The 121,896-nt window shown below is 40.8% G+C and overlaps 2 protein-coding genes across 4 annotated transcripts in view; both read left to right on the plus strand.

The window, feature by feature from the left end:
* The window catches only part of nubpl (nucleotide binding protein like), a 24,020-nt gene extending 13,468 nt beyond the window's left edge, over positions 1-10,552 (plus strand). For all 3 annotated transcript variants that reach the window (XM_033027016.1, XM_033027017.1, XM_033027019.1), the window contains 5 exons: positions 4,598-4,691; positions 5,946-6,031; positions 8,043-8,163; positions 8,793-8,875; positions 9,693-10,552. In XM_033027016.1, the coding sequence (XP_032882907.1) occupies positions 4,598-4,691; positions 5,946-6,031; positions 8,043-8,163; positions 8,793-8,875; positions 9,693-9,755 (447 nt within the window). In that variant the 3' untranslated portion in view covers positions 9,756-10,552. The remainder of the gene's footprint in view (positions 1-4,597; positions 4,692-5,945; positions 6,032-8,042; positions 8,164-8,792; positions 8,876-9,692) is intronic.
* Positions 10,553-50,685: 40,133 nt separating this feature from the next.
* On the plus strand, positions 50,686-120,336 carry ahnak2 (AHNAK nucleoprotein 2). The gene is made up of 12 exons (XM_033026441.1): positions 50,686-50,996; positions 88,516-88,568; positions 89,489-89,593; positions 91,004-91,099; positions 91,215-91,368; positions 92,606-92,775; positions 94,597-96,609; positions 97,270-97,963; positions 98,624-103,947; positions 104,608-115,685; positions 115,866-117,623; positions 120,287-120,336. The coding sequence occupies exons 1-11, from the start codon at positions 50,942-50,944 to the stop codon at positions 117,562-117,564; spliced, it is 21,441 nt and encodes a 7,146-aa protein (XP_032882332.1). The 5' UTR covers positions 50,686-50,941; the 3' UTR covers positions 117,565-117,623; positions 120,287-120,336.
* The last annotated feature ends 1,560 nt before the right edge of the window (positions 120,337-121,896 follow it).

Raw genomic sequence — 121,896 nt, forward strand, 5'->3', positions numbered from 1 at the left:
GTTGCACCTCCATTTTCCTAATCTGATACCATTCAGATAATAATCTGTCTTCCTGTTCTTGCCACCAAAGTGGATAACCTCACATTTATCCACATTATACTGCATCTGCCATGCATCTGCCCACTCCTCCAACCTATCCAAGTCACCCTGCAGCCTCATAGCATCCTCATCGCAGCTCACACTGCCACTCAGCTTTGTGTAATTCGCAAACTTGGATATGTCACATTTAATTCCCTCGTCTAAATGGTTAATATATATTGTAAATAATTGGGGTCCCAGCACCGAGCCTTGTGGCACCCCACTGTTCACTGCCTGAAGATTCCAGAAGATTAGTCGAGCATGATTTCCCCCATCATAAATCCATGCTGACTTTGACTGATCCTGTCACTGCTTTCCAAATGCGCTGCTATAACTGAACTGAGCTTTATTTATAGAGCACTTTAAAAACAACCACTGTTGCAACAAAGTGCTGTACATGACTAATCATAAACATAAAACAAAACATTAAAAGACAGTAAAAACAATAAAAAACAATAGAAACACTAAAACAGGAGCAAAGTCTCATGCAGGGTCGAAAGCCAAGGAATAGAAAAGGGTTTTAAGACTAGTTTTGAAAATGGACAGTGAAGGGGCCTGTCTAATGTGCAAAGGTAGAGTGTTCCATAATGTCGGAGCAGCAACAGAGAAGGCTCTATCCCCTCTGAGCTTCCGCTTAGACCTTGGTACCTCCAGGAGCAGCTGATCAGCTGACCTGAGGCACCGAGCAGGAGCGTAGGGATGAAGCAGCTCAGAGAGGTAAGGCGGGGCGAGACCATTTAAAGATTTAAAAACAAATAAAAGAATCTTAAAATGAACTCTAAAGTACACAGGCAGCCAGTGGAGGGAGGCCAGAATAGGCGTTATGTGTTCCCTCTTACGTGTTCCAGTTAAAAGGCGAGCAGCAGCATTCTGAACCAACTGGAGACGTGCAAGGGTAGATTGGCTAACTCCAAAATAAAGTGCGTTACAGTAATCAGGCCGAGACGTGATGAAGGCATGGATTACTGTTTCAAAATGCTGTCGTTCAAGAATGGGCTTCACCTTTGCCAGCTGCCTTAAATGAAAGAAGCTGGACTTAACTACCGCGCCTATTTGACGATCTAATGTAAAATCACTGTCTATCATAAAACCCAAGTTTAAAACTGTTGGCTTCACATACAGTGCCAAGGGACCCAAGTCAACAGGGGGAGGTTCACGGGAGCCATTGGGACCAAACACTATCACTTCTGTTTTCTTTTCATTAAAATTTAAAAAGTTTAGGGCCATCCAGGATTTAATGTCATCAAGACATAACAGAAGTGGTTTGACTGAGAAAGCATCTTTCTTCTTCAGCGGCACATATATCTGACTATCATCAGCATAACAATGAAAAGAGATGCCATGCTTTCTAAGAATGGAACCCAGAGGAAGTAAGTACAGTGAGAAAAGCAGGGGCCCTAAAATTGAGCCATTTGGAACCCCATATGACAGAGGAGCGGAGGAGGATTCAGAACCAGCAAGGCTTACACACATAAGTCTGCCAGATAAGATCTGAACCATTCCAGGGCACTACCACAAATGCCCACTAGGTGCTGTAACCAAGATACTAAAATATCATGATCCACTGTATCAAAGGCAGCAGATAGGTCCAGCAGGACAAGAATCACATAATCACCAGAATCATTAGCTAGGAGGATGTCATTAAAGACCCTTAGCAATGCTGACTCTGTGCTATGCATAGTTTTAAACCCAGACTGGAAAACCTCCCGAATATTATGCTCGTCCAGGAAAAGGTTTAACTGAGCATAAACAACTTTCTCCAAGATTTTAGAGATAAAAGGCAACTTGGAGATGGGCCTAAAATTGGCCAATACAGTTTGATCCAGGCCAGGTTTCTTAAGCAGGGGTTGCACTACTGCATGTTTAAAACTTACGGGAACAACTCCAGAACACAGACTGCTGTTAATAATGGCAAAAACCGACTGCCCTATACTGGGGAAAACCTCTTTAAAAAGATGAGGAGGGACAGCATCACAAGGGGAACCTGATGGCTTAATATGGCTAACCACATCCTCTAAAAGCGACAATGTCACAGGCACAAACTTATCAAATACCACCAAGCATGGGACAGAATCAGAGGGGTCAAAGGCAGGAGCTGAAATGAGAGCCCTTATGGTAACAACCTTATCAATGAAAAAGTGCAGGAAGTCATTGCACATTTCGGAGGATGCTTCCAAACAGACAGGCTGTGGGGCATTAAGAACAGAGTCAATGGTTTTAAATAACACACGTGGGTTGTGACGATTAGACACAATAATGTTTGACAGGTATTCTCTTTTGGCCTCTTTAACAGTGTTCTGGTAATGACGCCAGCAGTCCTTTAGGATTTGAAATGAAACCTGCAGCTTGTCCTTCTTCCACTTGCGTTCAGCTTTGCGGCACTCCCGTCTAGCTGTACGAGTTACGTCACTGGACCAGGGCTCGGGTTTAGTTCTAGGCTGCAAGGTTTTTAATGGAGCCACAGAGTCCAGTATAGTTCTGCAGGAGGAGTGAAACCAAGAACTGAGCTCCTCCGTATCAAGAGAAGTGGAATCAGAGGGGGCACAGAGCTGGTCGAAAGCAGCAGAGAACTGACCGACAGCAAAAGGGTTAAAAGTCCGACAGCGCCGAGCAGGAGCGCCAGATTTAACTGCAGCACAGGAGAAACCAACATCAAATAATACGGGCATATGGTCAGAAACCACACTGTCACAGATCTCTAAATTAAACACAGACAAGCCATGAGAGAGAACAAGGTCTAGTGTATGTCCATGTTCGTGTGTGGGACCAGACACACACACTGCACAAAATTAAAAGAGTCAATATGGCTTAAAAAGTCCTTCACCAACGGCTTATCAGGACAGCACACATGTATGTTAAAATCCCTAACCATAAGGACACGATCATAGTTGGGCATGATCCCAGCCAGAAAATCAGAAAAGTCATTCACAAAGTCCTTATTGTATTTGGGGGGTCGGTAGATGACAGCGCATAGCACCGGGTCAGAGCGACCCACCTCAAATAAAGTAACTTCGAAGCTGGAGAATGAGGATGATACAGCGCACTGTTTGCATTTAAAGTTATTTTTACAAACAACTTTATATAAATAACATCTTTAACAATCGACTCAAGCATCTTCCCCACTACCGATGTAAGGCTAACTGGTCTTTCATTCAAAGTTTTCTCTCTCCCTCCTTTCTTAAAAAGTTGGGTTACATTGGCTACCCGCCAGTCCACAGGAACTGATTCAGAGTCGAGAGAACATTAGAAAATGATCACCAATGCATCCACAATTTCTTGGGCCACCTCCTTGAATACTCTGGGATGCAGACTATCAGGACCTGGGGATTTATCTGCCTTCAGTCCCAACAGATTACCTCACACCATTTCCTGACTAATGTAGATTCCTTCAGTTCCTCCCCCCCCCCCCCCCCCCCCCCCCCCAGATCCTTGGTCCGCTAGCATTTCTGGGAGATTGGTTCTGTCTTCATTAAGGAAGACACAAACAAAGTACTTGTTTAACTGTTCTGCCATTTCCTTGTTTTCCATTATAATTTAATCTGTCTGATTGTAAGGGACCTATATTTGTCTTCACTAATCTTTTCCTTTTTCCATATCTAAAGAAGCTTTTAGAGTCAGTTTTTATATTCCCCACAAGTTTTAATTCATGCTCTCTCCCTCTTAATTAACCCGTTTGTCCTCTTCTGGACAACAGAAATGCTACCCAACCACCAAGCAGCTTTGACCTTGCTTCCATATAATAAGGATGGACATATTCCCTGTGCAGACACCAATCTTGTGGTACAGCAGCTCTTTCACATTTATTGGAATGGTTGTAAAAATTTAATTTTCCGTCTTGTGTGTTGAATCAAATAATACAAGATCAAGCGTTTATGATTCAAAATAGCTCTGAGTTCTTGCGAATTGGCAAAATGGCTTGTTAGAAAAATTGCACAAGACATCTCATTCACTGTTTTCAAATTTGCTCTTAAGTTGCAAACATAGATATTCACATGATCTTTGAGTTACTGATTTCTCCTTGTTCTCAATGTCTTTGAACAGATTTTGTAATTGTTTTTATTTACTTATTCATTTGTTTGTTTACTTGTTTTCTTTAGACCATAAATTTTCAATTTGCATTAGTTTGCATTAGTTACTATTTGCAGACATGTTATTGATTTCATTTGCATTTTCAGAAATCAAACATTTATCAAGTTGTAGGGTGGCACAGTAGCGCAACGGTAGAGTTGCTGCCTCACAGCACCAGTGACCCGGGTTTGATACTGACTACGGGTGACTCCTTGGGTTTTCTCCAGGTGCTCCTGTTTCCTCCCACACTCCAAAGACGTGCGGGTTTGTAGGTGAATTGACTTCTGGAAATAGTATATTGTTCCTAGTAATGTAGGATTGTGCTAGTGTATGGGGTGATCACTGGTCGGTCTGGTCCCGGTGGACTGAAGAGCCTGTTTCCACACTATATCTCTAAAGTCTTAAAACAAATTCTCAGACTGCCTTGCTATAATTATTTTCTATATTGTAGGTTGAGTGGGGTCAGTTGGACTACCTTGTCATAGATATGCCACCAGGTACAGGGGATGTGCACCTTTCTATCTCTCAGAACATACCTATTTCAGGTAAGTCATGTCTTTGTAATGCAAACCTATTAATGGTATATCAAAGTAATCATGCTGATAACTTGAACTCTTGACGTGAATGTTTTTTTTCTTTGGGGTTGTTTATTCTGTGTAACAGGTGAGCCACACAAGGGCACACTGACAGAATATTTAAAGTACCTTTTCTAGAAAACATTTTTTGTTTGACCTCAGGTTTTGTACGGTGCAGATATGTTTCTTATTGCAAAGTAATTTTATGTAAATTAGAATATTGTTAGCAATTAAGACTGAAAATTAGTATGCAATTTATATTAATAAGGGCTGCATATGCTTTACATCTCAATAATTTAGTATTTTTGACCTGTTGTAATTATTTTCTTCACATTGCTAATTATAAAATTCTAAAATTTGTATTAAAAGTAAGGCTGATTAAATGTGGCATTTTATTCTTTGCTATTAGAAAGCAAAAACTACCAAATCACAACCTCAAATTCTATTTTTAACTGCTACAGATATTAAATAACATCGTAGAGTAATATAGCACAACAACAGACCCTGTGGTCCAGCTGTTTAGTACCACAGATCTGGTTTTGAGGCACTGCAAAAAGAACAGGAAACAAAAAACAGATCACATTTGACTTGATAATCTGATTTCCACACTCCATCACCATTTAATAAGCATTGCTGAACATAGCAAGTCAATAATGGAGAAATAGACGTCACCAGGTCAAGGGGTAAACTAAATGGCCATGTAAACTCGGAAATGTTAGAATCAACACTAAATTGCAGGGAAAGTGGCCCTTTGGAGAAAATAAAGGAAAATATTGTTTGGGGAGGGACCAACAGAAACTGTCATAAGTTATGATGACATTGGCTGAGGGAGGGTCTTAAAGCTTGGTGTAATTTCAAGCAGAATAGTATTTCATTGTACAACTGGACAGTTTTAAGTCACCAGCTCGCAACAGTGAATTCCACAATTTCACCCAACCACCTCCCTTTGTTGTATCTGAACTGGCCAGTCCTGATAAAGGATTATCAACTATTAAATATAAAGCATTTTTTACTTTCAACAATGCTGCCTGATGTGCTGAATAATTTTACAATTACCTTTTATTTCTGATTTCTTGCATTTGCACAGTTTTGTATTTCACAGTTTCAGCATTGTAGCATTTATAACTTCATAATTGAAAGTTCATTTTACACACTTCCCAGGATGTTTTCATGTGGCTCCCAGGGGAATGGCACTTTAATGGAACTTACTGCACTTGCCTTTAGGGGCTGTTATTGTTTCTACTCCCCAGGACATTGCTTTATTGGATGCAGAACGAGCAGCAAACATGTTTCAAAAAGTTAATGTTCCTGTAAGTACAATTTATAGAAGTTATGTCTTCTTTAGGTTCACGATTTAAAATAGATTGGAGATCAAGAATAAATTATAGTATTACTAGACCAAGTGGGACCCATTCAGTCCCTGTCACACGGGAGGCCTGATCCCCCAATGCAACCCGTTCCCCCAATGCAATATTCGACCACGCCCCCACAGGAGGCCTGGTCCCCCAAGGCAACCCATTCCCCAACGCAATATTCCACCACCCACCCGTTCCCCCAACGCAATATTCCAGCGCTCACCCATAGCCCCAACTGCGCAGGGGCGGCTCAATTCCCCTTATTCACCTTCTCTCATTAAACTTTTTTAAAAATCCACTTGTACTTGCTGCCAGGACTCGGTGTCCTGGGATTTGCAACATTGCAGCGAGCAGGGCTACAATCCCATTGTGACATCACAGCTGTAACTGCCACTGCAGTGTTCGTCATTTTTCTCAACTTGGGGTTTTGTAAAGTTAAAAATGTGAATAACTTGTAAAATATAACATCAATGTGAACGAAACTTGTGTATCGTGTACCGTTTTGGCGTATTTCTGGGATCACACACACACACACACAAGACAAACAAGATGAGAGTTTTAGTAATATGTATATATATATATATATACTAGACCAATATTCAACCACTCACTCATAGCCCCCACGCTCAAAGTGAGAGAATTACACTAAATTAACTTGAAATTGAAAGTTTTGTCAATGTTGATCATTTCAGAATTATAAATCTACCCAGAGCAACCAGCAATAGGCTATATCAAATATAAAAGGAGATTTACTGCATTATAAATCAACAGTGAACTTGCTGTTATATAAACAATTCTTCTACAATGGAGACATTTGCAAACAACTTTGTTGGACCAATATGTTGGACCAACATGTTTTCAAGATGGCGCCTGCCTGTGGCGACATTTTGCCAGCTGCATGACAGAAAATCTTCAAATATAGTATTTCTGAGCTCACCTGTATAAAATAATCTGCAGAAACCAGAGATGTACGTAACGAGCTGCTAACGCATTTAAAGGCATTAGCGCTACTGCGATCTCCCGGAGGTAGCCACTGTAAGGGAATTCCCGATCGGAGGGAATTTACTGTACCTGTAAACACCAAGGAGGTCTTCATGGAGTACAGAAACGTGGTCGTCGGGCAGGACTGCAAGTAAGACTGAAGCGCAGGGGACTTTGGCCCCCTCTCCCTACCATCCTACCAGCCAATGTACAGTCACTAGAAAACAAAGTGGAGGACTTGAGGTCAAGGCTGCTTTACCAAAGGGAGCTGAGGGAATGCTCTGTTCTGTTTCACAGAGACATGGCTCACCTCAGCTCCCCAGACTCAGCAGACTCTGTTGTGCTGCAGCAAGTAAGAATTTCATTGTCCCATCCGGGACATATGATAATAAAACACTCTTGTGCAACGTGATGGCCAGCATAGTGGCAAAGCATTAGAGACCCAGATTTAATGCTGGTTGCAGGTGCTACCTGTGTGGAGTTTGCATTTTATTAGGTTAATAATCTGTATCATTTCTAAAGTGTGTCATGGCTGGGAATGATCAATTGATCAATTTAATTTGTTTTGGTTTCTAATATAAAACCCATTTGATAAATGAATATAAAGTGGCAACTGTATTTAAAGCAGCATTATAACCTTAATTGAATTAGTCTTAACATACTTCAATGTCATATATACTTAGCACATTTAGGGGGTGGCAATGTGGCACAGCGCCAGTTCGATGCTACGGGTGCTGTCTGTATGGAGTTTGTACGTACTTCCCGTGACCGCGTGGGTTTTCCCCCATGTGCTCCGGTTTCCTTCCACACACCAAAGACGTGTAGGTTGAGTGGTTTTGGTTAAAAAAAAATGTGACTTGTTTCTAATGTGTGGGATAGTGTTAGTGTACGAAGATCGCTGGTCGGCATGAACTCAGTGGGCCAAAGGGCTTGTTTCCGCGCTGTATCTCTAAAACTGAAACTAAGCACCTCTTTCTTTTGGCAGGTTCTTGGTATTGTTCAAAACATGAGTTTCTTCCAGTGTCCCAAATGTAAACATGAGACTTACATCTTTGGGGCTGAAGGAGCAAAAGAGCTGGCAGCAAAACTTGAACTAGATGTTCTAGGTATGGAGCAGAATTAAAGATTTTTTAATAAATTGACTGTGGTACGATGTGTGCTTACGATACAATAAAACTTTATTTATCCCAGGAGGGAAATTAATAACTTAAAAATAGTTAGGATTTTATAGGTATACTATACAACATAACCTTATTTTTATCTTTGACAAGGCCGCCAGATAATCAAGGACTAATCTCACCCTGGTCATTCCCTCTTCTCTCCCCTCCCATGAGACAAGAGGCACGAAGTTTGAAAATGTATACCTCCAGATTCAGGGGCAGTTTTTTCCCCGGTCGTTAACGGCCAACTGAACCATCCTATTACCAACTGGAGAGGAGTCCTGATCTCCCATCTACCTTATTGAAGACCCTTGAACTATCTTTAATCTGACTTTATCTTGCACTAAATATTATACCCTTTATCCTGTATCTGTGCACTGAGGACGGCTTGATTGTAATCATGTATAGTCTTTCTGCTGACAGGATAGCAAACATCAAAAAGCTTTTCATTGTGCCTCGGTACACGTGGCAATAATAAATTAAGCTAAAGATTATAAATTAAGCTAAAGATTGATGTTACAGCATGATGAAAGATGAGACCAGAAAGATGAAACACCTGATTTGTCTTTTCATAGGTGATATTCCACTACATATGAATATAAGAGAAATGTCTGATAAAGGTCAACCTATTGTTATATCTCATCCAGACAGTCCTGAGGTATGTTGCATTTTGGTTCAAACATTTTAATATTCTAATTTCTCCTAACCAGTGCCAACGGAAACTCCACACTTAATATAATGTTGTGGTATGTTTTAGCATTGCACAACTTATCTAAACTTCTGGTATCTTGTTCTGAGGTTGTTTTTGTTGGTTTTGTCTCAAGGATCTGATCATTTTTTAGGGTGACATTCTCATCATTCTCTGCAATGTTATTTATGATTTTTTTTTAAATATAGCTGGTCAATTGGAGAAACAAAAATAGATCCTGAATTATCAATGGGGAATTGCATTGGCAGACATGACTTAAAGTAATGCTGTTTTTAATTGATGACCGTGACAAATGATTGCCCGAAGAAGTTAGTTTTTGAAATATTTTCTTTGTGGCAGAAATGTGTTTCTGTACTACAACTAGTAACATGATTTTGTTAGCAATATCAATGTATTCACTTACTATAGACATGGTCTGTGACTATGTGCAGTTATATAAAATTTTACGTTTTTCATTTCAAGAAGGAATAAGCATCACTACTCAACAGTTCCCTAAAATGATCAGATAAATTATCCTAATATAAAAACATGGAACTGCAGATGCCGGTTTACAAAAAACAAAAAAGACAGTGCTGGAGTAACTCAACTGGTCAAGGAGCATCTCTGGAGGACATGGATAGGTGACTTTTTGGGTTGGGACCCTTCTTCAGTCTGAAACATCACCTGCCCATGTTTTCCAAAGATGTTGCCTGATCCACTGAGTTACTCCAGCACTTTGTGTCTTTTTAAAAACAAATATCCTAATTGTTTTTCTTTTGTGCTATAGGCCAATGCCTACTTGAGACTTAGTGCTGAGGTCATGAAAAAACTACCAGGATCTCCCAGATGACTCGTGGGATGTTACAGTCTGCACTCTGTTTGAAATTTTTTTTTTGGTTAAATTCTTGCTGAAAAGACAGCTGCTGGATCAGACTTGAATAGGTTAATGAAAACGGAAGCCATGATGCCAACAGAAAATCTGTGACATTTTAATTGATGTACATAGAACTATCAGGATTCTTGCTGAAATCAAGATTTAATTGCAGGTTCTAATGTGGTAACACTTTTACCGACTAGAGTTAAATATGTATATTGTGTTATGTTAAGAAATAAAATGTACATCACAACTGGAATCTTATAATAAAAACCTGCAAGGAAATAATTAAGATTGAAATATCTTGTTATTCCTCTAGTTGACAAGATTGAATGTTTTAAGTTCACTTGGCTAACTAAATCATGTCCTTTTATTGTTCCGTTCAGCTTAACATTCCATTGTTTATTAAAGCTGTTAATATCCTTAACCGTACAAATTTGATCTAAATTATCTAATATTGAAGACATGTGACACAATTTAAATTTCAGAATAGAATGTTCATTTCCTGACTTAGAATATGAATCATTGAATGATTGAGTGCGTTTGAAATTTACGCTTCATTTCTTACCTTAAGTATAACTTACTCTTTAGAAATGGGTATCATTCTTGCTGCTTTTCTCAGAATATTTCCCCACTCCCATCCAGCACCACCCCATTGTTCATGTCCTAGACATTACAGGAAGTCATTTAGCTGTTGATACCTGCACAAGACAAAACATATACCTCACACCAATATAGTGTATTCGTACTTAAAAATAAAATTCTTAATTCCAGCTTTGCCTTCCATCAGAGAGCTATGATGTTTAACTTCTTATATATTTCATAGGATTTTTAAAAGAAGCATTTGGTATTGCATGTACACAAAATTCCAGAAATGATTTGTCATTGTTTCTTGTCATACAGTTTCAGAATTTTAGGCGATTATTTTGTGGATTTGATCATGTCTGTATTAAAATATTCGGTAGAAATGAACAAATTATTAAATAGTGGCCACATAAAATAATTTATATTAAAATGAAGATGGATCTGCAATGCTTTTAAATCGTGGAATATATAAAGAATTTGAGGATTCAGTTATTGGATTGTGGGAATCTATGGACAATTAATACAATAAATATTATGTTTGGTTGTATAGGCATTGGTGAGGAGGACTAGAATATTTGTCACCTTACTTAATGAATACTATTAAAAATGAATTGCAAATGATGGTTTACAAAAAAAACAAAATGCCAGAGTAACTCATCAGGTTATGCAGCATCTCTGATGAGTTGTCTAACGAGAAAGATTTGTTTAGATGAGTTAGAGGGGACTTAATCAAAACAAATCAGATTCCAGGGGTTCTTTACAGAATTGTTGTGGGAGAATCTAGACACGTGTCATTTAAAAAAAAAACTTTTCCATTTAAGATACCCTTTGTTTTCCCCTAAGAAGGACAAGACCTAGAAGCCTTCAACAAAAAGAACCTGAATACTTGTAAAATATAAAAGTTGATAGATTCTTGATAAGCCCAAGGGTAAAAGATTACTGCAAGTAGAGAGGGTTACCATCAAAACAGTCACAATCTTATTAAATGCAGAGCAATTTGAAGGGCATTTAAATCATATATTTCTATGTAATATATTTTGTGATGAACAGGAGACATGGGCTAAATGTTTATTGTTGAAATGGAGCACAAAAGAGAGATCTGGGGATATTGAAACTCTAGTCCATGAAAATGTCAGTAGGTTAATAAATTATATGATCTAAAATTCTGTAAATCTGTATAATATACAGAAAACAGGTGTTAAACCTATCAAACTATTTTGACCCACAGCTGGAATATTTCAACAGATTTTGAGTACTGCATTTTAGCATGAATGTGAAGTTTATAGCAAGGACGGAAAATAAATTTAGTCGTATGCTTCCAAGGATTTACCATTTTAGTTACATGAATTGGCAAAGGAGCCATTGTCGTATGCTGAATTTGGACAGCGTTGGAAATACCCAGCGGATCTGACAGCATCTGGAGAGGGAAAACAACATTTAGCAATCCAGGTTGATGAACTTCAATGAAATTTGGCCAGTTCTGATACCAATTAAAAAGGCTGTTTGTTTCTCTGATTAATAATGTAGTAATGCTCAATGCTAATAATTCATGTTATATGTGGATTGTATGAACTTGTTTGTGGTCAAGGATCATGCCACCCATTCACAATATAACACCTTAGGCTTTATAAAATGTATACTGAACCAAAATGTTTGCAAGGGGCCAATAAGAGTTAAAAAAAATCTAGCAAAAAGATCCAGATTTCAATCTGATGTTTGTTAATGCTAATTTGTTTTTACACCAATGAACTGCTGAGGGCAATATCTACACATAAACTAACCAATAAATTCTTGCAGTTACTCCAGCACTTTATGCACTTATTCTTCACTTACATTTCATGCCATATGGTGCATTATTTTGGAGAACTGAAGAGGAAAATAAGGCCTTGGGTATGTTTAAACAAAATAATAATGTACCCAAATCATCATTCATCTTTTGTGCTCAATCATTTTGTTGCGTTATAGAGTTGGAGCAAAGTTTGATGAAGGATCCTGACCTGAAAAGTTACCTGTCCACATTATCCAGAGATGCTGCCTAATTTACTCCAGCACTTGGTGTCATTGTTATTGTTGCATTATGAGACAAGCAGCAAAGGTGTGTATATAAATTGGGGCTATAACCCATTTGGATATATTTAATACATTTTCTATATTCTATTGTTCATATAAATCTCAATTAGGTGTACACAAGCAATATCATAGCTTTCATACTTTTAAACCTAGGAGACTCCCGTTCCTGCCAAGATGCACCATGAATTTATGATGCATGGGCAGAAACAGAATACTATTTAATAATTAGTTTGGAGTTTAAAGCGTATTTCAGGATTAGCACATGAGAATCTTCAAGACAAGCATAAATGAGCTCAATTGCAAAAATATATAATTAGGAAAAAGCCCAACTACAATTTGCCTATTGCCACCATAGATCAATACGGGGTGTTATCTCGCTGACTCTCCACTCTGTATTGCATCACTTGTACAATAAGAACACATACATCAAGCTGTTGTATACCATCTACAGTTCAACATCCAACACTGTCATCCCCTCCAAACTTATCAAATGCAGAGAATTGAATCTCTGCTCATCCCTATGTATTAGATTTGCGACTTCCTCATCAGATGCCCACAATTAGTACGAATTTGCAACAACACTTCCACCTCAATAACCATCAACACAGGAGCACCTGGGGGTGGAAGATTGCAACCTTCACGTGATCCGCCTGTTTCAACTAATGCAATCAACCCGGTGTGCACAATCAAATAAGATCAAATAGAACAAGTTGTCCTACAACTTTAAGCTGTGCACGCCATACGCAAGAAGAAGAAGGAGCACCTGAAGGCTGTGTGCTCAGTCACCCGTTCTAATTTCTCTATATCCACGATTCAGGTATGTAGGCTTAAACCACCCATCATAGTATTCTATGGGTAGGTAGCAAGCTCCAAGTCAATGTAGCTTCTAAGGGAAGGAACAAAGCAGGACCTGGCTTGCGGGACCGCCTTGAAGGAGGGGGAAGAAAAATGGAGACCCAGCGTAGGGGGACTGCCGTGGGGTGGGGGAGGGGGAAGTGGGGGAGAGAACAAAGGGGGACTTGGAGCGGGGATACTTTGTAAGCACCCTTTATGGTGACTATTTGCATACCTTGAGTATGCAAGCAAAGAATTTCACTGCGACTTGTCACGTGACAAGTATTAAATTCAAAATCAAAATAAAACCAATTGCTTCATGTTTATGGACTCCTACTCTGCACAACTTGTTTGTAATATGATTATCCTGTGTTGACACGCCTTTCCCCTCCTGAACTTTCAATCTTTTAGTTAGTTTAGTTTATTGTCAGGTGAAAAGTGAAAGGCTTTTGTTGCGTGCTAACCAGTCAGCGGAAAGACAATACATGATTACAATCAAGCCATCCACAGTGTACAGGTAAGAAATGATGCCCCACCCTTCCTTGTTTACTTGGAGCTGTGCTCTGAAAGTTCTTCCCCAAAAGCATCTGCCCTTCCTCCTGCCTGTTCTACGTTATGGTCCTTCTCTAGACCTATGTAGCGGAGTCTTCGATTAGACCTCGTATAGTTAATCGTGCTGGCAATCAATTTCCCTATACCTCTACAAAGAGTAAAGGCATGTTAAAGCTGCAAATTATATACGAGTTGCTACTGCTCACAGTAGAGATTATTTTCAGAGCTCCTATGTTGACCTCAAAGTGTATTGGACTACCTTGAGGAAATGATAAGGCACAATAACCATGAATGTAAGATTTTGTTCCATGTATGGATATTGAGACGGTATTGTTTGGTTTACCAGAAGATGACACATTCGGAGAACATCAGCCCAAAATCAATAGCTATAAAATGTGTGCACTTAACCCTAATTACTACTCTCTATAATAACTGATGTAGTCAGCCAATTCTTCAGCCACTCTGTTAATTAGCTGGATTCTCCAGTCCTCCGCATTGCTTAAGGCAGCCTGCACCTCCTAAATGGATACATTGCAGCTGGCACAGATTAATCCATTTGTTACACCAAGGTGTGGCACAGCAGTAGAGTTGCTGCCTTACAGTGCTAGAGACCTGGGTTTGATACTGACTACAGGTGCTGTCTGTTGAGTGTTTGCACATTGTGATCGTGAGGGTTTTCTCCGGATGCTCCAGTTTCCTCCTACATTCCAAAGATGTGCAGGTTTGTAGGTTAATTGGCTTCTATAAATTGCCTTAGTGTGTAGGATAGAGGTAGTGTATGGGTGATGGCTGGTTGGAGCGAACTTGGGTCGAACGGCCTGTTTCCGCACTGTATCTTTAAACCAAAGAAACTAGAGGAGCTCTTTGCTTTAAACTATACTCATTTGCAAGGCTGAACCATCTCCAAGCAATTGCTATGGAAACCTGCATGGGCCCAAGCTGCATGGAATATGTCGTTTTTTTCTAAATGGGAAACAGATTCCTTGTTACATTCCAACTCGAACCACTTCCCACAAGGGGAAAGAAGGGGGATGAAAGGGAAATGTAGGATATGAACATATGGAGGAGGGGAAAGGATCAGGTTGATTGGAGTGGAAGATGGTGGGAGAAATGCATGCACACAGAGATGGGGAGCAGGGGGAAGTGGATGGGAGGTATTATTTTAAAATGGAGAACTCAATGCTCATACCAATACGCAAACCACCCAAACAGAAAGTTGAGGTGCTTTTCCTCCAGTTTATGTGCCTCTACTTTGGCCAAGGAGGGAAAGGTTAGTATGGGAGTTAGAACGGTTAGTAACCGAGAGATCTAGTAGGCATTGGTGAACAGAGTGCAAGTGTTCATCTTCCCGTTGCCAACCTTTTTCGCAAAGACCACTCCACAACTTTTTGGTTGATTCATAACTACCCACCCAACCCGCCGCACCCCAGACACTTTAATCAGCAACCGCTACCTGTCCCTTTCTTTCCGTGCCCCACCCTGGTGCAAACCCATTTCTCCCCCCACCCCTGTTCTTTCCCTTCCTCTGTACGCTCATCCCCTATCTCAGTCCGACATTTCCCTTCCCCCCCCCCCCTCTTTTCATTCCTCTCTGTCTCCTCCCATATGTGTAATATGGATAATTCAATAAATATGGGAGACATTGAGTAATAGATTGACTGGGCAAATCAAACTTGCCATAATAAATTGGAAAATGAATTCATGGAATGCACATGAGATGCTTTTGTAGATTAATACATTGAAAACAACTAGGGAAATTGATATTTAGTTCTTGTTTAGTGATCTGAGAAAGAGTTAATTGACAATAACCTTTAGGGAATAGTGTCTATCATATGGTAGTACTTGACACAACAAACAAACTCCTAATTGAACTCAGCAGGTCAAGCAGCATCCAAGGAAGGAAAGGAAACATTGACTATTTAGGTTGAAACCCTATATCAAGTAGAATTTTAGAATGTTTGAAAGTGATGGTTTTCAATGTTAAACTAGAGTCTGAAATCTAAACAAAGGAAACAATGAAGCAGGCAAGGAGAGGTGGCTGCGTTTGATTGGATGAATATGTTGAAAGGTATGAGAGTGGTCAGGTAAAGGCTGGCATTTAAAAAAAATGCAATAGTGCTGATGCTCCAAGGAACATGGGTAGGCTTGTACACACAATACTGCCCGACCCGCTGAGTTACTCCAGCACTTTGTGTCTATTTTAGCTTGTACACAAGTCACTGACTCAGCTAGTGATTAGGAAGGTAAATTATGTAGAAACTGGAATTAGGGGAAGATTAGAAAAGGTAAGAAAGTTTTATTGGAATTGTATAAGGCATTGGTGAGGCCTCACCTGGATTGTGTTAAGTTATGGACTCTGCAGCAAATATTCACTTAACCTGCACAGAAACTGGCCCTTCAGCCCAACATCCATTCTAACCAAGTTGCTCAACCAAGCTACTCCCACTTGCCTGTGCCTGGCTCATAGCTTTCCACGTTTTTCCTATTCACATACCTGTCCAAGTGCCTTTTAAATGTCATAACTTTACCTACCACTACCACTTATCTGGCAATTTGTTCCATATACCCACCACCCCTTGGCAGTAGAGTTGCTCCTTGGGTCTTTAGACTTTGGAAGTACAGCATGAAAACAGGCCCTTCAGCCCACTGAGTCTGCGCTGCACACTAGCACTATCCTACATGCCAAGGGCAATTTTACAAAGTACCAAAAGCCAATTAACCTACTAATCTGCAAGTCTTTAGAATGTGGGAGGCAACCCACGCGGTCACAGGGAGAACGTACAAACTCTGTGCAGACAACACCCGTAGTCAGGATCAAACCCGAATTCTTGGCGCTGCAAGGCAGCAACTCTACCACTGTGCCTTTCTGCTGTCCCCTAAAGGTAACTTTTAATTATTTCCCTTCTCATCTTAAAACTATGTCCTCTAGTTTCAGATTTTTCTGCCCTGGGGAAATGACTGCAGCTATTCATCTTATCTATTCCCCTCAGAATTTTCTATAAGGTCAACCCTCAGCCTCCTATGCTCCAGAGAAAAACTTACTGCCTATTATGCCTCCTGGCATGTAGGGCAGTAATGAAGGTCCTCCACTCCTTGTTGATTCCTTCAGTTGCTGTTTCCATAACATATTTGTTTTACGAGACAGGGTTGTTAACCCTGTGCTCAACCTCCAACCTGGAGGACCAGTGGATCGCTCTTCGTCTCGCCTCTACCCTTCGACCTGTCCAGCATGGGAGACCCTAACAGGAGACGAATCTCCCGCTGGCATAGCTCTAGGGGTCACTGAGACACACAAGCTCCCCGACCACGACAAGGTTGCAATGCAACAGGGAGCCAGAGAAAAATACTCCACTTAAATATCCTCCCTTCATAACTCAAATCCTTCGGATCCTGTAATCCTTGTAAATCTTCTTTGCATCTTTTCCAGTTTAATTATATCTTTCCTCTAGCAGGGCAACACAGTATCTCAACACAGTATTCCAGATATGACCATACCAACATCTTGCATGTCTTGTGATAACATGGTCCCAACTCCTGTATTAATTACAATGACCAATGAATGCAAGTGGGCCAAATGCCTTCTTTAACACCTTATGTATCTGTGTCAAAATTTTAATGGGACTATGTACCTGAATCCCTCTTTCTCTCTGCTTTACAAAATTCCAAAGAGCCCTACCATTCACTGTCTAAATCCTGCCTGGTTTGTTCAAGCAAATTGTCACATTTCGCATTTATTTGAATTAAACTCCATCTGCCAATCATCAGCCTGCGGCCCAGTTGATCAAGATCCCGTTGAAATCTTAGATAATAATCTTCACCATTCACCATACCACCAATTTTAGTGTAATCCACAACATTGTCATTGACATCCAAATTGTTAATATATGTAACAAGAGTGGACCCAGCATGGATTTTTAGGTTATGCCACTTGTTACAGGCCACCAATCTGAAATACCCTCTACCACCAGAGTCAGGCTCTTTGGCTCAAATTACCCATGCCGACCAACATGCCTCATCAACACTAGGACCACCTGTCTGCATTTGGCCCATATCCCTCCAAACTTATCCTATCCATGTACAGTGCGCTCCATAATGTTTGGGACAAAGACCCGTCATTTATTTATTTCTGAACTCCACAATTTGAGATTTGTAATAGAAAAAAATCACGTGGTTAAAGTGCACATTGTCAGATTTTAATAAAGACCATTTTTATACATTACAGCTGTGTTTATACATAGTCGCACCATTTCAGGGCACCATAATGTTTGGGACACAGCAATGTCATGTAAATGAAAGTAGTCATGTTTAGTATTTTGTTGCATATCCTTTACATGCAATGACTGCTTGAAGTCTGCGATTCATGGACATCACCAGTTGCTGGGTGTCTTCTCTGGTGATGCTCTGCCAGGCCTGTATTGCAGCCATCTTAAGCTTATGCTTGTTTTGGAGGGTAGTCCCCTTCAGTTTTCTCTATAGCATATAAAAGGCATGCTCAATTGGGTTCAGATCGGGTGATTGACGGTCACTCAAGAATTGACAATTTTTTAGCTTTGAAAAACTCCTTTGTTTCAGCAGTCTGTTTGGGATCCTTGTCTTGCCGTAGAATGAACTGCCGGCCAATGTTTTGAGGCATTTGTTTGAAGATAGGATGTGTCTACACACTTCAGAATTAATTATGCTACTACCATCAGCAGTTGTATCGTCAATGAAGATAAGTGAGCCAGTACCTTCAGCAGCCATACATGCCCAGGCATAACTCCCCCACCACCGTGTTTAACAGATGAGGTGGTATGCTTTGGATCTTGGGCAGTTCTTTCTCTCCTCCATATTTTGCTCTTGCCATCACTCTGATATAAGTTCATCTTCATCTCATCTGTCCACAAGACCTTTTTCCAGAACTGTGGTTGCTCTTTTAAGTACTACTTGGCAAACTGTAACCTGGCCATCCTATTTTTGCGGCTAACCAGTGGTTTGCATCTTGCAGTGTAGCCTCTGTATTTCTGTTCATGAAGTCTTCTGCGGACAGTGGTCATTGACAAATCCACACCTGAAGAGTGTTTCTGATCTGTCGGACAGGTGTTTGGGGATTTTTCTTTATTATAGAGAGAATTCTTCTGTCATCAGCTGTGGAGGTCTTCCTTGGCCTGCCAGTTCCTTTGCGATTAGTAAGCTCACCAGTGCTCTCTTTCTTCTTAATGATGTTCCAAACAGTTGATTTTGGTAAGCCTAAGGTTTGGCTGATGTCTCTAACAGTTTTATTCTTGTTTCTCACTCATAAAGGCTTCTTTGACTTTCATTGGCACAACTTTGGTCCTCATGTTGATAAACAGCAATAAAAGTTTCCAAAGGTGATGGAAAGACTGGAGGAAAGACTAGGTGCTGAGAGCTCCCTTATACCTGCATTAAGGAAGCAATTAAACATACCTGAGCAATTACAAACGCCCGTGAAGCCATGTGTCCCAAACATTATGGTGCCCTGAAATGGGGGGACTATATAAACACAGCTATAATTTCTATATAGTTAAACCAAAATGCATAAAGATACCCTTTAATAAAATCTGACAATGTGCATTTTAACCACATGTGATTTTTTCTATAACAGATCTCAAATTGTGGAGTACAGAGGTAAAGAAATAAATGATGGGTCTTTGTCCCAAACATTATGGAGGGCACTGTACCTGTCTAAATGTTTCTTAAACATTGTCAATTGGCCAGCTTGCTTTGGATCCTCTGTGATCGGACCTTCCTGACCTGCCTACATGTTGAACCTTGTTAAAAGCCCTTTCTAAACTCCACGTAGACAATATCCACCGAACAGCCCTCGTCAACCTACATGGTCACCTCTTCAAAATTTCGTGAGAAAAGGCAAATTAAATACACAAATAAAAAATTCTTGCATTCAACAGTTTGATTGCAAAATCCCTTCAGCTGAGATTCCTTTGCTACTTTTCACCAACTTGTTTTGGTCAGCATCTGCTCTCTCGCTCTTAGCTATGCTGCATTCCAAGGAGCCGTTCACAAATGCACAACTGGTTTGTGCAGGAGCTCTGTGGTCAAAAAATGACTATTGTTTGGAACCTGGCACTCCTAGTAACACTTCACAAATTAAAATAACTGCACAATCACATGTGGAATCATAGCAACAACAGAAATAAATCAATCACTGGTAAATGTGCTCGTTTCACATTAATCCCTACACTGAATGTCATGGAAAAAAGAGGCAGCACAGTGGCGCACCGGTAGAGCCTCTAAAGTCTTAAGGCTCAATCTGCCTGTTCAATGGTAAACTGACCAATTCCCAGGCTTTATCCAATACCAATTTGTAATTTGCTTCTAAAATTGACTCAGACTCTTATTCCTCTTTGCATCCTCAGATCCAAGATCAAAAAATACTTGAACATACATTTTCAGGAAAAGGCACAAATTGCTGGAGTAACTCAATGGGTCAGGTAGCATCTCTAGAGAACATGGATAAATGATATTCGTAGAACGGTCCTGATCTGAAATATCTGATCCACGTTCTCTAGGGATGCTGCCTGGCCTGCTGAGTTATCCAGCACTTTGTATCTTTTTTTGTAAACCAGCTTCTGAAGTTCCTTGCTTCTATTAATTTTCAGGATTTCTGTCTGCAAATGACAAGCATTCTGTGCCACTGTTTTGGTGTACACAAGGTATGGCAACTGAAGGTCAAATAATGGGGAATGTGGTTTCAACATCTACAGAAATAATCCATAATTGTTGCATGAATAAGCTGATATTTTATCGACTGGAAACTTGAGCTGGAAACAGAGCTGAACTTGCCTAAAAAAAACCCAAATGATTACAATACAATACAATTTATTTGTCATTTGGACCCCTTGAGGTCCAAACGAAATGACGTTTCTGCAGCCATACATTACAAAAACAAAAAGACCCGAGACACAAACACAATTTACATAAACATCCATCACATTAATGACTTCAATACAAAATCATTTGACTAAATTAAAATGACTGGTTTGCAAAATTGAAGTAAATGTGCTGCCTCAGATAGTGCTACAACAAACTTTATCCTGCATATGTACACTGTGGCCAACTCGATTGTAATCTTGTATAGTCTTTCTGCTGATTGCACAGCACACAACAAAAAAGCTTTTCACTGTACCTCGGTACACGTGACAATAATAAACTAAACATACATTACTATCTCTGTATTAGTCCATTTAGGTATGGTTTTATTTAATTTTAATGAGCACAATTTATTTTAACTACTTCAGCAGTAGAGGGTTGAAAAAGTTGGTGGAAGGCGAATTATGCTCAGCTTTTATCTATTCATAATTTGGGAGTTTCCAGTTTTTGTTGAGGTAAATGAGGAAAGGGGTGGGGGGGGGGGGGGGGAGAAGCTAATTGAGACAGAGCTGTGCCTGTGTCTGCTGCACACTTGTCTGCCACAGTCATGCAGAAATGTGTATTATTGGTGTCTCAATTCATTCGGAGCTGCACCTCAGTGTACATTTATCAAATACTGAGTGTGTGCATCTCCCACAACATTACTAAGCAAAGTGCTGAGGCTGAAGTGTGTTTTTGCCAAGTTAACAGTCAAGGCAGGAACCGATGTGAAATACAATTTGAATTATAGAAAACCAGAAAGCCTCGATACCTCTCCAGGCAGCAGATGTTTCCTTACCGTTGATGATAAACAGCAAAGGTTTCCACAACAATTACTGCATTTCAGATTTTAGCTGGTTGCGTTTTACATGAATTTGAGGAACCAAGTGCATGCACTACACTGGGAAATGTGAAATAAATTAAAAAAACACTTTTTCAAATCTGTGCACATTTAAAAATGCATTCATTGGTTAAAAGTTGAGGCTGAAATTACAATTATTTGTTATTGGGTCATGATTTTTTTACTGATATTGGGCTACTGATGTTGGGATTAACTTTGCAAGCCCCTCTGCTTAGTAATCTGCTGCTGTTAATGATTGCAGTTCTTATCTGAAACTGTCCTGAGCTGGGTACTGAATGGAAATAGGGCAACATAGCATGCCTGCACAATACTGCCTGAAAATATCACCTCAAATATTCTCGCCTCTTCCGCCATTAAAGTAGGAAAATTAGTGGGCGTGATCTTGTGTCTTATGGGTTTTGAGATGGCTGATGAGGTCAATGCAAGAACCATATACACCACGGACGGGGCAGGAGTGCATGTTTGCGGAGTAATTTGTGAGGTAGTGCACTCCTTCCACTAACCATACACAGGGCTTCTGACTCATTAGGCACAATATGAACAAAGTTATTTGATGTCTGATCAGGTCCTTAGATATCTCAAAGCAATTCACCAACATTCATTTTTAAGAGTTATCATTACCGTGTAGGTTTAATAGCAGCAAATAAGCATACGAGGTCCAAAAAATATCAATTCATCTGTAGATAGTGGGATTAATTGACCAGGATCATTTCCCAAAGAACCAAAAAATATTCTGCTTTGCTTGGATTTCCATTCCCAATCACAGAATTTGGGAAGGCACATTAGCATTGACACAAGGCATATTCTATCTGAGCAATCACACCTCAGTACCACCATATATTTCCAATATTCATTGAAGAAGCAACCCAAGATTTTTTTGTACAGATTTGTAGTTGGGCTGAACATAGAACAGTACAGCACAGCCCACAATATGCCAAGTTCAATTGATCTCACCTGCCTGCACATGATCCATATCCCTCTATTCCCTGCACTTCCTTGTGACAATCCAAAGCCTCCTAAACACCACTATCGTATCTGCCTCCACCACACTCTGTTTAAAAGCTTGCCCCACACAACTCCATTAAACTTTTCCCCTCTCACCTTAATGCCCTACCCTCTAGTTTTGGGATTTTTCCATCCTTGGTAAAAGGTTCTGACTGTCTACCCTATCTACTGTATGCCTCTCATAATTTTATATAGTAAACTCATAACCTTTTGACTGATAAAAATGAGTGCAGTTTGGAATCACTTGATAATTTTTTTATTCAGACAAATTTTGGAACAAAAAATTAACTTGTGTCTAGTTACAGTAAATAAGAGCAACTTGGGTGTGTGCCTCAAAAAGGCTACTTAATGGTATCTATTCAATATATTTGGCAACTCTCCCAGTTCATACGATAATCAGAATGACTTTGAAGTGAGTCACTGGTTTCTATTGCAACACATTTAATGATTGAGAATATTCAGCAGTTATCTGAACCTTCTAATTTCAGACAGATACAACATGATTCTATGCCCATTTTCCATGAGATATTGAAATGGTGGACACATTGGATGGTTACCTCAAATTTTGTAGAGAAAAGGATATTGTGGTGAATAACTTACGTGAAGTAATATTGAATCAAGGATGTAGACTTAACAATAATAATGACACTAGAGTGAGAAACCTTAATGAGTGAGTGACGACCATGGATTCCAGTCCAGAGAATTAATTGACGTAGGTTAGAACATTACAACTGTCATATGAGGAAAGATTGAAAAGACTAGGCTTGTATTCACTGGAGTTTAGAAGGATGAGGGGATATCTTATAGAAACTTATAAAAGGACTGGACAAGCTAGATGCAGGAAAAATGTTCCCAATGTTGTGCGAGTCCAGAACCAGGGGCCACAGTCTTAGAATAAGGGGAGGTCATTTAAGATTGAGGTGAGAAAAAAAACTTTTTCACGCAGAGAGTTGTGAATTTATGGAATTCCCTGCCACAGAGGGCAGTGGAGGCCAAATCACTAGATGGAGAGAGTTAGATTGAGCTCTCGGGGCTAATGGAGTCAAGGGATATGGGGAGAAGGCAGGCACGGGTTATTGATAGGGGACGATCAGCCATAATCACAATGAAAGGCGGTGCTGGCTTGAAGGGCCGAATGGCCTCCTCCTGCACCTATTTTCTATGTTTCTATGTTAACTGCTTAACCATAATCAGACATAATACAGGCTATTCAATTTGAAAACAGAGCAAACCCTTGTAATAACGGACCATGGGGGTGGGGTATCTATTATTGACGATTGTCCACTATAACCAAGGGTAACATATGGGATTTTGTGTGTAGAGATCCACTGGCCAGAGTATTGAATAGATAATGTAGTAGATAAAGCATATTGGGGATGAAGGAGAATTTTTTTAATCATTATCTTTATTTTGTCAATGTCTTTCTCCTCTGCTCTTGCAAAGACAATCTTTAGCAGTTCTATCACTCCGATAAATAGAATAATTTAATTTCTGAGAACCAGTGTGGGTTTAAGCCAGTGAGAGTGTGATTATCCATCTGACTCACTTTTTCCTGGAGGGTTATATTACATGCACTAGTGAACAATACTGTTCTTGTATTCCAGATGAGTAATACTGCACATTACTCATTTTATTTGTCTTATATGTAACAAGGTTAGATGATAACATCATGCCCGAGAATCAAAATCCCTCGGGAACAATTATCAGTTCAACTTTACATTGCTGCTGCTGACATACAGCATTTCCACAGAAGCACAGTTTCAGACGAGAATTGCAAGCTCATGCTGCGGCAGATTTGTCCACAAGTAGTTTATTATTACTGTTGTATTTCTTCAGTGATAAATTAGTGAAATGTTTTAATATTAGTTTAGTCCATGCGTTGAATGGATTTGACATAATGGATATACTGTAATGGAATACCCGTAATGGATTATAATGGATATACTGTACTGCCTTAAATAGTGCTTAATCATGGAAGCAACAAGAACTACGCCTTTTATGATATTTATACCACTCAATAGGACAGCACAGCTGGTAGAGCTGCTGCCTCTCAGCACCAGAGACCCAGATTGGATCCTGACCTCGAGTGTTATGTGTGTGGTGTTTGCACCTTCTTCCTGTGACTGCATGGGTTTCCTCCCACATCCAAAAGACGTGTGTTTGCAGGTTAATTGGCCTCTGTAAATTGCCTCCTAGTGTGTAGGGAGTGGATGCGAAAGTGGGATAACATAGAACTAGTGTGAACGGGTGATCGGTGGTCAGCATGGAATCAGTGGCTCGAATGCCTGTTTCCATTCTGTATCACAAACCTCAAACTAAAACTAAACCCAAATCCAAACCTAATTACAGAATAGTTAGAGAGGAGGTTGTTTGGCCTGCAGAGTCTGTACTGGCTCTATAAAACCAATCCAGCTAGTCCCACTCCTCCAGTCTTTCCTTACAGACTTGCAACTTCTTTCCCTTTGGATACTTATACAGATATCATTTAAATACTGCAATTGAATTTGTCTTCACTTCCACCAACAACAGTCTCTGAAATTATTTTAATCAAAATCTGCAATTTTCCTCCTTCAACTTAAGTGTGGTTCTCTGAATTGGATACAATACTCCACTTGTAGCCAGACACATTTTTGAAAGGACCATCATAACCATCTTGATCTTGTACTCTATCCTTCTACTTATAAAATCCACAACCCATAACGTAGAACAAGTGTGAATGGCTGATCAATGGTCAGCATGGACTAGGCAGTTCAAAGGACTAAGGTACACAAAATTGCTGGGGAAACTCAGCGGGTGCAGCAGCATCTATGGAGCGAAGGAAATAGGCGACGTTTCGGGCCGAAACCCTTCTTCAGACTTCACAAAGGGCTATTTGTGTCAGGGGGTTATGGGGAGAAGGCAGAAGAATGGGATTGAGAGAGAAAGATAGATCAGTCGTGCTTGAATAATGGAGTAGGCTTGATTGCTATTGTAACACTTTCTCAAATTGCTGCAAAACTTTTAATAAATCATGTACATTTCTGCCGAGACGCTTCGGTATTTGTTGCCCTATATAATAATCTGTTAAATGTCAGCTGTCAGATAATGAGTGATCTAAAAATAGCAAATTATATATTCCTAATATTATGTCTACCCTTTGGCAATAAAAACTGCATAACATGTACTTATTGAGTGCATTTAAAAGGGAGTGCCTGTTCTATCACAGTGTAGAAATGAGATGAAACATTTGTGAGTTATTTTAGTTATTGCTGCTGGATTCTGCTCATTCCTTCATGAATAATACATTAACCTAATTGCTTTTTCTCAAACTGCAAGCACTTTGATTAGTGTACCAGAGACAGAATGCTTAAGAAATAAAACCAACACACTGTGGCAGTAGACGGAAATACTAGTAAGATTCAAATTTAAAGATGAGAGACAGAATAATTTGTTGGCACAGAGAAGCAACTGCTGAATCATTTCACTCTTTGGTTTATGGCTTGCTCAATCATTACATAAAACAAGGATTTTTAACTATCGTGAATCACATGATATTCTGAAATTTGCTACAGAGCAAATATAAGAAGCAGTACTGCGAATCCAGATCTTTGCAACTGATTGTGAATGCAAGAATCTGTTAGTGTTTTTTGAAGGCGATTGCACAAAAAACACAGATCAGACTTTAATAAATTACTTCTGCTTGTTAATGAGAGGGCAAAATAGATTGCCAAAGTGAATTCTGGTCTCCTCCTTATTTCTTGGCCCTCATGCATAGGCTGCTTGCCCATAATGTCATGGTGCTATATGCTGAAAAGAAACGACAATATCCATCTGTGGGAGTGTGTGTACATCTTCTTGAAAAAACAATGCGCTGACGGTAAAATGTTCACATATTTATCCCAGTAGGGATTTATCCCGTGGACTCCGAAATAGTCTTATCTGAAAAATTCCTACATTATTTCTCGAGTTATAAATCAAAATGTTCACAAATCTGAAGAAACTTTGAAAAAAAACCTGGCCATGCCCTCTCTGACTCTGCCCCTGCCCTCTCTAGTCACGCCTGCGAGTTGGGAGATATACGTGAGTGGATTGGGCGGGGGATGGGGTAAAAAGAGTGAATTAATATTAATATAATATCTAGGGGGGTGGTTAGTGTGTGTGTGGTTAGTGTGCGTGTGGTTAGTGTGCCTGTGTGAGGAGTGGTTAGTCTGTGTGTGACGCCGCAGGCCATCCCCCCTGCAACCCCAGGGGACGGGACCCAGCAGGTCCCACTTGGTCTACTAACTATTAAAACTCTGATCTTGGATGTGTATTTATTTGTGTGTGTGATGTTTGTGTGTGATTCACATTTTCTCCAAGAAACGACGCGCTAACGGTGAAATCTTTACATATTCCGATAGAGATTTATGCCGTTGTCAAAAATCGCCTTATCTGAACATTTCATGCATTATTTCTCGAGTTATTATTCACAATGTTCAAAAATCTGAAAGAACTTAGAAAATAAAACCGATCGGATTTGGCTGATGAAGTGATGACGTCACAATGGCTGCGAGTGACGTCGCCCAGCCGCCCACCCGCAGTGACCGCGCCCCCCTTGCCCGGGGGTCCTCGGGCCGGCGCATGGTGGAGAGGTTGCTCCCCTCTCCCGGTCTCTGCCTTCTCCCGGTCTCAAAAAGACGTCACAAATCAGAAACCCCAGCTCTGAAAGGCAACGGACATCCAAACCCCCCTCTCCCTCTCCCTCCCTCTCCCCTCTCCACACTTATTTACACCGAGGAACTTCGGACTGGATTACTTCAACCTGTATAATAGGCCATATTGTTTATGTAAGTGGAAGGAATGTTTATATCCATTGTAGATTTGACTCAATTGTTCATACCTTTGTTGGTTGAAACAATCGGCACATTTTTAAATGCCATACGGTTTTGTCTGTGCCTTCTTGGTCAGAATGCAGAGAGAAAACTTGGGCAAGCTTCTATAAAGATTGATTTATTTTCTTATTCTGACAGAAAAGACGAAAATCTTCCTCTTACATCGCAGTCACATGAAAGCAATGTATTAACCAGAAATGTTTTTGACTGAAATCAAAACGTAACTGCTGTAATCTAATTTTTCAGAGTATCATGTGAAATCATGAGCAATTGCATTTAGTGATTTTATTAAGTGTTTCAGTAAATGAATAATCATTATATTTTGTGGAAAAACATATAAGAGTCAGTCTGAATCAAGCAATTAAAATGACCCATTATGTTTTAAATTTGTACTTATATGATGGCATTTCGAGTTTACTAGACAGACCAATCTCATCAGGGGATTTTTCCCTTGAGCTTCTCCATCCCAGCAACAATTCTAAAGAAAGAAAAGCTGTCTTCAAAGCAGACAGCTAAGCGAGCTTTCTCTGTCTTAGGGCTCAGTGAAAAAAGTTTGGGTGCGGCATCTCCATGTACATATTCAACCAGCTGAAAGGCAAAACAATATGGTGTGATACAAACCACGTCATAAAAAAAGACACACAGATTCTTTTTGTTAAATTTCTAAATGAATAAAAAGTTGTTTGTTCCCTTCAAATCATTATCATGTCCATTAAATGCTGAGCCTAAAGGAAAAAAGTAAATAAACCATTTAGGAACATGTTCAGCTACTTTATAAGCCAATGCAGAACTTTTGAAATGCAGTCACTCTTAGTTTAGGAAAATAAACTGCCAATTTTGCACAAGGAATGCCCACAAATAGCTATCTACAATCACCAAATCCCTGTTTTAGGATCATTGATTGGAGGATAAATAATGGTCAGTGCACCCAAGACCAGCTGAAAGGGAAAAAAAAAATAACGTGATTACAGTTCAATACCTTTGATCAATTAAATCAATGCCAATGTGTAGGAAGGAACTGCAGATGTTGGTTTAAACCAAAGATATGACACAAAATGAGGGAGTAACTCAGCGGGTTAGATAGCATCTCTGGAGAAAAGGCATAGATGACCATTTGGGTCGAGACCCTTCTTCAGACAAATCAATGCCATTGTTTTGTCAAATAAAAGTAAGGCTTGGTTATTTATAATAGTTACCATAGAGATCTACTGGGTTGCATATAATAGTTCCCCTGTAGATTCTTAACAGTGCAGACTACATGACAAGCATTCCTGGCGTGGGGATTAGTATCTGACCCTCTATAACCAGGGTGCCAAGGCTGAAGCATTGGACATGTTGTAGCCATGCACCAAACTAGCAGCTCACATGACAGTCATTCTTAGAACATGGAACAGTACAGTACGAGAACAGGCCCTTCGGCCCACAATGTCTGTCCCAAACATGATGCCAAAACATTCACTTATCTACCTGCAAATAGCCCACATCCCTTCATATCCAGTCTGAAGACGTTTTTTAACCCGAAACGTCAGCCATCCTTGTACTCCAGACATGCTGCCTGACCTGCTGAGTTACTCCAGCACTTTATGTCTATCTCCCTTCATATCCACATGCCTATCCAAAAGTCTCCTCAATGGCACTACTGTATCTGCTTCAACCACCACCCCCAGCAGTGCATTCCAGGCACTCGCCACTCTGTGTTAAAAAAAAAAACTTGCCCCACACATCTCCTTTAAACTTTGCCCCACTCACCTTAAAACTATGCCTTCTAATATGTTATTGCTCCCCCTCTCTTCAAGCTTTCTTCCCCCACCCCCACCCTACAATCAGTCTGAAGGGTCCTGACCCGAAACATCACCTACCCATTTTCTCCACAGATGCCGCCGGACCCGTTGAGTTACTCCAGCACTTTGTCATTTTTTCTATTTAAAGGGACCCTCTGCTAACATTAGGAAGTGTGACTGGATGGTTCATCACTGACCGTTTTCTGCTAAAATACCTTGTACAGTCTGCTTAAACGATGACACTGTTGGCAGCTCACCATTACTTTATGCTCATCATTGGGTGTATCAGATGATTTAGAAACGTTTGGGTCCTGAGATAAAGTCACACAAGAGGAGTCTTCTCACAGCCTAATCCTACTGTCAACAGACACATCGAGCACTATCTGGACATACTGGATATGTAACTTTTTGATTTCTTAGTCATCGTAAAAATACGTGACAATATGTTCCCAAACACAAACTGTTCTCACCATAGAGATAAATATGTTAGTGATTCAACAGTAACGAGTCTGGAGTGTTTAATTGTCAAAGGTACTGACAATGGAGCAATTAAAATCTTACTTGCAGCCTCAAAACGCAATACACAGAGATAATAGAACAAACAAAATGTCAATAAATGAATAACCCCAATATTAGGGTAAAATGAATAAATCCAAATACTCGGCGCAGCCAAATACAGCATAGTTCATAGTTGAGGTTAGTGTTGTGCAGTGTTCAATAGCCTGATGGTTATTGGGAAGACGCTGTTCTTGAATGTGGTGGTCAGTGTTTTCAGATTCCGATACCTTCTGCCAGATGGTAGGAGTGAAATGTAAGCATGGCTGGGGTGGGCTGCATCTTTGATGATATTAGCTGCCTTTATGAGGCAATACCTCCTATTGGTCCCTTCAATGGGAGGACAGTACGTGATCTATGATATCCTAATTTGTGTGATATCTTCTGAAATCATGGCACTTTGTGGCATTTTTTATCGTGCAAGAAATTCTCACTCCGTAAGATGACAACTCCAGCCAGGATACTCTTTTGGGCCCCTGGAATTCTGCAAAGGGTGCTGCCTGTACGCAGCAACAACTAAAACAACTCACAAATGGTTTCTCATTTCTACACTGGGACAGATGTGGTAACAATGTGGTACCATTCCTACCACACTCCAAAGATGTACGGGTTTATAGGTTATAGGCTTCTGTAAATTGTCCCTAGTGTATAGGATGGTGCAAGTGCACGGGATGATCACTAGTCGAAGGACCCGTTTCCATGCTGTATCTTTATAGTGTCTAAAGTCTAAAGTACATTAAGTAGAGAAGTGGTGGAAACTGAGAATAGGAGCATAAGTACATTTGGCCCTATGAATCTGCTCTGCTGTTCATCATTTATAGCTTCTTCTTACGTATGGCGTACACAGCCTAAAGTTGTAGGACAACTTGTTCAATTTGATCTTATTTGATTGTGCACGTCGGGTTGAGTGCATTAGTCGAAACAGTGCGGATCACGTGAAGGTTGTCATCTCCCACCCCATCATTTGTAGCTGATTTATAGGGTGTCACGGTGGCGCAGTAGAGTTACCGCTTTACAGCGCCAGAGACTCTGATTCGATCCTGACTATCTGTATGGAGTTTGTACGTTCTTCCCGTGACCTGCATGGTGCTCCGATTTGTTTCCCCACACCCAAAACATACAGGTTTGTAGGCTTATTGGCTTGATAAAATTGTAAATTGTCCCTAATGCGTGTTGGATAGTGTTCGTGTGCGAGGATCACTGGCGGCACACGCTCAGTGGGCGAAAGGACCATTTTTGCGCTGTTTCTCTAACCTAAACTAAGACCTGTCCCTTGGTGTATATCACATGGACAACAACTTCCATGTCCACTTCAATGAATCGGAGAACTCTCTCTCGCAGCCCCTCACCTCTTCCTTAGTAGCTATAATCTGTAGTTTCTGCTTGGCTGGAAATGAGGAATGTACCCTCAAGGGCTTATACTCTTCTCTGTCTGCTACTTAGCAACTTATGACAGCTGCACTAAATAGAGCTTGATTCATGATTGAGTCAGGAATTGTAGGTTCAATTATAAAGTTTCATTGTGGCTGTAAATTACCCTCATTTTTGGTGTGCGAGAGGCCTCCGTTTGGCATTAGTACGAAACAATGACGCAATGTGAACAGTTTCAAGCTAAGTTTGTCTGAATTTCAATTACATAATTTCCAGTTTCAGGTGATGTGATTAAAGCCTATTCCTTAAGGGATTTTTAAACATTTTCTTACAGATGGAAGTACCAGAAGTTCTTCTTTGAAATAAAAATAATTATAATCAGCTATCTACTTTGTTTTAGAGATAGAGCAAAAACAGGCCTTTCAGCCCACTGAGTCTGCACTGACAAGTGATCCCCGCACACTAATAAGAAGCAATTTATTATTTTAACACCTATTAGCCTACAAACCTGCACATCTTTGGAGTATAGGAGGAAACCCGAGCTCCCGGAGAAAACCCACGCAGGTTATGGAGAGAACATACAAACTCCGTACGGACAGCACCTGTAGTCAGGATCGAACCAGGGTCTCTGGTGCTGTAAGGCAGTAACTCTACCACTGTGCCACCACGCCGCTCTTTGTGAAAGAGGAGGAGTTATTCCCTTGTTCAAATTTATAAATGAAGGAAAGCAATCTAAACTTTGTTGTTCAACCAAGAATATGTAATAAAATATCTCACAGCAAGATGTTGACACTTAGTTCTCTCTCTCTCTCTCTCTCTCTCTCTCTCTCTGTACTGTCTGCACGGCTCATCAATAAGTGATGCTTTGATATTTTTTGCTAAATCACTCACTGCAGCATTGTCTCTTTTCACAGATTAATTCAGTCTGGTTTTCAGTCTGCAATTTATTTAGCAAACTGAAACCGAACCAGGAGCTTGTATAATGGGAATGTTTGACTCTAATACCAAGATTTATGGGGAGTTCGTCACTGCAAAACCCAGTGCAAGGACATCCTAAGGGACATTTTCAATTGCATTGTCATAGTGATGTCTGTATTTTTTTTAGTAAATGGAGACAGATTGAATATCGGTGGAGACATGACACGTCTAAAAGAACCCGAAGCCTGTGGCCTGGTATTTTCTGCCCACAACCTAAACAATTCCTCTGCCGTGAAGCTGAATCGCTCCATGTTTTTATGTTCCTTGAGGATCAGAAAGAATTATATCGGAGTGGCAATTAGCTTTGAAATGTAGCTTCAATGATGAATGCTAGATTTGCTATATATTTACTGCAGAGACTGTACAATGAAGTGTACGCACAAGGGAAATAAAGTTAACATTAAGTTGATTACTTTGCTGCAGAAAGCTTTTGTACAAGATGGCTTCACAAATGATTATACTTGTTAATAAAAATACATTTAATTTGTACTCATCAGGATTTGAGCTGTTAAGGCTTTACATTAACTGTCAACATTAAAGCACTCCCAGATCAGATTTTAGAAACAAATAACTGCAGAAGTTGGCTTACACAAATAAAAACACAAGTGTGGAGTAACTCAGCAGGTCAGGCAGCATTGCTGGAGAACATGGATAGGTGATGTTTCGGGTTGGGACCCTAAATCAGAATTATAGCACAAATGTTTTTATTGCACATAATCCCAATTATTTATGACTTTTCCTTTATTTCTTATCTTAATTACTTTTGGGTATCTGTGTAAAATTGGATCGGTCTGTGGCCTATAACCTTTCAGAGCCTGACTGAGGCAGTCTAGGTATTTCACATAAGATTGCCCACCTAGAAATAACCTATTAATTAGGTGAATTTCTACCGACATGTAAAAGACCAGAATCTCAGTCCTAATTGCAGCACCAACTTGTCATTATTAATGTTAATACATGTCATTATTAATGCACTAACAAAAGGATATCTTGCTTTATGATTTTGATAATGAAATAATCAAGGCAACAAAATCTGTGCGAAAATGTACATGGCTAAATTTAACTCTGAACACGAATCTTTCATAACAGTCTGTTCTGATTAATAGTCATTTATTCCAAATTGCATCCCTTGGTAAAGATTTGAGTGCTGCAGAGCAATGATATTTCAATGGGTTGTTTGGTGAATTATCTTATCTTTCCAGTGGGAAAACAATTAATGGTTGTGGAGGTTCATCTGCAGACATACCGGCACCGTCTGTTGTGAATGATGACATACCGCAGAAATGAGAGTGGGGCAGAGAGAGTGAGAAAGTGAAATGGTAAAGGTTACTTCCTGGTAATTCCTGCCAGAGACAAGATATGAGTGATTTTCTTTTTGTCGCAGAACTGCAAGAGCGACAGATTAAATTGACTTCTAAAGGGCCTGTCCCACTTTCACGACCTTTTTTACTCGTGAACATTTTTCATCGTGTTGAAAAAAACGCCCCGACCTACTTGATGCCACAAGTACCTACGACTAGGATCACGACCTACCTACGACCTCCTACGACCATGCTGCGAGTACGAGTCAAGGGCAAACTCGGCAGAGGTCGTGAATTAGGTCATGAAAGTGGGACAGGCCCTTAAAAAAAGCAAAGAAACGGCCTCCGGAGAACAGACTTATTATCGCAGGAGTCCTGGATAATAAGTCTGATCTCTGGATCATCTTGCTCAATTATCAACCATTAACAAAGTGGTGGATCCTGATTCATATGAATTGTATGTATGTGCAAGCTGGAGATTTCCCATCGTGAGGAAAAGAAGAGGAAATAAAAAAAATCTTCGGAAACATGTGCTTCTGTTGGCTGAGGTAATTCTACTTGCACGTGCAACAAAATCAAATAGCATTAATATATTTACATAATGGAGTAATTCAAATGACACAACTAAAATTCATTTATGTTTTGAATTGCCATTATGTCATGAGTAGTATAACTTTAAAGCATTTAAATCATTTTAGCATCATTTAATTCTATATATGTAATCAATATCTTCTGTGCTGCTTAACTGACCAGTAATGAAACAGAGAGATGTAGAAATAAGGAACTACAGATGCTGCTTAACAAAAAAAGACGCAAAGTTCTAGAGTAACTCAGCAGATCAGGCAGCATCTCCGAAGAACGTGGATAGATGACGTTTTGGGTCTGGACTCTCCTTCAGATTCATGTGTAGGTGACGTTACGGATCAGGAACAGGGTAACGACCCGAAATGTCATCTATCCTCAAGTCTGAAGGGTCCCAACCTGAAACATCACCTATCCATGCTGCCCAACCAAGTAATAACAGCATCTATAATTACGCTCATCTTTTAAATATATCAAAAAGATGTGCTATATATTGTGTCAATATCCTGCTTTGGGTTTAGGGATTTTTTTCTGGAAGCAGATATTTCTCCATCCTGCCCAAGTCTGTCTTCACCTAGAATGCCCCTTTTGAGCTTGTTAGATGAAGCTGGCAAGTGGCTGCCATCGAATTGTCTGCAACCATTACTACTATACTAATACTGGTTGGAGAGAAAGAAGTGTGGAATACTGCATAATTTCAGTTTAAAACTCGTTTTTTTAAAGATATTTTAGGGGCGGCCCAATGCTGCAGCTGGTTGAACACAGAGACCCAGGTTCGATCCTGACCTCGAGTGCTATTTGTGTGGAGCTTGTATGTTCTCCCTGTGATCACGTAGGTTTCGTCCTCTTGCTCCAGTTTCCTCCCACGTCCCAAAGATGTGCGTGTTTGTAGGTTAATTGGCCTCTGTAAATTGTGTGTAGTGAGTGGGTGAGAAAGTGGGACAATATAGAACTAGTGTGAATGGGTGATCAAAGGTCAGCATACACTCAGCGGGCTGAACGGCCCATTTCCATGCCGTATCTCTAAACATATGTATATTTTCTGACAGAAATACAAATCTTTGAATATTGTGTTTTGAAATGACATGCGCCCATAAATTAATGTTTATGACATCAGAAGCTGGATAATTAATATCACGTATCATTCCTCAGAATTATTCAATTAAAATACATGGTAAATTCTTGGTTCAAATGTGCCACCATCCAATCACATTTATGCATTGACCCCTGTTGATATCAGAGTACAAATGCTCAAGAATTTCAATTCAAGTGAGTTTATTGTCATGTGTCCCTGTATAGGACAATGAAATTCTTGCTTTGCTTAAGCACACAGAAAAATAGTAAGGCATTTACTACAGTACAGATAAATGTGTCCATATACCATGATATAAATATATACACACATGAATAAATAAACTGCAAATAAAGTGCAAATAACAGAAAGTGGTTGTTAATAATCAGAGTTTTGTCCGAGCCAGGTTTAATAGCCTGATGGCTGAGGGGAAGTAGCTATTCCTGAACCTGGTTTGTTTACCAATCTAATGCCAACGTTAATTGTTACTTCCAATTAAATTATTCGTTTCCTAAACTGGCTGACAGTACTTTAAACATGCATACAGATATCTGTTATATTGGCAACAATAATTTCTGACAACCAAACAATTTCTCTGCTGTAATGTTATGTACATACTTTTTCCAATGCACCCTTTCATTAAATGGTAGCTGTTACATCTCATTGTGTTGTGTCAGCTTAATTTATAACTCTTTTTTCGTGCTCAAGCCAAACACTTATGAAGTGGAGGAACGGTTGACATGTATAAACAAAGTGAATCTCTGTATTTTACACAATATTGTATTATTAAATCTTTGTTGCTGGTATTTAAATTTCCTGTCTTTCAACTGCAATCTTCCTCCCTTCTATTTGACAAAGTGCTTTTGGAAAAAAAAAATTGAGCCTCACTTCCACTTATTCACTTTTCTCATTTTATTGGAACTATACTGATGCCAATTCTACCATAAAGTACATTTTGTTCTAAAAGAGACAAGTAAATATATGTCTGTGTCAATGCCAACGGCTCACAAAATTGATGTTTTTGAAACATTAACCACTTAGAAAATGTATCACTACATGTAAACAATGCAGTTTTGCGATATGCCAGGAGTTTGCCTCATTACATCAGACGGTAGTGAAGCCAAGGATTTATCCAAGACCTTACTTTTGAATATGTACTCCTAACATTACCTACTGTATATGGTAAGCATATGACACTAAAAGTTTAATTTGAAGAAAATTAATCATGTTCTCAATAAATACATGCCTAAACCACTATACTTTGACAAATAATGCTCCTCTGGTCATAAAGGGCATGAAGAATCATTTAGATATGCAAAATATTCAGAGCTGGGGGAATACTTGGGGTGGCATGGCTGGTAGAGATGCTGCCTCATTGTGCCAAAGAGCCGGGTTCAATCCCGATCTTGGGTGCTATCTGTGTGGAGTTTGCATATTCTCTCTGTGACCACGTGGGTTTCCTCCCACATCCCAAACACATGGTATTTGGAGTCCACTTAAGTTGTAGAAATCAGGCTGAAAAAAATGTGTCCAAGAGAACTGGTGGAATAGAATAATACCGATCATACAGTAGTTTTTGGTTTCACAAAACTGTCATTGTTAAATATTTCCACAATGGGTCAACCTTCAAACTAGCTTTAATTGTAAGTTACTGGTCTTTATCTTGCTCTAAAGATTATTCCCTTTATCCTCTCTCTGTACACTGTGGATGGCTTGATTGTAATCATGTATAGTATTTTCACTGACTGTATAGCATGCACCAAAAAGCTTTCCACCATCCCTCTGGACATGTGACAATAATAAACTAAACCAAATTAGGATATTTTTGGTAAGCAATATTTTGCTATGTGAATGAGGTATCCATTTGGTTAAAGGACTGATCTTCTGATTTCTCAAAATGAGAAATGGTTACGAGCGATGTTATTTTTGCATGGGAGTATGAGGAAAGGTGAAGGGGGAAGGAACACGTGCAAATACAGGAGAAACTACTTAGAGGAAGGGACAGGTGTTGTGAACAATCCTGAAACCTGGATGTATTGAATTGTATAGTATACAACTACTATGCACTTCAGTCTTTCCCTTGAGGGTTTAAGAAGGAACTGCAGATGCTGGAAAATCGAAGATACACAAAAATGCTGGAGAAACTCAGCAGGTGCAGCAGCATCTATGGAGCGAAGGAAATAGGCAACGTTTCGGCCCGAAACGTTGCCCATTCGCTCCATAGATGCTGCTGCACCCGCTGATTTTTTTCTCCAGCATTTTTGTGTACCTTTCCCTTGAGGGTCATTGGATCATAAGACATGGGAGCAGAATGAGGCCCATCAAGTGTGCTCCACCATTCGATCTTGGCTGATCTACTTTTCCTTCTCAACCCCATTCTCCTGCCTTCTCCCCATAAATTTTGACACCCTTACTAATCAAGAACCTATCAATCTCCGCATTAAAAATATCTAATGACGGCCTCCACCGCCATCTGTGGCAATGAAAGGTGGGTGGTTGATCCAAAAATCGTTTAATCTTTCTGATCCAAAAGAAATAGAATTGCAGTGGATATCAGGTTGATGAATATGACTTTGTCTTCTTTTTAACTTTAATGCAAAGCTTTTAGGATCAACTATTCACTGATAAATAGTTATGAAGAATAAATTACTTCCAAACAAAAATTAGCCTGATAACTTTCCATGCATTGATCTGAAATGAGAACAGATTTCATGTTGAGGGGAATCATTGAAATACCATCAACACCTGGATTATCCACTTCTTAATTCATCAAATAAAACATTTATGTAACTGTAGACTTATTGGCAGGCAGCTGTACATAACTATGATATAAAGAGAACAAAGAACACCGTCCTCTTGCATGCTGCATTGGAAACATTTTCAGTCTATATTAGAAAACAAATGAAACTAGATACTGGGCACTGACCAAAGCCAGAAATAACCATATAACAATTACAGCACAGAAACAGGCCATCTCGACCCTTCTAGTCCGTGCCGAACACGTATTCTCCCCTAGTCCCATATACCTGCGCTCAGACCATAACCCTCCATTCCTTTCCCGTCCATATAACTATCCAATTTATTTTTAAATGATAAAAACGAACCTGCCTCCACCACCTTCACTGGAAGCTCATTCCACACAGCCACCACTCTCTGAGTTAAGAAGTTCCCCCTCATGTTACCCCTAAACTTCTGTCCCTTAATTCTCAAGTCATGTCCCCTTGTTTGAATCTTCCCTACTCTCAGTGGGAAAAGCTTATCCACGTCAACTCTGTCTATCCCTCTCATCATTTTAAAGACCTCTATCGTCCCCCCTTAACCTTCTGCGCTCCAAAGAATAAAGCCCTAACTTGTTCAACCTTTCTCTGTAACGTAGTTGCTGAAACCCAGGCAACATTCTAGTAAATCTCCTCTGTACTCTCTCTATTTTGTTGACATCCTTCCTATAATTAGGCGACCAAAATTGTACCCCATACTCCAGAATTGGCCTCACCAATGCCTTGTACAATTTTAACATTACATCCCAACTTCTATACTCAATGCTCTGATTTATAAAGGCCAGCACACCAAAAGCTTTCTTTACCACCCTATCTACATGAGATTCCACTTTCAGGAAACTGTGCACAGTTATTCCCAGATCCCTCTGTTCACCTGCATTCTTCAATTCCCTACCATTTACCATGTACGTCCTATTTTGATTTGTCCTGCCAAGATGTAGCACCTCACACTTATCAGCATTAAACTCCATCTACCATCTTTCAGTCCACTCTTCCAACTGGCATAAATCTCTCTGTAGACTTTGAAAATCTACTTCATTATCCACAACCCCACCTATCTTAGTATCATCTGCATACTTACTAATCCAATTTACCACACCATCATCCAGATCATTGATGTACATGACAAACAACAGTGGACCCAACACAGATCCCTGTGGCACCCCACTAGTCACTGGCCTCCAACCTGACAAACAACCATCCACCATTACTCTGTGGCATCTCCCATTCAGCCACTGTTGAATTCATCTTGCTACTCCACCATTAATACCCAACCATTGAACCTTCTTAACCAACCTTCCATGAGGAGCCTTGTCAAAGGCCTTACTGAAGTCCATATATACAACATCCACTGCTTTACCCTCATCAATTTCCCTAGTAACCTCTTCAAAAAATTCAAGAAGATTAGTCAAACATGACCTTCCAGGCACAAATCCATGTTGACTGTTCCTAATCAGACCCTGTTTATCCAGATGCTTATATATATTATCTCTAAGTATCCTTTCCATTAATTTGCCCACCACTGACATCAAACTAACAGGTCTATAATTGCTAGGTTTACTCTTAGACCCCTTTTTAAACAATGGAACAACATGCGCAGTACGCCAATCCTCCGGCACTATTCCCGTTTCTAATGACATTTGAAATATTTCTGTCATAGCCCCTGCTATTTCTACACTAACTTCCCTCAATGTCCTAGGGAATATCCTGTCCGGACCTGGAGACTTATCCACTTTTATATTTCTCAAAAGTGTCAGTACTTCCTCTTCTTTGAATCTCATAGTTTCCATAGCTACTCTACTTGTTTCCCTTACCTCACATAATTCAATATCCTTCTCCTTGGTGAATACCGAAGAAAATAAATTGTTCAATATCTCCCCCATCTCTTTTGGCTCTGCAGATAGCTGTCCACTCTGACTCTCTAATGGACCAATTTTATCCCTCGTTATCCTTTTGCTATTAATATAGCTGTAGAAACCCTTTGGGTTTACTTTCACCTTACTTGCCAAAGCAACCTCATATCTTCTTTTAGCTTTTCTAATTTCTTTCTTAAGATTCTTTTTACATTCTTTATACTCCTCAAGCACCTCATTTACTCCATGCTGACTATAATTATTGTAGATCTCCCTCTTTTTCCGAACCAAGTGTCCAATTTCCCTTGAAAACCATGGCTCTTTCCGATTTTTACTATTTCCTTTCAACCGAACAGGGACATAAAGATTCTGTACTATTAAAATTTCACCTTTAAATGTACTCCATTTCTCTTCCACATCTTTCCCATAAAACAAAATGTCCCAATTTACTCCTTTTAAATCCTTTCGCATCTCCTCAAAGTTAGTCTTTCTCCAATCAAAAATCTCAACCCTAGGTCCAGTTCTGACCCTCTCCATAATTATATTGAAACTAATGGTATTGTGATCACTGGTCCCGAACTGTTCCCCAACGCATACCTCTGCCACCTGACCCGTCTCATTTCCTAACAGGAGGTCCAGCACCGCCCCTTCTCTAGTAGGTACTTCTATGTATTGCTGCAAAAAACTATCCTGCACACATTTTACAAACTCCAACCCATCCAGCCCATTTACAGAATGTGTTTCCCAGTCTATGTGTGGAAAATTGAAATCTCCCACAATCACTACCTTGTGCTTACTACTAATATCTGCAATCTCCTTACATATTTGCTCTTCCAATTCTCGCTCCCCATTTGGCGGTCTATAATACACCCCTATAAGTGTTGCTACCCCTTTCCCATTTCTCAGTTCCACCCAAATAGCCTCCCTAGACGAGCCCTCTAATCTATCCTGCCAAAGCACTGCTGTAATATCTTTCCTGATAAGCAATGCAACACCTCCACCTCTTGCCCCTCCAATTCTATCACACCTGAAGCAACGAAATACTGGAAGATCTTGGCCAGTAAAGCAGCATCTGTGGGAAAAGAAACCAGCTAACATTTCAGTTCAAAGTCTCCTCAGCAGAACTGAGAAAGCGAGAAAGCAAGTTGGTCTGAGTAACGGATAAGGTGGGAGAGGGCAAGGGGTGAAACAAAGGGAATGCCAGTGACAGAGTGAAATAATGGCCCACCATCGGACAATTATGTTCCTTTTCCTGCATAATGCGTTACGAATGTTGTGTTGTCTGGGCAATTTGCCCGACCTTCTTGGACAACCGGTGCAGACCACCAGAATATACAAATGCAAAAAAGGGGAGAAGACTACAAATGGCAGACTAGTTCGAAAGAGCAAATTATCTAAAGTTCATGAAATTACTGCTAAGCCCTGCAGCCTGCAACATGCCCGGACAAATAAATAGTGTTATTCTTTGAGCTTAATCTGTGATTTACTACAGTTACAACTGCGCAGGAGTCCGTAGACAAAGCCGTCAGATGGGAGTGGGTTAGTGAATTAAAATTTCAAAGATTGGAAAGGTCCCTAAGCTACATAAAAAGCACCAAGATATTAAAACATTAGTGAACCAAGAAAAAACACTAAAAATAAAATGCACATTGTAGGTGGTAAAATTACAAAGAAGAAAAATAGACGAGTTTATATAGAGAGAAACTGCTGGAGCGGAGGGTAATGGGAGTGTTTTTTTTTTTAAATGATCTAACATTTTCCCTCAGGTTAAAAGGATGGTTGTGACAAGCCAGAACACAATTTTTAGATTCAACTATAAATTCCAACACTGGCATTATCGGTCAATAAGATCAGAGACCAACTCATACGCCACTGGGCAGCGCCGTAAGTGGCAGCCTCGCCAACAGCCCGTCTCGTCCCTTTCTTCTTTTGTTGTTTTTTAGACATTTCTTTCAGACATTTTTTGTATATTGTATCTCCGTCTGCACTGTCGCTTTAATATCATGGAACTGGCGGTCCCTATGTTAGGGATCGACTTCGGGAGCTCCAAACACAGGAGCTTCGACCGCGTGAGCCTCGATCGCCCCGATGCGAGGGGCTTCGATCACCGACTGCGGGAGCTTCGATCGCCCCGAATGCGAATGTTTCAATTGCCCCGACCGCGGGGAAAAGGAGGAAGATGGTAAAAGTTATTTTCCTTCCATCACAGTGAGGAATGCGAGGTCGCCGAAAAATAAGATGGACATGCTGCAAAAACAAGATGGTGGTGGGGTTCTCGGAGTGATTGCCGTGAGTGCAGTGATCTCAGTGTTTGCGGGCACATCGCATCATGAGAATATCCTGGAGTCTGGTGCGAGTGTGGATGGCTTTCTGACTGTTTGAGTGGACTGGGACTGCAGAGAGAGTGACAGCAGTCGGTACAACTCTGGTCGCGGCACGGTGAAGGAGCGTGCGTGTGGCCCAGACATTGAACTGATGGCTGTGGGTCTCCGCTTATGCTGTGGCCCCAGAGATTCTCACATGCCGCTGTGATGGCTGTTTATGTTTAATCTCTATGTAGTTTTGTATCTTGTTGCTTTTTTTGGTATGACTGTATGGTAAATAAAATTTCACTGTACCTCGGTACACGTGATAATAAAGGACCATTGAACCATTAATTCCAAATCAATTTGTTCCATCAAAAATGGAGGTTTAATAGTTTTGATCGAAAGTTTACCCATGCACACTTAAATGTGCTTGCACTACAATCTTGTGTGCAATATAGTCAGGTGAACTCCAACTATTTTTTTTACCTTGAATTTAGTACATTTATTTTTCTCCAGACACTAATAACAATTATTTCTTATTCTTGTAAAGCATAGCTTGAAAAATTCTAGAAAATGTGCATAGCCATTTTTCACAGTCCACTGGATTTAGTACTTTTAAAACAAAGTTGACCCATAGTTGGCTATTAACTCATAGCAGAATCACTTTTGAAAAATATAGAAACAAAGAAGTGCATATATACTGGTTACTACACGAAAGGACACAAAGTACTGGAGTAACTCAGTGGGACAGGTAACATCTCTGGATAACATGTATAGGTGACTTATCGGGTTGAGTCCCTTCTTCAGTCTGAAGAAAGGTCTCAAACCAAAACGTTACCGTCACCGTATCATTTTCAAGTCTCTCTCTTGCGCTTGCTGGCTTTTACTCATGCTCAGATTAGAATCTGAAAATAAAAAGTAAAATTACTCTTCAACAGTTATTAGAAAGAAAAACATGAAGGGGCTTTCTCACAACTCGGGATCCACGAGTGAAGAAATTTTTTTTTCTCTGTATAATATTTGGGAAATATTTCTTAAAGAATTGTTCCTTGTTGACAATTATATTGCAAAATCTGAATCAAATCTGCTTCCAAAGACCGTTTATAAAACGAGTATGCTTTCTCCTATCGTTAACAAAGATGGTACAAATTTAACTTAGTTTTATTACTAAGCTGACAGTAGCAGCCACAGCACTACACAGTAGGTTTCTAGCAATGATTATCTAGCAATGATTATCAGCTCTACCCCTAGCATTGCTCCTTGCCAACTTCCTAGTTCAAATATCTTTGCACTTACCTACTTACCCCTGAGTTTTGACTTTTGAAGCCTGCAAGTATCCAAAGATGTTCCCTGCACTTGCCATCGCGGCTTACTGGAGCACGTATGAAAGTTTGCCGGACCCCGGTGCCACCAGATTGACGCCGATGTGCAGCCGAGTGTGGCCAATGAGATAAGTGGTTGGAAATCCGCGGCATCTATTTATTTATTTATTTATTTATTGTCAGTGCTAGTGTCGAGTTATCGGCGTAAAACAGTATTATTCTGAAATGGAGTGCAAGGAAAATTACTGAAGGGTTGTTTGGAGACTAGTGTGTTGTGACAGCATATTTAAGAAAGGCCTATGACAGTATCAAAAATATTATACACCTTGGCCCGAGGCCCCCTAGATTTTGAGGCCCTAGGCTTCAGCCTTCCAAGTCTATAGGAACATCACCAATCCATGTTGTCCAGACATGCTGCCTGACCTGCTGTGTTACTCCAGCACTTTGTGTATTTTTCTCTTTAGAAAACGATGGATAATTGCCGTATTATAATTGCCGTCTATATTGCCGTACTAGTCAGTTTCAGTCTGTCAGTTGAGCCACACAGTTGATATCATGAAATTTGGTCACTTTATGACCTACCCCTGAACTTAAAATTTGTATGTGTATGCATTTAAAAAAACCATATGTCTGTATCTTTCAAATTCTAAAATGCAAATCAGCACATCAGAGATGCATTAACGGCCAGATAGAGAACTGCACGATGAAACCTGAGAGAAACTTTAGTGACCCTTCTTCTAAAGAATGGCAAGTGCCAAAAATTAATTTTGAAAAGCATGACTAAATGTAATTTTTTTAATTTTGCTTGGAGCGATGACTTGATTTAATCAAACGATTAACTTCACTGAACATTAAAGTAATTCACCAGTATTAACAAGTGATAGCCATTCTCTCCAGCATATCAATATTGAAACCATCTCAGCATCTAGATTTTTGGGTTTCTCAGATATAGGAAACAATGGTTGTGGTTCACAATCATTGAGACCTGCGCAATAATTTGTAAAATAACCTTTAAAATAAGTAACAGTAATCAATATACATATCAGATATCCTGGCTCCATTTCAATATGTCTTTCAACACAACAGGTCAACAGCAGATGCCAACTCATTGGCTCTCCACTCTGCTCAGGCTGCAGTTCATTGACTGCAGCTTGGTGTTCAACACAATCGTCATATCCAATCTCATTGCCAAGCTCCAAGACCTGGGTCACTGAACCTCCCTTTGCAACTGAGTCTATGATTTCTTCATTTGCAGACCTCAATCAGTGTGCATCGGTAACAATATCTTCTTCTCTCTGACCATGAGTACAGCTGAACCTGCACGGCTCGAGGTTGCATGCTTCAACCCCGTTACATTGATGAACTGCAAGGCTACGCAAACCTCCAATGACATCTATAGAGTCATTGATAACATGACTGTCAATGGCCAAATCATGGGTGGAGGTAGATTAGTGTAAAGGAGAGAGATAGAATAAGTGTTGGTTGAGTGGTGTTACAACTGCAACCTCTTGCTCAACATTAACAAAACCGAAGAACTACTTGATGACTTTAGAAAAGGGAAGTCATGAGACATTGTAGATAGACACAAAAAGCTGGAGTAACTCAGCAGGTCAGACAGCATCTCTGGAGAAAAGGAACAGGTGACGTTTCGGGTCGTGATCCTTCCTCAGACTCAGACTTCCTCTCACACCTCAGGAGACATTGTGCCAGTTTTCATTGGAGGAGTAGAGAGATATCTGCTTCAAATTACTGGGCGTTAACATTTTGTTTTTAACCTCTGCGGGACCAATCCCATTGAAATAATCACATAGAAGGTATGCGAGCACCTCTACTTTCTTAAGTTTAAAAAGATTTAACATACTGGCATATATGCGAATACATTTCTACAGATGTACCAGAGAAAATATCCTGACTGGTTGCATCATGGTCTGGCATGCCAATTCCAATGCATAGAAACACCAACATCAGGCAGAAGCCTGAAGTCCCACACCACCAGACTCAGGATCATCTACTTTCCTACAGCTATCAAATTCATGAACTGACCTACACAATCCTAATCCTATCTTGGTAACAAAACACGAGGGACCACCTCTCGCACTATCCTGGACTGGGTTTCCAATTGCTTATTTTTGCAAGAATGCTTTTTTGTACATTCTTTTTATTTGTGTGTGATTTATGTGCAAATTATCTATATGTGCATTATCTGAGTCCATGTGCCTGTGATGTTGCTCTAAGCAAGATTTTCACTGTACTTGTGCAGGTGACAATAAACCCAATTTGACAACTTACCAACAGAGAGTACAAGTAGACAATAACATTACATGTTAATTACACATTCAAAAGAAAAGCTGAAAATCGCATTACACTTGAGTCTTGAAAAGAATCCTTAATTGGTTTAAGGATTACTACTGCCAAAAATAAACATGTTTAAGCAAGCCTATAAATTGTCACTAATGTTTAGGGAGAGGATGGGAAAGTGAGATAACATCGAACTAGTGTGAATGGGTGATCGATGGGACTCATTTGCGATGGCACCATAATATAAAACAGTAAGGCTGAAATATTTGCTATGAATCCTCTTAATTGCCTCCTAATACCCCAACCAAAAACCAAATCACAAACATTTAGTTTTCACCTCCTACCTTTTTTTTTCTTGTTCCCTTTTGATGTGGTTTAACTTTGATTTCTCTTGTCTATTTTTAAATTATCCTGTCTTTTGTCCTTGCATATGGTACTTGCCTGTGAGTTCCCATTCTTTTGTTACATATCACCAATTTTGTAGTTAATATATTTTATGGACATTCAAGGTAGTGTTCCTTTTTTTTCCTGTGAAGCAGTTGGTATGACTATGATATGAAAATGGTATTAAACTGCAAAGTGGAACCATGATTTAAGGACCTTTTGTTTAGGTTAGAAATACAGCATGGAAACAAGCCCTTCCGCCCAACATGCCCCGTCTACACTTGTGCCACCTGCCTGCTTTTGGCCCATGTCCCTCTAAACCTATCCTATCCATACACGTGTCTAAATGTTTCTTAAGCGTTGTGGGGTGACGACAATTTGTTTAGAAATGTAATTACTTTAACAAAAACCAATCCTGGATTATTGGCAAGGTAATACTCGCCAACAAATAAAAAGAAACACGAGATCATTCGGCAAAAAGTATGTTAAACAAAGTTACTAACATAAGCATTAGCTCCAGGTGCTCTGAATATCTCTGGTCTCACGTAGATCGTAAAGCCGCGCCTATGGTCCCACAAACACAAAGGTTTTACTAACCTCGCCTATTGCCCGCAGCAACAGTAGCACCTGCTCAACATCACCTCCCATTGTAAAATAAAAGGGCCCGTCACTTGTAAAAGATTACCTACTGCTTGTGAGAAAAACTGTTCTTCCGACCTTCAGGACAACGTGGGTGCAATGACCCATCTCCCGTGACCGATAAATAGCGCACGTTTAACACAGGCTCAAATTTCTATTTTGAGAAATGTAAACCAAACCAGTACCGTCCGCACATTGTATTTCTGCTCGGTATTATGGTATATCAGTCCAACCTGATCCAACACAGTCACTGGATGCTTCAAGACATCCCAAACCGAAATCAGAACATTGTGCTTACCTTTATTCACTTGGCTCCTCTCTGATCATCCGGATCTTAATTCCTTGACCCTAATTAATGTTACCCATCGTTTCTTTTTAAAATTTAAAGATACAGTGCGGAAACTGGCCCTTCGGCCTATCGAGTCCGCGCCCACCAGCGATAAACCCTTACACTACACATTAGAGACAATTTACAATCTTTACCGAAACAAACCTATGTCTTTGGAGTGTGGTGAGAAACCGGAGCACCCGGGGAAACCCCACGCGGTCACGGGGGGAATGGACAAACGCGGTACAGACAGCACCTGTAGTCAGGATCGAACCCGGGTCTCTAGAGCTAGAAAACAGCAACTCCACCGCTGCGCCAACATTTTATTTTTGAAGAAGGCAACCTGAATTTAATTCCCCAAATGCATACCCAGTGAACGGAATAAACATATTTTGTGTTCAAATAAAGTGGGGGAAAGCCACATTTTTAATGGCAGCAGTATTTTGGTTTTCGTTTGTTTAAAAGCTTTGTAAGTCTTTCATATGACGTCATTCCTAGGGCGTCGGTCACTATCTCCGATATTTTCTGTAAGTTTGTTCCCTAGGGAACGATCAGGTGTAAATAATATTCCAGATAGCTGCTTAATTAAATAATACTTGTGTGAGCAGGTGATGGATGGTCGGCGTGGACTCGGTCGGCCGAAGGGGTTGTTTCCACGCTGCTTCAATCAATAAATCAATCCTCGACAATACTAGTTTGATGGTATTTTTCTTCAAAATAATATTCTTATTTAGCTTTCCCATTCTCTCAATATTCTTGGAGAAACGAGGAATTGCACAAACTGGTTACAGAAAAAAGGACACAAAGTGCTGGATTATCTCAGCGGGCCAGGCAGCACCTCTGGGGGGAGTACATGGATAGGTGCCGTTTCGGGTCGGGGGAAGGGTCCCGACCCGAAACATCAGCTATCCGTGTTCTCCAGACGCATTGAGTTACTCCAGTACTTTGTATCTTCACTTGGTATTTTCGGTTATGTCAATCGCCCTGCAGTCGTCCATCATTCCACTCCAGCCCACCGACACCATGGATTGGTATCTTCAATCGTTTGTGGTGGAGAACCCCCTGAACACAGTTTTGTATCTGAAGAAGGGTCCCGACCCGAAACGTCACCTATTCCTTTTCTCCAGAGATGCTGCCTGAGCCGCTGAGTTATTCTAGCCCTTTGTGTCTATCTTCTGAACACAATTTTCTCCAACTCTTTTAGTGGTTACACGGTTGGTCACGATGATCGCTGTTTTCCCGTAGTTGAGCGCCTTTCGCTTGGAAGCTATTAAAGACCACTCTTTCAGAAAGCAAGATGCCTTGAGCCTCCAATGGAGTTGTCCATTTAACCCCGATTTGACGACGGGGTGAAGTAATTGGAGTTCACATGAGCAGAACTTTCATAGCAAAAAGAAGGGCAAAGAATTATCAAACCCCAGTTTTATAGTTTGATTTTCCTATTTCGACATAATATTTAGTCTCTATCTGACACGCGCAATCCAAATTGTGGATAGAAAGGAACTGCAGATGTTGGTTTAACTGATGATTAACACAAAATGCTGGAGTAACTCAGCGGGTCAGCCAGTCTGAAGAAGGGTTTCGACCCGAAACGTCACCTATTCCTTTTCTCCTGAGATGCTGCCTGGCCCGCTGCGATACTGCAGCATTTTGTGTATTATATCATTATACGCACTTAAATGCAAATAGGAAGGAGCAAGTGTTTCCCTTTCCACGCTTCTTTCACGTTTCTTTAAACTATCTGAAAAAATCAAAATCCGCCTGGTATCTAAGTTCTGAACACTGGCTCTGTTTGCGATGAAAGGAGCTGGGACTGAAAAAAAAAACACTGGACTATAGACCCACCAAAACCACTGTGCTATTTGAAGAGAAGATAGACACAAAATGCTGGAATAACTCAGGGTCAGGCAGCGGCATCTCTGGAGAAAAAGGAATATGTGACGTTTCGGATCGAGGCCCTTCTTCAGACTGGGTGCTTTTGAAGAAAATGAGGGCTGCTTTTATCCACCATATCAGATTTGGTTCATATTTTCACTGCAGAATTAAGAGACACTTTACCACTTTAATGCAAGCACCCACCGTCTGGCTAAATAACGATGTGTTTATTTTTTCAATGCAGCATACGAGTCTTTTCTATTATATTTAACACCTAACTTGCTTTCCAGTGATTAATATTCGAAAAATAGAGCCGTAATAAGAACATAGAGAAAATGGCATCTCGTTCTGTTTGAGCTCTGGGGCATTTTACTTTTTTTAAAGGTAAAATTGCAGCCCTGAAAATTGTCTCCACAAATCTCAATATATATATATATTAGTTCTAATAAATATCCCTTGACGGTTTCTATTAACATGGCATTTTAAGGGCATAATAATCAGATGACATTTTAAGGGCATGATAATCAGATTACTGTGAAACAGTATCTATTTACCTATCAGGCACAAATAAACTCGCAACTGCGTTAACTGAAAGGAATGAACGGCTATTCGTTGAATGCGCTCATAACGAGTATCCAGGCAGACACACTGCAAGTAGACTCCAGTATAATGGTTATTACAATATAATTACAAATATTTTTCAAATAGCTTCTTTATTGCTATCGTCTTGCTCTTTCGTTACTTATTCGTATGGCTGTATGGTGACCACACATTTCACTGTACCAATTGGTACATGTGACAAATAAATGTCTCTCTTGTCTCTCTTTCTAACCGTCACGCGGATCCTCTTAAAAGTTTCAAAATTGAGTGAACATGGAGAATTGGCAGTAGCATTAACACCCAGAATCAGGCACCAATGTAGAGTGTCATGATCTTCACCAGCAGTGGTGAAGAAAACTATGGGGGTCGTAGAGGTCCACGAGGATACAGTAACAAGACAGTTTGTAATACCACCCCATCCAGGTCCCGGGTTCTTCCACATTTCAAATCAAACTAATCATAACGATTAGGCAGTAGAACCCTAGAAATTGAAAGTGTGAAGAAGGATCCCGACACCAAACATAACCTATTCGTGTTCTCCAGAGATGCTGCCTGTCCCGCTTAAACGCATGGTTTAAAAAAAAACTCAGCACTTTGTCACTATTTTTTGTAAACCATGTGTTTTCTTTTTAAATTCTGCATAAAATCAATGAAGACTGACTTGTGCAATTGCATTTCTCTACTGTAGCTTCCGAGAAGGATTCGCCTTCTCCGCAAACGCGAATAATTCTCACAGCACAATTTGCCAAAAACTTTTTGACGCTAATATTTATAAGCTAAAGGATGGTTATTCCATCAATATCTCATTTGTCACCAACCCCATTCTCTTTCAAATATATCGATACAATATTTTTTTTTTAAACAAGGTATTTTAAAGGCATAGTCTGCATATTATGTTCAAGTATGTTTAATGAAACCTACCGGATTTGTTAAGATATCATAGCATAATCAGTTCTGGTAGATGTCTAAACTCTCTTCACCTGATATTTAAGATGAACGGAACCCTTATCTCTAAATGAGAAATGAACGAAAACATAATTCTGTGCACGACTTGTTATGTATCAAACGAAACGTTTCGCAATGTATTCGACTTGCTGTGCGTAGAAGTGAATACATTATCCCGATCAATACCTTCCTCTCAACTAGAAAATACATTATAATTTCTCCTACTTCTCAAACTGTGTTTCGGGCAGGGTTAATGCAGTATATCAGTTAATAGATATTTTGGCATGTTTCTCCGCAATATCCTGAGTGTCCTCTGCAGATCTGATCAAATTGACGTAATGGATTTCAAAGCTGACCTGGATACTTTGGCTACCGCCTAGGGACCCGTGTTGAGTGATGCAGGGAATCCGGGCAGTGTGTCAGCATCTCTCATCCTGACCGTTAAAAGATGTTGTGCCTCGGCATTGTTAGCTAACCACTCGCCGTGGAATATCGCCCTTATTTCTCTAATACCAGGCTCGTCTGACAACCCGGGGACACTTAGATCGGGACTCCTACAAGATTTCCAAGATGTGCGACTGTTTTCACCTGCCCTTTGCAAACTGGCGAGGAGATCCAGCCAGTGGTGGGCTTCTTACTCTATGCTTTGTAACCTATTCATACTGCTTTGCTTTGCTTTGCTCCGGATACGCAGTCGTCGCTTTTCTGCAGCTTTAGGGCGTGGTCGATGTTTGCATGAACGAGACAGTACAGATCTAAGGATGAAAAAAAAGGAATGAGGGATTAAACCAGCTTCTGCAATATTTAGCTGCTTATGTTATGGCTGTTGTATTGCTATATGCTTTTGTATAACACCAAATTAATATTTCTATATTCTTAACGTGCGGTGAACTAACAATTCAAGCCCATATTTGCATGCGTGGATTGTTATATCAACTTGCAGTTTGGGACAGGACGGCATTTTTTGCGACTTATTGGATGTAATTGTTTTGTGCGGAGTTAGTCCCACCGTCTATATTTTTGCCGGGTTTGCGCTGTTGTTGGGTGCACTGAAGAAACTGTAGCGCTGGAGAAACAAATATGGGCGAATCCCTGGGAAATATATTTATTTGCTTAGAGTTTAATTGTCCTGGCTACAAAGCAGGCAGGGCGGAAACATTTGCTGTAAACGCCCGCGGTAAGGAGTGGAGGTGTACCACATCGCCCTTCTCTTTAAACACATGCTTTAGCTGTATTATGTGTTTGCTTGAAGTAAAATGAAATTCACCACAGGGCGTGTGCAGCTATTGTGCAGCGCACGCCGTTGCCACGAGTAATTGAAATACTTTTCATGGGTCACTGTCATAGCGAAGGTCCCTATGACAGTGAATGCAGCGAGCAGCCTGGTACAAAGTTAGCGCGCACACACCCGAAAATGAATAGAATCGAAATGGTTCAGCATCCACCAGCCCACGTCGTGCACTCCCCCTCCCAAGGTCATTTCAGCTCCCAGCTCCAGCAGGTCCCTGTCCAGGCCTGCAGGGAGATAACTCGAGGCCAATACTGATTCCAGAAAATAAATATCGAACTGAATACTTCGTTCCGACCAGAGTCCGTTCAGTTTTAACTGTACCACAAAGGCTTGTTCTGATCTGACAGGCGATTGTCAAATCCCGACAAGAAAAGCCAATCCTTGTGCATATATATATATGTGTGCATATATATATATATATATATATATATATATATATATATAAAGTAATGCAAAAGTACCCATTTTGAGGTTTGGCATTAAACACTGCCCAAGACAGCATTGCCAAGGTCCTGAAACGAATAATGAAAATGGTTGGGATTGTACAATAATATTTTAAGTTATAGCAGTAAGAGTTTGAAGCAATGCAAATTGAGTTTTGACTTCAATGTAACGTTTACACTTAAATTATCGTGTAGAGTACACATTTGTTAAACTATAATGTTAAAATAAAAATTATTGTGTAGAACAACCATGGCGCAGTTTGATTTGGCTCCTTCTTCTGCACTGAGAGAGGGCGTCACTTCTGTAATGCCACTGTTGTGATGTGATATGTCTTTTAGCTCCAATTAGGATGGGAAAGTCACCACAATATACTGTAATCAACATTGCAGCTAAGTTAAATGAGCTAACATTTGGAAAAGTCTTAAGGGTGTCAAAGGTTAGGGAGAGAAGGCAGGACAATGGGATTGAGAGGGAAAAACACATCAGCCATGATTGAAAGGCAGAGCAGACTCGGTGGGCTGCTCTTATGTCTGATGATCCTCAAGGGAATGATTGAAGTGCATAGTGGTTGTATATTGTACAAGTCAATAATCCAGGTTTCAGGATTGTTCACAATATCTGTCCCTTCCTCTGAACAGTTTCTCCTGTATATGCATGTGTTTCTTTCCCCTTCACCATTCCTCCTTCATCCATTCAAAAATAACATGATTAAGTAGCACATGTGTCATCTTCCTGCGTCAGAAGCATTTTACCATGAATGAAAGGTTTATAGCTGCACATGTGAGAGGTATATTTGGATGACGTGGGCTGCATGTTTTTGACCATAAGCCTTTACAGATAGTATAACTGGGATAAATAGTTATTTAATAACATCTAACTTGCGCAACTTGTTTGTACTTGTGCAGCATAACTCTTAATTAGGGTCGGGCATGAACTGGCATAGCAGTAGTGCTAACGGTGAAAAAAATCCATAACTTTGCATTAGAGTCATAGTTATACAGCATGGAAACAGGCCCTTCAGCCCAACTTGCCTCACCCCCAGACATAGCCTGCCCAACCTCTCCCTATAGCCCAGGCCCTCAAGTGTTGGCATCATCCTTGTAAATCATCTCTGCACATTTTCCGGCTTAACAAGCTTTAACATGGATAGCATTCACCTGCTAGAGGAGATGGATTAAGTAGGTACTACGACAATATTTTATAGGCATTGAATGCAAATATAGCAGGGTCATAAGTGATTGGAGCAGAATTAGGACATTTGGCCCATCAACTCTACTCTGCCATTCAATCATGGCTGATCTATCTGTTCTAACCCCATTCTCCTGCCTTCTCCTCATAACCCCTGACACCTTTACTAATCTAGAATCTATCTATCTCTGACTTAAAAATATCCATTGTCTTGGCCACCACATCCTTCTGTGGCAAAGTATTCCACAGATTCACCACCCTATGACTAAAGAAATTCCTCCTCCTCCTTCCTAAAGGAATGGCCTTTAATTCTGAGGCTATGACCTCTGGTTCTGGACTCTCCCATTGGTGGAAACATCCTCTCCACATCCACTCTATCCAAGCCGAACAGTTGGTAAGTTTCTATGAGGTCTCCCCTCATCCTTCTAAACTCCAGCGAGTACAGGTCCAGTGCTGTCAAACGCTCATTATATGTTAACCATAATGTGAATAAGGGGCTCATAATATGAGTAAGGGGCGACCGTGGCTGACAAGGGAGGTCAGGGATGTTATAAAAATCAAAGAGAAGTATAACATAGCAAAGATGAGTGGGAAGCCAGAGGATTGGGAAACTTAAAGATCAACAGAAGATAACTAAAAAGGCAATACGGGGAGAAAAGATGAGGTACGAAGGTAAACTAGCCAAGGATATAAAGGAGGATAGTAAAAGCTTCTTTATGTATGTGAAGAGGAAAACATAGTTAATACTAAAGTTGGACCCTTGAAGACTGAAACAGGCGAATTTATTATGGGGAACAAGGAAATGGCAGACGAGTTGAACAAGTACTTTGGATCCAACTTCACTAAGGAAGATACAAACAATCTCCCTGATGTACTAGTGGCCAGAGGATCTAGGGTGACGGAGGAACTGAAGGCAATTCACATTAGGCAGGAAATTGTGTTGGGTAGACTGATGGGACTGAAGGCTGATAAATCCCCAAGGCCTGATGGTCTGCATCACAGGGTACTTAAGGAAGTGGCTCTAGAAATCGTGGATGCATTGGTGATCATTTCCCAACGTTCTATAGATTCAGGATCAGTTCCTGTGGACTGGAGGGTAGTTAATGTTATCCCACTTTTTAAGAAAGGCGAGAGAGAGAGAGAGAGAGAGGGAATTATAGACCAGTTAGCCTGACATCGGTGGTGGGGAAGATGCTGGAGTCAATTATGAAAGATTAAATAGCAACACAATTGGATAGCAGTAACAGGATAGGTCCGAGTCAGCATGGATTTATGAAGGGGAAATCATGCTTGACTAATCTTCTGGAATTGTTTGATGATGTAATTGGGAAAATGGACAAGGGAGAGCCAGTGGATATAGTGTACCTGGACTTTCAAAAGGCATTTGATAAGGTTCCACATAGGGCAAAATTAGAGCATATGATATTGGGGGTAGGGTGGTGACATGGATAGAAAATTGGTTGGCAGACAGGAAGCAAAGAGTAAGGATTAACGGGTCCCTTTCAGAATGGCAGGCAGTGACTAGTGGGGTACCGCAAGGCTTGGTGCTGGGACCGCAGCTATTTACAATATACATTTATGAATTAGATGATGGGATTAAAAGTAACATTAGAAAGTTTGCAGATGACACAAAGCTGGGTGGCAGTGTGAACTGTGAGGAGGATGCTATGAGGATGCAGGGTGACTTGGACAGGTTGAGTGAGTGGGCAGATGCATGGCAGATGCAGTTTAATGTGGATAAATGTGAGGTTATCCACTTTGGTGGCAAAAACAGGAAGGCAGATTATTACCTGAATGGTGCCAAGTTGGGAAAAGGGGAAGTACAACGAGATCTGGGGGTCCTTGTTCATCAGTCACTGAAAGTAAGCATGCAGGTACAGCAGGCAGTGAAGAAAGCGAATGGCATGTTGACCTTCATAACAAGAGCAGTTGAATAGAGGAGCAAAGAGGTCCTTCTGCAGTAGTACAGGGCCCTAGTGGGACTACACCTGCATCATTGTGTGCAGTTTTAGTCTCCAAATTTGGGGAAGGACATTCTTGCTATTGAGGGATTGCAGCGTAGGTTCACAAGGTTAATTCCCGGGATGGCGGGACTGTCATATGTTGATGGAATGGAGCGGCTGGGCTTGTATTTAGATGGGTCTGGAATGTAGAAGGATGAGAGGGTATCTTATTGAAACATATAAGATTTTTAAGGCTTTTGACATGCTAGAGGCAGGAAACATGTTCCCGATATTGGGGGAGTCCTGTACCAGAGGCCACAGTTTAAGAATAAGGAGTAGTAAGCCATTTAGAATGGAGATAAGGAAAAACATTTTCACACAGAGGGATGTGAACCTGTGGAATTCTCTGCCTCAGAAGGCAGTGGAGGCCAATTCTCTGGATGGTTTCAAGAGAGAGTTAGATAGAGCTCTTAAAGATAGCGGAGTCAGGGGATATGGGGAGAGGGCAGGAATGGGGTACTGATTGTGGATGATCACCCATGATCACAATGAATGGCGGTGCTGGCTTGAATGGCGCCTACTCCTGCAACTATTGTCTATTGTCTATTAACCCACTTATTCCTGGGAACATTTTTGTAAACCTCCTCTGGACCCTCTCCAGAGCCAACACATCCCTCCTCAGATATGGGGCCCTAAATTGTTCACAATACTCCAAATGCGGCCTGACCAGTGTCATATAGAACCTCAGCATTATATCCCTGTTTGTGTATTCTAATGGGTGACTAAAACTGAAAGCAATACTCCAAATGCCTCAGCAAGCATTAATCACTTGACATGGATAAGATTTACACAAAGTAATTTCTGTGAAATATAAGAAAAATAAGATGTCAAAATCTATTCTGTTTGAAGAAATGTGGTGGTTTTATATTTCGGTGCCACAGGAATCTTAAAGTGTTTATATTTTACACTAGACCTCGGGGGACTTGTTGGGTCCCATCCCCTCATCGCGCGGTTGCGGGGAGGGGGGGGGGGTTGAGGATGGTGACGTAACTCGTGGAAAACTGCGCCTGCGCGTTGACAGCACCTGCTTTAATCCAGAGCCGGGGGGGCACGAGCCAGGTGGGGCACGAGCAAAGGCATAGTGATGTCATACAGCTCGGTTTGATTTGAAAACACTTTTTTTCATTTTAAAACAATTTTTGTAAAAAACCTGGGAAATAATGAACCAATTTTTCAGATGAGGGGAATTTTGAAATCATGAGGTGAATCTCTACCGGAATATGTAAAAAATTCTCAGTTAAATAGTTATATAAGATGATGTCACAGCACCAAATCCTATTATTGAGTTTACTACTGTTTGAGTACCTAAGATTTTGCAGATTTCCCCAAGGTGAATTTTTCTCCAATGGTTAGAAATATTTCCCAGTAATTAATATTGACATTTGGACATTTAGTTGAGCACCAGCTCAACTTTTCATTTGTTGACCACTAGCTGTTTTTCTGCTATTTGAACTGCAATAACAATGTTGGCATGACCTCAAACAGCATGAAATATGTAATATATTAAGATAAGTTTCCTGACATCAATTCATGTATTTTTAATATTTTTGAAAGCTTTAAATTCACCAGTGAATCCTTCATTACCTCTTAGGCAACTATTTGGAGAACTTGGCAAAACATATTTTGCATTATTTACTGCCTGCACTAATATTAAGTCATAAATATTACAAACCACTGTCTGTTTTATGCACATATATCTATAATAGCTAAAAACTCAGGACAAATAACATGATATGATAGCTTGAAAGAAAGGAGCCTCTGGTAATATATAATTAAAAAATCCAGGATCAGAGTGCAAAAAGGTGCATGACAATGCGATTTAGGACAGTTTTATCCCACTACCTTTGACCAGGCTTAACCCATCATGTTAACAGAATTACACAATAAACATTTAATTTGATGAGGGCATTTAATGGAAGTAACAAATATGCCACCTATAATTGATTTCAGTAGACTGGAACATTGGGTGAGATGTATGACTTCTGAATAATTACTTTCTACACTTGTCTAACTTGATAACACTCCATGGAGCCAGGAGATCAGTACATGCAGTAACATACCTGCACGTCCAAACAGATTTGTACCACTGTTCCTCCTTTTAATGCAGATTGAGGTGCTGGTGAGAACCAAAATTGCTAGTTCACAGGCTACTAGAAGACTGACAGCAACAAAGTTAGTCCATGGGTAATATAGGTGGGGAATGTCTGGGTTGCATTTGCAAAACAGCTCCATCCAAGACCACAAGAAATTGCTGAGAGTTGTGGATGTAGCCCTGACCAGCACGCAAACCAATCTTCCTTCCATTGACTCCATGTACAGTTCACATTACCTCAGCAAAGCCACCAGCATAATCAAGGACGAGTTTCTCCCCAGCAACTCCCTCTTTTCCCTTCTCCCATCAGGCTAGAGGTACAGAAGTGTAAAAACGCACACCTCCATGTTTAGGGATAATTTCTTCCCACCTGTTATCAAGCAACTGAACCATCCTATCACCAACTAGAGACCCTTGGACTATCTTTTAATGGACTTTACTTGACTTTATCAAGCATTAAATGTTATTCCCGTAACCCGTATCTGTACAATGTGGATGGCTTGATTATAGTCATATATATATTTTTTGCTGACTGGATAACATGCAAAAAAAAACTGTACCTCGGTACTCATGATAATAATCAACTAAAGTAAACTTATTGTCAAGGGATTGACAAATTGGGAATATAAAGATGGAGTTAAAAGGGAAGTGAGTACTGGAAATGTTACAAAAGACTCACAAAGTAATGGGAAGGAAAGTTCGAGAAGGGATAAGAGAGTAAGGTCAGGGCCAATAGTGAACAGAGTGAGAGGGAAGGTGAATACCGAAGTCAAAGTGTTATATATGAATGAGCAAAGTATAAGAAATAAAGTGGGTGAGCTTGAGGCTCAGTTCGAAATTGGCAAGTATGATGTTGTGGGAATTACAGAGACATGGCTGCAAGAGGGCCAGGGCTAGGAACTGAATATTCAAGGGTATGCGTCCTATCGAAAAGACAGACAGGTGGGCAGAGGGTGTGGCATAGCTCTGCTGGTGAGCAATGAAATTCAGTCTCTTGCGAGGGGTGACATAGAATCGGGAGATGGAGAGTCAGTATGGAGAGAACTGAGAAATTGTAAGGGTAAAAAGACCATAATGGGACATCCCCAAAAAGTAGCCTGGATATAGGGTGCAAGTTGAATCAAGAGTTAAAATGGCATGTCGTAAAGGTAATGCTATGGTTGTTATGGGAGATTTCAACATGCAGGTAGACTGGGAAAATCAGGTTGGTACTGGACCCCAACAAAGGGAGTGTGTGGAGTGCCTCCGTGATGGATTCTTAGAGCAGCTTGTACTGGAGCCTACTAGGGAGAAGGCAATTCTGGATTTAATGTTGTATAATGAACCGGATTTGATAAGAGAACTCGAGGTAAAGGAGCCATTAGGAGGTAGTGACCATAATATGATAAGTTTTAATCTACAATGAGAAGGGTAAATCGGAGGTGTCAGTATTACAGTTGAACAAAGGGGACTATGGAGCCATGAGGGAGGAGCTGGCCAAAGTTGACTGGAAAGATACCCAAGCAGGGATGACAATGGAACAACAATGGCAGGTATTTCTGGTAATAATACAGAAGGTGTAGGATCAGTTCATTCCAAAGTGGAAGAAAGATTCCAAGGGGAGTAAGGGGTGACCGTGGCTGACAAGGGAAGTCAGGGACAGTATGAAAATAAAAGAGAAGTATAACATAGCAAAGATTTGGTAACTTTTAAAGGGCAACAGAAGATAATTAAAAAGACAATACAGGGAGAAAAGATAAGGTAAGCTAGCCAAGAATATAAAGGAGGATAGTAAAAACTTCTTTAGGTATGTGAAGAGGAAAAAAATAGTTACGACCAAAGTTGGACCCTTGAAGACTGTAAAAGGTGAATTTATTATGGGGAACAAGGAAATGGCAGACAAGTTGAACAGGTACTTTGGATCCGTCTTCACTAAGGAGGACACAAACAATCTGCCTGAGGCCAGAGGATCTAGGGTGACAGAGGAACTGAAGGAAATTCACATTAGGCAGGAAATGGTGTTGGGTAGACTGATGGGACTGAAGGCTGATAAATCCTAGAGGGAGCAGGGAGGTTCTATTGCAGTTGTACAGGGTCCTGGTGAGACCACACCTGGAGTATTGCTTACAGCATTCTTGCCATAGAGGGAGTACAGAGAAGGTTCACCAGACTGATTCCTGGGATGTCAGGACTTTCATATGAAGAAAGACTGGATAGACTTGGTTTGTACTCGCTAGAATTTAGAAGATTGAGGGAGGATCTTATAGAAACTTACAAAATTCTTAAGGGGTTGGACAGGCTAGATGCAGGAAGATTGTTCCCGATGTTGGGGAAGTCCAGAACAAGGGGTCACAGTTTAAGGATAAGGGGGGAATCTTTTAGGACCGAGATGAGGAAAACATTTTTCACACAGAGAGTGGTGAATCTCTGGAATTCTCTGCCACAGAAGGTAGTTGAGGCCAGTTCATTGGCTATATTTAAGAGGGAGTTAGATGTGGCCCTTGTGGCTAAAGGGATCAGGGGGTATGGAGAGAAGGCAGGTACAGGATACTGAGTTGGATGATCAGCCATGATCATATTGAATGGCAGTGCAGGCTCGAAGGGCCGAATGGCCTACTCCTGCACCTATTTTCTATGTTTCTAAATCCCCAGGGCCTGATGATCTGCATCCCAGGGTACTTAAGGAAGTGGCTCTAGAAATTGTGGACGCATTGGTGATCACTTTCCAATGTTCTATAGATTCAGGATCAGTTCCTGTGGATTGGAGGGTAGCTAATGTTATCCCACTTATTAAGAAAGGCGGGAGAGAGAAAACAGGGAATTATGGACCAGTTAGTCTGACATGGGTGGTGGGGAAGATGCTGGAGTCAATTATAAAAGATGAATTAGCAGCACATTTGGATAGTAGTAACAGGATCGGTCCGAATCAGCATGGGTTTACGAAGGGGAAATCATGCTTGACTAATCTTCTGGAATTGTTTGAGGATGTAACTAGGAAAATGGACAAGGGAGAGCCAGTGGATGTAGTGTACCTGGACTTTCAGAAAGCTTTTGATAAGGTCCCACATAGGAAATTAGTATGCAAAATTAGAGCACATGGTATTGCGGGTAGGGTGCTGACATGGATAGAAAAGTGGTTGGCAGACAGGAAACAAAGAGTAAGGATTAACGGGTCCCTTTCAGAATGGCAGGCAGTGACTAGTGGGGTACCGCAAGGGTCGGTGCTGGGACCACAGGTATTTACAATATACATCAATGATTTAGTTACACGGATTAAAAGTAACATTAGCAAATTTGCAGAAGACACAAAGCTGGGTGGCAGTGTGAACTGTGAGGAGGATGCTATGAGGATGCAGGGTGACTTGGACATGTGTGAGTGGGCAGATGCATGGCAGGTGCAGTTTAATGTGGATAAATGTGAGGTTATCCACTTTGGTGGCAAAAACAGGAAGGCAGATTATTATCTAAATGGTGTCAAGTTGGGAAAAGGGGAAGTACAACGAGATCTGGGGGTCCTTGTTCATCAGTCACTGAAAGTAAACGTGTAGGTACAGCAGGCAGTGAAGAAAGCGAATGGCATGTTGGCCTTCATAACAAGAGGAGTTGAATATAGGAGCAAAGAGGTCCTTCTGCAGTTGTACAGGGCCCTAGTGAGACCACACCTGGAGTATTTTGTGCAGTTGTTGTCCCCTAATTTGAGGAAGGACATTCTTGCTATTGAGGGAGTGCAGCGTAGGTTCACAAGGTTAATTCCTGGGATGACGGAACTGTCATATTTTGATAGAATAGAGCGGCTGGGCTTGTTGCTTTGGAATTTAGAAGGATGAGAGGGAATCTTATTGAAACATATAAGATTATTAAGTGTTTGGACACACTAGAGGCAGGAAACATGTTCCCGATTTTGGGGGAGTCCAGATCCAGGAGCCACAGTTTAAGAATAAGGGGCAAGCCATTTAGAACGGAGATGAGGAAAAACTTTTACACACAGAGAGTTGTGAGTCTGTGGAATTCTCTGCCTCAGAGGGCGGTGGAGGCCAGTTCCCTGGATGCTTTCACGAGAGAGATAGATAGAGCTCTTAAAGATAGCGGAGTCAAGGGATATGGGGAGAAGGCACGAACGGGGTACTGATTGGGGATGATCAGCCATGATCACATTGAATGGCAGTGGTGGCTCGAAGGGGCGAAAGGCCTACTCCTGCACCTATTGTCTATTGTCTATTGTGACCAAGAGGAGAGAAAATGAGATCATAAAGAGCCTATACATTGCTTTGCATAAAAAATGACTTTATTCACTTCTCAACAGCTTTTTCTAGGTTGGGCAGCTAAGGCGAGGATGCTGCCCAGCAGTGGATGGAAATAGCATCAGACTCCCTTATTCATCCATGAATTTGTATTGTAATAAAGGGACCCATCTAAGTGAGACAAAAACTCATCTGCAAAAAAAAAAATCAATTGTGTTTAAATGAACAACTGAATTTGGTTGTAACTGCTCCCCTGTTCTTTCTCCACTGATTGGAGAGAGTTAAAATATATTTTCGTACTAAAAGCATTCTTGTCGTACAGGTTATTGTTGGCTGGGTGCTAAATTGTAATGTACTGCAAAAGGGGGTTCAGGGATCATGATGTCTGATTAACCAACAAATGGTATGAGATGCTCATAGAATTTCTGTAACAGCCATAATAACTTGATATTGGTATCAAGACAGCACCAACTATGCTGTTTCCTGCCTTAACAAATATCTACAGACCACAACCTTTTCAGTGGCTAACACTAACTCAAACTTGTCAATATCATTCCTGCAGCTCTTTGAGTGAAAGTTGAGGTAGTGGGGTGAGGAGGTGGATGGTGAAGCGGAATTTGGGGTTGACATTGAGGTGGATATCATAATGCAATTTGCTTGCTGTAAACTATGTCTAATCACTGCTGAAAACAGGCATCTCATGTTATTGCTGTTGCTCTGGATGTTTTGGCTGATATGTTTTTGGAGGAGAGAGGCTCTTCCATCGGGTCTCTCTTTTCCACAGGCAAAGGTTGGGGAAGTGGGAGAAGGAAACAAATTGAAGTCAATGCCGGGACTGAAGTAGTTAGAACTTAAATTTAATGACCTCATGTACTGTATCTAGTCACAAATCCACAGCAGGCAATATTGATGCCAAGAAGAATCATGCACACAAATGTGCCCAGAGCCATTTCCTAATGGGCCCTTTGTTTTACCTGGTGAAGATCTCCGGAGCAAGACTTCAACTGTACCTGAACCTCACCATACTTGTGCCAATGACAATAAACTCAATTGACTTGACTTGACAGTGGTGGAATGAGGGATGGTTTGGGGTTTGGATGGATTGGAAGTTTTGCTCTGGAATGGCAACAAGGTGCTTGATTGCACTCATTCAAGCAAGCAATGTTATTCTTTTTTTTCACTCATGAATTATACATAGCAGATAATGAAAAGGTTGTGGGAATCAGGAGGTGCACCACTCAACAAAGAATATCCAGCCTTTGATTTACTCCTATTTATACAGAGGAATAAGGTGCCTTTACCAGGTAAAATTTCCAATCCTAGATAAAACCCAGGTTGTTGTGGGCATGTAACTTGCTGAAGGTAATGTATTTAAATATTAAAGGGAGGAGGTTAAGGTCTCTACTGGCTAATTGCTGGTTGGCGCAGACGTGGTGATCCGAAGGGTCTGCTTCCACTTTGTACCTCTAAACTAAAGCATACAGTAGATAGACATGGCTTCCGATATAAACCAACTAAAATGCCTGACATCCTGAAAAAAGATACCTGATCTCTTGCAAAGAAAGCAATAAACCTTTGTTAAAGGCTGTACTGGCATTTAGGCCTGGGCAGAGATCCAAATGCTGCATTTATATATTAAACATCGATATTATATCATCAATAAGAAATTACTCAGTGTAAACTTGATTTTTGATTCTCATAGTCAGAATTGGTGAAAAAGTTCTACTTTTGTTAAAATACTTATCTCCATATTGTCCATAAACTCTCCTCAAATTCCCATCTCCACATGTGGTTTTTCTCCCAAAGACCACGTGTTCTCTCTTGCACTCGATACCTCCATCCTTTGCAATCTTTCTCATGGATCATTATCTCCACTCACCTGTAATTTCTCCTCACTGTCATTGTATCTGCTTTCTGCTGCACCATTGTCCTGTAAGCCATTATTTCCAAAGGCAGCTAACCTTTCAATCAGGCTATGTGTTGACTAGGAAAATACTGAGATCCTTTTTTTTTTGCATTACCCAATACATACAGGTTCGCTAGTGCTACATGGTTGGAGTTAAACTAGATTGGCAGGAGGGTGGGATCTTATACAGGACCGAGGCAGGGGAAAGGTTAGAAGTTGGTGTCGAGGGTGATGAGAGAAAGTATAGAGGATAAAATAGGCAGGAGAAAGTCAGGGAGGGAGGAAGGTTGGTTTAAATTGCATGAATTTTTATACAAGGGGCATTAAATATAGCCTCACTAGACAGTTCGTCCAGTGAGGCTATATGGGTGGAGCTGAAGAACAAGAAAGGGATGATGACCTTGTTGGGGCTGTACCTCAGGACCCCAAATAGTCTATGGGCATCAGAAGAGCAAAGGTGCCAGGAGATTGCATGCAGCTGCAGGTCTAATAAGGTTATCGTAGTAGGGTATTTCCCATTGACTGGGAGTGGCAAGTGGATGAGATGTTTTTGGATAAGCTTTTTGGAACCAGCAACCACTGTTCTATTAGATTTAAGATAATTATGGATAGGGGCAGAGCAGGCCCATGGGTTCAAATGCTAAATTAGGGCCAACTATGAGGGTATGAGACAGGAACTCACTCAAGTAGATTGGAGTAGGTTTGATGGAAAACACACGTCAGGAAAGTGGGATGTTTTTAAAAGTGTGCTGACAAGAGTTCACGACACGTCCCTGTTATAGTGAAGGGCAAGGCAGGCAAACGTAAGGAAGCCTGGATGACGAAAGAAATTGATCAAGAGAATGAAGGAGGCATGGGACAAGTATAGGCAGCTGGGATCAAATGTATCCCTGGATGAGTTTTGGGAACTAGAGTAATCAAAAAATGAAATCATAAGAACAAAAAGGGAACAGGAGATAGCTCCAGCAGATAGCATTAGGGATAATCCCAAGAGATGTTATAAGCACATAAAGGGAAAATGGATAAACAGAGAGAGAGAGAGAGAGAGAGAGAGAGAGAGGGTCCCCTCAGGAATCAGTGGTCATCTCTGAGTGGAGCCACAGGAGATAGGCAAGGTCCTCAACGAGTATTTCTCCTCTGTTTTTACCGTGGAGGAAGACAGGAGGATGGGAGATCTTGGGGTAGTCACGGGAAGTGTCTCGAGAGCATTCAATATTACCGTCGCAGATGTGCTGAAGGTCCTGACGCGTATGAAGATAGACATATCTCCGGGGCCTGATCAGATATATCTGAGAACACAGTGGGAAGCTAGAGAGGAAATTACAGGACCCCTTGTTGTATTTAACGACAGGCGAGGTGCCGGGAGACTGGAGGGAGGCAAATATTCTGCCTTTATTCAAGAAGGGCAGGAGGGAAAAGGCTGGGAACTACAGGCCAGTGAGCTTAACATCTGTGGCTGGAAAGTTACTAGAGAGTATTCTGAGGGATATGATATACATGCACAATTGGGCTAGGGCTGATTAGGGATAATTCACGGTTTTATTCATGGGAGGTCATGTCTCATGAATTTGATTGAGTTTTTGAAGATGTGACCAGAAAAGTCGATGAAGGCAGAGCTGTAGACAACGTATATTGTACATGGATTTTAGTAAGGCATTTGACAAGGTTCCGCATGGCAGGCTGTTCTGGAGGTTAGATCCCATGGGATTTAGGGAGAGATAGTTGAATGGATAGAAAATTGGCTTAATGGAAGGTTGCATTTAGGACTAGAGGCCTGTGACTAGTGGTGTGCAGCAGGGTTCGGTGCTGGGCCCATTGCTAATTGCCATCTGTATCAATGATTTAGATGAGAACGTACCTGGCATGGTTAACAAGTTTGCAGATGACACAAAATTGGGTGAGATTGTAGACAGTGAAGACGGTTGCAGCAGGATCTTAAGACCTGAAATATCAACTATTCCTTTTCTGCAGAGATGTTGGCTGGCCCGCTGAGTTACTCCACCTTTTTGTGTTTATCTTCGGTTTAAACCAGCATCTGCAGTGCCTTCTTACACATTTTGTCTGCTCCAGAACCAAGCTGGAGGTATGGCAGAAGACACAAGCCCATGCTGCCCCAATTTATAATCACAGAATTCCACAGTGAGATGAATAATCTCTGTGATTTTTGAGGAATGTTGGTTGAGGTTTTAGAGTTTTTACTCAAAAGCAGTTTCTTCAGATTTGAGTTTACCAACTGCTTCTAAAATTAGACCTTGTGTTCCATGTGAGCTCAATAGCTAGCTCAATGCAGATCAGAGAATCCTTTTTGTTGTATTCCAGCTTGTTTCCCTTACCCCAACCAGTCTGAAGAAGGGTCTCGACCCTAAACATCACCTTCTCTCCAGAGATGCTGCCAGTCCCACTGAGTTGCTCCAGCTTTTTGTGTCTATCTTCAGCTGAATGTAATCACGAGCCACCACATGATCTAGTCATCTGGATAAATGGATGAATATACACTTTATTAGGCTCAGATTATTTCCATAAATGGACAAGCAAATTTGTTTGCTTTCATCCAGTGTAATGAGTACGATTCAGTGCAAATAATTCCATGTTTCTCTATTCTCAAAATGCCACATTAATATGTTCAATTTCAATTTAAAAACAATATTTGTTATAAATGCATTTTTTAAAGTATGGCATGCCTGGAGGAATTTCAGGAATGTTTGACCTTTTATTATTTTCTATCCTTCGAACTCTGCAACTTTTATCACACTTAAAGGCTTCATTTATTCAGAAACATGAATCAAATGAGTCCGATGACTAGATCATAACACTAATTATAGGAAGGATGTCAACAAAATAGAGAGAGTATAGAGTATATTTACTAGAATGTTGCCTGTGTTTCAGCGACTAAGTTACAGAGAAAGGTTGAACAAGTTAGGTCTTTATTCTTTGGAGCGCAGAAGGTTAAGGGGGGACTTGATAGAGGTCTTTAAAATGATGAGAGGGATAGACAGAGTTGACGTGGGGAAGCTTTTCCCATTGAGAGTATGGAAGATTCAAACAAGAGGACATGACTTGAGAATTAAGGGACAGAAGTTTAGGGGTAACATGAGGAGGAACCTCTTTACTCAGAGAGTGGTAGCTGTGTGGAATGAGCTTCAGGTGGAAGTGGTGGAGGCAGGTTCGATTTTATCATTTAAAAATAAATTGGATAGGTATATGGACGGGAAAAGAATGGAGGGTTATGGTCTGAGTGCAGGTAGATGGGACTAGGGGAAAATAAGTGTTCGGCACGGACTTGAAGGGCCGAGATGGCTTGTTTTCCGTGCTGTAATTGTTATATGGTTATATGGTTAAGAAACATCATTGAACAGGGCACATTGTAACTGTGCCATTTCCTAGGCACAGCTATTTGATTAGTTATACTATCCATAGCTATGATTTCCCCCCCCTTTCCAAATACATTCAAATTTACTTTGAAGATTATTATTAATTCAGATCCCATAGCCCTTTCAGTCAGTGTATTCCAAATCATGACCACCCACCCTCAAAATATGTTTCTCATATTATCTCGGTTCTTTTGTCAATCATTGATCTTTCTACCAAAGATAGATCCAAAATGCTGGAATATTCAGTGGGTCAGGCGACATCTCTGGAGAAAAGGAATATGTGACGTTTTGGGTCAAGACTTTTCTTCAGACTGGGTAGACGCAAAACGTTACCTATTCCTTTTCTCCAGAGATGCTGCCTGACCCGCTGAGTTACTCCAGCATTTTGTGTCCATCTTCAGTGTAAACCAGCATCTGCAGTCGCTTCCTACACATTGAGCTTTCTACCACTGGATATAGTTTTGACGTAATCAAAACCACCATTATCTGGTAATTAAATATGATACCACAATCATAATTCCTCTGAGCTTTCTCTATTGTAAAGAGATCAATGCACCCATTCTCCATTTCCATTATAGTCATAGAATCACATGGTAAGAAACAGGCCCTTCAGCCTACAAGGCCAATGCTGGGTGTAAAATATCCATTTATACTATTGCTATTTTATTCTCTCCACAGTCCCCAAAACTCCCTGAGTACCATTCACTTACACATAAGAAGCAATTTGCAATGTCCAATTAACCTACCAATGTGGGATGTGGGAGCAAACTGGAGCACCAGGAGCAAACCCTCATGGTCACAGGGCGAACATACAGACTTTACAGGACAGCTCCAGGGGTCAGGATTGAACCTGGGATGCTGGAACTGTGAGGCAGCAACTCAGCTACCAGTGCCACCAATCATGTGCCAAAAATTGCCAATATTCCAGGTATAGTCTACCAATTCCTCTAGGATTTGACAAAAAATCAATTTTCTTTACTCCAGTCCTATGTTCATAGTGCCTAGATCTTCCTAAGATTATGTCCAACATTTCTAATTAAATTACATCTGCCATGATTCTCACTATTCCACTAACGTATCCAAGACTGCTGAATGTTACTTTTCTATTCATTGCTTACTATATTTTAGAGTTTTGTGTCATCTGAAAAATTAACATTTGTCTGTCCTAGACTGATTAAAATGGATCAACAAGAGAGGCATTCCAAATATCTATTCCTATCATCCAGTATGAAAACAATTTAACATCGACCTTTCTGTAACTTTGTGAACCTTAACTTTGCTAGTAAATGTATTCATTAGTAAAACGTGCAAACAACATTGAAAATTTGTGTATTCATCAACACTGACATTGTAAGCAAACCCGCCGACAAGGGAGTTGCAGTGGTAGTCTGTTCCAGGCGTTCACTGACCTCTACCGGGCTGAGGCCAGGTGCCAACTCTCAGACACGTCCTCCTACTTATCCTTCGAGCATGATCCCACAGATGAGCACCAGGCCTTAATCTCAAACACTGTTACTGATTTCCTTCCACAGCCTCCAACCTTGTCGTTTCCCAGCCCCGCACAGGCCGTTTTTACCTTCTCGCCAAAATCCACAAACACAACTGCCCTGGCAGATCCTGCCTGCTCCAGTCCCACAGAAATGATTTCCACATACCTCGACTCCATCCTATCTCCCCTGGTCCAATCTCTCCTGACCTATGTCCAAGAAACCTCACATGCCCTTCGGCTCTTTAATGACTTCCACTTTCCGAGTCCCCACTCCCTCATCTTTACTATGGACATTGTCACTCCACACCATCCCCCACCAGGAAGGTCTTAAAGCCCTCCGTTTTTTCCTCGACCACAGAACCATCCAATTTCCCTCTACTAACATTCTACTCCGCCTAGCGGAGCTGGTCCTCACCCTCAACAACTTTTCCTTTGACTCCTCCCACTTCCTCCAATTCCAAGGCGTAGCTATGGGCCCCCACATGGGCCCCAGTTATGCCTGCCTCTTTGTAGGGTACGTTGAACAATCCCTGTTCCAGGCATACACTGGCCCTATACCCAAACTCTATCTCCGTTATGTTGATGACAGCATCGGTGCTACCTCCTGCACCCATGCAGAATTCATGGACTTCATCAACTTCACGACCAATTTTCATCCTACACTCAAATTTACTTGGATCATCTCTGATACCTCCCTCCCTTTCTTGATCTCACAGTCTCCATCACAAGAAATAGACTATTGACTGATGCCTATTACAAACCCACTGACTTCCACAACTATCTTGACTACACTTCTTCCCACCCTGCTTCCTGCAAAGACTCTATCCCCTACTCCCAATTCCTCCATCTACGCCGCATCTGCGCCCAAGATGAAGTGTTCCATACTCCGCTCTCCCATCATAAATGAGGCCTTCACTCATGTCTCCTTGGTCCGCCCTTGTTCCCTCTCAGTCGCAACAGAGACAGAATCCTCCTAGTCCTTACCTTCCACCCCATCAGCCATTGCATATAACACATAATCCTCAATAATGTCCACCACCTCTGGGATCCCACCACTAGCCACATTTTCCCATCCCCACCCCTTTCCACCTTCCGCAGAGACTGTTCCCTACGCAATTCCCTGGTTAATTCATCCCTTCCCACCCAAGCCACCCCCTTCCCAGGTATCTTCCACTGCAACCGCAAAAGATACAACACCTGTCGCTATACCTCACCCCACTGACTCTGTCCAGGGACCCCGACAGTCCTATCAGGTTAGACAGAGGTTCACTTGCACCTCCTCCAACCTCATCTACTGTATCCATTGTTCAATATGTGGACTCTTATACATCGGCGAGACCAAACACAGACTGGGTGATCGTTTCGCGGAACACCTTAGATCAGCCCATGTGAACCAACCTGATATTCTGGTTGCTGGGGACTTTAATTCTCCTTCTCATTCCAACACAGACCTTTCTGTCGGTCTCCTCCATTGTCAGAGTGAGGCTATATGCAAATTGGAGGAACAGCATCTCATATTTCGCTTGGGGAGCTGACAGCCCAGTGGTATGAATTCTCTCACTTCAGGTTCAGAATTCTCTCTCTATCCCTCCCCCACCCAAGTCGCATTAGCTTCTCATTTTCACCCTACAAACAGCTTCCAATGGCCTTTTTCCTTTATCATCATTACTTTTTTGCATATCTTTCATTCATTGTTCCATATCTCCCCACATCATCGTCTATATCTCTTGTTTCCCTTATCCCTAACCAATCTGAAGAAGGGTCTTGAGCCGAAACGTCACCCATTCCTTCTCTCCAGAGATGCTGCCGGTCCCGCTGTGTTACTCCAGCACTTTGTGTCTATCTTCATCTATTACCTGGCAGGCTTTGTCCTGCCCCTGTGCTCTTCCAGCTTTCTCCTCTCCCCTATAGTCAGACTGAAGAAAGATCCCGACCCAAACGTCACCCGAAACATCCATAAATTCATGTTATAGATGCAAAATTAGGCCATTTGGCCCATCCAGTCTACTCCGCCATTCACGCGGCTGATGTAACTTTCCCTCTCACCCCCATTCTTCTGCCTTCTCCCCATAACCTCTGACACCCTTACTAATAAAGAATCCATCAATCTCCACCTGAAAAATATCCATTGACGGCCTCCACAATCGTCTGTGGCAATGAATTCCACAGATTCACCATGCTCTGACTAAAGAAATTCCTCTTCATCTCCTTTCTAAAGGTATGTCCTTTTATTCTGAGACTATGGCCTCTGATCTAGACTCCCCCACTAGGAGGGTTTGTGGGAGAGTCTAGGATCAGTCATAGCCTCAGAATAACAGGCGTGGAAACATTCTCTCCATATTCAATCTATCCAAGCCTTTCATCATTTGGTTAGTTTCAATGAGGTTCCCCCTCATCCTTCTAATCTCCAGCAAGTACAGGCCCAGTGCCATATGAAGCTCATCAAATGTAAACCCAATCATTCCTGGGATCATTCTTGTAAACCTCCTCTGGACCATCTCCATAGCCAGCATTTCCTTCTTCAGATATGGGGCCCAAAACTGCTCACAGTACTCCAAATTCCATCTGACCTGTGCCTTATAAAGTGTCAGCATTACATCCCTATTTTTATATTCTAGTCCTCTTGGAATAAATGCTGGCTTGTTCTCCAGTGATGCTGCCTGACCTGCTGAGTTACCCCAGCACTTTGTATATTATTTTGTAAATCAGCAACTGCAGTTCCTTGTTTCTACATCTTGATCGGGTTCCTCACTGATTTACTTTCAGCAAGTTAGTGCTGACCTTCATTTCATTTATTAGTGCATACTTTTCCAGATGCCAATTAGATTGTCCAGATTGTTTGTCTCCAAATGGTTTCCTACTGCTGGCTAACCTCCAAATGCCAGGTTTATTCTTCCTTTCTTTTTAAATGTGGAAATAACATTGCAATCCATTAATCTAACAGCACCATCTCCTAATCAAGAAAGGGTTGAAAATTTATGGTCATAACATCTGCAATTTCCATCCCTTCTTCCCTCCATAGCCTGCAGCCTGGAATAGACTCCTCGAATCATACAGCACAGAAAAAGGGCCCACAGGACTCAGCATCAACAGTCAACTCTAACTGTGATTGCAATAATCCTACAGAAATGCTCATTTCATGCTGCTCACATCCCCAATTAATCTCCCCTCCTCACCCCCCCCCCTCAACAATTAACCTATCATTCTGCACGTTTGGAATGTGAGGGGGAACTGGTGTAATTTACAGGAAACCAATGTACTTGAGCGAAACTCAGGGAGTGCCAGAGAAAACTGCATGGACAATATTTGAGGTCAGGATTGAACCTGGTCTGCTGGAGCACCATGACAGGAGCTGTATTTGTGGCAACAGGGGAGATTAGGCTTTTCTACTTTGAAAGCTGCTGTCCTTTTAAGTAACTTCTTATTTCACGACTGTATCTTCCTCTATTCAAAAGGAAAGTGTACAAGCACTTGAGAAAAAAAAAATCACAAGGATAAGGGGAAAGGGTGTGGAGTCAGATAAGTGGAATGCTGTTACCTAGTGCTTGTTGCCTTCTTTTCTGTTTTCCTGTTGTAAACATTCTGTAGTTCTGCATGTGCAAAAAAAGTTTTAAATCAGGAATAAAGACAAAATATTTTCTCTTGGACTCCACCTACAAAGATTAATTATTTTTAAAGTGCATTTAGCATTAAGCATTGCAACAAAATCCAAATTCATTCTATTTTGAATTGTCAAGTCTTTATCATAAATTCTGTATTCTATAAATGAATAAATTAATTAATTAATCTAAAAATAGCTTGATAATGCCTGGATATCATATTAGTTAAAGAGGATTTATTCAGGGTATTGAGACCCACTTCACGTCAGTCCCCTTTAACATCAATATTCATTCTTCTTGAGTCTTCCCTGCCTCATTAAACATTTCTTGCATTGCACTCATGTTCCTGAAGCTTTGAATTTTGGTACAGTTTTTGAGAATACAAATTAGAGGCATTTGGAGTATCATGAATGGGAAAGATATGGGGAGGGATAAACTAGCATGTTCATATTGTCAGAGAGTTATGCAATACGACTTATTTGGATCTTATAGAAACTTACAAAATTCTTAAGGGGTTGGACAGTCTAGATGCAGGAAGATTGTTCCCGATGTTGGGGAAGTCCAGGACAAGGGGTCACAGTTTGAGGATAGAGGAGAAATCCTTTAGGACGAGATGAGAAAAAAAAATTTCACACAGAGAGTGGTGAATCTCTGGAATTCTCTGCCACAGAAGGTAGTTGAGGCCAGTTCATTGGCTATATTTAAGAGGGAGTTAGATGTGGCCGTTGTGGCTAAAGGGATCAGGGGGTATGGAGAGAAGGCAGGTACAGGATACTGAGTTGGATGATCAGCCATGATCATATTGAATGGCGGTGCAGGCTTGAAGGGCCGAATGGCCTACTCCTGCACCTATTTTCTATGTGTCTATGTTTCTGGGTGTGACATTGGGCTCTTGTCCAAAGCTGGCAATCATTTATTGATGACATGCAAGAAATCAATTGTCAGGGCTGTCACCAGGCTCAGAAGGAAAGGGTCCATGGGAAAGGTAAGTGACAGAGGGGACAGTGGTGGTGGGGACAGAGAGGATGAGTAAGCAAAAGTAATAACCTTGGCAGGGAAGAAGATTGATGATTCTTCATGAAGCCCAGAGTTGCAAGCCCAGAAAGAAATGTTTACCTCAAACTGCTAGCTCCAGGAGCTGATTTGTAACAGCTTTCTTGGCCATGCATTGAGCCTGACACTCATGATGCACATTTAGCAAACACTTTGGTTCAATTGATATCGTAAGACTTTTGCTTGAATATTAATGATAACCTCTTCTGCTGTTGAAAGTCAAAATTAAGGCTGGTAAGAAAATAATTTAATTGTTTTTTAATGCCTCGATGACTTCACTACTCACTTGTTTTATATTCACCTTCAACGTATATACCATATGACATCTCCACCCTATCATTGATAACCACACCTTTTGTTGCCTCATTCTCATGCTCCGAAATTTCCCTGCTAAACCTATTTTCCTCATCAGCTCTTGATCCTTCCTTTTATACCCTTTATAAAACACAGGCTGCTGATTATGTTTATATCACCTCGTCAAAAATCCCCTTCTCAGACTCTGTATCCTTTCTGTTAGAATATGCATGAGACAGGCTCTTTGTGTGTATTTCTATAATTTCTATAAATGCAAATTGGTAATATTTTGGTAAATAATCTTGCAGTGGAAGATTCAGAAATGAACAGTTATTCGTAATCTACTGTGATTAAACCAGGAATAAAGGGATCATTGATTGCTCAGACGTGGTCTAAATGCAGCAGCCCCGTTGTTACTTGAAAACTGGGTTTCAATTTCAAAGGATATTCATCTTGACGACACTACTTTAGCTCTGGTTAGGCAGCTTGATTAGTGGTAGCATAGTCAATTTTGACTGCGATGGACCGCCCCCTTAATCCTTACATAGACAAAACTAGTTTCACAGAAAATCTCTGTTCAGTTGACTCTCGTACACTGACAGAATACAGAAGGCAGGCTGACGATTCGGGCTGAGACACTTCAGGGCTACTTTCTGCAAATTCTCAAGATATCCAGGCTTAGAACTAACAAGTTTGCTGGTAAGTTTTAAGAATGCAATTCATCTTTTATAAACTATGTTATCATCGACAGGTTCTGTCATGTTGAAAAAGAACGAGTATGATTTGTACTTCTATTCAGCACTCGTTGTTATATTTATATCATGAGACAACCTTTTTGAATGTGTTTACAAGTCCCCAGTACATAACTGAGAGCGTTAGCTTGGTGCTACTTAATGTACATATACACGATCAAAGGTATCTCCAGATAAGTTTGTAATTTTGCCAAGTAAATTTAACTCATGGAACAAGGGCAGTAACTAACAACTAGAAAGACCAGTATTTGCTCAAGACAGTTGTAAAGGGAAAACCATGCAACTGCATTTCTGAGGAGCAAGAACTTCAGGCATGTGCATTATGGTTTTGATTACTGCGCTGCCTATATATCACACAATTTCAGAATTTGCAAACAGTGGAAACACTGCCTTTAAAGTTTTAATAAATATATTTTTTAAATTGGAGGCGTACGTTTCTTTTTTAGTAATTCTGAAATAAAATTAGAATGTTATTTTTATGCTAAAATTATTGGAGAAAAATAAAATCAATTCTTTACAATCCCAAATAATCCAAAAGAGTACACCTTTTAACATAATTCTGACAAGATCAAAGGAGAAGCAATCGATAAACTATATATTTTATTATTTATTAGTCGCAAAATACTGAGATATTAGGGATACATAGGATCAAACAAGAACAGAGCAATGTTTGGCAATCTGAACACTGGGAATAAGAATTCCACTGGGAATAAGAAGACCACCAGGGGCGCCGTACGATTGGCAGCCCCGCCAACAGTCTGTTTGGTTTTTCGTCTTTTTAAATTTTTTAATGTGTGTTAAAAGTTTGTGTAAATGTTCTCCAGTTTGTTTTATGTGGGGGGAGGGGGGGGGGTGTAAATTGCTCGGTCTAAGCTTCCCCCCAGTCTAGTTTCAGTCAAAAACCACTGACTCAAGCACTTGCGCAACTAATCTTTATTTTGACAAAACACAATTACAATTCAACTACTATACCTAACCACTGCGGGTTCGATCCTCGTATCCCTCTAGGCCTCGCTCAAACAGAGACACTCCAGAAGGCCACGCAGTCCCAAGAGTTCTCTCAGAGGATCGACGCAGGACCTCGTGGCAGCGGACATTTATAGGTCCCCGGACCTTGAGGGGCCGAAACACATGGGGGTGGTCCCTTTACAATCCAATTACAGATATCGATTAACCCCATACATAACAGACATTTCCCTAACCCAATAATACAGCAGCTAATACATTGTATTCAAACAGCGTTTCCCGGAGGAAGCTAACATCGCAACATTTACCCTGATCTGCAAGAAAGCCAGACAAGGCTCAATACCTCATCCAATCAACATTTGGCAAAGTGAATCTCTGCAACATTATTTACAATTATTTACAAGGTGTATGTCTGGTTTGCAGTCATCCAATCCATTCTATGCAATTTGCACCTAATTGACAGGGTCTGCAGATGTTCCTATTCTCTTCCTGTAGCTTGGATCTAGGCTCTAGACAAACTGGCACCACTCTGCAGCTTGTCCCAGTTCCACAGAGAGCACTTTCAAATTGACCAAATCTCCCAGCAGCCCTGAAGCTTTTACCCAATTTTAGAGTCCTAGCCTCTCCAATCTGGCCAGGATTAACAGGGTCGGTGGATTTTTTTCCTTCGGTTTTTTACCTTGCCGGAGATGCGATTAATTTTCGGATCACATTCTCCGGTCGCTCTGCAGCCTACGATCGATGGAGCTGGAGGCCTCTTCGGACTGACCTTGGGCCCCACCGCGGAGCGAGGACTTACATAGGAGTCGATCCCTTGCCCGGGATCGCTCCAAATACGGCCTGCGGTCTTCACATCGGGAGCTCGCAATCTCGGAATAGGCCGTGGATGTCGGGAGCTCCAATGTTGCGGAAGGTTCGACCAGCCCCGACGCGAGGTTCGATCGTCTGGCGCTGGGGAGCTGACATCCCCCCAATACAGGAGCAGATCGCCTCGTCGTGGAGAGCCAAAGCGCCGCCGGCTACGGGAGGAGTCAAGATCATCTCGTCAACGGAGGGCTCGAGGCCCCCAACAGGGATGAGATTGAACTTTTTTTCGCCTTCCATCACAGTGAGGAATGTGGAGGAGTCACTGTGATGGGTGTTTATGTTAAAAAGTGTTTTGTGTGTTCCGCTGCTTTTTATTTGTATGACTGACATGGCAAATGAAATTCTTCGTATGTTGCAAAACATACTTGGCTAATAAAGTATTATTGATTGATTGATTGTGAACTGGTTAGCAGGGAAGTTGGAACAGAGTTTAACTGTATATTACCTGAATTAACTAAGTTTTGCTTGTATTTTGTAAACTATTTTGTAAACTATTTCCAATAAATAATTCTAAAGTTTATAAAGTGCTTTGATATGGTATGTATGCGATTATACAGAAAGTGTGCTGTACATGAAAGTATATTGCTTAGAAATTGCACCACTCTTTTCTGGAGTGTTAAATGCATGCTGCCCAACTTTAATGCTTATTGCCCAACCAAGGCATTTAAATAGCTTGTTAGGGTAGTTTTCACCTCGATGGTTGCAATAAATCCAACTATTCCTGATTGCAGCTGGCTGCAAAGGTTGGAGCTGCTGCAACTTTGTTGTTAAGAAGACAACAAAATGCCTTAAATACTACTTCCAGTGCAGTAATAGTTCTACAAATGAGAGGAGTATCGTGGAGATAAAGCAGAGGTGTGAATGAGTTAATGCATGTTTTATGTGTAGATTGCCATGACCACCTCCCTGATCACATCAATTTGAAGCGAAGGGTCCACACCCAGATCAAATATTCAGTTTACAAATTGTCTGTATTGCACGTGATTTTGATAACGTGCTGTAACTAATGTGAGCTTTAGCAATGATGTTACAAGTATCAGCAACCATGAAAACTCAGGATGACATATGCAAACAGTCTTGTATCAATGTTGCAGTTGATCCCTTCAATGCACAGATTTGTGCCATATCATTGTGTTTGTACTGGGAGACATACAGGAAGGTTGTAGGTTGCATGTTATCACTCCAGTTTCTCTCCATAAGGCAGTTTATGCATTTGACAAACATGAATGATGCTGGAAGAGTATCAGCCACGTTTGGGTAGTTAATGCTGGAAGTATTTAGTCCAATTTCACCATGAATTAGCTTCCACTGGAAATTAGCACAATTTGGTATTGATATTGGTTTATTATTGTCATGTGTACCAAGACACAGTGAAAAGCTTTGTTTGCCTGCTATCCAGTCAAATCACACTGCACACAATCAAGCCATACACATGTACACCAGGTACGTACTGCAAAGAGAAACAAATTACTAGTGGAGAATATAGTGTTACACCATGCTAGTGTTCCAGTTACAAGGAAAGTGCAGGTATAAATAAGTGCAAGGTCACAATGAGGTAGGTTGAAGGATTAAGACCACGTGCTAGATCATGGGAGGGATGATGAGTTGTCTGATAACAGTGGGGGAGAAGCTGTTCTTGAATTTGAAGGTATGTGCTTTCAAGCCTGATAGTATCTTCTGCCTGACAGGAGGGGAGAATGACCAGGGTAAAGATGGTCCCTGTTGGCTGCTTTCCTGAGGCAACATGGTGTAGATGGCATCCACGGGGGTGAGGTTGGGTTTGTGTAGTGAACTGGGCTACATCATCAACTCTCTGAAATTTATTGCTGTATTGCCAAACAAGTGTGTTGCATCTCGATACTATGCATTCTATGGTGCATCTGTAGACATTGGTAAGAGTTCGCAGTGATTTGCAAAATTCTTTCTCTGTCTTAGTCATAGAGTCATAGAATCATAGCCATACAACACAGAAATAGATCCTTTGACCCAACTGGTCCATGCTGACCAAGATGCCCCATCCAAGATAGTCCCATATGCCAGTCCCATTCCTGGCCCATATCCCACTCAACCTTTTACACTCCATGTACCTGTCCTAATGTATTTTAAGTGTTGTTATTGTACCCGCCTCAAATACTTCACCAGGCTGCTTGTTCCATCTATCCATTAGTCACAATGTGAAAAAGTTGTCCTTCAGGTTCTTATTACATTTTTCCCCTCCCCCTTAAACAAATGACCTCTAGTTGTTGATTCTCCTCCCCTGGGAAAAAGACTCTTGTGCACTCACCCTATCCATTCCCCACATGATTTTATTCACCTCTATAAGATCATTCCTCAGCCTCCTGCACTCCAAGGAGTTGTAGGATAGTGTTAATGTGCGGGGATCGCTGATCGGTGTGGAATCAGTGGGCTGAAGGGCCTGTTTCCGTGCTGTATCTCTAAACAATTCCAAACTAAACTAAATTATGTAGATGGTATAAATTATCATAAAGTAAGGGCAGGGTGCTGTTTAAAATCTAATCTATATATTTATTTTCTGGGAATCATAAACTGACTCCAATGCATAATTTAAGTATACGTTTCATGCCATGTGTATACATTTTAAGTTATGTGCATGCACCAACATTTTGTGAATGCAGCACAGTGACAGAGTTGCTGCCTTACAGCACCAGAGCCCTGACTACGGTGCTATCTGTATGGAGTTTGTACGTTCACCCTGTGACCTCGTGGTTTTTCTCCGGATGCTCCGGTTTCCCCCCACACTCCAAAGACGTACAGGTTTGTAGGATAATTGGCTTTGGTAAAATTATAAATTATCCCTAGTGTGTAGGATAGTGCTAGTGTACGGGGCGATCGTTGCTTGGCGCGGCTTGGTGGGCTGATGGGCCTGTTTCCACACTGTATCTCTAAAGTCTAAAGTAATGTCTAAACTCAGCTATTTTACAAATATGGAGAAGCTTGTGGCATCCCCTTACACTATCAACAGTTGCAAATGGTATAAATACAATGCAGAGTACAAAATTGATAGGTTGATACAGGTGAGAAATGATGATTCGTTGATGGGTGGGGTTAGTGGCAAAGGTTAGAGGTGAAAAGGAGACAAAAGGCTGTCAGATAAGAAGGAATTTTCTTTTTACCTCCCCCCTCACCTTCCACCCATATGCTTCCACCCATATGCTTCCACCCATATGCTTCAGTCTGAAGAAGGGTTTCGGCCCGAAACGTCGCCTATTTCCTTCGCTCCATAGATGCTGCTGCACCCGCTGAGTTTCTCCAGCATTTTTGTGTACCTTCGATCTTCCAGCATCTGCAGTTCCTTCTTGAACACCCATATGCTTCCCATCAGTTGACCATTTCACTCCTCTTTTCTTATCTGACATCCTTTTGTATCCTTTTCACCTCAAGTCTTTTGTCATTTACTCCACCCAATTGTCAATCACCTCACCCAACTGTGTCTGCCCAACTGAATACTTAAAAAGATGTTCATATGCATATTTAGAAACTGAACAAAAGAGACAAAGTGCTGGAGTAACTCAGCAGGTCAGGCAGCATATCTGGAGAACGTGAATAGGTGACGTTTTTGGTTGGGATCCTTCTTCAAACCAGTTTAGAAACTGAATGCTGTCTTCTAAATAGGTTGGATCATGCTGCATCTGGTCGGTTGCCTGGACTAGTTACCTGCATTAACTCTCTGCCCACACTCACCATTGCCGGATGAGGAGTGCTGAATGAACTAACCCACCAGATCCAAGAATATTCTTGGTCAGTGCAGGTGTCAGGGATTATGGGGAGAAGGCAGGAGAATGGGAATTAGAGGGAAAGATAGATCAGCCATGATTGAATGGCGGAGTAGATTCAATGGGCCGAATGGCCTAATTCTGCTCCTATAATTTTTGAAGAAATAGCCTACGGTTGAAAGACCATCAAATTCTCAGGCTCTTTCCAACCAAACAGCATGAAAGCATTTAAAGATTAATCAGATAGATCGAAATAAGTAAAAATGAAAATAATTAAAACCAATGCAATTAAAATACTATAAAATAAAAAATTAAATTAAAACAATAAAATAAGGTAAACTTGCATGTACTTCCCATTTGCCATAGGATTGGCAGCAGTAATCCCCAAAATATTTTGCAAATGCTGGTTTATGCCCTATGTCTCACATGGCCTGCTAATTAATTTTAGCTTGGTATGTGTTTGCTTGCCCAATGAATCATTTGTAAGAGCAAGATATTTCCCCATGACTTATTCATTGGTTTCATATTAGTGGAACATGTGCTCCGAGATTGGAAACCAAGTACCCAAAATTAAAAGTATATTTTTAAGCATTTTTCAATCAAGCCATTATTCTGGCAATAATGTCCCCAGTCATGTTGGCATGTGAGTGTTTACATCGTTAGAAATCACATTTTTGCACATTCTGATAAGCAGGACATATTTTCAGGCCATAAATAAATAACCATATAACCATATAACAATTACAGCACGGAAACAGGCCATCTCGACCCCTCTAGTCCGTGCCGAACACATAATCTCCCCTAGTCCCATATACCTGCGCTCAGACCATAACCCTCCATTCCTTTCCCATCCATATAACTATCCATTTCCCATCCATATAACTATCCAATGAACACAAAATCAAATTAATTGTGTTTGGGAGAGTCGCCAGTTAACAATAAAGGGGCCACATTATCAATTGATAGAATAAGGGTCCATGCCTATGACTTCCCTGATGGTGAAACTCTGGTCTCAGTTGAGCGGTTAGCGAATGACAGATATGATATTGTTCTACCTCAGAAAAAAACAGGGAAAACCCAAGGGGAGATTATTTATCTTTGCTCTCTCCTAAGATGTGGCGACACATCAACAAACTGATATCTTAACAGCAAACTGTCTAGCTTGTGCGTATAGTTTGCAATGGAATTTGGGCAACAGCCAAGCTAGAAAGGAAATAAAAACAAACGATTCTTAATATGCCATCAGAATGTTTATAAAATACATGCAATGCTGAATGTTTAGTCTCAAGAATGCATAAGCTATATCCATGAGGGAGCAGGGTTTTTGGTATTTGATTAAGTGGAATAATAACCACAATATCATATTTGTCACTCACTAACCACTCAACTGAGACCCGAATTTCACCATCAGGGGAGTTATAGCATGAGCCCTTATTCTATCAATTAATAGTGTGGCATTTTATTGTATTAACTGGCTACTCTCCCAGACACAATCATTTGATTTAGTGTTATTTTTTTTAGTGGAATAAATCCCCTCAAGCAGCATGGTATAGTACCCCCTTTTTTTCCATCTCTGACCTTTGTCCGGCCAGCTGCCTATTCCCACCCTCACCTGTGTTCACCCTCACCTGTGTTCCTGTTTTTCATGCTCATCCCACTTTTCCTGCTCCTCCCCTTTTTGATCTTTCTTCTCCCACATTCTCCACATAATCAGTGTGAAGAAGGATCCCGACCCAAAACGTCACCTATCCGTGTCTCCAAAGATGCTGCCTGACCCGCTGAGTTACTCCAGCACTTTGGGTCTTTGTTTTTAATCATCTGCAGTTCCTTATTTCTATTATGCTATAATACAGAGTTCCCAGTTACGAAACACTTTAATTCTCCTTCACATTCCCACACAGACCATTCTGTCCTAGGTCTCCTACATTGTCAGAGTGAGGCTAAACACAAATTGGAGGAACAGCATCTCATATTTCGCTTGGGCAGCTTACAGCCCAGTGGTATGAATATTAATTTATTTAACTTTAAGTAACCCTGGCATTCCCTCTCTCTCTATCCCTCCCCCAACAAGGTCGCACCAGCTTCTCGTTTTCACCCAACAGCTAACAATCGCCTGTTTCCTTTATCATCGTTTCCTTTTTGCATATCGTTCATTCATTGTTCTTTATCTCTATACATCTTCATCTATATCTCTCATTTGGCTTATCCCTAACTAGTCTGAAGAAGTGTCTTGATCCAAAACATCACCCATTCCTTCTCTTCAGAGATGCTGCCTGTCCCGCTGAGTTGCGCCAGCTTTTTGTGTCTACCTATGCTATGATACGTCTAGTGTATAATGTATATACATTGTATATACATGAAAGTCATAATGTAGTTTAGAGATACAGCACGGAAACAGGCCCTTCAGCACCCCAAGTCCACGCCGACCAATGATCCTCGTTACACTACACACTAGGGACAACTTACAATTTTTACGTAAGCCAATTAACCTACAAACCTGTACATCTTTGGAGTGTGGGAGGAAACCAGAGCTCCCAGAAAAAAACCATTAAGTCACGGGGAGAACGTACAAACTCCATCCAGAAAGCACCTGTAGTCAGGATTGAACCCGGATCTTTTGAGCATTGCGCCGTTAAATTATTTTGAGTTTCTTGACACTAAGGACTTAAGACAAAGATGGCTGTTAGACTGCAAATTGTATGATGCTACAGAAGTAATAAATAAAATAAGACTTTATGCCATTTACTTTTTGGGTACTCGGTTCATATCACCAATAAGGGAACATTTGTCCGTGTATGTTGGTCAGCTAACCCTATGATATGTCATTGGAGGAAACTTCTGCTGAAGCAAACATGAAGTGGGCAAGCATATCACATTGTGGCAAATTCAGTATGTCCATGCAGAATGTCAGGAAGAAAATGCAGCATAGGATGTGCTGATCGTGATGGATTGGTCCTTCGGTGTGGACAATGCAAGCCATAAGATCATAAGTGATAGGAGTAGTACTAGTCCATTCGGCCCACCAAGTCTACGCTGGCCATCGGTCACCTATCCACTTCAGCTCTACCTAATCCCACTTTTATATCTACACCCTTTACACAAGGGGCAATTTACAGAGGGCAATTAACCTACAAAAAGGCACGACTTCAGGACGTGGGAAGAAACCGGAGCAGCTGATGGAAACGCACTCGGTCATAGGGAGAACGTGCAAACTCCACACAGATAAACATTGTTCTCAATCACAACAGAACTAAATAAATATTTGGATATGAGAAGAATTACAAGATATGGTAATGAGCAGAAAAATTGCGTTAATTAGAAGATCAGCCGTTTCCTTGCTGAATGATGAAGCAGGCTCCAGAGATCATTGATTAGCACAAAACAAGAGGGAGAGGTTTGATGTCAAGATACTGATATCAAATGGTGGCCGATTAGGAAAAGGGGAGATGCAACGAGACCTGGGTGTCATGGTACACCAGTCATTGAAAGTAGGCATGCAGGTGCAGCAGGCAGTGAAGAAAGCGAATGGTATGTTAGCATTCATAGCAAAAGGATTTGAGTACAGGAGCAGGGAGGTTCTACTGCAGTTGTACAGGGTCTTGGTGAGACCACACCTGGAGTATTGCATACAGTTTTGGTCTCCTAATCTGAGGAAAGACATTCTTGCCATAGAGGGAGTACAGAGAAGATTCACCAGACTGATTCCTGGGATGTCAGGACTTTCATATGAAGAAAGACTGGATAGACTCGGCTTGTATTGGCTAGAATTTAGAAGATTGAGGGGGGATCTTATAGAAACTTACAAAATTCTTAAGGAGTTGGACGGGCTAGATGCAGGAAGATTATTCCCGATGTTGGGGAAGTCCAGAACAAGGGGTCACAGTTTAAGGATAAAGGGGAAATCTTTTAGGACCGAGATGAGAAAAACATTTTTCACACAGAGAGCGGTGAAACTCTGAAACTCTCTGCCACAGAAGGTAGTTGAGGCCAGTTCATTGGCTATATTTAAGAGGGAGTTAGATGTGGCCCTTGTGGCTAAAGGGATCAGGGGGTATGGAGAGAAGGCAGGTACAGGATACTGAGTTGGATGATCAGCCATGATCATATTGAATGGCGGTGTAGGCTCGAAGGGCCGAATGGCCTACTCCTGCACCTATTTTCTATGTTTCTATGTTTCTAAATAAGCTCTGAACAATAAGTCTATTATTACTATTGCACTTTATCTGTTTATTTATTATGTATATATGGTCTATGGTCTAGAGACACAGTGAACTTTTATCTCCAGTTCTGTACTATGCTTACATATTCTGTTGTGCTGCAGCAAGTAAGATTTTCATTGTCCTATCAGGTACACATGACAATAAAACTCTCTTGACTCTTGAAGTTTTCACTGTGGAAATGTTGCTGTTTCTCAGTTTTTTAGTTATTTAAAAAGGTTCCAATGGAAGAGAAATGCAAGCATGGAATTTTGTTTTGTCTTATCTGCATTTCAAGTTTTTTTCTATTCTTTTCGAATGATCAAAAAGGAAGTATTGGCGGTTTTAAAGCAAATTAACAACGAGGGGACAAGTCAGGGAACTTCTGGACATTTCCCACCCCGGACACTCCCTGTTTGAACTGTTACCGTCAGGCAGACGGTACAGATCTACAAGGACAAGGACAAACAGACTTAAAAACAGTTTTTACCCCACTGCTATAAAGGCACTAAATGTAGCCGCCAAGGAACGCAGGGGCGATACATACATACATGAAATCGACAGAAGGATGTAGGGCTGGGTGTTTATGCGTGCTATTTTTATGATATTTATTTTAGTTGTTTATCTTTTTAAATATTTTACTTTGTATGTATCGTTAGCTTTTAGAAATGTTTGAATGGTGCACTGACTGGCTGACATTTTACAATTTCGTTGTACATGGTTCATGTTACAATGACAATAAAGAAACTATTCTATTCTATTCTATATTCTATTCTGGCCGGTGAACCCATTGTCAGTTCTACGATTCAATTGTACTTTTTTGTCACATGTATCTAGGCACAGTGATTTTTTTTGTTTTGCATACAACCAAGTAAAATCATACAGACCACACCTAGGCAGTACATAGTTGCCACGTATCTGGCTCCGGCAGTTACAAATTTAAAGGAAAACTTATCAGCGACCCCCTTGCCGGGTCCACCATTCTCGGTGGCCCTCCCGCCGGGTCCCCCTTCATTCTTGATGCCCTGTGGCGTGTACCCCAAAACTCGGTGCCCGTCCCCCCCTCACATCACTCTTGCCAGCCCTCTTCGCTCCCGGCAGCACGTCCCCCTATGTCCCCCCAGGTTGCTCCTGATGATGAGGATCCCTCCTAGTTCTTGGTGGCACGGTTCCTTCCTCGCTCTCGGCTGCCTGCCTCCTGGGTCGCTCGGCTCCGCAGCGCTCTTTGGCAATCTTTCGTTGTGGGAAAGTTGACCTATGGTGTGCTGTAGGGGTATACACAAAAATCTGGAGTAACTCAGCGGGTCAGGCAGCATCTCTGGAGAGAAGGAATAGGTGACATTTCTGACCCTTCTTCAGGCGTAGTGTTTAGTGCTGGTTCCCCTGCTGTTTGTTAAAAACATGAATGACTTGGATGATAATGTAGTTAACATTGTCAGTAAATTTGCAGGTGGCACTAGTGGCATAGTAGACAGTGAGGAAGGTAGTTTGGTAAAATTTAAAGGACATGTGCAAGGCATGGTTTTTACATAGAGTTATGAGTGCCTGGAACACACTGCCAGGGATGGCTTTGGAGACAGAGACTATAGTGGCACTAAAGAAGCTTTGAGGTAGGCATATCAATGCACTGGGAATGGAGGGTTATGGATTAGTCACAAGCAGAGGTTAGTTTAACCTATCATTATATTTGGCATGGACATTGTGGGCCAATGGACCTATTCCTGTGCTTGCCTATTCTATATTTTATATCTGTTTCCAAGATCTAGATCAGTTGGGAAAGTGGCCCAAGTGGCAAATGGTATTATATTCTGACAAGTGTGAGGTGTTGGACTTTGGTATGTCAAACCAGGGTTGGATTTACACAGTAAATGGTAGAGCTCTGGACAGTGTTGCAGAACAAAGAGATCTGGGAGTACAGATGCTCTTTTTCCTCAAAGTAGCGAGACGGGTGGAAAGTGCGGTGAAAGCGGCATTTGACATGCTCGGCTTCACTGGGACGAAAGTATTGAGTATAATTGTTGAGACATCGTGATGCAGCTGTAGAAGTCACTGGTGAACTGCACACTTGGCGAACTATGTGCAGTTCTGGCCACAAACTATAGAAAAAAAGCGATTGCACCAGAGAGAGTACAGAAGAGAATCATCAGCACTTTGCCAAGATTGGAGGATATTAGTTATTGGGAATGATCAGATCGGATGGGATTGCTTTCCCAGGAGCAAAGAAGGTTGAGAAGTGACCGGAGAGAAATACATAAGATTATGAGAGGCGTAGAGTCATATAGCATGGAAACAGTCCCTTCGGCCCAACTTGTCCATGCCAACCAAGATGCCCATCAAACCTAGTCCAACTAGCCTATATCCTTCTAAGCCTTTCCTATCCATGCATTTGTCCAAGTATCTTTTAAATGCTGCTTTACCTGCTTCAAGTACATCCTCTGGCAGCTAGTTCCATACACCCACTGCCCTCTGGGTGAAAATGTTGCCCCTCTCACCTTAAATCTGTCCTCTTGTTTTTGATTCCCCTATTCTGGGTAAATATGCTTTCACTCTATCTATTCCCCTCATGCATTTATACACCTCTAAAAGATCACCCCTCAGCCTCCTGCGATCCAAGGAATAAAATCCTAGCCTGTCCAACCTCTCCCTATAGCTCAGACACTCCAGTCCTGACAACATGCTTGTAAATTATCTCTGCACTCTTTGCAGCTTAATGACATTCTTCCTATAGAAGGTGACCAGAATTGAACATTGTACACCAAATGTGGCCTCACCAACATCTTGCACAAATGCAACATAATATCTCAATTTCTATACTCAATAACCTGACTGATAAGGTGAATGTATAAAAAGCCTTTTTCATCACTCTACTTGCCCATAACTTCTTCTCTTGCTTTCCACACCATCCTTGGACATGTTGATCTGGCCTAGGAGATTTATCTACCTTCATACGCCCAAGGATGTCAGTATCTCCTTGACCATAATACGGATGTCACTCAACACATCTCCAATGACTGCCCCAAGATCCCTTGCCTTCATGGTTTTTTTCCCACAGTAAAAATAGGAAATACCCATTGAAGATCTTGCTCATTTCCTGCAGCTGTATACATAGTTGACCACTTTGGTTTCTGAGTATCCCTACTCTCTCTCTAGTTACCCTCTTTCCATTAATGTACTTATAAAATCTCTTTGGATTTAATTTTCCTTAATATTTAAGAACTACCTCCTGCCCCCTTTTGCCCTCCTGATGTCCTTCTTAAGTATGATCCTCATTGGGGTATAACATTTTAAATACCTGCCCTGTGATGTATCTGGGGCACATTAAAGATATTGTAAAGATAGAAGATACCTATTTGATTAAAGTTTTGCTTGCAGCAAGTAAGAAGGCCATTACCATGCAGTGGCTTAATGAAAAACACCAAAAACAGGAACAGTGGCTAAAAATTGTGCGAGACATCTTTACAACGGAGAAACTGACATATTTCTTGAGAGTCAAGAAGAATCTATTTGAGAAGATATGGGAAAAATGGACCGTTTATTTGAGCCATGACACCAACTAGATAAATGCCAAGCTAGATATGGGAAGACTGTGTTATATAGAACTAGAGTTAGGTGTCCTTGAGACTCTTGAAAGGCGCCCATAAATAAAATTTATTATTATTATTATTAGATGGTATGTTTGTGCGAATATTGAAATATCTCCAGATAACTAATCAATGTAATTTTTTTTAAATTTGGGAAGTGAACCACACGGTCTTATTCCAAAATTTTTTTAAATTTACCTCTTTTTTTCCCTATTTATTAATTTTTAAAATTTTGATTGTTGTTTTTCTTATTTTGTTTTATTTATGGTGATGGTGTTGCACTGTTTTGTATATATCTCTGTCGAAAATCAATAAAAACTTAGGGAAAAAAAGTATGATCCTCTGTCCCCTAAACTCTTCTTGGGATACACTTTAATCCCAGCTGCATATTTCTGACCCATGTCTCCTTGTTGGTGATGGGAGCTCCCATTTCTCATCATCCAAAGTTCCAGTTTAGTTTAGTTTATTATCACGTGTACCGAGGTACAGTGAAAAGCTTTTGTTATGTGCTATCCAGTCAGTGGAATGACAATACATGGTTACAATTGAGCCATTTACAGTGTATAGATACATGATAAGGGAATAACATTTAATGCAAGGTAAAGCCAGCGACTATCAAGGATAGTCGGAGTTCACCAATGAGGTAGATAGTAGTTCAGGACTGCTCTCTAGTTGTGGTAGGATGATTCAATTGCCTGATGAATTCCTTACTCTCAGCTGCCTTGTCCTTTATTTTAAAAGGAACATGCATGGCTTGAACTCTCACATTCACTCTTTTAAAAGCAACCTACTTGCCAGACAATCATTTGTCCTCAAACATGCTTCATCAATCAACTTTAGCAAGTTATTAATAATAATTTGTTTTGGAAGCGGCTTTGCGTATAAATAAGTTGTACCGCAATAGGTTGTTACTTTTGAGTCAACAAGCTCTTTCCGGTAAATTTATGAACAAGGAAGGAGTGAATTCATTGACACAGAACAGCGTTAACTATTTACATGGTGTGCCAAAGCCAATACAACATTCTTCCTATGTTTTTCTGCAGGTTTTACATTGTCTAATATGATTATTAAGTACTATAAATTTGATTGCATTTGCAGGCTCAGTCCAGTGCTTAAAAGATGCTGAGACAGAACCTGGAGAACAGGATTCTGTAAGTAATTTTTGTTTTCATATGTAAGACATCTAAATTTGTTTTACATGTTGCATTTTATAAAATTTATTGGGTTGAAAACAAATGTTGCAGACAATAGATCAAATTTGAAGTTACAATTTTTTATGTTTATTTTAAATTATATTCATTGAAATTATATAATAAATTTACATAAATATCAATGAACCATCAACACAAATAATGGAATCCTAAAAGAAAGCAGAATCTGCTCAAAGGTCATCAACTGGAAATATTCATCATGCTGTTTGTTCTTCTGAGCACTTCACATACTTCTTTACGACATAGAAGTTCACCATTCAGCCCATTCTCAAAGCAACCCTTCCCCCATTTTATCTCTGTATCCTAATTTCTCTCATATATCCATTAACTGCTACCTGATTTTCCTACCACACTCCACTAAAGGCAAGTTACAGGAACCCATTAAACTTCTGACATGTTTTAGATGCTGTGGGAGGAAACCATAGCATCTAGAGGAAATCCACATAGTCACAGGAAGAACATGCAAACTTTGCACTGACAGTAGCAGAAGTCAGGATTGAATCCTGAGTCGAGGCAACAGTTCTATTTACAAGTCACTGTGCCACCTTGCAAGTAAAATTATTATTTTTGTTTATTAAGCTCAGCCCCTATTATTTTGTGAAAATGTAATATCTTACAGGAAATAGTGCAAAAAGTTTGCTTGTACACTTAAACATTCACATGCTCTGTCCTGTCAGTGAAAAATTTCAATTTAAATTTCATCTTCCATAAAAAAATATCAAAAACATTATATAATAATTCTGTTACCACAATCATAATTACATGCTGAATGGCATGTTTATTTATTGAGAGTTTTTAGCATTATACTTAAACTGATTCTGCTTTAGATTATTTAATACCAGTACTTTATTTCCTTGCAGGTGTGCGAGTTGCCAACAGAATTTGTAGAAACTGTAAGACCAAGACCTCAAGGATCTTCACCGGTATATGACTACACGCTGGCTGAAGAATACAAGGACAAAAATGTATGTCAATAAATATAAAGCTGAAGCAATGAGAATAAAAATGGTTAAAATTTGTATGATCTACAACCTGATATTGGATTTAATATCAAAGCCTACATTACCTTTATGAGTGTAATTTGTTCTGAGAACATCAGATTATGGAACCCAACCAGAAAGATAGATTATCAGATTATTTCCCAGTAATATACTGCTGGGCACAACAGTGTGACTAAATTTAAAATTTACGCGTTTGACCAGAAGCTTTTATTACACTCAGGGGACTAAAAAGTATACGCCTTGGTAGGAAACTGAGGCGTCAATAACGAATATATTGTGAATACATTTTCTGATGTATGATTACTTTTGATTGGAACAAAGCTTGACTGTTTTGGGTGCCTCTCATGTAAAATCAAATTGCTAGAAAGAGACTATTCAGCCCATTGATCCTGGCTCAGTTCTCTGAAATCTAACTAATTTCCTCTTGGTACTTCTGGAATTCTTGCCACAGATTAAATTGATATCACTGGTTACTGATTATTCTCCTTATTTAGTTACTCCATCATGATTTTGGACATTCTCATCAGGTTTTCCCCTCAACCTTCTCAACCTGGGCTAAGAAAAACTATTTCCTGCAAAAATATTTTTTTACCTCTCAGATTACCAAGCAGTTACAACTTTATTTAAAAGTTAAAAAAATATATAATATGGTGCTGAGAAATTGGACAACTGGCATATTTTATAATGCACTATTTAAATTGTATACAAAAAATACTTAGCACCTGTTAGATCTTGCTGGTAAGAATTTCCAGGTTGATGAGGAATGCTGAGAAGATTGGTCTGGACATCTCCCAGTGTGAATCAACTAATAATGTCTTCTGTACGTCTGGTATCAAATGTGCACTTAAAGCACAGCAATCATGTCCACCTTAAACAAAAGAGATTGGCAGCCAGAAGTGCAACCACAACCTGTGTTTTTCACTCACATTAAAATTGACACTTAGTTTTTAATTTGGTACTACCTTTTTTTAATTTACTAGTCTGTCACAAATCTAGAAATCTAAGTTAACAACTCAGGCTCTGTATAATTTTTTTTATTTTTCTTTTCTGACCAAACCACAATTTAAGTTAATTTAATGTATTTGAGAGGTACTTACAAACCTGTATGTCTTTGTAATGCGGGAGGGAACTAGAGCACCCGGGAAAACCCACACGGTCACAGGGAGAACATACAAACAACACCTGTAATCACGATTGAAGCCAGGTCTCTGGCACTGCACAACCCTAATTTATTCATGCTAACAAAAAGTGCCCTCAAGGTAAAAATCAACTATTATCACTAGATTATTTTACATGTAGGTTTTAACAACTTTCATAATCAATCGCTTTAAGATTTCCTATTATATGCAATGATTACTGAATTTTCTTGTTCAGGTACCAGCTGAGACATTAATTGACATTGCAGACAATAAGCAAAGATTAGAAAATCTATCAAAGAAAGGTTTTTCTGCAAACATGAGTAACAAAGCGGTAGGTTTATTTTTTGATATCTATAATTTGTATAACATTTGTTTAATTTGGAAACAATTAAAATGAAAATAATGTAAATACTTGCTGGCACTTAAATCATTTTGATTTTTTTCAGAAAGAGAAGGAAGACATTGTGGAAATGCTTGTGACCACAGACATTGAAAAAGGTGCAAGTGGCTTCAGTGTTAAAGGTGGTAAAAAGGACGGGATATTTATTAAACATGTTCAGAAAGAGTCACCTGCTGCAAAACGGCTGAGCATGAGAGAAGGTAAAACATAGAATTTAAGTCCAGATGTTCTGGAATTTAAATCCAGAAAATACTATGTGACTGTTTGAGAATTTGAATTCAATATGAAAAATCTGGATGTCATGTGATTCTAGTCCAACTTAGATGTAGTTGATTCTTTTAACCATAGCAGTTTTTCAACTTATCATCTTCACCGGGCAGCACAGTGAAGCAGCAGGTAATGTTGTGGCATCACAGTTCCAGTAAAATCCCAGTTCAATCTTTGCCTTTGAGGCTCACTGTGTGGAGTTTGCACATTCTATCGTAACTGTGTTCTCCTTGGCACACCAGTTTCCTCCACATCCTAAAAACTGGTTGGTAACTTAACTTGTTACCGAGTCTACATCACAAGATTAGAAATTGTTCAGCCAGAGCTGACCACACTTCTCGGCATCTGCACACAATTTCGTCTTGCACTTCTTGTGCTTCTTGTGCACAAGATTGTTTCTTGTGGAAAGATTGGTGGAAACGGCTGCAACGTGAACGCTCTTTCCTTTACCCCGGTAGCTTAACTGATACCTGCAAATTACCACCAATGTATGAGAAAATGGGTTACAGAGAAAAAGGTGATGGAATGGGGTTGCTCTGAGAGCCAGCATACACTTGATGGGCCAAATAGTCTTTCGATGTCAAATAATAAAAGTGGAACATGTGAAGCCTATGAATTGACATTAAATAGAAAGAAAGGCAGCTGATTTCTGCACAGTATGTTTCATGGACAATGAGAACCAGTGGATTTGTTATGGTAATTGACAGAGCAATAATAAAAGGACACATTTCTCATCTTTGAACAGTGCCACAGGATAAATTACATCTTTCTGAATACACAGGAAGTGACAGGCTAAGGTCCCAGAGCATCTCGGACAATGCAGTAATCCATTAGTATTGTGTTTTTGGTTGTAATTATGTAATCATTTCCAGGAAAAGGCTTGAACACCCCACCTGGAGGTAAGACGGTTAATAATGATACCTTAACTAAGTGTTAGCTTGGTTATTAGACCAGCAAAACAGAACAATACTGTTATTAGACATTTCTACCACCTGCAAAACAGAATAATACTTTAACACCTTCAGAGACCACAATACAGCTCACATTCATCTTGTCCACAACAGTATGTTTAGTTATAACATTTACTATACTTTAATATAGATAGCTAAGATACTGAAAACCTTTGATTAATTTATTAACAATCAAATTTATGATTTTGTTTTTTATCAGGTGATCAACTTATCAGTGCTACAATTTATTTTGATAATGTCAAATATGAAGATGCACTCAAGATTTTACAGTACTCAGAACCATATAAAATGCAATACTGCCTAAAAAGAACAATACCTGGTACTGTAGAATCAGTCGAAGTTGAAGGAAAAGGAACAAAGCCTAATGCGGTAGGTTTACTTTCTGCAACGTCAAACATTCACAATGTAAATAGATAATAATATTTTCTTAGAAACTTACTTTCATCAATGTAATGAAGAATATTTTGCTAGTGAAAATTGTATTGCAGGAAAGAAAAGACACAGAGAGGAAGGGAATATAAAATAGGTGTGCATACAACACATTCACAATGAAAACTGGATCATATAATTTCCATTCTCCCACGTATACTTCATTGGTTATTTATCTTCATGGTAATCAATGGGATTTTGAATGGATTGAATGGATGATTCAGGTTCAGAATTCTAGATAGCAGAATAAAGTCTCAAGCATTACAGATCTATGTAATATGGGGCCCTTTCCCTTCCAGAAGTCAATAATCAATCTTTGGTCTTGTAAATGTTAAAACGTTAATTGCTTTCCTGCATCCACTGTTAATCTAAAAAAACAAAGTGCTGGAGTAACTCAGCAGAGTAACTGAAGTCGGAAGAAAGGTCCTGAACCCGAAAAGTTGCCTTTCCATGTCCTCCAGACATGCTGCCTGATCTGCTGAATTACTCCAGCACTTTGTGTTTGTGTTTTGTACACCAACATCTGCAGTTCCTTTTGGCTCCACTGTTGATCTGTTGTGGTCATGGGTGAATTGGACAGGTCATTGCTACGGCATGAGTTGACATGCATCATTACCAGTCTTGCAGAGTACTTCATGACAACGGATCAAAAGACAATCAGTCAGTAATCATTGAGACATGTCACGTATTCATATTCCTTTAAAGAAGGTTGTGGTCTCGGCCCATAGTTGTGCTAAATGGCTTAATGGAAAATGTCCTCCTCCCACAAGGTGTAGTTTTATCATTACTTTTCACCCTGCACCAACATTATATTTGGTATGCTACACCTATAATCAAATTACAATTCATGCAAAATTAATGTCTACAGCGTGCGCAGGAGAAGCACTTAAAATTGCATTAAAATAAGAAGTTATTGCCTTAAAGGCAATGATTTGGTATCCATGCTGATTCCTGGATTAAAAGTGCCATTTTATGAAGAAAGACTGAGAAGAAAAGGGTTCAACTCAACAAGTGTTTGGAAGAACAAGACTTGAGATAATTGGAATTTATAAGATTCTGGAGGGAGTTGAGAAGTTTAATGCCAAGAGAGAATTATTCACGTTAGATGTTTCTGAAACTAGGGGGCACATTCTCAAGGCAATATATTGATCATTAAGTCTGTGATAAGGAGGAATGTCTTCTCAGCGGGTTGTCAGTTTATTAATTTTGCCATTCCATACAACAATGGATCCTACGTCATTAAATATATTGAAGGCTAAGACAGATTTTTTAGTTTATCGGGGAAATCGAGGGTATGGGTTTGGGTAGGAAGATCAAATCCAGGCAAAGGGTCAGAACAATCTTGATTGTACTGAATGCCAATGCAAGCTCAAGGATATTTTGCACCTACTCCTGTTCCTAAACTCTTGTTTCTTTTCCCGGTGTTCTTGAAAACTCTGTGTTCAACAATGCTAGACAAGTCATTAAAAATAACATAAAGGTCTTATGATGCACAAAATAAGCCTTACAATCTTGTGAGATATATCGAAGATGCTTCTTTGTTACCGGCTGGTTAGAAGGTTTAGCCCATATACTTATGGACATCTTTAGTCATTTTAAAGTGCCAGAGCTATAAATATGTTGTATAACTGTAGCCTTATAAATACTGTAAGCTGTTTCACGTTCAGTACTTTTACAGTGGATACTTGTGTCTGTTTGTCTCTTCAGCTGGATTTATCCCTCACAAAAAGATAGAAAATAACGGTCCATTTCTTCTCTTAGGGAGCCGAGGAAGACTTTTTTATGAAACTCTATGCAAGTAAATCAAATACAAGAGGTATTTCTGATGAATGTAATGCCGAAGAAACACCACTCATTCAAGAAACCACTCAGAAGGTGAAGACGAAGAAGGCTGAAGTATCCGATGCCAGCTTTATCTGTCCCAAGTTTTCAAGTTTCAAAAAGTCAAAGTCACATAAACTCAACAGGTCTCAAAGCTTAACAGAACCAGAACAACGTGACCAATATGACACTACCTCAACATGCACAGATATTGAAAACCCTCAAAAAAGGAAAAAAAACAAAAGAAAAATAAAACTACCACATATTGGTACAAGTGCTATAAACATGGGGAAAAAAGAAACTTCTGAAGATGTAAAGCAAGACATTTTGATTGGAATCAAGGATTGTGCTGCTGTGGAACAAGACACATTGCAAATAAATACAGATAGTACACCACAAAGATCAAAGGAAATTATGATGATAACTACAAATCAAAGTACCCAAATGCTGGATAAACAAAGTGAACAAATGGAATGCGACAATATTAGCAGTGAATCCAATGTCAAAATGCCAAAACTGAAAATAGCTAAATTTGTGCTTCCAGGACCAATTCTTATAACACAACATATTGCCACCAAAATACTAGAGGAAAGAGCACATTCTGAATCAATGCCAGAGGATATCTCAAAAAAAGAACCTAACATTACAGATGTAAAGACAGATTTTATGTTACCATTACCAAAGAAGCATGATGAAGATATGAACAAGCAAGCAGCAGATATTTCTATTCAATCATTTGAAACAGAAAACAAAAAAAAGAATAATGAGAGGCAACAGAAAATAAAGCAATCAAAAATCACCAAACCCAAAGATAAAATCTCTGGCACTGAATCCAAGTCTTCTACAATTGCAATTGATGTCAGTCTAATGAAATTTGATGTTTCACAAACAAGCAAAGATCTTGCTGTGACAACTACAGAGGTAATAACAGGGCCAAGCACAATGGAGAGTGAGCAGATGAGTGGCCTAGAAGAACAAACCATTATTCGAAATGTCAAGACAGGAACAAAGAAACTTGATGGTGCAATTTCACTTGATGGTGCCACTAATCAAGATAACATCAGAGATGGAGAACTCACGGCAAAAGGCCAAGAATGTGTTACAAGTTCAAAACAGTTTGGAGCAACACCAATTAAACAAACAAAGAAAGGAAGCAAAATACAAAAATCAAAAAGTGAAAAGGCCAACGTTGAAATTTCACTCGCAAAAACGAATGTAGATTTGACATTATCAGGAGCGATAAAACCAGGCAAGTTGCAAGCTGAATTTCATGCTGGGGCCAAAGATGTGGGGGGTCCTGAAGCAAGTCTTAAAATAACTCAGATTGAAAAGACATCAATAGAAATTGCACTGCCAAAGGTAGAACTTAAAAGTGATATTGATGCAGACGTGTCAAAGCCTGAACTTGATTTTGCAGCAGAAGACATCGCAATGAACGTCAAAGCTCCCGCAATAGATGTAGATTTAGACTCAGCCGACCATAAGATGAAAGGCCAGGACAGTAAATTTAAAATGCCATTATTTGGAGTTTCTCTTCCCAAATTAACAGGGCCGAAGTTTGGAATTTCTGGTCCTGACATAAAGGCTCAAAAAATGAGCATTGATGCCAACGTGCCCAAACTTGATTTTTCTCTTCCAAAAGCTGATGCAGATGTGGAACTATCAGATGTAAAACCTGGCGAATTAGAAGCTGAAATCCGAGCGATTACAATAGATGTTGAGGGTCTTGATGCAAGTATTAAAATACCAGAGATTACAATGTCATCAAAAGATCGTGCAGCGTCAAACGTGGAAGGAAAATTTGATATTGATGCAGGACTGTCGAAGCCTGTTGTAGCACCAGATCTCTCAATGGACATCAAGGCTCCAGATGCTGGCCTCAATGCACCAACAATAGATGTAGTTTTAGACACAGCTGACCTTAAGGTGAAAGGCCAGGACAGTAAGTTCAAAATGCCATCAATGAATATGCCATCATTTGCAGTTACTCTTCCCAAATTCAAAGGTCTAGATGTGGATGTTGGACTAGAAAAAACAGACGTGGACATTTCACTTACCAAGCCTGACATGGTAGTAAAGGGCAAAATGCCTGATGTGGGTGCTCCAGAGTGTGAAATTGCCATTGACACCTTGGACGTGGACATGAAAGGCAAGGGAGGGAAGATGAAACTTCCCAAATTTAAAGGGCCAAAATTTGGAATTTCTGGTCCTGATATAAAGGCTCCAAAAATGAGCATTGATGCCAACGTGCCCAAAGTTGATATTTCTTCTCCAAAAGTTGATGCAAATGTGAAATTACCAGATGTAAAACCTGGCGAGATAGAAGTTGAAATCCAAGCGGGTACCATTGATGTTGAGGGTCCACAAGCAAGTATTAAAATACCAGAGATTACAATGCCATCAATTGATCGTGCATTGCCAAACGTGGAAGGAAAATTTGATATTAATGCAGCTCTGTCGAAGCCTGAATTTGATGTTGAAGCACCAGATCTCTCAATGGACGTCAATGCTCCAGCAATTGACATCCATGCACCAACAATAGATGTAGATTTAGACTCAACTAACCTGAAGGTGAAAGACCACGACAGAAAGTTTAAATTGCCATCAATAAAAATGCCATCAATGAAAATGCCAAGATTTGGAGTTTCTCTTCCCAAATTCAAAGGTACAGATGTTGATGTAGGACTCAAAAAAACAGATGTGGACATTTCACTTACAATGCCTGACGTGGAAGTAAAGGGCAAAATTCCTGCTGCTGGTGCTCCAGAGTGTGAAGTTGACATTGATATCGAAGGCAAGGGAGGGAAGATGAAACTTCCCAAATTTAAAGGGTCACAGTTTGGAATTTCTGGTCCTGATATAAAACCTCCAAAAATGAGCATTGATGTCAACCTGCCCAAACTTGATATTTCTCTTCCAAAAGCTGATGCAGAAGCCAAGTTTCCAGAAGGAGAAATAAAACCAGGCAAGTTGGAAGTTGAATGCTCTGCCGGTACCTTCGATGTGGAAGGTCCTGATGCAAGTATTAAAATACCAGAGATTACAATGCCATCAATAGATCGTGCAGCGCCAAACGTGGAAGGAAAATTTGATATTGATGCAGGTCTGTCGAAACCTGAATTTGATGTTGCAGCACCAGATTTCTCAATGGACATCAAGGCTCCAGATACTGGTTTCCGTCCACCAACAATAGATGTAGTGCCGGACTCAACTGACCTCAAGATGAAAGGCCAGGACAGTATGTTCAAAATTCCATCAAAGAAAATGCCATCATTAGCAGTTTCCCTTCCCAAATTCAAAGGTCCAGATGTGGATGTAGGACTAGAAAAAACAGACGTGGACATTTCACTTACCAAGCCTGACGTAGATGTAAAGGGCAAAATGCCTAATGTGGGTGCTCTCAAGTGTGAAGTTGCCATTGACACATCGGACGTGGACATCAAAGGCAAGGGAAGTAAAATTAAACTTCCCAAATTTAAAGGGCCAAAATTTGGAATTTCTGGTCCTGATATAAAGGCTCCAAAAATGAGCATTGATGCCAACGTGCCCAAAGTTGATATTTCTTCTCCAAAAGTTGATGCAAATGTGAAATTACCAGATGTAAAACCTGGCGAGATAGAAGTTGAAATCCAAGCGGGTACCATTGATGTTGAGGGTCCACAAGCAAGTATTAAAATACCCGAGATTACAATGCCATCAATTGATCGTGCATTGCCAAACGTGGATGGAAAATTTGATATTAATGCAGCTCTGTCGAAGCCTGAATTTGATGTTGCAGCACCAGATCTCTCAATGGACGTCAATGCTCCAGCTATTGACATCCATGCACCAACAATAGATGCTGATTTAGACTCAACTGACCTGAAGGTGAAAGACCATGACAGAAAGTTCAAAATACCATCAATGAAAATGCCATCAATGAATATGCCATCATTTGCAGTTACTCTTCCCAAATTCAAAGGTCCAGATGTGAATGTTGGACTAGAAAAAACAGACGTGGACATTTCACTTACCAAGCCTGACATGGTAGTAAAGGGCAAAATGCCTGATGTGGGTGCTCCAGAGTGTGAAATTGCCATTGACACCTTGGACGTGGACATGAAAGGCAAGGGAGGGAAGATGAAACTTCCCAAATTTAAAGGGCCAACATTTGGAATTTCTGGTCCTGATATAAAGGCTCCAAAAATGAGCATTGATGCCAACGTGCCCAAAGTTGATATTTCTTCTCCAAAAGTTGATGCAAATGTGAAATTACCAGATGTAAAACCTGGCGAGATAGAAGTTGAAATCCAAGCGGGTACCATTGATGTTGAGGGTCCACAAGCAAGTATTAAAATACCAGAGATTACAATGCCATCAATTGATCGTGCATTGCCAAACGTGGAAGGAAAATTTGATATTAATGCAGCTCTGTCAAAGCCTGAATTTGATGTTGAAGCACCAGATCTCTCAATGGACGTCAATGCTCCAGCTATTGACATCCATGCACCAACAATAGATGTAGATTTAGACTCAACTGACCTGAAGGTGAAAGACCACGACAGAAAGTTTAAATTGCCATCAATAAAAATGCCATCAATGAAAATGCCAAGATTTGGAGTTTCTCTTCCCAAATTCAAAGGTACAGATGTTGATGTAGGACTCAAAAAAACAGATGTGGACATTTCACATACAATGCCTGACGTGGAAATAAAGGGCAAAATTCCTGATGCTGGTGCTCCAGAGTGTGAAGCTGACATTGATATCGAAGGCAAGGGAGGGAAGATGAAACTTCCCAAATTTAAAGGGTCACAGTTTGGAATTTCTGGTCCTGATATAAAACCTCCAAAAATGAGCATTGATGTCAACCTGCCCAAACTTGATATTTCTCTTCCAAAAGCTGATGCAGAAGTCAAGTTTCCAGAAGGAGAAATAAAACCAGGCAAGTTGGAAGTTGAATGCTCTGCCGGTACCCTCGATGTGAAAGGTCCTGATGCAAGTATTAAAATACCAGAGATTACAATGCCATCAATAGATCGTGCAGCGCCAAACGTGGAAGGAAAATTTGATATTGATGCAGGTCTGTCGAAACCTGAATTTGATGTTGCAGCACCAGATTTCTCAATGGACATCAAGGCTCCAGATACTGGTTTCCGTCCACCAACAATAGATGTAGTGCCGGACTCAACTGACCTCAAGATGAAAGGCCAGGACAGTATGTTCAAAATTCCATCAAAGAAAATGCCATCATTAGCAGTTTCCCTTCCCAAATTCAAAGGTCCAGATGTGGATGTAGGACTAGAAAAAACAGACGTGGACATTTCACTTACCAAGCCTGACGTAGATGTAAAGGGCAAAATGCCTAATGTGGGTGCTCTCAAGTGTGAAGTTGCCATTGACACATCGGACGTGGACATCAAAGGCAAGGGAAGTAAAATTAAACTTCCCAAATTTAAAGGGCCAAAATTTGGAATTTCTGGTCCTGATATAAAGGCTCCAAAAATGAGCATTGATGCCAACGTGCCCAAAGTTGATATTTCTTCTCCAAAAGTTGATGCAAATGTGAAATTACCAGATGTAAAACCTGGCGAGATAGAAGTTGAAATCCAAGCGGGTACCATTGATGTTGAGGGTCCACAAGCAAGTATTAAAATACCCGAGATTACAATGCCATCAATTGATCGTGCATTGCCAAACGTGGATGGAAAATTTGATATTAATGCAGCTCTGTCGAAGCCTGAATTTGATGTTGCAGCACCAGATCTCTCAATGGACGTCAATGCTCCAGCTATTGACATCCATGCACCAACAATAGATGCTGATTTAGACTCAACTGACCTGAAGGTGAAAGACCATGACAGAAAGTTCAAAATGCCATCAATGAAAATGCCATCAATGAATATGCCATCATTTGCAGTTACTCTTCCCAAATTCAAAGGTCCAGATGTGGATGTTGGACTAGAAAAAACAGACGTGGACATTTCACTTACCAAGCCTGACATGGTAGTAAAGGGCAAAATGCCTGATGTGGGTGCTCCAGAGTGTGAAATTGCCATTGACACCTTGGACGTGGACATGAAAGGCAAGGGAGGGAAGATGAAACTTCCCAAATTTAAAGGGCCAAAATTTGGAATTTCTGGTCCTGATATAAAGGCTCCAAAAATGAGCATTGATGCCAACGTGCCCAAAGTTGATATTTCTTCTCCAAAAGTTGATGCAAATGTGAAATTACCAGATGTAAAACCTGGCGAGATAGAAGTTGAAATCCAAGCGGGTACCATTGATGTTGAGGGTCCACAAGCAAGTATTAAAATACCAGAGATTACAATGCCATCAATTGATCGTGCATTGCCAAACGTGGAAGGAAAATTTGATATTAATGCAGCTCTGTCGAAGCCTGAATTTGATGTTGAAGCACCAGATCTCTCAATGGACGTCAATGCTCCAGCTATTGACATCCATGCACCAACAATAGATGTAGATTTTGACTCAACTGACCTGAAGGTGAAAGACCACGACAGAAAGTTTAAATTGCCATCAATAAAAATGCCATCAATGAAAATGCCAAGATTTGGAGTTTCTCTTCCCAAATTCAAAGGTACAGATGTTGATGTAGGACTCAAAAAAACAGATGTGGACATTTCACATACAATGCCTGACGTGGAAGTAAAGGGCAAAATTCCTGCTGCTGGTGCTCCAGAGTGTGAAGTTGACATTGATATCGAAGGCAAGGGAGGGAAGATGAAACTTCCCAAATTTAAAGGGTCACAGTTTGGAATTTCTGGTCCTGATATAAAACCTCCAAAAATGAGCATTGATGTCAACCTGCCCAAACTTGCTATTTCTCTTCCAAAAGCTGATGCAGAAGCCAAGTTTCCAGAAGGAGAAATAAAACCAGGCAAGTTGGAAGTTGAATGCTCTGCCGGTACCTTCGATGTGGAAGGTCCTGATGCAAGTATTAAAATACCAGAGATTACAATGCCATCAATAGATCGTGCAGCGCCAAACGTGGAAGGAAAATTTGATATTGATGCAAGTCTGTCGAAACCTGAATTTGATGTTGCAGCACCAGATTTCTCAATGGACATCAAGGCTCCAGATACTGGTTTCCGTCCACCAACAATAGATGTAGTGCCGGACTCAACTGACCTCAAGATGAAAGGCCGGGACAGTATGTTCAAAATGCAATCAAAGAAAATGCCATCATTAGCAGTTTCCCTTCCCAAATTCAAAGGTCCAGATGTGGATGTAGGACTAGAAAAAACAGACGTGGACATTTCACTTACCAAGCCTGACGTAGAAGTAAAGGGCAAAATGCCTAATGTGGGTGCTCTCAAGTGTGAAGTTGCCATTGACACATCGGCCGTGGACATCAAAGGCAAGGGAAGTAAAATTAAACTTCCCAAATTTAAAGGGCCAAAATTTGGAATTTCTGGTCCTGATATAAAGGCTCCAAAAATGAGCATTGATGTCAACCTGCCCAAACTTGATATTTCTTCTCCAAAAGTTGATGCAAATGTGAAATTACCAGATGTAAAACCTGGCGAGATAGAAGTTGAAATCCAAGCGGGTACCATTGATGTTGAGGGTCCACAAGCAAGTATTAAAATACCCGAGATTACAATGCCATCAATTGATCGTGCATTGCCAAACGTGGAAGGAAAATTTGATATTAATGCAGCTCTGTCGAAGCCTGAATTTGATGTTGCAGCACCAGATCTCTCAATGGACGTCTATGCTCCAGCTATTGACATCCATGCACCAACAATAGATGCTGATTTAGACTCAACTGACCTGAAGGTGAAAGACCATGACAGAAAGTTCAAAATGCCATCAATGAAAATTCCATCCATGAAAATGCCAAGATTTGGAGTTTCTGTTCCCAAATTCAAAGGGACAGATGTTGATGTAGGCCTGAAAAAAACAGATGTGGACGTTTCACTCACAATGCCTGACGTGGAAGCAAAGGGCAAATTTCCTGATGTGGGTGATCCAGAGTGTGAAGTTGACATTGACACATCGGACGTGGACATGAAAGGCAAGGGAGGGAAGATGAAACTTCCCAAATTTAAAGGGTCACAGTTTGGAATTTCTGGTCCTGATATAAAAGCTCCAAAAATGAGCATTGATGTCAACCTGCCCAAACTTGATATTTCTCTTCCAAAAGCTGATGCAGAAGTGAAGTTTCCAGAAGGAGAAATAAAACCAGGCAAGTTCGAAGTTGAATTCCTTGCTGGTACCGTGGATGTGGAAGGTCCTGAAGCAAGTATTAAAATACCAGAGATCACAAAGCCATCAATGGATAGCACAGTGCCAAAGGTGGAAGGTAAATTTGATGTTGATAAAGTGGTGTTGAGGCCTGAACTTGCTGTTGCAGCACACGATCTCTCAATGGACATCAATGCTCCAGCAATTGACATCCATGCACCAACAATAGATGTAGATTTTGACTCAACTGACCTGAAGGTGAAAGACCACGACAGAAAGTTCAAAATGCCATCAATGACAATGCCATCAATGAAAATGCCAAGATTTGGAGTTTCTCTTCCCAAATTCAAAGGTACAGATGTTGATGTAGGACTCAAAAAAACAGATGTGGACATTTCACATACAATGCCTGACGTGGAAGTAACGGGCAAAATTCCTGCTGCTGGTGCTCCAGAGTGTGAAGTTGACATTGATATCGAAGGCAAGGGAGGGAAGATGAAACTTCCCAAATTTAAAGGGTCACAGTTTGGAATTTCTGGTCCTGATATAAAACCTCCAAAAATGAGCATTGATGTCAACCTGCCCAAACTTGATATTTCTCTTCCAAAAGCTGATGCAGAAGCCAAGTTTCCAGAAGGAGAAATAAAACCAGGCAAGTTGGAAGTTGAATGCTCTGCCGGTACCTTCGATGTGGAAGGTCCTGATGCAAGTATTAAAATACCAGAGATTACAATGCCATCAATAGATCGTGCAGCGCCAAACGTGGAAGGAAAATTTGATATTGATGCAAGTCTGTCGAAACCTGAATTTGATGTTGCAGCACCAGATTTCTCAATGGACATCAAGGCTCCAGATACTGGTTTCCGTCCACCAACAATAGATGTAGTGCCGGACTCAACTGACCTCAAGATGAAAGGCCGGGACAGTATGTTCAAAATGCAATCAAAGAAAATGCCATCATTAGCAGTTTCCCTTCCCAAATTCAAAGGTCCAGATGTGGATGTAGGACTAGAAAAAACAGACGTGGACATTTCACTTACCAAGCCTGACGTAGAAGTAAAGGGCAAAATGCCTAATGTGGGTGCTCTCAAGTGTGAAGTTGCCATTGACACATCGGCCGTGGACATCAAAGGCAAGGGAAGTAAAATTAAACTTCCCAAATTTAAAGGGCCAAAATTTGGAATTTCTGGTACTGATATAAAGGCTCCAAAAATGAGCATTGATGCCAACGTGCCCAAAGTTGATATTTCTTCTCCAAAAGTTGATGCAAATGTGAAATTACCAGATGTAAAACCTGGCGAGATAGAAGTTGAAATCCAAGCGGGTACCATTGATGTTGAGGGTCCACAAGCAAGTATTAAAATACCCGAGATTACAATGCCATCAATTGATCGTGCATTGCCAAACGTGGAAGGAAAATTTGATATTAATGCAGCTCTGTCGAAGCCTGAATTTGATGTTGCAGCACCAGATCTCTCAATGGACGTCTATGCTCCAGCTATTGACATCCATGCACCAACAATAGATGCTGATTTAGACTCAACTGACCTGAAGGTGAAAGACCATGACAGAAAGTTCAAAATGCCATCAATGAAAATTCCATCCATGAAAATGCCAAGATTTGGAGTTTCTGTTCCCAAATTCAAAGGGACAGATGTTGATGTAGGCCTGAAAAAAACAGATGTGGACGTTTCACTCACAATGCCTGACGTGGAAGCAAAGGGCAAATTTCCTGATGTGGGTGATCCAGAGTGTGAAGTTGACATTGACACATCGGACGTGGACATGAAAGGCAAGGGAGGGAAGATGAAACTTCCCAAATTTAAAGGGTCACAGTTTGGAATTTCTGGTCCTGATATAAAAGCTCCAAAAATGAGCATTGATGTCAACCTGCCCAAACTTGATATTTCTCTTCCAAAAGCTGATGCAGAAGTGAAGTTTCCAGAAGGAGAAATAAAACCAGGCAAGTTCGAAGTTGAATTCCTTGCTGGTACCGTGGATGTGGAAGGTCCTGAAGCAAGTATTAAAATACCAGAGATCACAAAGCCATCAATGGATAGCACAGTGCCAAAGGTGGAAGGTAAATTTGATGTTGATAAAGTGGTGTTGAGGCCTGAACTTGCTGTTGCAGCACACGATCTCTCAATGGACATCAATGCTCCAGCAATTGACATCCATGCACCAACAATAGATGTAGATTTTGACTCAACTGACCTGAAGGTGAAAGACCACGACAGAAAGTTCAAAATGCCATCAATGACAATGCCATCAATGAAAATGCCAAGATTTGGAGTTTCTCTTCCCAAATTCAAAGGTACAGATGTTGATGTAGGACTCAAAAAAACAGATGTGGACATTTCACATACAATGCCTGACGTGGAAGTAACGGGCAAAATTCCTGCTGCTGGTGCTCCAGAGTGTGAAGTTGACATTGATATCGAAGGCAAGGGAGGGAAGATGAAACTTCCCAAATTTAAAGTGTCACAGTTTGGAATTTCTGGTCCTGATATAAAACCTCCAAAAATGAGCATTGATGTCAACCTGCCCAAACTTGATATTTCTCTTCCAAAAGCTGATGCAGAAGTCAAGTTTCCAGAAGGAGAAATAAAACCAGGCAAGTTGGAAGTTGAATGCTCTGCCGGTACCCTCGATGTGAAAGGTCCTGATGCAAGTATTAAAATACCAGAGATTACAATGCCATCAATAGATCGTGCAGCGCCAAACGTGGAAGGAAAATTTGATATTGATGCAGGTCTGTCGAAACCTGAATTTGATGTTGCAGCACCAGATTTCTCAATGGACATCAAGGCTCCAGATACTGGTTTCCGTCCACCAACAATAGATGTAGTGCCGGACTCAACTGACCTCAAGATGAAAGGCCAGGACAGTATGTTCAAAATTCCATCAAAGAAAATGCCATCATTAGCAGTTTCCCTTCCCAAATTCAAAGGTCCAGATGTGGATGTAGGATTAGAAAAAACAGACGTGGACATTTCACTTACCAAGCCTGACGTAGAAGTAAAGGGCAAAATGCCTAATGTGGGTGCTCTCAAGTGTGAAGTTGCCATTGACACATCGGACGTGGACATCAAAGGCAAGGGAAGTAAAATTAAACTTCCCAAATTTAAAGGGCCAAAATTTGGAATTTCTGGTCCTGATATAAAGGCTCCAAAAATGAGCATTGATGCCAACGTGCCCAAAGTTAATATTTCTTCTCCAAAAGTTGATGCAAATGTGAAATTACCAGATGTAAAACCTGGCGAGATAGAAATTGAAATCCAAGCGGGTACCATTGATGTTGAGGGTCCACAAGCAAGTATTAAAATACCCGAGATTACAATGCCATCAATTGATCGTGCATTGCCAAACGTGGAAGGAAAATTTGATATTAATGCAGCTCTGTCGAAGCCTGAATTTGATGTTGCAGCACCAGATCTCTCAATGGACGTCAATGCTCCAGCTATTGACATCCATGCACCAACAATAGATGTTGATTTAGACTCAACTGACCTGAAGGTGAAAGACCATGACAGAAAGTTCAAAATGCCATCAATTAAAATGCCATCCATGAAAATGCCAAGATTTGGAGTTTCTGTTCCCAAATTCAAAGGACCAGATGTTGATGTAGGCCTGAAAAAAACAGATGTGGACGTTTCACTCACAATGCCTGACGTGGAAGTAAAGGGCAAATTTCCTGATGTGGGTGATCCAGAGTGTGAAGTTGACATTGACACATCGGACGTGGACATGAAAGGCAAGGGAGGGAAGATGAAACTTCCCAAATTTAAAGGGTCACAGTTTGGAATTTCTGGTCCTGATATAAAAGCTCCAAAAATGAGCATTGATGTCAACCTGCCAAAACTTGATATTTCTCTTCCGAAAGCTGATGCAGAAGTGAAGTTACCAGAAGGAGAAATAAAACCAGGCAAGTTCGAAGTTGAATTCCTTGCTGGTACCGTGGATGTGGAAGGTCCTGAAGCAAGTATTAAAATACCAGAGATCACAAAGCCATCAATGGATAGCACAGTGCCAAAGGTGGAAGGTAAATTTGATGTTGATAAAGGGGTGTTGAATCCTGAACTTGCTGTTGCAGCACACGATCTCTCAATGGACGTCAATGCTCCAGCAATTGACATCCATGCACCAACAATAGATGTAGATTTTGACTCAACTGACCTGAAGGTGAAAGACCACGACAGAAAGTTCAAAATGCCATCCATGAAAGTGCCATCAATGAAAATGCCAAGATTTGGAGTTTCTGTTCCCAAATTCAAAGGTCCAGATGTTGATGTAGGACTCAAAAAAACAGATGTGGACATTTCACATACAATGCCTGACGTGGAAGTAAAGGGCAAAATTCATGATGCTGGTGCTCCAGAGTGTGAAGTTGACATTGATATCGAAGGCAAGGGAGGGAAGATGAAACTTCCCAAATTTAAAGGGTCACAGTTTGGAATTTCTGGTCCTGATATAAAACCTCCAAAAATGAGCATTGATGTCAACCTGCCCAAACTTGATATTTCTCTTCCAAAAGCTGATGCAGAAGTCAAGTTTCCAGAAGGAGAAATAAAACCAGGCAAGTTGGAAGTTGAATGCTCTGCCGGTACCCTCAATGTGGAAGGTCCTGATGCAAGTATTAAAATACCAGAGATTACAATGCCATCAATAGATCGTGCAGCGCCAAACGTGGAAGGAAAATTTGATATTGATGCAGGTCTGTCGAAACCTGAGTTTGATGTTGCAGCACCAGATTTCTCAATGGACATAAAGACTCCAGATACTGGTTTCCGTCCACCAACAATAGATGTAGTGCCGGACTCAACTGACCTCAAGATGAAAGGGCAGGACAGTATGTTCAAAATGCCATCAAAGAAAATGCCATCATTAGCAGTTTCCCTTCCCAAATTCAAAGGTCCAGATGTGGATGTAGGACTAGAAAAAACAGACGTGGACATTTCACTTACCAAGCCTGACATAGAAGTAAAGGGCAAAATGCCTAATGTGGGTGCTCTCAAGTGTGAAGTTGCCATTGACACATCGGACGTGGACATCAAAGGCAAGGGAAGTAAAATTAAACTTCCCAAATTTAAAGGGCCAAAATTTGGAATTTCTGGTCCTGATATAAAGGCTCCAAAAATGAGCATTGATGCCAACGTGCCCAAACTTGATATTTCTTCTCCAAAAGTTGATGCAAATGTGAAATTACCAGATGTAAAACCTGGCGAGATAGAAGTTGAAATCCAAGCGGGTACCATTGATGTTGAGGGTCCACAAGCATGTATTAAAATACCCGAGATTACAGTGCCATCAATTGATCGTGCATTGCCAAACGTGGAAGGAAAATTTGATATTAATGCAGCTCTGTCGAAGCCTGAATTTGATGTTGCAGCACCAGATCTCTCAATGGATGTAAATGCTCCAGCTATTGACATCCATGCACCAAAAATAGATGTCGATTTAGACTCAACTGACCTGAAGGTGAAAGACCACGACAGAAAGTTCAAAATGCCATCAATTAAAATGCCATCCATGAAAATGCCAAGATTTGGAGTTTCTGTTCCTAAATTCAAAGGTCCAGATGTTGATGTACGACTGAAAAAAACAGATGTGGACATTTCACTCACAATGCCTGACGTGGAAGTAAAGGGAAAATTTCCTGATGCGGGTGCTCCAGAGTGTGAAGTTGACATTGATGTCGATGGCAAGGGAGGGAAAATGAAACTTTCCAAATTTAAAGAGCCAAAATTTGGAATTTCTGGTCCTGATATAAAAGCTCCCAAAATGGTCATTGATGTCAACCTGCCCCAACTTGATATTTCTCTTCCAAAAGCTGATGCAGAAGTGAAGTTACCTGAAGGAGAAATAAAACCTGGCAAGTTCGAAGTTGAATGCTCTGCTGGTACCCTCGATGTGGAAGGTCCTGATGCAAGTATTAAAATACCAAAGATTACAATGCCATCAATAAATCGTGCAACGCCAAACAAGGAAGGAAAATTTGCTATTGTTGCAGGTCTGTCGAAACCTGAATTTGATGTTGCAGCATCAGATTTCGCAATGGACATCAAGGCTCCAGATACTGGTTTCCGTGCACCAACAATAGATGTAGTGCAGGACTCAACTGATCTCAAGATGAAAGGCCAGGGTAGTATGTTCAAAATGCCATCAATGAAAATGTCAACATTGGCAGTTTCCCTTCCCAAATTCAAAGGTCTAGATGTGGATGTTGGACTAGAAAAAACAGACGTGGACATTTCACTTACCAAGCCTAACATGGTAGTAAAGGCCAAAATGCCTGATGTGGGTGCTCCAGAGTGTGAAATTGCCATTGACACCTTGGCCGTGGACATGAAAGGCAAGGGAGGGAAGATGAAACTTCCCAAATTTAAAGGGCCAAAATTTGGAATTTCTGGTCCTGATATAAAAGCTCCAAAAATGAGCATTGATGTCAACCTGCCCAAACTGGATATTTCTCTTCCAAAAGCTGATGCAGAAGTGAAGTTTCTAGAAGGAGAAATAAAACCAGGCAAGTTCGAAGTTGAATTCCTTGCTGGTACCGTGGATGTGGAAGGTCCTGATGCAAGTATTAAAATACCAGAGATTACAATGCCATCAATAGATCGTGCAGCGCCAAATGTGGAAGGAAAATTTGATATTGATGCAGGTCTGTCGAAACATGAATTTGATGTTGCAGCACCAGATTTCACAATGGACATCAAGGCTCCAGATACTAATTTCCGTCCACCAACATTGGATGTAGTGCCGGACTCAACTGATCTCAAGATGAAAGGCCAGGACAGTATGTTCAAAATGCCATCAGTGAAAATGCCATCATTACCAGTTTCCCTTCCCAAATTCAAAGGTCCAGATGTGGGTGTAGGACTACAAAAAACAGACGTGGACATTTCACTTACGAAGCCTGACGTAGAAGTAAAGGGCAAAATGCCTAATGTGGGTGCTCTCAAGTGTGAAGTTGCCATTGACACATCGGACGTGAACATGAAAGGCAAGGGAGGGAAAATTAAACTTCCCAAATTTAAAGGGACAAAATTTGGAATTTCTGGTCCTAATATAAAGGCTCCAAAAATGAGCATTGATGTCAACGTGCCCAAACTGGATATTTCTCTTCCAAAAGCTGAAGGTCCTGAAGCAAGTATTAATATACCAGAGATCACAAAGCCATCAATAGATAGCACAGTGCCAAAGGTGGATGGTAAATTTGATGTTGATAAAGGGGTGTTGAATCCTGAACTTGCTGTTGCAGCACACGATCTCTCAATGGACATCAATGCTCCAGCAATTGACATCCATGCACCAACAATATATGTAGATTTAGACTCAACTGACCTGAAGGTGAAAGACCACGACAGAAAGTTCAAAATGCCATCAATGAAAATGCCAAGATTTGGAGTTTCTGTTCCTAAATTCAAAGGTCCAGATGTTGATGTAGGACTGAAAAAAACAGATGTGGACGTTTCACTCACAATGCCTGACGTGGAAGTAAAGGGCAAAATTCCTGATGCGGGTGCTCCAGAGTGTGAAGTTGACATTGACATCGATGGCAAGGGAGGGAAAATGAAACGTTCCAAATTTAAAGGGCCAAAATTTGGAATTTCTGGTCCTGATATAAAAGCTCCCAAAATGAGCATTGATGTCAACCTGCCCAAACTTGATATTTCACTTCCAAAAGCTGATGCAGAAGTGAAGTTATCTGAAGGAGAAATAAAACCAGGCAAGTTGGAAGTTGAATGCTCTGCCGGTACCCTCGATGTGGAACGTCCTGATGCAAGTATAAAAATACCAAAGATTACAATGCCATCAATAGATCGTGCAGCGCCAAATGTGGAAGGAAAATTTGATATTGATGCAGGTCTGTCGAAACATGAATTTGATGTTGCAGCACCAGATTTCTCAATGGACATCAAGGCTCCAGACACTGGTTTCCATGCACCAACAATAGATGTAGTGCCGGTCTCAACTGACCTCAAGATGAAAGGCCAGGACAGTATGTTCAAAATGCCATCAATTAAAATGCCATCAATTAAAATGCCATCATTTGGAATTTCCCTTCCCAAATTTAAAGCTTCACATGTGGATGGAGAACTGAAAATGCCAGATGGGGAAATTTCACTCACCAATCCTGACATGGAAGTAAAGGGCAAAATGGCTGATGTGGGTGCTCTCGAGTGTGAAGTTGCCATTGACACATCGGACATGGACATCAAAGGCAAGGGAGAGAAAATGAAACTTCCCAAATTTACAGGGCCAAAATTTGGAATTACTGGTCCTGATATAAAGGCTCCAAAAATGAGCATTGATGTCAACCTACCCAAACTGGATATTTATCTTCCAAAAGCTGATGCAGAAGTGAAGTTACCAGAAGGTGAAATAAAACCAGGCAAGTTGGAAGTTGAATGCTGTGCCGGTACCCTCGATGTGAAAGGTCCTGCTGCAAGTATTAAAATACCAGAGATTGCAATGCCATCAATAGATCATGCAGTGCCAAACGTGGAAGGAAAATTTGATATTGATGCAGGTCTGTCGAAGCCTGAACTTGATGTTGCAGCACAAGATCTCTCAATGGATGTCAATGCTCCAGCTGCTGGGTTCCATCCACCACCAATGGATGTAGATTTAGACTCTGCTGACCTTAAGATGAAAGGTCATGACAGTAAGTTCAAAATACCATTCATGAAAATACCAAGATTTGGAGTTTCTCTTCATAAATTCAAAGGTCCAGATGTGGATGTTGGACTAGAAAAAACAGACGTGGACATTTCACTTACCAAGCCTGACGTAGAAGTAAAGGGCAAAATGCCTAATGTGGGTGATCCAGAGTGTGAAGTTGCCATTGACACATCGGACGTGGACATGAAAGGCAAGGGAGGGAAAATTAAACTTCCCAAATTTAAAGGGCCAAAATTTGGAATTTCTGGTCCTGATATAAAGGCTCCAAAAATGAGCATTGATGTCAACCTGCCCAAACTGGATATTTCTCTTCCAAAAGCTGATGCAGAAGTGAAGTTACCAGAAGGAGAAATAAAACCAGGCAAGTTCGAAGTTGAATTCCTTGCTGGTACCGTGGATGTGGAAGGTCCTGAAGCAAGTATTACAATACCAGAGATTACAAAGCCATCACTGGATAGCACAGTGCCAAAGGTGGAAGGTAAATTTGATGTTGATAAAGTGGTGTTGAAGCCTGAACTTGCTGTTGCAGCACACGATCTCTCAATGGACGTCAATGCTCCAGCTATTGACATCCATGCACCAACAATAGATATAGATTTAGACTCAACTGACCTGAAGGTGAAAGACCACGACAGAAAGTTCAAAATGCCATCAATGACAATGCCATCATTTGGAATTTCCCTTCCCAAATTCAAAGCTTCACATGTGGGTGGAGAACTGAAACTGGCAGATGGGAACATTTCACTCACCAATCCTGACATGGAATTAAAGGTCAAAATGCCTGATGTGGGTGCTCCAGAGTGTGAAGTTGCCATTGACACACCGGATGTGGACATCAAAGTCAAGGGAGGGAAAATGAAAGTGCCTAAATTTGAAGGGGCAAAGCATGGAATTTCTGGTCCTGATATAAAAGCTCCAAAAATTAGCATTGATGCCAACGTGCCCAAAGTTGATATTTCTTCTCCAAAAGCTGATGCAAATGTGAAATTACCAGATGTAAAACTTGGCGAGATAGAAGTTGAAATCCAAGCGGGTACCATTGATGTTGAGGGTCCAGAAGCAAGTATTAAAATACCAGAGATTACAATGCCATCAATTGATCGTGCATTGCCAAACGTGGAAGGAAAATTTGATATTAATGCAGCTCTGTCGAAGCCTGAATTTGATGTTGCAGCACCAGATTTCTCAATGGACATCAAGGCTCCAGATACTGGCTTCCGTGCACCAACAATAGATGTAGTGCTGGACTCAACTGACCTCAAGATGAAAGGCCAGGACAGTAAGTTCAAAATGCCATCAATAAAAGTGCCATCAATAAAAATGCCATCATTTGGAATTTCCCTTCCCAAATTCAAAGCTTCACATGTGGATGGAGAACTGAAAATGCCAGATGGGGAAATTTCACTCACCAATCCTGACATGGAAGTAAAGGGCAAAATGGCTGATGTGGGTGCTCTCGAGTGTGAAGTTGCCATTGACACATCGGACGTGGACATGAAAGGCAAGGGAGGGAAAATTAAACTTCCCAAATTTAAAGGGCCAAAATTTGGAATTTCTGGTCCTGATATAAAGGCTCCAAAAATGAGCATTGATGTCAACCTGCCCAAACTGGATATTTCTCTTCCAAAAGCTGATGCAGAAGTGAAGTTACCAGAAGGAGAAATAAAACCAGGCAAGTTCGAAGTTGAATTCCTTGCTGGTACCGTGGATGTGGAAGGTCCTGAAGCAAATATTAAAATACCAGAGATTACAAAGCCATCACTGGATAGCACAGTGCCAAAGGTGGAAGGTAAATTTGATGTTGATAAAGTGGTGTTGAAGCCTGAACTTGCTGTTGCCGCACACGATCTCTCAATGGACGTCAATGCTCCAGCTATTGACATCCATGCACCAACAATAGATATAGATTTAGACTCAACTGACCTGAAGGTGAAACACCACGACAGAAAGTTCAAAATGCCATCAATGACAATGCCATCATTTGGAATTTCCCTTCCCAAATTCAAAGCTTCACATGTGGGTGGAGAACTGAAACTGGCAGATGGGAACATTTCACTCACCAATCCTGACATGGAATTAAAGGTCAAAATGCCTGATGTGGGTGCTCCAGAGTGTGAAGTTGCCATTGACACACCGGATGTGGACATCAAAGGCAAGGGAGGGAAAATGAAAGTGCCTAAATTTGAAGGGGCAAAGCATGGAATTTCTGGTCCTGATATAAAAGCTCCAAAAATTAGCATTGATGCCAACGTGCCCAAAGTTGATATTTCTTCTCCAAAAGCTGATGCAAATGTGAAATTACCAGATGTAAAACTTGGCGAGATAGAAGTTGAAATCCAAGCGGGTACCATTGATGTTGAGGGTCCAGAAGCAAGTATTAAAATACCAGAGATTACAATGCCATCAATTGATCGTGCATTGCCAAACGTGGAAGGAAAATTTGATATTAATGCAGCTCTGTCGAAGCCTGAATTTGATGTTGCAGCACCAGATTTCTCAATGGACATCAAGGCTCCAGATACTGGCTTCCGTGCACCAACAATAGATGTAGTGCTGGACTCAACTGACCTCAAGATGAAAGGCCAGGACAGTAAGTTCAAAATGCCATCAATAAAAGTGCCATCAATTAAAATGCCATCATTTGGAATTTCCCTTCCCAAATTCAAAGCTTCACATGTGGATGGAGAACTGAAAATGCCAGATGGGGAAATTTCACTCACCAATCCTGACATGGAAGTAAAGGGCAAAATGGCTGATGTGGGTGCTCTCGAGTGTGAAGTTGCCATTGACACATCGGACATGGACATCAAAGGCAAGGGAGAGAAAATGAAACTACCCAAATTTACAGGGCCAAAATTTGGAATTTCTGGTCCTGATATAAAGGCTCCAAAAATGAGCATTGATGTCAACCTACCCAAACTGGATATTTCTCTTCCAAAAGCTGATGCAGAAGTGAAGTTACCAGAAGGTGAAATAAAACCAGGCAAGTTGGAAGTTGAATGCTGTGCCGGTATCCTCGATGTGAAAGGTCCTGCTGCAAGTATTAAAATACCAGAGATTGCAATGCCATCAATAGATCATGCAGCGCCAAACGTGGAAGGAAAATTTGATATTGATGCAGGTCTGTCGAAGCCTGAACTTGGTGTTGCAGCACAAGATCTCTCAATGGATGTCAATGCTCCAGCTGCTGGGTTCCATCCACCACCAATAGATGTAGATTTAGACTCTGCTGACCTTAAGATGAAAAGTCATGACAGTAAGTTCAAAATACCATTCATGAAAATACCAAGATTTGGAGTTTCTCTTCATAAATTCAAAGGTCCAGATGTGGATGTTGGACTAGAAAAAACAGACGTGGACATTTCACTTACCAAGCCTGACGTAGAAGTAAAGGGCAAAATGCCTAATGTGGGTGATCCAGAGTGTGAAGTTGCCATTGACACATCGGACGTGGACATGAAAGGCAAGGGAGGGAAAATTAAACTTCCCAAATTTAAAGGGCCAAAATTTGGAATTTCTGGTCCTGATATAAAGGCTCCAAAAATGAGCATTGATGTCAACCTGCCCAAACTGGATATTTCTCTTCCAAAAACTGATGCAGAAGTGAAGTTACCACAAGGAGAAATAAAACCAGGCAAGTTCGAAGTTGAATTCCTTGCTGGTACCGTGGATGTGGAAGGTCCTGAAGCAAGTATTAAAATACCAGAGATTACAAAGCCATCACTGGATAGCACAGTGCCAAAGGTGGAAGGTAAATTTGATGTTGATAAAGTGGTGTTGAAGCCTGAACTTGCTGTTGCAGCACACGATCTCTCAATGCACGTCAATGCTCCAGCTATTGACATTCATGCACCAACAATAGATGTAGATTTAGACTCAACTGACCTGAAGGTGAAAGACCACGACAGAAAGTTCAAAATGCCATCAATGACAATGCCATCATTTGGAATTTCCCTTCCCAAATTCAAAGCTTCACATGTGGGTGGAGAACTGAAACTGGCAGATGGGGACATTTCACTCACCAATCCTGAAATGGAATTAAAGGTCAAAATGCCTGATGTGGGTGCTCCAGAGTGTGAAGTTGCCATTGACACACCGGATGTGGACATCAAAGGCAAGGGAGGGAAAATGAAAGTGCCTAAATTTGAAGGGGCAAAGCATGGAATTTTTGGTCCTGATATAAAAGCTCCAAAAATGAACATTGAAGTCAACCTCCCCAAACTTGATTTTTCGCTTCCAAAAGCTGATGCACATGTGAAATTATCAGATGTGAAACATGGCGAGTTAGAAGCTGAAATCCGAGATGGTTCCATAGATGTTGAGGGTCCTGAAACAAGTCTGAAAATGACTGAGTTTGAAAAACCATCTGTAGATATTGCAGCGCCAAATATGGAAGGAAAATTTGATTTTGATACAGGACTGTCGAAGCCTGAACTTGATGTTGCAGCACAAGATCTCTCAATGGATGTCAATGCTCCAGCTGCTGGGTTCCATCCACCAACAATAGATGTAGATGTAGACACAGCTGACCTTAAGATGAAAGGCCATGACAGTAAGTTCAAAATACCATTCATGAAAATACCAAGATTTGGAATTTCTCTTCATAAATTCAAAGGTCCAGATGTGGATGTAGGACTGAAAAAAACAGATGTGAACGTTTCACATACAATGCCTGATGTGGAAGTAAAGGGCAAAATGCCTGATGAGGGTGCTCCAGAGTGTGAAGTTGACATTGACACCGATGGCAAGGGAGGGAAAATGAAACTTCCCAAATTTAAAGGGCCAAAATTTGGAATTTCTGGTCCTGATTTAAAAGCTCCAAAAATGAGCATTGATGTCAACCTGCCCAAACTTGATATTTCTCTTCCAAAAGCTGATGCAGAAGTGAAGTTACCAGAAGGAGAAAAAAAACCAGGCAAGTTCGAAGTTGAATTCCTTGCTGGTACCCTGGATGTGGAAGGTCCTGAAACCAGTATTAAAATACCAGAGATTACAAAGCCATCAATGGATAGCACAGTGCCAAAGGTGGAAGGTAAATTTGATGTTGATAAAGTGGTGTTGAAGCCTGAACTTGCTGTTGCAGCACACGATCTCTCAATGGACGTCAATGCTCCAGCTATTGACATCCATGCACCAACAATAGATGTAGATTTAGACTCAACTGACCTGAAGGTGAAAGACCACGACAGAAAGTTCAAAATGCCATCAATGACAATGCCATCATTTGGAATTTCCCTTCCCAAATTCAAAGCTTCACATGTGGGTGGAGAACTGAAACTGGCAGATGTGGACATTTCACTCACAATGCCTGACGTGGAAGTAAAGGGCAAAATGCCTGATAAGGGTGCACCAGAGTGTGATATCAAAGGCAAAGAAGGCAAAATAAAACTTGCCAAATTTAAAAGGCCAGATTTTGGAATTTCTGCTCCAGATGGATCTCAAGCTTCTCAAATGAGTCTTGATGTCAGTTTGCCCCAAGTTGACATTTCTCACCCCAAAGCTGATATGGATTTGAAATTGCAAGAAGCTGATTTGAAACGGTACAGGTTGGAAGCGGATTTTGGTGCAAGAATCACTCATGTGGACGGGCGTGATGCATGTCTTGAAATGCCCAAGATTGAAAAGCCATCAATAGATTTTGCACTTCCAAAGGTGGTCGTTGAGCTTGATGTTCATGCAGAGCAGTCGAAGACTGAACATGATTTTGCAGCACCAGATCTCTCAATGAACGTCAAGGCTCCACCTACTGGCATCCATGCACCAACAATAGATGTAGATGTTGACTCAACCGACCCGAAGGTTAAAGCTCATGACAGTAAGTTTAAAATGCCATTCATAAAAATGCCATTATTTGAAATTTCTCTTCCAAAATTCAAAGGTGCAGAGATGGGCGTAGGTCTGGAAGAGCCAGATCTGGACATTTTGTTCACAAACCCTGAAGGAGAGGTTAGGGGCAAAATCCCTGATTTGGGTGCTCCAGGATTTGGTGTTGCCATTGAGACATCGGATATGGATAATAAAACTTCTCCAATTTGAAGGGTCAACATTTGAAATTACCTACTCATGATGGATCAGCTCCAAACAAGAGCTGTGATATTACGCAATAGAAAGGAAGGACGTTAGCTTGGAGGATGTGGAATCGATATGGGTAGAGCTGCGAAACACTAAGGGGCAGAAAACGCTAGTGGGAGTTGTGTACAGGCCACCTAACAGTAGTAGTGGAGTTGGGAATGGCATCAAACAGGAAATTAGAAAGGTAAAACAGTTATAATGGGTGACTTCAATCTACATATAGATTGGGTGAATCAAATTGGCAGGGGTGCTGAGGAAGAGGATTTCTTGGAATGTATGCAGGATAGTTTTCTAAACCAACATGTAGAGGAACCAATGAGAGCGCAGGCTATTCTAGACTGGGTATTGAGTAATGAGGAAGGGTTAGTTAGCAGTCTTGTTGTGCGTGGCCCCTTGGGCAAGAGTGACCATAATATGGTTGAGTTCTTCATTAGGATGGAGAGTGACATTGTTAATTCAGAAACAAGGGTCCTGAACTTAAAGAAAGGTGACTTTGAGGGTATGAGACGTGAATTGGCCAAGATAGACTGGCAATTGATTCATAAAGGGTTGACGGTCGATATGCAATGGAAGGCATTTAAAGACAGCATGGATGAACTACAACAATTGTTCATCCCAGTTTAGCAAAAGAATAAATCAGGGAAGGTAGTGCATCCGTGGATAACAAGGGAAATCAGGGATAGTATCAAAACAAAAGATGAAGCATACAAATTAGCCAGAAAAAGCAGCCTACCAGGGGACTGGGAGAAATTCAGAGTCCAGCAGAGGAGGACAAAGGGCTTAATTAGGAAAGGGAAAATAGATTATGAAAGTAAACTGGCATAATGGAACATAACAACTGACTGCCAAAGTTTTTATAGATATGTGAAGAGGAAAAGATTAGTTAAAACAAATGTAGGTCCCTTGCAGTCAGAAACAGGCAAATTGATCATGGGGAACAAGGACATGGCAGATCAATTGAATAACTACTTTGGTTCTGTCTTCACTAAGGAAGACATAAATAATCTGCCGGAAATAGCAAGGGACCGGGGGTCAAATGAGATGGAGGAACTGAGTGAAATCCAGGTTAGCCGGGAAGTGGTGTTAGGTAAATTGAATGGATTAAAGGCCAATAAATCCACAGGGCCAGATAAGTTGCATCCCAGAGTACTTAAGGAAGTAGCCCCAGATGCATTAGTGATAATTTTTCAAAACTCATTAGATTCTGGAGTAGTTCCTGAGGATTGGAGGGTAGCTAATGTAACACCACTTTTTAAAAAGGGAGGGAGAGAGAAAACGGGGAATTACAGACCAGTTAGTCTAACGTCGGTAGTGGGGAAACTGCTAGAATCAGTTATTAAAGATGGGATAGCAGCACATTTGGAAAGTGGTGAAATCATTGGACAAAGTCAGCATGGATTTATGAAAGGCAAATCATGTCTGACGAATCTTATAGAATTTTTCGAGGATGTAACTAGTAGAGTGTATAAGGGAGAACCAGTGGATGTGTTATATCTGGACTTTCAGAAGGCTTTCGACAAGGTCCCACATAAGAGATTAGTATGCAAACTTAAAGCACACGGTATTGGGGGTTCAGTATTGATATGGATAGAGAACTGGCTGGCAGACAGGAAGCAAAGAGTAGGAGTAAACGGATCCTTTTCAGAATGGCAGGCGGTGACTAGTGGGGTACCGCAAGGCTCAGAGCTGAGACCCCAGCTATTTACAATATATATTAATGATCTGGATGAGGGAATTGAATGCAACATCTCTAAGTTTGCGGATGACACGAAGCTGGGGGGCAGTGTTAGCTGTGAGGAGGATGCTAGGAGGCTGCAAGGTGACTTGGATAGGTTGGGTGAGTGGGCAAATGCATGGCAGATGCAGTATAATGTGGATAAATGTGAGGTTATCCACTTTGGTGGCAAAAACAGGAAAGTAGACTATTATCTGAATGGTGGCCGATTAGGAAAGGGGGAGATGCAACAAGACCTGGGTGTCATGGTGCACCAGTCATTGAAAGTAGGCATGCAGGTGCAACAGGCAGTGAAGAAAACGAATGGTATGTTGGCATTCATAGCAAAAGGATTTGAGTATAAGAACAGGGAGATTCTACTGCAGTTGTACAGGGTCTTGGTGAGACCACACCTGGAGTATTGCATACAGTTTTGGTCTCCTAATCTGAGGAAAGACATTCTTGCCATAGAGGGAGTACAGAAAGGTTCACCAGACTGATTCCTGGGATGGCAGGACTTTCATATGAAGAAAGACTGGATAGACTTGGCTTGTACTCGCTAGAATTTAGAAGATTGAGGGGGGATCTTATAGAAACTTATACAAAATTCTTAAGGGGTTGGACAGGCTAGATGCAGGAAGATTATTCCCGATGTTGGGGAAGTCCAGAACAAGGGGTCACAGTTTAAGGATAAGAGGGAAGTCTTTTAGGACCGAGATGAGAAAATCATTTTTTACACAGAGAGTGGTGAATCTGTGGAATTCTCTGCCACAGAAGGTAGTTGAGGCCAGTTCATTGGCTATATTTAAGAGGGAGTTAGATGTGGGCCTTGTGGCTAAAGGGATCAGGGGGTATGGAGAGAAGGCAGGTATGGGATACTGAGTTGGATGATCAGCCATGATCATATTGAATGGCGGTGCAGGCTCGAAGGGCCGAATGGCCTACTCCTGCACTTATTTTCTATGTTTCTATATTAGCATACCTAATATTGACTTTTTACTCCCAAAAGCTGACGTAGATGTCGATGCAGGAGGCATTTCTGTGGAGGGTGTTTATGCCAATCTGGAAAGGCCAAAGTTCGAAGTCTCAGAAACAACTGTAGAAGATGCAACAAAATTGAGTATGGACACTGATTCAGATGGCGATCATGATCTGAAACTGCCAGCGGTGAAAGTGTCAACATTCAATGTTTCTTTTTTTAAATTTACATTTCCAGATGTGGACTTTGGCATTACAACATCAAAGAAAGAGGTTTCATCCTCACATGATGCTGATGCTGCCAAGGTTGGGGCCAAAGAGCCAGGTACTGACATTGATATTGTGTCATTTTCTGCCTGAGTTGGTGAAGTATCAACAAAATTCTTAAATTCACCTGATTAAATATGAATGCACCTAACATAAAAGTCTCAGTATACACAATTGAAACTAAACCATATGATTATGGTAGATGCACTCTTGTCCATAGGAACAATGTGGACGTGTTATTGAACAATCATTCTGAAAGTAACTGATGTACAGCATAGAAATAGAGCTTTTGTTCTCTTGTTGGGTCACCCCTCTGTTCACGACGCCCCCCGTCTAGACCCCGCTTTGTTCTCACTGACCCTTGCTCTCCGACGGCCCTCTATGCTTTCCGATGGGTCTCCAGCGGCCTTCCTCACTGCGTAACGGCCCCCCTGTCTCTCCGATGGCCCTCCTCGCTCTCCGACGGCCTTCCTGGCTCTCCAATGATACTCTGCGTTGCGCGACGACCTTCCTCGCTGTGCAACAGCCCCCCTCTCTCCGATGGTCCTCCACGCTCTCCGATCTCCCCCTCACTCTCTGACGACCCTCCTCGCTCACCGACGGCCCTCTTCATTCTCGGACGGGCTTCCACGCTCCCATAATTCAACAAAATTCTTAAATCTTTGATAGTAGTGGTTCATTGTGAAATACTAGAGCTAACACCTCTGGAAAGTGAACATTTTCTCTGGATCTTGCCCAAGTGATTGATAGAGAATTGACTGCTTGTTCTACTTTTTTGTAATTATTATGCCTAGACCAACTAATTCTTCTCATGTTGCCGGTGGTATTTTATGACAGAACTGCATATCATTTGATAAGTTTGTTTTTCAAATTGTGTTAGACAATAGACAATAGGTGCAGAAGTAGGCCATTCGGCCCTTCGAGCTAGCACCGCCATTCAATGCGATCATGACTGATCACCCCCAATCAGTACCCCGCTCCTGCCTTCTGCCTATATCCCCTGACTCCGCTACTTTTAAGAGCCCTATCTAGCTCTCTCTTGAAAGCATCCAGAGAACCCGCCTCCACCGCCCTTTGATGCAGAGAATTCCACAGACTCACCACTCTCTGTGAGAAAAAGTGTTTCCTCGTCTCCGTTTTAAATGGCTTACTCATTATTCTTAAACTGTGGCCCCTGGTTCTGGACTCCCCCAACATCGGGAACATGTTTCCTGCCTCTAGCGTGTCCAAACCCTTAACGATCTTATATGTTTTAATGAGATACCCTCTCATCCTTCTAAACTCCAGAGTGTACAAGCCCAGCTGCTCCATTTTCTCAGCATATGACAGTCCCGCCA

This window comes from Amblyraja radiata, chromosome 9 (assembly GCF_010909765.2).
Source record: "Amblyraja radiata isolate CabotCenter1 chromosome 9, sAmbRad1.1.pri, whole genome shotgun sequence".
Lineage (NCBI taxonomy): Eukaryota > Metazoa > Chordata > Chondrichthyes > Rajiformes > Rajidae > Amblyraja > Amblyraja radiata.

Bases quoted from the DNA above. Each gene is read 5' to 3' on its own strand.
- ahnak2 (XM_033026441.1), top strand. From the start codon at position 50,942: ATGTGCGACTGTTTTCACCTGCCCTTTGCAAACTGGCGAGGAGATCCA. The intron at 89,594-91,003 runs GTATGTCAATAA...TTTCTTGTTCAG, and splicing joins AAGAATACAAGGACAAAAAT to GTACCAGCTGAGACATTAAT. The intron at 91,100-91,214 runs GTAGGTTTATTT...GATTTTTTTCAG, and splicing joins CAAACATGAGTAACAAAGCG to AAAGAGAAGGAAGACATTGT.